This window comes from Bactrocera oleae, chromosome 6 (assembly GCF_042242935.1).
Source record: "Bactrocera oleae isolate idBacOlea1 chromosome 6, idBacOlea1, whole genome shotgun sequence".
NCBI classification, from domain to species: Eukaryota; Metazoa; Arthropoda; class Insecta; order Diptera; family Tephritidae; genus Bactrocera; species Bactrocera oleae.
Genome location: NC_091540.1, coordinates 288631 through 392409, shown reverse-complemented (window position 1 = coordinate 392409; position 103779 = coordinate 288631). Strand labels below are relative to the sequence as shown.

Genomic DNA, 103779 nt, shown 5'->3' with positions numbered 1-103779 from the left:
AATAATTTTTTTATCAAAATCAGAAATAAACAAAATATGATATGAGCTTCTATGTCTATTGTGATGTTTCTTTTAAGAGAAAATACCAGCAAAATTCCTTGGTAAATAAAAATAATTTCTGACAACTGTCATGTGAGTAAATTGTTTCATAATTGTCATAACATTTTTGTAGAAGCGGAAATCGCTCAAAGAAATGTTTAAATAAATAACAGCTTTTTCTTTCTCTTTATTCCATAAATTAATTGCCTAACATTTTAAAATAAAAGCAGCTGTAAATAATAATGTAACTTTTTAATAGAATTTACGCTGCCTGATTTTAGAAGCAAAGAAGAATGCATGGGCAATTTGACAACCAACATTAGTGAATATTGCTTTGTTAGTTGGCATAAGTTATGGGAAAACTTTAGTATAACGTCCCACGCTTTCGGGGATAAAATGGGTATGGGCGGATAGAGGAGATCCTCCAGATCAAGAATATATACAGATATAGCCGCGGGAAACTTAGAGTTTTCGAGATATTTGGGTTTAAAGTTCAAAATTTCGACTATTTAAAGTACGCATTTTTCCCATTTCGAATGAGTTATACACTTATATTTTCCACTTTTATATCCACTAACACTTCACTAATTCGTTTGTACACATTTATTTAACATTATATAGTGCAAAAATAGTTTAATTCAATAATTAAATTATTGTTAAATTCTATTAATTCTGACACTAACAAAAGGGTTGCAAAATTTCAAATAACCAGTGTTACCTTATCGACATCTTTTGTAATTGAACTGAAAGAAATTAAAACAGATAATACCCCAAATACAGGTATCCAAAACCTAGAGAAATAAACTATTACAAAGCATTGATGTTAAGTATTATGTTATACCCTCTATGACAATATTACTTTTTTCTTGTAGAACTTCTTTTTGCATTGGCGGCCTTCGGCCGCGCTTCAAAAAAATAACCCAGGTCGGTCCACCACCGGGGTGTTTTAAAATATTTTTCGCGCAGAACTTCTTTTTGCGCTGGCGGCCTTCGGCCGCGTTTCAAAAAAATAACCCTGGTCGGTCCAACACCGGGGTGTATCAAGGTTTTTTTGCGCAGAACTCCTTTTTGGGTTGGCGGCCTCCGGCCGCGCTTCAAAAAAATAACCCTGGTCGGTCCAACACCGGGGTGTATCAAGGTTTTTTTGCGCAGAACTCCTTTTTGCGTTGGCGGCCTTCGGCCGCTCTTCAAAAAAATAACCCTGGTCGATCCAACACCGGGGTGTACCAAAGTTTTTACGCGCAGAAATTCTTTTTGCGTTGTTTCGTGTATCTAGGATACAATCTCTCTGTTTATTTTATTTTTCTTCGTTTGCAAAATATATTAGTATGGCAATACTGATGTTTTGACATTCACAACCATTTTGTTATTGTCAAAATTAATAAAATTAAAGAATGATTTAAATATTGAAATAAAGCTATTTTTGCAGCATCTAATATAAAAAAAATTTCTAAAAACGAATTAGTCAAGTGTTAGTGGATATAAAAGTGAAAAATATAAGTGTATAATTCATTTTAAATCGCAAAAATACGTACTTTAAATAGTTGAAGTTTTCAACTTTAAACGTAAATATCTCGAAAACTATAAGTTTCCCGCGGCTATATCTATATATATTCTTGATCACCGCCCATACCCATTTTATCCCCGAAAGCTTGGGACGTTATTCTAAAGCCGACCCTAAATTATTGTTACTTATTTCACACGTTTACGTAAAAATTATCTTTACTCTTTTCAATCTCTCTATTTATTAACCAAAATTAAATTGAAATTGATTAAAATTCTGTCCAAAAGGTAGTTGAAAAAAATTTGTACTGACCACCATCGTAATCATGCCTTTTAATGGTTTATGGTATATCCATTACAAAAAACGATACGTGGTATAACTTTAAGAATTCTATTTAAATTCGTACATGCATATGTATGTACATATGTATATGAAATATATTATCATTCAAAGGTCTTATTAATTTCAATAGTGAATAAAAACCAAAAAGTATCACATAACTACTGTAAACTATTATTTTCTCATGGAAAATGAAAAAGTATACATATACTTTATTCAAAACACGTGCTACGTCTGCTGTTATTAAAAAATTAGTAAGTGTACTATATAAGATCTAGTAACTCAGGATCTATAAAAAGTGTTTTTCGAAAATATTGAAACTGACAGCCTACTTCATATTTAAAATATGTAGAGGTAATAAATTACCCTAATACCGGAAAAATATAGCAAATAAATGAAATATTAAAATTTACATGAATATAAATATTACTGTGTAAAGAAAAATATCTTTCATGTGCTGCTAAGTTTAAATTGACTACCAAAACTGGAGTTCAGAATAATGCCTTTATATTTGTGAGTATTGATAAAAACTATTTAAATACAATGTATGCCTATTTATTTATTTTTTTTTGCAATCTTGTTATTGGATAGTAGTCAATTTTATTATATCTATATTTAAACCACATTTACTATGTCGTTGGTTATATAAGATAATTATTAATAAAGTGTGCTTAGTTAAAAAACAAAATTTAATGATAGACTAGTAGTATTTATTCGAAGTGAGTACTATTTTATACAATCTTAGACTAAATATATCTAGTGTGGAAAACTTATAAAATCAAAACAAAATATATAATATATACATACATAAATATATTTCTTTACTAATGCAGTCTATAACTTCAATAATTTTCAGATGTAACCGCTTTACCAAACATCTAATCAGAAGGGTATCAACGAAATCATCTACAGTTTTTAAAATATTGTGAACAAAACGATAAGAATACTACATTCTTTGTGATCTAAGGAAGGATTTATACGAACAGTATATACATATTTATATGACAAAATTGTCTAATGGATATATTGTGGATAAAGCCAATGGGGATAAATTTAAGTTTTCGACGTAATTTAAGGGAAAGTGAAAATAGAAATATAATTTTATTGAAACTAGAAGGCTGAAATTTTAGGATTCTTTGTATACAAAGGCAGATCACGATAATATGAAGTGAAATCTTTACGAACGTGGTATATAGGACACAGTCAACACAACCAAATAAAGCTGAATACATGAGACTGACTATAACATTAAGTTTTGAAAATAGTCTAAGTAGTGTCTAAGACGGTTAAAGCTAAAATATATAAAAAAAAACGAATAGTGTTTAAAGAAAAACAATAGAGGCCAAGCCAATATTTTACCATATTCTCTGCCTGGGATTTTATTTGCATAATCTCTTTATATGCATTGAAATATCCTGCGTTTTCGTAATAAAATTACAACATACACAATGCTTAAGAGATTTAAATATATTGACGCAACTGCTGGACTAGTTAACGCGAATAATCAAGCATCAACAGAAACTGGGTCCTCTTCTGATAAAAGCATTTCAGCTAAGAGTAATTTTTCATATATAAAATTGATAAAAGCAGAGCCTCTTGATTTAGAAATGGCATATGTGGAATCAAACGATTCAAAAGAATGTCGTTTCGAAAATATATCCCAAACTAATTTAATGAAAAAATCAAAAGTAAATGAAACTGTACTGAAGCCCTCAATAGCACCTTCAGTGAATTACCAACATGTGCAGATACAAACTGTCCAACCAAGGCAACCGGGAGTAAATTTACTTAATAATACTAATGCTATGCAAAAAGTTACATTGGCCCCACGTTTGGAGGTGGTTAATAGATCTACGTCTAACGATGGGGGAAGTGATATTGGAAATATCATAAGGCAAGCTTATTCCCAACAGCATATTTCCAGAGACCAATCTCAGCCTTCACATTCTTTTCTTACAAGTGCGCGGATAGAACAACGAGTCTTACAACGCCAACAATCGGATTCCATAGCTAGTCCGCAAATTATAATTTCTCGACAACCATTAAATGTTATGTCTAATACTCCTATACAGCGTCGTCATTCTGCAAGCCCTTCCCATTGTGAAGGAAGTTCCTCTTTTGCCAGTTTAAGTAATAATTCGGATTGTATATCTTCTTCTCCACCTCCATCTCTACGGACTTTACAACAATATTCATCAAATCGTTCGCCGCAACCATCACCACCACCGTTGTCCTTACAACATCATGTACGGGTTATACGAGATGGTCGGTTATATGAAGAAGTTGCCTCAAGACCAGTTCACTCTTCTCGACAATCCGATTCTCCCCCTCCGTTGTTACACCATCACCAGTCTCGTTCTGCTCCCGTTTCTCCAGTTGTACCTCGTCGATATTCTATTTCACCACAAGATACACCGACATCATCTGTATTTCAACAACAAACTATTGAAAAGCATCAAGGACATACACAAGTCGTCGTTAATAATAACAAACACGAAATGCATATATCGGATCCTTTAGGACACTATCAAAGAAAGAAAATTATCTCTCCACCTCTTCCATCTTCCACATCTCTTCATACATCGGTTATTGCAACGGATCCATCATCAACCCAAGTTTTGATCGAAAGTCCTCCTACAACACTAAGTAATTCGCAATCGCACCGGTATGCACTTTCATCATCAACACGAAAATATATCGTTACCACTCATACACCGCAATCGAGCTCAATACCAACAAGCATTCTACGACAACAACATGTTAAATTTGTTCAACACAAGCACCAAATTCCCCAATATCAAGAAGATGGAAATACTTCGTTACAATTGACAGCTGCCACATCTTCTTCAACATCAACGGCGACTCAAAATTTTCGTTTACCTGTTGTTACTAGTAGCAGTAGATGCACAGTTGGAAACAACGACCAACAATTCCATAGCCACACTAACACTGCCATGCGTCCGCCTCCACCACCACCTCCAAAGATCAAAAACACATGCTCTTCTATCACTTTACCCACTAGCAACAATGGGGGAACTTCCACTAGCGAGGAGCCATCCAGCTCAATTCCAGATTTAGGTAAGTTTAAGGACACACATATGAATATTCTTATTTTAACTTTATATTTGAAGAACTTACAAATTTTATAGAGCGATAAGTCATTTACCGAGTTATTACTATTTGTTTTTATAAATTCACCCAAATTTTGTTATTGTGATATAATTATTATTTTTAGGAAACTTGTAGAGATAGTAAAAAAGTATTGGCTTGTGTTTGAAAAACAACAAGATTATCTTTAGCTAGAACATATGTTAAATACTAAACTTGTTGACCCTGGTGTGATAAAATAATGTTGTAAGATCTAATAGTATGTATGTCAGCTATATGCGATAGTGGTCCGAATTGTTCGGACATTATTACAATGCCTTGGCCAATAATCCACGCCAAATTTCTAAACAAATTAAAAAAGTTGTACATACAAGAACTTGCTTTTGATCGTTCAATCTGTATGGCAACTATATTCTATGGTGGTCCGATCCGAACAATTCGTTCGAAGATTGTTACGTTGCATTGGCAAAAAATCCATGCCAAATTTAGGGAAGATATAAAATATATCGATATGCCAATTAAAAAAGCTTTCAATACAAGAACGTGATTTTGATGGTAAGATTTGAAAAATTTGTTGGATAATTGTAGCGCTGCCTTGGCCAATAATCTATACACAATTTCGTGAAGATATATTATCAAGTGAAAAAGTTTTCCATACATGCATTTGATTTTGATCGTAGGTTAATATATATTTATATTAAAATCAATCTAACTAACAAAAATCTCTATATTCATTATATTAGTGCTGTATGAAAGTGCATATCGATGTCCCTAATTTGTATTTTTGAATGACATATTACTAATTAATATATTTTCGCTTAATTTAATTGAGACATCTTCTATTGAAATATGATACATATAAACTCAACCAAAGGAACGAAATATAAAATATTGGGTATATGATGGAAAAAGAGGAGACGCGGATACCGATATACTTGCATTAGGGTTAGGGCTTAGTCCAAATTAGATTTTTAGAAACAATTTCAAACCACAAATTTCTTTCCATACTTCGATGCATAGTACCACATTACAGTTTAGCACTTTATAGGTTTTCGCTTAATGATAATTTACGGGCGTGGCAATCGTCCGATTCGACATCTGTACATATTTGCACTGGTATAGAAAGATGAAAGGCTTTTATATTTGCGAGATATCTTTAGTGCGGTTATCGCCGGATTTAGATATCCTTTATTTGTATTCTCTATTTACCGATCGGATTATTTATACTCGACGTGGAGCTTTGCTTATAATGTGACTATTTAATAAATTCGTCAGCCATTTTTTCTGAAGTATGGTTTGTCTGGAATTGGGCTTCATTATTTTGTTAAAATTATATGTATTATAATAAATGGGCAGAGGAGTTTGATAAATTTTATGCTCAAAAAAATTAAGTAAAAAATATCAGTTACATGTGTATGTTCATTATAAATAAAACAAGCTTGTATCATGCGTATGTATTATGTACAAATGTACAATGGCCATCTACGATATTTTAAAAATTCAATGTCAATGTCATACTACCACAAGCAAATATTTAGTCAAAAAACACACGTGCGCCCACACAAAGAAAGCGAAGAGCAAAGTAGTCACGATTCTCTTTAATTTTCTCTCATTCTGCAAACGTTTGCCACATGAAAGTAACAAAGTATTCATTTGCATATACAAAAGCATGTATATTCAAAAAAGCCTTGTATATAATATATATATATATATATATATAAATGTAAATAAAAACAATACAGAGAGAATATGATACGTATGTATTTACTTTATTAAATTGAGCAAACAATTAAAAATCAGAACGAAAAGAGCAAGCAGTAAAAGTGCGCATGTCTGATAAAATATTTCCCTTCTAGAAGCACGGAAGTTCATGAAGGTGAATGTAGACTTTAGATATTTCAGAGTTGAGAACGGGTTTTCCTCTCAATTTTGTCTTGAAGTTCTCGTTCTCGTTCATGTTTATATACATATATATGATATATATTTTTGCACACAATTCGAATAAACAGGTTTATTAAGAGCACTGTGAGAAATTTATTTTTCTAAGAATTTTGGCGAGAAATATAGTAACAAGTTTTGATTGCAACTTACATGTGTCTTTTCCTCAAAACACTTGAAACATTTTTTTATTTGTCAACAATTTCAAAACCCATTGATGGCGTTTGCTTAATTAATCAGGGATTTCAAATTTAAATTTGCTGAGTATATCAATTTCTATATGACTATACCAATTTCTTTGCAAATTATCTATTGATATCGGATTATTAAATGTATTATAAGTACGTGTTTTATATGTACTTTTTTAAGATTGTAAAATGTGAACAACGTAGGAAATTTATATTATGTTAATTCAATTAAACTTTATTTGAAAAATTTACTAATGTCTTTACTATCGTGAATATTATTATGTACCTTTTCGAAAACAATCATAGACATGCATACAGTCTGTAATAATCTGTAATACTACTGCAAGTTTATAGCTACTTTAACAGTATTGCAGTTACAGTCCACAAATATACATTACACAACCATATAAGTGGAAAACTGCATCATGACCATGCTATTAAAAGCACACAAATTTATAAATATATACTGAGTGCACTAGAAAAGCTCTTATCTTCGAGGGCTTTCAAAATTAAAATCTGCTGCTAGAATAATAGCATAATGGCATATTAATTAATAATCATAATACATTTATCAATATGTATTTTAACTTCTAGAATTTTAGAATATGTGTAGAAAATATTCATGTAGCACCATGTTTATAATTTCTTTTACAACATTATTACAAAATTAGTTTAACTAACTATTTAGTTTAGTAGCACATTGCACCTTATGGTGGCTTAAGCGTGGCCGCCTGTGTACTGGTGCTACTGTGCTTCCCTTTTCAACCAACTAACCCACTATTTTGTAGTGTTATTTCTTAAAGGCTATAGTATTAAGAAACAACACAAAATCTTCAAAATGCACTCTGGATTAATATACCATTTTAACAAAGAATAAGATGTAATGGCATCTGTTAAAAAATCTTAATTTTGTAAAAAAGTAAATGGACCTTTCTATTCTCGAAATTTTCAACATATTCCTCATTTATTAGTTTCTTGTCATTACTCAGAAAACTAGTTTCTTCTATTTGAAAATAATTAGAGTAGGAAATAGCAAAGCTTGGTAGTAAAAGCTTTGTGTTAGTATTTGACAGGTGAACGACCGCCGATAACGTGTGGCCTTCGAAAATTATCTGGGCCAAGTGGAATTTTATATAAACGATACATAGAATACTTTTCTTTTGCTCTCTATTAATCGTGTTAATATTCTTCCTCATACATTTGTTATTGTACTACACATACGTCCTTAATATACTCCCTCGACATGTTGTGAAAAGTAAGATAGATATTATATATGTCTTTCAAAATAATGTTTTAAAATACATAAGGTGCCCCAACTGTGTAACTAAATTCATTATAAGACTTCGCGGAGAATAGGTGATTGAATTATATGACAAGCTTACATGTAGATCGATTTAAAATAATATATTTGGCTAATGTTATATAAATGCAATAATCTTCTTTCTGTAAAAATTATCTAAGTTTTGTATTAATGGATGTATTTTGTACATACAGATTTTATTCGCATTTTTTAATACGAAGAATATATAGTATTAATAAATATATACCGATTAGAATTAATTTCTCAAATATAAAGTCATTCTACTACTACCACGTGTTTAAGTAATTTTTAAAAATATTTTATTTCTATATGATTGTATTTTACATCCAAATTTACTGTCAATATGTTTTAAATACATTAAAACGTGTTGTTATGAAGTAAGACATGTAAAAGAAATTAATAAAAATTGGAAATGGGTTGTTGATCAAGTCAAGTGAAGTGATCTGTATAATAAAAAAAAGAAATGATTTCATAGCTAAAAAAAAATTGAGAATAATATATTCCTGAACCGAAAGTTAAGTGAAAAATCATAATAAAAGAAGACTTACCCGAAGTATAATATAATTTTTTTGAGTTAGTTAAATTTTATTGTCAATTAAAAAAAAATATATCCAACGTTCACTAAATATATTATATATCTACATTTGTGCTTTTCGTTGATTTCGTTAACACAAATCAAGCTTAATGGTAAAAGCTTTTAAGCTTTTCGTATAACAACATAACGAATAAGACAACAACTTGCAAGTACTCATTTGTCAATGCTATTTCTAACATGAACTGCAGATTTTTATTCTATCAGTTTCACAGGACAGCACAACGTTGTATATTTTATCGGGCAAAATATTTTTGGAGAATAAATTTTCATAAATTTTGTGCAAGATGGTTTTATGAACTTCCCTTCTTGAGGTGTGACTATTCAAAGTGAATTAAAATAATGTATATGTACGAAGAGTAATAACATAGAAGTGCAAATGTATTGTTAATAATTTACCCACTCTTTGAACAAAGATTTGTCACAAAGTAAGACTAACTTATAAATTTTTTAAAAGTAAAACGAATGTTACGAATGCTTGCATGTACCTAAATACAAGTGAATAAATATTAATTTTTGCGTACTTAATGCCAAATAAAAAATTTTAACTCTTCCGTAAAAGTTAAGCATATTTTGCGCGAGCTATCGCTATCTAATTATCGTTTATGAACAAATACTCTTAAAGTTTCGTGCGAATAAAAACATAAAATTTTCAACCATAAAAACTTTACAAAAAAATTTAATAATAATGACTGTAACCAAAGCTACAAATGATGGAGAAGGACTGATTAAACATGCTCTAGCCGGTAAGCGAAACAAATTTTAGTATTTAGTCTTGAAACCCAGTTGAAGTTGAGAGAGAACTTTTTGAATTGATTAGTTTTCTTACGGCATTTCGAGAGCAAATACACATAATTACATTGTAACTTCCTTCGACAAGGTGTATGTATGTGTGTGTTTGTTTATACCTTCTTGGCGGATAATTTTTCTTTACAAATATATATGTATATTCTTTATTATCGTTTTACGGAACTGTGGACTATATACTTACATATGTATATTAAACCGTTCTATTATGGAACTGATAACAGTGTCAAAAATTCCACATATATATAGAATACCCACACCAGAGAATGTTGATGAGTAGAGAAGGAGCAAATGTTAAATGAAAACTTTTTGAGTACTAATTTGTAATTCCACATGAAGGAACATCGAAAAATATAACTTCGAAAAAGAAAAATACACCACACAATGTGCGAAATGCTATAAATAGACACAACGAATATTCCTATATGAAAAATCGTTGCGCATACCTATTTAGATTTATGTTTTCAATTTCTATGATATGACAAATTTATAATTATGAAAAGCCTTCTGAATTAAAAATCTGTATTACCGGTAAAAACCCCAGAATTCATAATAAAATAAACATTTAGTAGGCTATTTTTCCAACTTATGTATGTGCGTTATGTGAGCAATTGCTTATTAAACAAAGGATAACAATAAAACGGTGGCTAAGCGGCCACATTTCCACTTTTGTGGTGGCTGAGGTCGTAAGCGGGAAGGGGTTAAGCACAATCCGAATACGAACCTATACGTTCGAATCCTAAAACTCATGAAACTGAAATTTTATTTAATTTTTATTTTATTAATTGGAATCTAAGCATATCATAATTCAATTACTTTAATAGCATATTTAACTTCCTGAGATAATTAAAATATTTCAGGAAAATATGTTCATATGTTTGGGTTTATTGCATATTCCTTTATTTATGCGTATTTACACAAATGTGATAATCACACATACATTCATGAGTACACGTACGCTGATGCTTGCTTCTTCTTGCCCCGCACAAGCAATGACTTTTGTCCACACTTTTTGCTTTTTGCGAGTAGAACGATCGCAGGCAAGGAGGGATTGGGGCGCACTGCCACATAATTATTTCAGATATATATTTTATTTATCGAATTTAGTTTAAAAACGATTATAGGTATGAATATATGTGTATTTATATATATATATATTATATATATTATATTACGAAAATAATTCATAAATGCATCAGTATTTTTCAATACAAATTAAGCAACATAATAATATACTAAGAGTCCTCAGTTAGAACGCCTCTGTGTATAGTGGCAAGCCAACGAAATAACGGCGAGTTCGCGCAGACATTGTGTTGTTGAAAGTAACCAAATGACGATTTTGTCGACAAACATACATATATACATATGAGCTCGCATACATATTGACGCCGAATTTTGCGCATCGTGGCGGAGTTGACAAAATTTTTTTTCAATCGACAATTTTACGACAATGTCGATTGGCTATGTTGTCTCGTTTGTCCTTTTTGCAGGGCTTTGCTGTTGAAAATTGACTTATGCTCTTTTGAAATATTGCGATTACCGATTGGGCTGCATTTTCATAGCGTCGTATTTGGATAAATGGGCTAAATCGACAAACTATGAAATAATGATAATAAATAAACATATAAAAGTACTATATGGACTGTGCTTAGAATATATAGAAGTAGTTAATGATTTCATATGAATGGCAATTTAATATAAATTTTGTAATTTAATGCCATAAATAGTGCATAATATGCAAAAATATAAATATTATTTAAATTCGCTAAGAGGTCATGTTGCCAATTCTCCTTTTTGAAGTGAACATCAGACAAATTCTTCAATTTCTGATTTTTAGCAAATGTTGTGAGGAAGCAGCTTGTGGGCAACATACAAACGCGAGGGGGATGGTAGGATTTTCAGTGATACAAATTGTAAAATTTAAATTTTGCTGATTCTTCAATTTTACTGAAGACATTCAAATTCAATTTCATTCATTTTTATTTTCGCGCATTTGCGGTAGGAATTCTATATGAAAACCAAATGTGGTTTACCAGGCGCACAGAAAAAATAGCGCGGCGCAGAGTTATGAACGAACGCACTTTGCTTTGAAGCAGCGCACGTTCCTTATGAATGAATTTGTTGTCGTTGTAATATGAAATACTAAGAAAATATGCCGCGAGTTCGCTTGAATATTATTGGCCGATGATGGTGCGTCTACGTTTTTTTGTCACTTGCGCGAATGTTTGATTTTTTGCGAAAGACATATTGAGGTACATACATATGTACATATGTGTACATATATGCAAATATATATGGACATGCGAATGAAGGAAGGCAATTTCAAGAATATTCACATATAGACATATAAACATTGAAGCAAGTAAACAACAATAGCTGTTTGAGTTCACAGATTAGACAAATATGTTCTAATGTGATCTGTGGTGTTGCTTGTATAGCACACTTCCTTATTGCAATGAAATGTTTTGCCTAAGTTCAAATCCTATCATATTTTTATATATTATACTATTTTTTATTTTTATAACCCTTTTTTATGAAATGATATTTGAATTCTATTTTAATATTATTTCCCTGATTATTAATATTTTCCTGTCAGAAGTCAATTTCTTTCGTTTTTATTATTTTAAGTTTTGTTTATGCGCATATCAAAGAACATCTGTGCATATGTATGTGTATACATTTTGCTTATAGAGTGGTGTAGTTCGTTTCGTACCCTGATAGTTGTGGTGAAATTTTATTTTCCAACTGGCGCGTTTTCGATGTTCCTCCATCGTAATTAACATTTTAGTACTGCTAACATTTGCTCCTTCTCTATTCATTTACGTTCTCTGCCCACACTCTACCATTATTAATTCTTATTGGGTCAAATTCGCACAAATTCATGATACATACATGTGCCTAAAAATATTCAGGCATATCAACGAAAGCTACATTCATACATACTTATGTACTAATAGCAGAGAATGTTGATGAGTAGAGAAGGAGCAAATGTTAAATGAAAACTTTTTGAGTACTAATTTGTAATTCCACATGAAGGAACATCGAAAAATATAACTTCGAAAAAGAAAAATACACCACACAATGTGCGAAATGCTATAAATAGACACAACGAATATTCCTATATGAAAAATCGTTGCGCATACCTATTTAGATTTATGTTTTCAATTTCTATGATATGACAAATTTATAATTATGAAAAGCCTTCTGAATTAAAAATCTGTATTACCGGTAAAAACCCCAGAATTCATAATAAAATAAACATTTAGTAGGCTATTTTTCCAACTTATGTATGTGCGTTATGTGAGCAATTGCTTATTAAACAAAGGATAACAATAAAACGGTGGCTAAGCGGCCACATTTCCACTTTTGTGGTGGCTGAGGTCGTAAGCGGGAAGGGGTTAAGCACAATCCGAATACGAACCTATACGTTCGAATCCTAAAACTCATGAAACTGAAATTTTATTTAATTTTTATTTTATTAATTGGAATCTAAGCATATCATAATTCAATTACTTTAATAGCATATTTAACTTCCTGAGATAATTAAAATATTTCAGGAAAATATGTTCATATGTTTGGGTTTATTGCATATTCCTTTATTTATGCGTATTTACACAAATGTGATAATCACACATACATTCATGAGTACACGTACGCTGATGCTTGCTTCTTCTTGCCCCGCACAAGCAATGACTTTTGTCCACACTTTTTGCTTTTTGCGAGTAGAACGATCGCAGGCAAGGAGGGATTGGGGCGCACTGCCACATAATTATTTCAGATATATATTTTATTTATCGAATTTAGTTTAAAAACGATTATAGGTATGAATATATGTGTATTTATATATATATATATTATATATATTATATTACGAAAATAATTCATAAATGCATCAGTATTTTTCAATACAAATTAAGCAACATAATAATATACTAAGAGTCCTCAGTTAGAACGCCTCTGTGTATAGTGGCAAGCCAACGAAATAACGGCGAGTTCGCGCAGACATTGTGTTGTTGAAAGTAACCAAATGACGATTTTGTCGACAAACATACATATATACATATGAGCTCGCATACATATTGACGCCGAATTTTGCGCATCGTGGCGGAGTTGACAAAATTTTTTTTCAATCGACAATTTTACGACAATGTCGATTGGCTATGTTGTCTCGTTTGTCCTTTTTGCAGGGCTTTGCTGTTGAAAATTGACTTATGCTCTTTTGAAATATTGCGATTACCGATTGGGCTGCATTTTCATAGCGTCGTATTTGGATAAATGGGCTAAATCGACAAACTATGAAATAATGATAATAAATAAACATATAAAAGTACTATATGGACTGTGCTTAGAATATATAGAAGTAGTTAATGATTTCATATGAATGGCAATTTAATATAAATTTTGTAATTTAATGCCATAAATAGTGCATAATATGCAAAAATATAAATATTATTTAAATTCGCTAAGAGGTCATGTTGCCAATTCTCCTTTTTGAAGTGAACATCAGACAAATTCTTCAATTTCTGATTTTTAGCAAATGTTGTGAGGAAGCAGCTTGTGGGCAACATACAAACGCGAGGGGGATGGTAGGATTTTCAGTGATACAAATTGTAAAATTTAAATTTTGCTGATTCTTCAATTTTACTGAAGACATTCAAATTCAATTTCATTCATTTTTATTTTCGCGCATTTGCGGTAGGAATTCTATATGAAAACCAAATGTGGTTTACCAGGCGCACAGAAAAAATAGCGCGGCGCAGAGTTATGAACGAACGCACTTTGCTTTGAAGCAGCGCACGTTCCTTATGAATGAATTTGTTGTCGTTGTAATATGAAATACTAAGAAAATATGCCGCGAGTTCGCTTGAATATTATTGGCCGATGATGGTGCGTCTACGTTTTTTTGTCACTTGCGCGAATGTTTGATTTTTTGCGAAAGACATATTGAGGTACATACATATGTACATATGTGTACATATATGCAAATATATATGGACATGCGAATGAAGGAAGGCAATTTCAAGAATATTCACATATAGACATATAAACATTGAAGCAAGTAAACAACAATAGCTGTTTGAGTTCACAGATTAGACAAATATGTTCTAATGTGATCTGTGGTGTTGCTTGTATAGCACACTTCCTTATTGCAATGAAATGTTTTGCCTAAGTTCAAATCCTATCATATTTTTATATATTATACTATTTTTTATTTTTATAACCCTTTTTTATGAAATGATATTTGAATTCTATTTTAATATTATTTCCCTGATTATTAATATTTTCCTGTCAGAAGTCAATTTCTTTCGTTTTTATTATTTTAAGTTTTGTTTATGCGCATATCAAAGAACATCTGTGCATATGTATGTGTATACATTTTGCTTATAGAGTGGTGTAGTTCGTTTCGTACCCTGATAGTTGTGGTGAAATTTTATTTTCCAACTGGCGCGTTTTCGATGTTCCTCCATCGTAATTAACATTTTAGTACTGCTAACATTTGCTCCTTCTCTATTCATTTACGTTCTCTGCTAATAGTTAGGTCAATGAACGTTGAAAACGTTGAAAGCGTTTCCAAGGCCAAAGCCATTGAAGTCATTTGCCGTTTGAAGGTATAGTGGTGGTGGAGGGAGAAGGTGGAGAGTGGTGGTGTGAGACAGTTTGGCACATACACATTTCAGTGTTTACACAAGCTTAAGCACTCTAGATATTGTTTATAGTCACATCCACTGATAATCGCTTGTTTGTGTACATTATATGTACATATGTATATCAATGGGAGTATTATCAGAGAATGTTAATGAATAGAGAAGGAGCAAATGTTAAAAGAAATCTTTTTGAGTACTAATTTGTAGTTCCAGATGAGGGAACATCGAAAAATATAACTTCGAAAAAGAAAAATACACCACACAATATGCGAAATTCTATAAATAGACCTATTTAGATTTATGTTTTCAATTTCTATGATATGACAAATTTATAATTATGAAAAGCCTTTTGAATTAAAAAGGAGGATTTCTGGCAAAAACCCCAGAATTCATAATAAAATAACCTTTGATATGCAATTTTTCCAACTTTTGTATGTGCGTTGCGTAAGCAATATACTTATTAAACAAATGATAACAATAAAATAGTGGCTAAGCGCTCGCGTTTTCATTTATATAGTGGCTTAGGCCGTAGGCGTGAAGGAGTTAAGCTCAATCCGAATACGAGCATATAAGTTCGAATCGTAATATACGTAAAATTGAAGATTTATTTAATTTTTTTATTTTATTAATTGGAATTAATTATATCAATTCAATAACTTATTTAGCATATTTTACTTTCAGAGATAATTAAAATATTTCAGGAAAATATGTTCATATGTTTAGGTTTATTGAATATTTCCTTATTATGCGTATTTACAAAAATGTGATAATCACACATACATTCTTAAATACACGTACGCTGATGCTTGCTTCTTCTTGCCCCGCACAAGCAATGACTTTTGTCCACACTTTTTGCTTTTTGCGAGTTGAACGATCGCAGGCAAGGAGGGATTGGGGCGCACTGCCACATAATTATTTCAGATAAAGATTTTATTTATCGAATTTAGTTTAAAAACGATTATAGGTATGAATATATGTGTATTTATATATATATATATAATATATATTATATTACGAAAATAATTCATAAATGCATCAGTATTTTTCAATACAAATTAAGCAACATAATAATATACTAAGAGTCTTCAGTTAGAACGCCTCTGTGTATAGTGGCAAGCCAACGAAATAACGGCGAGTTCGCGCAGACATTGTGTTGTTGAAAGTAACCAAATGACGATTTTGTCGACAAACATACATATGAGCTCGCATACATATTGACGCCGAATTTTGCGCATCGTGGCGGAGTTGACAAAATTTGTTTCAATCAACAATTTTACGACAATGTCGATCGGCTATGTTGTCTCGTTTGTCCTTTTTGCAGGGCTTTGCTGTTGAAAATTGACTTATGCTCTTTTGAAATGCTACGATTAATGATTGGTCTGCATTTTCATAACGTCTTTTGTAGATAAAATGGGCTAAATCGACAAACTATGAAATAATGATAATAAGTAAACATATAAAAGTACTATATGGACTGTGCTTAGAATATATAGAAGTAGTTAAAGATTTCTTATGAATGGCAATTTTATATAAATTTTATAATTTAATGCCATAAATAGTGCATAATATGAAAAAAATTAAAATAATATTTCAAATCGCTAAGAGGTCATGTTGCCAATTCTCCTTTTTGAAGGGAACACCAGACAAATTCTTCAATTTCTGATTTTTAGCAAACGTTGTGAGGAAGCAGCTTGTTGGCAACATACAAATGCGAGGGGAATGGTAGGATTTTCAGTTATACAAATTGTAAAATTGAAATTTAGCTGAATCTTCAATTTTACTGAAGACAATCAAATTCAATTTCCTTCATTTTTATTTTCGCGCATTTGCGGTAGGAATTCTATATGCAAACCAAATGTGGTTTACCAGGCGCACAGAAAAAATAGCGCGGCGCAGAGTTATGAACGAACGCACTTTGCCTTGAAGCAGACGCACGTTCCTTTTGAATGAATTTGTTGTCGTTGTAATATGAAATACTTAGAAAATAAGCCGCGAGTTCGCTTGAATATATTGGTCGATGATGGTGCGTCTACGTTTTTTTGTCACTTGCGCGAATGTTTGATTTTTTGCGAAAGACATATTGAGGGACATACATATGTACATATGTGTACATATATGCAAATATATTTGGACATGCGAATGAAGGAAGGCAATTTCAAGAATATTCACATATAGACGTATGTACATTGAAGCAAGTAAACAACAATAGCTGTTTGAGTTCACAGATTAGACATAAGAGTTTGTATATTGTCTGTGGTGATGCTTGTATAGCAGACTTGTTTATTGCAACGTGAAATATTTTGCCTAAGTTCAAATCCAATCATATATTATATAGTCCTTTTTTATTTTTATAACCCTTTTTTATTAAATGATATTTGAATTCTATTTTCATATTATTTCCCTCATTATTTATATTTTCTTTTCATAAGTCAATTATTCTCCATTTTATTACTTTAATTTTTGTTTATGCGCATATCAAAGAACATCTCTGCATATGTATGTATATACATTTTGCTTATAGAGTGGTGTAGTTCGTTGCGTAAATTGATAATTGTGGTGACATTTTATTTTCGAACTTGCGCGTTTTCGATGTTCCTCCATCGTAATTAACATTTTAGTACTGCTAACATTTGCTCCTCTATTCATTTACGTTCTCTGACTAAACTCACGAAAAAGTGTCACGTTTTTATCAAAGTTCAAAACCAAGACAGTTTGTTTTTATCAAAGTTCAAAACCAAGACAGTTTGAAAAAACAATATAGCGAGCAGTTTTAGATGCACTGGAACAAATTTTATCATTATACTGGCTAAAGTGAACTAAAAGTATTTCAGGAATTTAACTTTTTGAAGAATTATTAAAAGGAAATCCGACGCACAATGAAATTATCTGTTCGCCGTATACTTTGTATTACTTTGCATACACACTCACACACATGTGCACATACGTCAGCGGCTAATAGATGGGGAAAAGTCAAAAACATAAGAAGAACGCTGTCCTGATGGAATCCGTTTATTTAATGACACCCACTAAGTTGACGCGTATAATTTAAAAATGTTGAGTTCATCTGATGAAATGGCCAATTCAATTGCTGATGACGAAATAATTGGATGTGATGGAAATCACGAAAAAGAAAGAGCTGCTAGAAACAAGCTTCATAAGTTTGCTACAATCGACACAGGAGGATTGCCCTACGAAATTACTTTCGTTGTAGATAAGCCATATATGATAACAGCCAACATCGACGTCGCTGATGGCTTGGCCAATGGAGCGGTCGGTAAACTTTCGTATGTTGAGTTGGATCCTCAAAATAAAGTACTGCGAGTTTGGCTTCTATTTCCAAAAGGTGTTGGTGTTAAAGCTCGCGGGAAAGTGGCTGGTTATACAAACTCAAAAGGACTCAGTAGAGAATTCGTTCCTATTAACCGTAGATCTGCAACGGTGCCTCTCAATCGAAATAAATCGATTCATGCCAAAAGAAATCATTTCTCACTCAAACCGGCTCGCGCGTTGACCATTCACAAGTCACAAGGAGGAACATTTGATGAAATTGTATACAAATACCAGAAGACACATTCGAAATCTTTGGTCTACGTAGCCTTATCCAGGGTCACGTCACAAGAAGGCCTTCACATTGTTCCTGCTAATAACATTCAACGTTTCTATCATGGTAGACGATGTAACGCAGCAATGGCCCCTTTACGCCAAGAATTTATGCGGCTTTCCACTGTTCAACTCACAACAGTTGATCAGGTTATACTTAATAAAATAAATGAAGGAAACATGATTCTCTTCTTGCTCAATTGCCAAAGTCTCCGAGCACATGCACGTGATCTCCGTGGTAACATTATACAAAAAGCAGATATTTTAATATTATCGGAAACATGGCTTCGCAACGAGGAATCCGTTGAAATTAAAAATTTCAGATGTATATCCCAATATCGACGTCCTGACATTAATCGAGGAGGCGGGGTCAGTATTTATCACAATCTTAATGATTTACACCATGTGCTTACTGGCAATAATGATACTTTCGTAAGGAATGTCCAGCACAACAGTCAAACACAGTCTCCATTGGGAGATATATCTGCTGCGAGATGTACTTTGCCTAACGGTAATCACATTGTTATAGTTTCGATTTACATTTCTGTTAATCAAAAGATTAATGATGTAATAAATTTCATTCATGAGGCATTATTGTCTTATACAGAAGGTGGATCGAAACTACTTAGGAAAGAATACCATTTACTGCCGCTCGTACTAAGTGGCGATTTTAATGTCGATCTTAGCAAAGATGACGGATTGACATTAATACAATTTTTAAAATCTAAATTGAATTTAGATATTGTTTCTGATAGAACAATGGGGACAACGAGGTATGGTACAACCATTGATGCGGTATTTTCTTATTTTAGTTACCATAAACCACTTGTCACTGTTATTAATAATGAAGGCAATGTTGATTAAATTAATATTTAAAAAAAAAAATCACAATAGTCAGAGTAATAATTACCTAATTTAACAACATTCCTAATTAAATATTTGTGCACATCTGAAATTTATTATTGTAAAAAGTTTAATGTAAAATATTTCGCCGATTAATTATAATTAATGTATATAAAATGAATAAATTTATATTTATACATGAATATTATTTTCTTCATTAATTTGTAAATTTACCCTTTCATATGATATTAATCTTTTTTCAGTTGAATAAACTTTTTTTGCGTATGGTTAGATACTCGTACTTGAGGAGTAAACTCCAGTCGTGCGTCGGAGCTGACACACACACAGTTTTTTTCAAAGCTTTGGAGATGAAAAATTTATTGCAAAAAAAAAAAATTGCAAAATAACATATGCATATGAGAAAAGTAAAATGATTTAGGCATGGTTTAAATTGAAAATGAGGAGCTTATTTACATTGGACCCTTTTTAATGTCTAAAACTGAAACTTCAGTCGGTGCTCGCAAAAGAAAAATCAAGTTGCGAAATAACGGACACTCTAATGTACATGCTTTTATCTCAATAATCAAAAGCTTTGATTAAATAACCAATAAATAGATATGCATGTATATACAAATATTATGAGGAAGTGAACTTGAATGTTGGATAATTTGCGCATATGTGATATATTAAATTGTATTTTTTTTTATTATTCGAATAAAAGCATATACACACTTATGCATAAGTATAAAAATTCATATGTATGCTGAGAACGCGTCGCCATATGAAAGTTGGGTTAATGTTTTAAAGTTGCATAATCGTACCGGTAAATAGCACTACAGTTTTATGCATTGAATAAGAATATTGAAAGAACACACTATATAGTAGAATGTTGAAATGCGAACAGAAAATTTTGCTTATATTGCAATGTTTGTCAATACAATCTGTATATTCCATATATATGTATGTATGAACATACAGGGTTGTAGAGAGAAAACCGGGGTCCGGGAAAGATTTTAGCGAATTGTTGGAGAAATAATATCCAAGACATTGTTGCAGAGCACCGGGTCCGGGAAGAATTGCCCTCGATCTCGACCCTTGCTCCTTCACAGTGTAGATACGAAAATAATTATTTTGGAATTCCTTTTATTTCCAAAAAAACACATCTCACACGTTTTCATGACATACATATACATATATGCATACTATATGTGTTTTATTATAGAGTGTGTACATATGTACATGCAAAAATATATACATACACATAAATATGGATATACATATATTGGTAATTGTATTTGTATATAGGGTAAAATACTGTCAATTACGTCGTAGTTCATTTGAATGAACAAGAAAATAAAATAATATATTAGTTGTTCTCTTTATACAAACGCTCATTTTTTCTCGTTGCTGGAGTTTTTCTCTTTCCATAGTTGTTTTACGCCTTTCTGGGTTCTTTCAAGGTTGTTCGGACGTTGACATTGCCTATTATTTTTGGGAACTTTTCAGAGTTAACGAAACTTGGATATGTGTGCGCGTAAATGCGTTTACGCATGTGTTTATTGGGGTTCGTTTATTCACTTACTTCTCGCATCAACAAGCCAAGTTTTAGCTTCACAATGGTAATTTTTTTTTGCTGCTGGCATTGGTAAGAAATATGTACAAGTAGCTGGAATAATAAAACTTGGAGAATTGTAAAAAATTAAAAATAGATCGCTTATAAAATAAGCATTATATTCAAAAACCTTTGGGTAATGTCCAGGGTTTACTAAATTTATACTTTACTATCATACATATGTATGGATATGTAAGTATATTATTTCACATTTGAATGAAAAAAGAAATTTATGTATATGTGAAAACTTATAAAACACTCCAACAGCAATTCGGCATGATAATAATAACGACATTTTTTTGAAAGGGACCATCATAAGGACGCTTTCTACTGGACAACTTTTCGTCCAAAAGTTTCACGTAAGAAAAAAGTGTTATACATACACATATGCGAAAACTGATAATTCACTCATAACATTGTTTAACAACATTTATACAAGAGAGTAGTGATATGTTAAGGAGAGAGCATCGTAAAGATCAATTTTGATAAACACAGTATAAATACATAGATGAATACTTATGTATGTATATGCATAGCCATGCAAGGGTATGTATGCGTACAGTGTAGTAGACTCTACACAGATTCAATGGCCGTAATTAAAGTTTCAACAAGTCAATGGCAACAAGAGAGGGAAATGAACTTCTATGCCTCCACACCAAGAAATTTACGCCAAAGTTGCAAGACAACAAACAAGCAGCTTTCCAATTGTTGTTAGCACTAACATTAGAGGACAATTGTAGTTGCTTTTTGTTCGGTTAGTTACCTTACACTTGATGGCAATGAACTAGAGAACCACTGACCAGTTAAGCGTTCATAAGGAATTTTGATACCCAGAAACATTTCGCTTTGACTGTCGCAATACAAAATCATTTGTTTACATTTCAAGCCCATTTGGAATGCAAAATAGACCTGAACAGGAAATCTTTTAATTCATAGAAAGTAAATTTCCTTAAAATAGCGCATATAAAAATTTCTGCAACCAAAAATTCATCCTTAATGCAAGACTAATATTGTATTAATTGTAAATATAAAATTTTATACTCATATTATATGAGTCATATAATAGGTAAAACCGAGTTAAGGCAGACTCAGAAATTAGCGTTCATACAAAAAGCAGAATTAACCGAAAATATTTAAATTGTTTTCCAAGCTATAAGTTTTAAGAATTGAGATATAGTACATACATACATGGTACATTATATCGTTAGAAAATATTTGGATTTTGATTGAAGTTTAAATCTTTAAAATTTCAAACGATTGCTGTAGTAGTTTTGAAGTTATGAGAGCATCGACTTTGAAAACGCAAGTTGTGTAAAAATACTCATAACTTCGTCAGTTTTGCTTCAAACGACTTGAAATTTAGACACACAATTTTTTGAGATATGATGCATTCATTTAAAGCAAAAATTGTATGGTAAACGTTGTAATAAAAGACAAAATCTACTCATAGTGCAACTAAACTGGCATCACTGCAGTACAGTACGAAGAGAGGAGAGAGTACAGCCCACGAACCTGCATCAACAATTTACACAATTGGCTTGTTGTAAAAGATCTATGTATAAAACACTCTTTTCAAAATAACTCAACGAGAGTACGTTGTACTGTTGTTTGCGATTGAATTTATAAGCATACATGAATATGTAAATGCACATACACACTTATCGTTTGCATAGTTTGGTGGCTTTGAACTTCAGAGATAGGTAATTGATATTTATGTATATCCATTCATTTTATTTTTGTATGTATGTACATATGTATATAGATCCGAATGTAAATTAGCAAATATGAACTGATATTCTTTCTATGTTTTGTAAAGAGAAATAACCTAAAATAAATAATAATTATTATACTTTTAAAGATGCCAATCAATTTTGAAAAGTTGGGGGGGGATATACAATTGCAAATGCTCATCTTTCCCAAAGGATTTCCAGACTGTGGTATTTGTAAGCCCAAAAGAACCCGCGTAGTTCCGGACACAATCAAATGATTTTTAGATTAAAAATCAGAACACTGTTTTGTTTTAGTACTTGATACTTTAAAGTTCCTATCTAACATACTTGTATGTTAATTAATTCGTACAGATAATCATCAACAATTAAACTTTATGTTTAAAATGCATTTAGAAGTTGTATGTCTACAGTCTCGTATGTAGTAATATACTTATTTATTTTGTTCTTTGTCGGTCACCGAGGCTGAAATTGTTGGGAGTCGTTGAAAGCTACGATAGATTATTCATCAAAAAGTGAAAACCACTCAGTGATTTTAAATATAGTATGTACAAAGTATATGATTGAACTTAAACTATCCAACAATTAACTTATTTCAAACATGGAAAGAAACTTCTCTTAAAATGGAAACTTACACAACCATGCACATATGTATGTATGTACATATGTACGTACTTCGGTGGACAAGCTTAGATAAACATATAAATTTGTATGAAAATCTAGAAAAATGTTCAGCAAAAGACGAAAAAACGGAAATTTCTTAAATATTACAAAATTACAAGACCACTCAACCACGTAAAATATGTATGTGTAAGAATAATTACACAAAACAAAATTTATCCTTTATGCCGGCCTAGGATGATAGTTATTTATGTACACACATGTGTAAGTATATGTCTTATACCTATACGAACATATGTATATATGTATGAATATAAATTTGAAACACGTATACATTAAAGTGAATAACTATGTATGCGTCCCCTCTCTCACTATAGCTCTCTCTATACTCCTCAGAAGTGCGAAGATCACTCGTTGAATGGCTAAATTGGAATATACATATAAATATTTGTATATGCATTGTGTTTAAGTTAATAACCTCAGTCTTTCCCCGTACAAGTCATAGGCTTCCGATATTATTATCTTTGTGCATATAACCGCTTAAGCAAAATAAATTATACGAGTCGGATATTTCAAGAGCATATAAGAGCATATCAGGGTCGGTTTTTACGCTCACAAATATATGCACACTCACATGAATAGGCGTATAATCATCAGGGTCGCCACTTTTAACTCTGCTCAGACATTGCTCTACGGTAATGCCAACTAAAAGCATTTCGAACCCAACCGTGGCGAACAAGATCCAACATCAGCACTGCTTTTCCTTTCATTGACATACAGCGCTTCATGATGAACGGGTCGTGGATTCAGTGCGGTCGTATTGTGGTTTTATTTTGAACGTGTTATATTTATTAAAACCGTGTTGTAGGTAGTGTTCGACTGATTAATTTGATTTATTTGGTCACATAATAAAATACAAGTATATGATCTTGACAAAAATGGTCATTTTTGTATAAATAAATACTTTTATAAAAATATTTGTATGATTTGCTTAGTCCTTAAAAATGTTAGCTACTTCAGACGCCCAGCAAACGCTATGCAAACATTAGACAAAAAATAAAGTGTTACTTTCCGGGAAAATTACGTAGTTTCAACTTTAGACCTGAGTGAAATAGTGTAGTTTTTAAATCCTGAAAAATTTAAAGCTGTTAAAAAAAGTAAAATCAATAAAAGCGGAATTGTGTTTAACGTAATACATAATGAAAATGGTTATGTCAGCTGACAGTTCTGACTGTCATATTAGTAGTGAAAGTGCAAGTGCGCGGTTATTGCTGTCGCCATCGGAACATTTGACGTCATCTTTTCGAGATAAAAGTGAATGTCAACTGATTCTCAATACTGAAAGTGAATATGAACGTACATCAGTTATTGCATCGTCTCTTATTGGAAATTCACACCAAAACTCTAAAAATCAATCAAACTACCATTCGTTTAGAGTAAATGAAATTCAACCAAGTGTACCACAAACCTCTCCAGCATCTAGTTCTACATTGACATCTCAAGTTATAGCTGGATCGTCACATTTAGAAAATGCTTTAAATCTACCGCTGAACACAAGTGCATCAACCTATTATCAGCAAAGAAAAATATTTCCGAGTTCTTCTGATGATGTTTCTTTGGGAAGTTCTCATGAAAGCCATAGAAACTTCATTCAGCATTCTAATAACCCCTTGATTAAAAACTTGGATGGAACACAGCCGTTTTCTACAAAAATTCCATGTATCAAAGCATCTTTATCACGCATTCCTACCGGCAACAATGCCTCAAATAATATTATAACTACCTCAGATTTGGAAAATGGTCGTTCCTCTCCACATTTTTGCATCTCATCTCATTCGTCATCTTCTCCCGAAAGTGATTGTCAGAATTCTCCCAATATTTTATATATAAATAAAACAACTTGCAACATCAATAAAAACACATTGGTGGTCCAACGTTCACATAATAATACACAAAGCAATACTAATGAATCTTATATACCACAAAATAATATAAACTTTAATAATTATGTTGCAAGTACTACTGATCTGACATGTTCTACTGTACATGTTGACAATTACACACAAAACTCTTCATATTTAAATCGTAATGATATATCATATCAGTTATCTGGTACTAACAATGCCGGTGTTGCAGCAACAGATTCTCGACCGCAGACCCCAGAATATATAAAATCTTACCCTGTAATGGACACAACAGTAGCGAGTTCGATTAAAGGAGAACCGGACTTAAATATTGGTAAATATGCAATTTATTTGAACCTAAAAGGTTTGTTTATGGGCCGTTTAATTTAAGCGTTCATAGGCAAATTATATATTTAAAATTGATTATTAGGAAACAACAGATTTGCTCAGTTAATTGGTTTAAAATTGCATATGAATAAGTCAAGTTTTCATTTAATATTTTTTGATTTAACATACATGCTTGATGACAGATAAAATATAAACATATGTACATGTATAAAAACGACTGAAAAGAGAATAGCTGTTTTATCAGTTTTTTGACTTCTTACTAAAGCGGAAGTTTTGTTAATAATTGTCATTTCAACCGGTTTTATAACATTTATTTTGTTATTAAAAGAGTCACAAATGTGATGACTAAGACTGGTTTATCGAGGAATATACCCTTAGAAAATATAAGTATATATATGCATTTTCACCTCGATATTTGTACATTTAAGACATACTATAATATTATCCAGAATCTAAATGTATGTATGTATGTGATCGTTATTACCGTCTTTTATTAATTATAAACACTTATTTATTTTAAAGTTAAAGTTCAAGTCACTTACATTTACACATCCATAGGTACACATTTATTTATTTGTATTATCGCACTTATTCGAATAGTTGTACAATAACATAACCACTGACGCTTGCCAATGGCAGCAGTGGTAACTGCAATTCCATCAGTGTGCTCGTTCATTGAACTGTTTAACCAGCCACTGAGTTGCTCATCGGGTTCATTGCTTTCCATTTATATACATGTACAGATATACATATGTGTATAAGTACTGCGCGGTCATGGTAAACGCAGCAGCAACAACCGAGCAGTGCGTTGCACTTGAATACTTGGAGTGAAGCAGGCTTTTGTTGTTTTGGCTGGCATCGCCACAGTGCCATATATATTTTAAGAGTTTGTATATATTTTTATAGTTTGTAGTATTTTCGTTTATCTTATCTTCTTCTTCCAACCTTCAAAAACCTCATCCAGATTGAAAGTGAAACTTTAAAAGTTAACCACTCTTTTTCAGTTTCTCATGTCAACAACCGTGGGGTAATTTGTATGGTCATACCACTCATCGTAATATAAAACCGCGAAGTAATTTGACATTTGGTTACTCTTGTCTCCCAATTTATTCATCGCAGATGCAAACTTGTAAATTTTCTTTCCAAGTGCATATATACTTATATACATACATGCATTTGTTTTTATGTGTGCAAGCAACACACAATCGAAACTGGTTCAGTTGCATTAGGAGTGTACACATGATTAATGTATTCCGTTTTAACTGTGTACTACACTATACGAATATTTTTCGAGTATATCCCCATAAATATGTGGGTATACTATTTGTACAATAATATGATATCTATAGGCATGCTTTGCTTAAACAATGTGTATAAATGTATGTACTTAGTTGTGAACAATTCCATCTATATATGTACATACATACATATATTCGTTTGTCATTTTTCTATTGTCATCAATATGAGGTGAATGCACAGTATAATTAGAGAAAGTGTTCATCGTCTTGGCCGCAACTAAATGGAAATTGTTGCTATTTTTCAATTTTTTTTTATTGACCATTTTTCTTTTTGTAGGAGTACATATAAGTATAAATGAAGTTTTTCCAGGGTATTAGTAGGTATGTTTCTGTGTGCTACATTTTTGTAAGAGTAAATAGAAAGTTTGTTAGATAATCACTTCCACAGTCACTAAACATATAAAATTGTGTAAATATAATCAAAATAAATACATATGTTTGTACATTTTTCAAGTTCGAATAATCTTCGAGTGAAAAGTATATCAACAAATTCGCATCAAAAAAAAAAGTTATTAAACGAGATTTTTCTATCTACTTTTTTTATATTTTCAACAAACTTATAATGTTCCAAAAAATGTGTTTAGTGCTCACATAACTTACACAACCTCTAGAATATATTATGAATGAAGAACATAAAAAAATATTCATTATTACTTTGTTATCCACCATTTAAATCACATGCGGTCAACGACTTAAAGAGTAACCTCGAAAATACGTTAAACTTTAGTTGACCTCAAGAAGGTTTGCGAACTTGCAAAAACCTTAAATATAGGAAGTAAACTTAAATGTATAAACATACACATATGTACAAACATATATAAAACGCGTTTTAAATAATAAAGCAAGCAAGTCTTCCTTAATTTTCTTATATTTATATGTTAATCAGATTGATATTGTATATAATTTTTTGTGAAATCATTGGCACATACTATGTACCATATATACATAAGTATGTACAGATGCTGTCAACGTGTCTACATCTGTACGAGTGTGGTAGTAAATTAAATTCGCAACTTCAAAATAGTGAAAACCAAGGTTAGTGTTTTTGAGTATTACTATGCTATTGCCCCTATATATTATATATTTACGCTTTATTGACACACAAGAACAAAAGCTATGTATTGTAGTTATAAACGTGAAAAAACGTAAATGTTCCGATGTTGACAATATCATGCGGTATTCATTTTTATTTACAGCGACGCAGATATCCATTACCTAGTAAGCTACAAAGTAAAAATGGTCCTACTTGTTACATACATACATACATTGCTTTTTATTGTATTATGTACAAGTATATCGATTATATAAAGAATAAATAATTAAATGAAATATCAACTTGGTCGTCCATAATGTTTGTTTATGTATTTCAAGTTCAAGGCAATTTTTCTATTATGAATGAATCAAGTTACATGTGTTGGACTTTTGCGAACAACAAACTCGACTGACAACTTTCTTCTTTCTCATTCCAATAACATACCCATACATGTAAATATGAACTCATGTACGTACTTAAATATGAACATGTGGATAGTGGATATATACACTTACATGTGCACACTTATATGTTTGTTGAGGCAAATTTTAAGAGCCAAAGACGATCATTAAGATTATAACTATTGAAGCTTTCTTGTATGTGTAGATATGTATACGTACTCCATTTGTAAATAGATATATGTAAGTTTATTTAACACACTTCAAAGCTCCTCTAAACTTAATTACTATTTTATGAAGAAATGATACAAATGTTCTGTAAAATCTTTGTAGAAAAGATAATTTTAAATAATTTTTATGAAGGATAAATAATAATCCCATATTTTAATCTGAAGTTTTACAAACAAAAAATATTTAATTGTTTGTGTTAATTTCTTATCTTACAGAATTCGATGGTACAACGGTACTATGTCGTGTCTGTGGTGATAAAGCGTCTGGTTTTCATTACGGTGTCCATTCCTGCGAAGGTTGTAAGGTAAGTAAATACTTAGGAATATTATAAAGAAAATTATATATAGTAATTTATTCGCTATACTTTTGTTCCTGGACAGAACATAGCGAAAGGAACATTATTTGCGGATATGACTTTCAAAGGTTAGACAATGTAAATCACTTCTAAATATAATTGATATTAATAGGTTTATTTTACAAATTTACTTGTCCTTAAAGGACGTCTTCTTTTCAATCTTGCGTGTTTTTATTTATCGATTATTTATATTAAAGGCACATCGATCATAACCGAGTTTTTGTCCTTCCGTGTGAATGAAAGTAGATTCATATTTATAAAAGTATGTGCGGATATATAGCTTAAAAATTCATACAAATACACATCCGTTATTATAGAACAAGTTTCAAGGTTATTATGACATTTTGGTTTGCGTATTTAATACTAATTAGGAAGTTTGAAACAGGTTTAACTTATCGAATATTTTAAAGTAGTATCAGATTCGCACTCTGTTTAGTGAAGTTGTGTATGGGTGTGTATTTATACGAATTTGCGTACACGTGTGTGAATAATAAGATAATCAAGTGAATGACTAAATAAAAGACCTTCACGGTTTTATTGGCATTTGCTTTTGAATTGCCAGATATTATTTCAGCTTTTATAAAATATTATTTTCTTATGTATGCAGCACCGTGTTCCTATGCTTCATTATATAGTGTATTACGCATTCATATCTGGTCATACATAATACACTCCAAAAATATAGTAAATTATAATTCAACTTTATAGAGCAGAGAGTATTTCTGGATGTACATACATACATAAGGATGTACATACATATGTATGCCTGTATATTCAAGACATACTACTATTTACTTTATTTATTTTACTACAAGTATACGAATTTGAAGTTAGTAAATAAATATGTGTATTGATACTACTACCATATGATCACTTATATATGTACATATGTACCGATTTATGTTGAAATATTATATATGTATATATATATATATGTAATTTTTGATTGTCCTCCTGTAATAAACAAATGTATGTACCATATGTATACGAGTATATCCTATACCAAACGTTTTTGTTCTCTATAGTTTGATCCACAGGGAGTATAATTTCGGTATTACTATAGAGATTTTTTAAGTTTTTGCGATGTGTTCACCTGCAATTCGAAATTCGCTTTTTTCTTTAGACTCTACAACATTAGTAATCACACATACCCGTTTATGCATTTACACTCGAAAAGAATACTTCTTATATGTGTACATATATACATAACTCAACATATTTCCCCCAGATACGTGTATGTAGTTGCCTACTGATTTTGTCAGTTTTGCCCCAGCAAGCGTGGCGGTAATTGACCAGGCATGATGTTAATGAACTCATTCAATGTCAATTTTTTATATATAAATATGTAGAAGAAGTATATAAGGAGAATCGTGAGAGTAGGAGCAAAATGTATTAGTGGTAGTAAAAGAGTATGAGAAGAGTTCGTGTTGGAGAGAATAGCAAACATGAATGTGTGCACTAAATAGTGTGCTCTCAAACAGGGTGCTTTTTTGGGGATTGACATTTGTACTGATACTCTAAAACTTCTATGAATTAAGTTTTTAAAAAACATTATAATAAAAACAAAGACCCTTTTTTACTAATGCATTTAGTCCTTCTAATATATACAGGCCTGTAAGTGAAATAAAAACAATTCAAATAATCGTTTCATTCTAAGATTCATATAGAAAGAATGATTGTCTCAAATTATATTAATAATTAACTGCCTGACCTTTTTTATATAATAATTTCAATTATTATTACAATTGATTTCACAAAAAATTCACAGTTTTCGCAAATAATTGCTTGACTATGTGCACATTTGTGTAACGTACTTATATATACATATGTATATTCATACATATGTACATGTTTTAATAATACCATTCAATACGCATCACTACCACTTTATAAATGTTCGAGTGACACTGTGGATTACAATAATATAACTATATACATATGTACGGTTACATAAATGTATCTTCCTTCAAGCACTATATACATATGTACATTCTTAGAATGTGTGTACATACATATGTACATATATAAGCTAAAATGTATATAATTTTAAAAGTGATTTCAAAGCTTGTGAACTTCGCAGCCCTGTATCACAATAAACAGTTCAATGCACTTGGCCATTTGTGTCATCAACCTCTTGCATTTATTTAGGTTAGGCACAGTATGGCATAAAATGTGTTCGACTCAATAGATTTGCATCGTACTCTCTTGAGCTTGAAACGGTGCTCATTCATGTTCATGAAAAAGTAGTCAAATATAGGAGAAATGAGAGAAATTTTAAGAGTTGGAATGAAGGAGCAGATAATGTTGAACAATTTTATTTGTAAGGCGTATGTGATATGTACGCGAGTTTGTATTCATACTCACATATGCATACTTAATGCTAAGAGTCGGATATGTCATCATTGAGAAAGACTACATTTGTATACAGAGTATGTATGCTTGCTCGTGTTTAGCTTGGAGATGAAAAGTAATTTAACAACTACCGATCTATGTATTATATTTTTGCATATATTTAGGGGCAGACATGCGTATAAGTGAATCCAACAAATGCTTTGATGCCTCAAAACTCCTTGCGATATGCTATGAGAAACATTTTCTTTACTATTGAATTCACACACTTAAATATACTGTAATACGACTGCCTACAATTAGAAACATTTATTATATAATTGAATCAAATATATATAAAATAATAACTAGGATGTTTGTATAATATAATAATAACACCTATTAATGTTACAGTTCAGTAACCAAAATGGGGAAAAAATAGTGCCTTTATTCATATCATTGGAATATGTTAGAATAAATTATACCACATAAGAACAATAGTATGCGCGTGCCTTTACAAATTGGCAAACTCATACGATTATTAAGTATTTTGGAATAACATAAATTTCCTACAAAGTATATAATCAATGTCAATTCATTCCTGCACATACAAATCTGGTTGTTAACGAAGTATTCCCTCAAAAGTAACAGAGATACATCACTTGTAGTTTTTGAAGCATTTGGTCTATTAAATAACTGTGGTTAGGGAGTGTGTATATATTGTACGCATAGAATTGTAAGCGTAAAAATGTATTTAATCAAGAACGTCTATTCGTTTTGAGGCATTAATTTCCAATTGTCGTTGTCCGATAACTGTCAAATACTACTACGTACTTTGCACGTATACACCTGCGTGTAACATTGCACATTTTACAGTGTGTGAAAGTCATTGCACTGTGCGGTACTTTCGGCGCAACAGAAAGACAGTTTGATACTGCGTTCGCTACCGTAGCCACACGTCGTTATAGTTGCAGCAAGAGTCAATACACGTATGTACATATACGTACGTAAACTTTTCTCATAAAAAACATAGTCGGTTTGAGAGGTTGATGGCTTCTCATTGGTGGTGACATGCGTTTAACGCGTACAAAAATATTCCTATTGACTCTAATTTGATAAAGGGAGGATCCTACAAGTTCTAAGTCACCTTCGAACGAACGAAAGAATTGATATATGTATGTATATACATACTTGGGTATATGAACATAACACAGTATGCAAATAAAATACATAAATACAACTTTTTAATGACACATCTGCACCTCCATAAATAATACCGATATATACACAACATTCTAGACCTTTCTGGTGTACCTTAAGATTAAATTAGTAACTTTTAAAGAATATATAAAACATATCCCAAGCTTCTTTAAAACATTGTAAATGTTTTAGACCTTACTGTAGGTTAGTGCTATGAAGCAGACAAATATTCGTTTAATTACTTTGATTACTTCTTTTACTCTTTCTTTCTATATTTCACCTTATTAAATATACAAGTAACTCATGTTTTTATATTATATGATATACAATCAATATAAATATATTCATGGAATTTTCTGGCTTATGCCTTCTCGCATACAAAAAACGTCTTTCTATTAAATTCGATTCAATGATTTTTAAACTGTATTTCAAATCATTGTTTGCAAATGCTGACTCTCTAAGTATTTGCACAAGATTTGCCGATAATTTTCCTTTAGGGTCGTATTGATTTTAAGAAGAGCTGCTTTGCATGCGCATGGATTTTCTCCTTGCAGCCGTCATACGCTCTTCATTGAGTGGTTGCAGTTGCGTATATTTTGCATATGTATAAAAAAGTATGTGTATATGTATGTATATTTACTTATAAAGCTATGTTCTTTCTCTGCATGACATAGTCAATGTATATTTGTGTACAAAATCTTAGAAGTGTTGGTGAGGTGAGTGAACGCAGCCGACCCGACTAAGCTGCGCATTTTTATCTTCTTTACATAAAAATACATACTTACCTAAATGCATACATATTTACTGGGGTTAGATATTTTTAATCAGTATTTTAAGAACCTTTATAACTAACCATATTATTAAATATAACCGTACCCTTTTAAACTTGTTTTCTACTAGTGATATTTATATAAATACCAAACATATAGATCAGATTTGTATATATAAGACTTACATGTATATCTATATAGGCAAATATTTATTTTTTATGGCTGTATCAGTACTCCAAAATGTTAATATTATGGTAGACGAAATCAGATTTTATCTGAATTTCGTACATGTGCTAAGCAAAGTTCAGTTTTCATGAGCTAATGATTTGCTTCTAATTGAGACCAACCTTAATGCTAACTCGATCTTTGGGTGCAATGCCTGGTAACTAGGTCAAGTAAATAGCAACCCCCGGCAGAAAAGGAAAATTAGCACAATGAACTTTTTTGATTTCACCTTGAGCGTTGTCGCCAAGCAAAGCAAATAGTTTATAAACACATAAATTGCTTATGTAATACATTAAAGGTGACAATATAGAAGTTCGTACGATATACATAAATAAAAAAGTACCAGAAATTATGCGAGTATTTATCAATTTGATTTGCACATATTTGTGTACATATGGATGTATATGAACACTTTTAATGCCTATCTACAATCTTTTTGTAAAATGTATTTTCTATACAAATTTTTAAATTGCGTTCAGTTTCATCATATTTCTATGGCCGAAGTGAAAAAAGCTCAAGTTTGCTACTCAATTCCATAAAAATACTCAAATTTATTTATATATGTTAGTATACTCGTATATGCGATTCTGGTGAGCGCAGCTAAGTATACTTGTATTCTTGTATTATATATACATGTTTTTCCGCTCTCAAACTCAACATGTAGCTACAATCTCTGCAACTATTGTCCGCTAGTTATCTCGCCTAACGAGGCCGAAATGGAACTGTGTCCATCGTCGAGGTAAATGAACTTTGTCTGTTGCAAATTAAACTAATGTTTGAGCATTTACATGGAGGACATTTATTGTATACACATACATATATGTACAATACATAAACTTTAATACATACAAATACTCGTTTGCTTATACATATGTATGTATGTTTTTGCACATCTATTGCTCCAATGACAATCTACTGGGGGCTGCCATATGACGTCAATGGTAAAATTCTTAAAGTAGTGCAGTTTTACACTGTTATACGTCTGTACAATTTATGTGCAGTATGTATTTCTGGCCAGTGGTTAGGTGAGTAAAATTCAAATTATAGCACAAGTAAGTCATTGAACGCTATTTCTACAAATTTATATCAACTTTATATGGGGTAATCATTTGCAGTATTCTGTAATTGCGTGGCTTTTATCAGAACATCTAATCAATAAGTGTGTAAATTAATATTTGTAGTAGAAGAAAGGTTTACCACACATCTATGGTGAATAAAGTTTATATTAACTTTTATGACTACGTGGAATAATCCTCTTACTTTCCTCGAAAACTTGTTTATAGTTTATATCCACAATCATACATCCATATGTACATCATAATCTTTCGCATAGAAGTTTGCGAATCTGCCATCATTTCTTTATTTTCTGTATCATAAATTGTATGGCGGTATGTATGTATTAATAGGTACATTCTTTTATTAAAGAATGATGGTTTACAAAAACGGAGTATGCGGAATTTTGAGAAAAAAGCACATCATTACACCAATATGCATATATGTATTTGTACATATACATGATGTATACATGTATGTATATAACAAATTGAGATTTATTCCTTTCGGTTTTCAATAATTTTCCTTAATCGCCCTATTTTCATAGTTTGGCGCTTTTCATCACATTGTAAAATTAATGATTTTATTTTGGTATTTATAATTTTACTCGATTTCCCTCGATACTCATGTAAAACACTATATTTGCTACTCAGTTAGGCAAAGTGTTTTATAGGCTTAGAATCCAGCTATCTCATTTACAAATATATAGTAAAAATATATTACTCCTATAAATCTAATATTTATAGAAAAATTTATTTTTCAATTAGCGTAATAAATGTTGGCATTCTTAAACATCCATGCTTATTTTATAGGGGTCTGGCTTTGTGATTTCGTGTGTACTATTTGGATATTAAAACAATACCCTAGCAACTTACATCAAACTATACTTATATTATTCCTTTGAAATCTATGGAAAAATCATTTAGTAGACGTATGTATGTGTGTATATATAAAATTAAATATTTTGTTCATAATTGAATTGTTGCTCATAACTGCTAAATAATTCTAGTTCTTTCTGTTATCTTTATAAATATTTATACCACGAGATTGTGCAGTGTGCACTTTACTATTCGTTTCTATGTCATTGACCGTTCGGTAGCTAAAGTGAACCCTGGTTGCATATTTGCTCTCTTCAGATATCTCTAACAATAACATTTTTTCTTCGCGCTCTCCCTTCAGTGCATACTGGTAGGCTCTCACTTGATTATTTTTCGCGTAAACTCTAGAACATCGTTCTTCTGCATACGTACAAATGTACATGCACATGTAGTTGTTTGAATGCATACATGGATTATTACATTCTTTGCTCAAGCTGGTTCAGACTAGAGACATATGTGTATACATATATATGTGTGTGTTTGTATGTCAGTGCACCAGCAAAAAGTGTGTTGCAATAATTGCAATGATATTGTAGGTGTGAGTAATTAAACTCATACTATGAAAATGAAAATATTTCTCATTTAATACATTGGGAGCCAGAATATTATGAACGTCAATGTAGTTGTTCTGAGCAAAAGCAAATACGACGAATATGCAAAGCTAACTGCTCGTTGATATTCGTAAACATACACGAATACACGCAAGTATATTATTATGTAGACTAGTAAATGAGCTAAATTGAATGGGTATAGGCACTGAGCGAACGAACGAGCTCCATATTTCGAGGTTGCTGACCGAGAATTAGGTCACGACAATGATGGAGTTCGTTGAACTAATATAAGCAACAATGACAACGCCGTCATCACACTCTTGATTTGCTAGTCGCATTGCATCCCTATGAATTTCATACTAGGTGTGTACATTATCATGAACAATATTTTTAAAAGCAAAGTTTTAACAAATCAAATCACTCGTCGGATATTTTTATTTTTAACTATTTTTTGTAGAATTTATGTATTTCATCTCGTTTAAAATATGAAAGAATATTGATCATTTAACCTGGAAAATAATGTCAATAAATATTTTATTTTATAATATTTAGACACAAGTACATACATATTTATATACATACACATATGAACATATTAGGTATGGTGTCCTTAATAAAATCACTATTTATGTACGTTCCCTCTAAAATAACCTCTTGCAATCAGCAAATGCTCGATACTTGAATGCTTGAAATTGGTTATTACGTCAAAGAAACACACTCAACATATTCAACTCAATTTAAAAAACCACTCAACATTAGATAGTTGATTTGAGTTTTTTGAGTTCATTTGGGGGTCATTGCTCGCAGCTAGCTAGCGTGGAACGAAGACGCTAACAATAGCAAGAGCAACTACAACAGTGATTCGTGTTGTTCGGAGCACGACAACGAATAAACAATTCGAGGTTGAGTTGAGCAAATCATTCGCAATTCGTCTGTCAAACGTTACGGTTCAGTATATGTGCGAATACTTTGAAAACATTTTCTGTTCAGAGAGATTTTAGTGAATATTTATAAAAATAAAAAAAAACATCTTCCAATAAATTTTGTTGACAACCAATCTGCTACAATGCGCTCCAAACATATTCAGTGAATGAAATTGCAACCCAACGCGTAATGCCCATCGTACAAAAATAGAATAATTAGGAAGGCAATATTTTAAAACTGAAAAGTTTTTATGTAATTAAAGCCGTTAATAACTTATAAAAAAAGCAGATTAAATTCTCAAAGCCGTGTTCAAGTGAAACGTGAAAACCAACGATAAACTTATCGCTAATTTGTAGTTGGCGGGAAATTTCCTTTAACAAACCAAAAATACTCTAAATAGAAATTATACTGAATTAGAAATATGTTCCTTATAATAATATTTTTCTTATAAAATCAAGTTTGGTTTAAAAATATAAATTGTGTTGAAATGGTTTGTGCTACACAAGAAGTAAATGGCAATGAGCGCCAGCAGCAACATCAGCGGCAACCTATTCAATTACAACATATGCCAGAAGTATCACAGCCTCGGCAATTAAAATCACTTGCAATACAACCTACCGAGACCCAATTCACGAAAATAGTATTGTTGTCAACATCTGCAACAAATATAAATCAAAACAACGTTACCCAAACCACTAGTAGTCGGCAGTTAAAGCAACAGCATTCCGCTTTGGTAAAACTTTTAGAGTCGGAGCCCATAACAAAAAAAATAATAACCAAAATTACAGATACAAATATTGGTGGTGCTGATCTTCTTATCAAGCCTGAAATAAATGTAAAACAAAATTATCAAGAATGTTTGAATCTTAAAAAGAAAAATGAACAGAAGCAACAACAATTAGTTCACAACGCTTCTGCAACTCAATGTAAAAGACTGAAATCAAATGGGATTAATCTTCCTTTACTAGTCGAACATACAACTACAAGAAATCACAGTGTAAAAACAGGAACTACATGTAGTTTTACTATAAATGCCATTTGTGAAACAAAAAATCAAGATTGTATGGATGATAACGAGAATAATAGTTTGAACAAATTAAAATGTAGAGATTTAGGGGTTAATGAAAGAATAGCAAATACTCCCCTCCACAGCAAATTATCGATCCCACAAACCGATACGGCGACTTTTAATTCAAGTAATGATATCTTTGAGCAGTGTCAATGTCCATGGAAAAAAATACGTTTTGCTAGAGAATGGAAGCAACGTGAACAGCTACAAAAGAGAAAGCAACCAGAGTTACAGTCCGTTGAAGGCTCGAAACAAATTTTGGCTGACGAAAAATTAGAAAATAATGATGGAACTAAAGAAAGCGATATTACTAACTTCAATTCGAAAGGTATAGTGGCAACACCTGAGTTTGCCTTGTCCAAACAAACCGAAATTGAAATAACTACACTTTTGAAACAACAACAGCAATTTCGACGTGATAGTTCTGATAGCAATTCTTCCTTACTAAGCAATTCCAGTACGCAATCTACTACAAGTGTTAACTTTTGTACATGTACGCCACATCAACTGAAGTATCAACAAGATAGTGTTATTGGAAACGATACAAGTTCTTCATTTTGTCAATTTAGCGATAATGATACAAGTAATACCGATATTGGGTGTGATGATGAACTTTGTATGGTTCATAGTACATCACACCAGCAATCACAACTTGAACAAACGGCAATGAACGATCTTTGTCAACAATTTGATGATAATTTAGAAACATTTACTAATTTTACACCTGAAGTGGATTCAAAACATGTACTAAATATTGATTTACTGAATTCAGGTGTGAAAAATATTTCGCATCATCCCAGCTCTCATAAGATTGATGCAGAAACAGGAGTACCTGATGTACGTTATATTTGGTTATTTAATACATGTTGCTAAAAAATTTTTTTGTAAAACGCAAACTTTTTATGAACTGCTTACTAAATATGAATATTTTACAATTCCAGGGATTTTTCAGGCGCTCTATTCAGCAAAAAATTCAGTACCGTCCGTGTACTAAAAATCAACAATGTAGCATTTTACGAATTAACCGTAATCGCTGCCAATATTGTCGGTTAAAAAAATGCATTGCAGTAGGAATGAGTCGTGATGGTAAGTAATATTTAGATGTAAATTGATTTTCAAAATTTTGATACAATAATATATATACAGATACATGTATATCTGTATGTAAGTAAGCAAATAAATGTCTGTATAGCCATAGGTATATTACTACACGATTGCACATACTCGCATAGGCAATATCTGGTTTATTAAAAACGATTGTAATAAAAATAAGAGATTGACTCTCACTTTAAATCACTTGGTATACTTGACAATACTTTTTAAGTCGTTCATTCTCTATAAACGCGAACGAAATGTATTAACGGTATGCATGCATACGTGCCACATACCGAAAGAGATCACGAGCTATAATACAAATAATACTGTTTCTCCTAACAGATATCTACTCATTCACTCTTCGTAGAGTTTAGTGCGAGGAATACAAAAATACAGATTTTATGAACTGGTACATGTGTACATACGAATACATATAAGTATGCGATCGTACGTAATCATGAGCTTTACCTACATGTGTATGCACCGGCCATGAGTTCGTTGACCAACCATGAACGAATTTTTTAAAGCAATGACAATAAAAGCAAAATCATTACGAATTTCAATGAAGCACACACATGCATATAGGCGTAATGGTAGTTGGGTTGCTAATATGTATCTCAATAACGTAAGAGGGGAATAATCAAATGCCTACGTGAGTAATGTATATATTTGTAGAAATTCTTAGACAAATCCTCTATTAAAAGAAGTTATTTAGCGTATAACTGATCAGATATCAGATAGGTACGTAAGTATGTAGTAAGCTCGTGTTTTGAGGTATACGTATGATAATTTTAAATAGGATTTAATATAAAAGGACTAAATTAATTTGCATGTTTCTATATGTACACATACTGTGAACATACACATGAATCTTAATTGCACGATATGGGTTGACATACATACATATAATATGCATTCATATGTAACTATATACATATAAAAGTAGGTGTTTACTTTGGATATAAATGCCCAAGGTTCATGTGATATATAAAATAGTTAGCATGTTGCCAACACAGAGCACAAAACACTTTCACTTTTCCCATTTGCTTTTGAAAATATATACATACTTAGGTATGTATTGTACGCATCATACTTGTAGTACGTATACATACATAGCCGTATATGCGGATGGTCAGCACTGAAGTGTCGGGTGTAAACGGACAAACGAAAGTGTAGGCAACATTTTACAATTTTTAAATTAAGCAATAATTAAAAAAATACAAATATGTTTTGCTAGAGTATGCGGTAACCATGATACAACTAATAATCGACAATTGTAGCCATTATTCTTAGAATTATTGTTAAGTTGAGCAACCAAAGTTAGAGATATTGAATCTTATAGTTTGCAGATGAATTTCTATTTACATTTTTATAATGTCAATTCGTGCTATATTCGACTATGATAACCTTTCGTAATATATTTATTTTATATATTATACTTAATCTTTTATAAAGAATCCAAAGTTTTTTGCTACCAAGATGCCATTTTTCCTTATGACTATTGTTTATCGTGTACTCGAAATGAAATCGAAATTTTTATCTACACACTAATACATCTTTATTGTTATAAAATGACAATGAAGTGGTAGTAGCGAAAGTTTTAATGATTTTTAACATCATATGAAAGACCTGGATGAACGGTTGTTGTTGGACTTTCGACACTTACAATTCCAACTGTTGTTACAGCAATTTATATCTTACACAGTCTAGCTCGAGCTACTCGCCTACACAACAATATTATTCAATTTCACTCCACCTCTCTTTTTATGTTTTTTGAATTTGAGTGATTGTTGTGTTGTGCGATGGGTCGACGTCATTGCTTGCACGAGTTCATTGTCCGCATCTGATGTTCGTAACTCTAAAACTAGGTCAGCCATTTTTGTTTGCCAGCGCAATACATACAGCAATTTGGGCTTCGTTTACAATTATTGGGTGAATTATAACCATATAATTGCGGGAGACATTGTAAAGTACACATATGTTTATATGTACATATGCACTGGTAAATGTATTTTGATACATTCGTACGTAAATACCAATGCATATGCAAATATGTATTTATAGATATGTATATACATATATAATATCTGCTTACTCAATAATCAATTACGATTGAGTTAAGCTCGAGGTTAAGTTCAGAACTAGCACAGCTATTTAATATCCATCTTTATTACTGCAGTATATGAATATTTAGTATCTCAAAATTATGGATCTATGTACATATATGCATGTATAAGTATATTAATATATACTTATAAATATAAAAACCGTGTGCAATTTTTTCCTTTATTATTTTAAACAAAAACTTGATAAAAATTTAAATTTCCCGTAAATTGTAAAACTCTTAGAGGATACATATGTATTGTATATAAAAGTTAGATGTACATTTTTGCCCACACATGTTGAGGCAATAAACTTGTTTCAGGTAATCATATATTTTACTTACATACGTATGTACACACAAAACATACGTATGGACATGCATAAGCAGTTTTATTCCCGCGCGCTTTCTCTTTGTCCTAGCATTCGTAATATGACTTGGGTTTCAGATTGGATGTACAAACACATGGAACGTGTAGGTAAATATGTATGGTTGTGTGTAAAATAGGTCGAACCTTCAAAAAGTTCATTTACCTCAGATACGCAACTTTATCAAATGAAACATGGTACAACCTAAATGAGCAACCTCAAGTCGCAAAACGAGAGAGTTACCATACGAATGAGAGAAGGCCAACCGAATGAACGACCGAACGAATGGCAGACGAGTTTTTGAGTGATTTTTAAACTAATGCAAATACTCCAAAACAATTTGACTCAAATTATACTTTCGATTTTCTTGGTGAATTGAAAAACAAATATGAATTGTGCTAACTTCTCAATTCTAAAAGTATCTCAATTCTAAAAGTATCTAAGAAACCTGTTCATTAGTTCAGCATGCCCAGATTAGTTAGTTTAAAATGTGTACATATGGAAATTTGGATACTGTTGCAGCGGATTGTGTTGAAAAGAGACTATAATATCGCTAATTTTCAAATATGCTGTTTCTTATGATTTCGAAAATTCTATTTTACATAATCAAATACATTTTTTGTATTACAAATTTGCTGGCAAAGTAGTATGTAGACTTCCAGATTAAAAAACGAACACTGTTATGTACAAAAATAAAATATTTTGAAATTTGAGAGTAAACTTGTGCTCATGTCATTGATTATGCATTTGAGCTAAACGCCGTCCAATGCTCCCAACGCAAAGCGCAGTAGTTACTTATGTATGGATATGTGCAGGCATAGCTCAAGCCGATGTTGATTCTGAAGTATAGAACGAAAAAAACCTCTCTTTTTCATATGTTGAGCGAATGAGTACGGCAGTAGGACATATTTGTATATACATATGTATGTAGATATAATTTTGAACAGTTCATATAATTGCTTTTTATTTTAAAGTATTCTGAACTCGTACATATGATTTTGTCAAATGTATTTATATATATATAGGTACATATGTATATATTATCGTGTATTCGCGACAAAAATACTAACAGCTATATTTAAATGCATTCTCAACTGTTTGCGTCGCCTTCAATAGCCATTGCTTTGTCTTGGAGTGCAGCGACATTTATCTGGGTCATGCACGGTCATTCACTTTTGTTGATTGCAATCAAACGTGCAGTCAGCCATACTTAGTCACTTATCGTGAAGTGTGTTCTACATTTATATGGAAGTGAGTGTAATATGTATATGTATGTGTATGTATATGTAATTTGGTCTATACAATGCATGCGTGCCAATATTTAGGTATGGTAAATGTTTGATCCAGCAAAATATTTTATTTGATAGATTCCCCTATAATTAGGAAAATATAATAATTAAATATTTTTCAGTAGAAAGAAATTAGGTGATGCACCAAAAATGTACAAAATAAAACAATTATAAGTTTAATGTCGTAAAGGACATTATTAATTTACCCATAATTAAAATTTATTATTAATTTTTATGCAATATCAACATTTAGATTTTACCTCGGAAATGAAGCATTCATTAAAATTTTGTTTCCTCAGAACTTACTCTCCTATTTTATCTCAACTGAAAACTTTATGCAACGGTTGATGTAAATTCCTATGTGATGTAGAGTAATTCAAAATATATGCATTAAATAAATACATATACAGTGGTGGTCACGAATATAGCACACACCTTAATGCTTTTAGTAGGTATGGATTTTCTTCCACTGATCTAAAACATTCTACAAAAAAATTCAGTTGTTAGTTTGCACTTCCACAAATGTCGAATTCCGTTACTTTTTATACGTTTTTTTTTGTCATCAGTTATAAAATAAACGCGAGTTGTGTCAATAGTGCTGGTTTAAGGCTGGACACGAATTTAGCACATTTTCTAGTTTGGTGATATTTGCGGTTTTAGTTTTGGTGTGGACAACAAAATTCGAGGTAATTATAAACAGAAGTTTGAGAAATTATAAAACTAGATTATAAATATTGTCGATTGTAATTAGATATGGCAAAAGGTCGCTAGTGTTCAGGAACAAAGAGGAAGCTAATCCAAAAGCTTAAGAGTCGAGGATAATCAATGGGAGAGAGAACTCGCTTACTGAAATGCTCACGGAAAATAGTGTACAACTCTATACAACAAGTAAAAAAATTTGGCAGAACAAAAAACAGACTCCACGACCGTTAAAAACGTCTCCAAAGGAAGGCAAAATATAACGAAGAAATTGAAGGCGAATTACGATATTGCTGTATCCTCTAGAACTGTAAGACATCGGCTTAATGTACAAAATTTGCGAGGATGCATAGCACAACGAAAACCTCATGTTTCAAAAAAAAATTAAAATATATGGTTTACGTTCGCAAGAGACCATATTGAAGAACCACTTAGTTTCTGGAAAAATGTGCTTTGGAGCGATGAATCGAAATTTTCTAGATTCAAGGTACACAATTTAAACCGTAAAACAGGGTAGGGGACATGAAATGGTTTGGGGAGCGTTTCATTGGTATGGTGTAGGCATAAATTTACAGCACAATGGATCAATATTTGTAAAAGAACATACTTGAGAACCTTATAATATTCTTTGTTGAGAAAAATTTGGCTTTAAAGTGGTTTTTTATGTGTGATAACGATGCAAAGGACATATCGCGACTTGTGAAGAGTTCCTTAGAATTCCAAAAAATCGATGTTTTATAACGATGTCTCCAATTGAGAAAAAAACCGAAGAACTTTGCCGAATTGTGGACTTAAATTCAAAATGCTTGGATTTTTTATTTGAAAGTTTCAGTAGAAGATGTACAGAAGTTATCAAAAATAGAGAATTTCCAACCAAATACTAACATTAGAATTGAATTCTGTCAATGTAAGTTTCAAAAGTCGAATTAAAATGACGATGAAAAAAATTGGTTAATGTGCTAACTTCGTGTCCAGGTAAGAAAGTTTTATTTAATGTTTTTCTTTACATATGGATAATTATTATAAATAATACCACACAGAAAATGTGCAATCACATTATCATTTCCAAACCATGTTTAATTTTGAAACTTTTCACTTATTTATCGAAATTAAACGAGAGTGCTGAACTCGTGACCACCACTGTACCTTTATAATATATAAGCGTGCATTTAAAATAAGTTTTAAACAAAACTTAAAGATTATAATTATCATTATTCACTTCTTTAACAGAATTTATCGTATTTACTACGTATTGAACGTATGTATGTACATATGTATTATAAAGTGTCAAAAATATAGATTTACAATAGTTTATTAACATAGAAAATAAACTTTCCAAAAAACAACTATAGCTAGTTAAGCGTACATGTTCATATGCACATATATTGGGTATATGCTTTGTAAACAGCGGACAGACAGCGTACTTTCACTTTTACTTTCTTTCTTTAAAATATAAAGAGTGAAGTACTAAAAAGCTCATCTAGAGATACAACGAAGAGTTCAAAAAACTTGATGCATTTGATTCCTATACACATGCATATACATATGTACATAAAATACTTATGTATTAATATCATAACATATATAACAACTACACATGAAAAAGTATTATATATTGACCGTATTTGCAAGCGAGTATATACTAATAAGTACACTTTCGGTAGTACCTCGTCATGGACATACGTCAAACTATGAAAATTAGTTGTAGATATGGGATGAAGTGTTAAGCCTGCATTAATAGTATAGTATAAATAAATGTACCTAAAAATTACACTAATATTTTATACTATGGTGAAAAGCTTTTTAATGATTTACGGAGCTTTAATTTTCTGTACTCACAATTTTAAAAGTCTGTAGAAAACTCTCTTAATCGTGGTGGAATATGTTCCTGTATGGTTAGGTATTTGATGAAAATTATAGTTAATTTAACTTTATTAATTAAAAACCTTTATATGTTCAAGTTAGTTTATTTCAATAGGAAAAGGTAGATAGCCACATACAAATTTGTAATGTTTGTGATATTTTTTATACTTGATACGAGTACAAATATATTTTTTAATCTCTTCATACTGAAAATAAGGGAACTTGTAAAAGAAGAGTAAAATTGCTGCTCTCATTTTTGAATGCAACCAATCTTAGCGTTATCGGTCAGTTGTTTTATTTATGTATACATAAGCGGCATTATAAGCTTTCAAAGTTCAGTTACCACGTTATTTAAGTGATTTAACTTGTGTGGTAAAATGAGGAGATGGATTCTCCTCTTTCGGGGTCTTTATATTTTTAATTCATGCATACACTAATAAGAGTACTAGGAGAAAAGTTGCTTTGAGCGTTGCCCTTGCTTCTGCATCAGCTTTAATGTATTATGTATCTCATATTTTGTTTTAGTCCATACTGTCTTTTGGGTATATTCATAACATGTTTCTGATTTTTACAGTTAGTCGCGTTCGAAACCTTGTCGAGTTTTGTCACGTTTTATTCAATGGTTGCTCGTAGACTAATAAAATATTAAAGCACAAACCAAAAGAAAAAAAACGAAAAATAAATCGTTTAACGTTAGCTTAAAAATTATAAAGTTCTTGTCTTGTATATCTATTAATTTTTTAGGTTTATTAGTACGAATAAAAACAAAGTATTTGTAAAATTCAAAAAAATGTTCATAAGTGAAATAAACAAATGCCGATATTATGTATAGTTCTCAATCACAAATATTTTTTATGAATATACAACAGTAATATTACGTGTTTATGAACAAAATCAAATTCAAACACATGGCAAAATCAAAAATTTAAAACCCGTATATCCTTTATTTGTTTAATATGTGTATAAATAATTATTCGTGTTTCTAAAAAAGTTGTAAAAAAAAGTGTACCTGAATTAAATACCAAAAGTGTACGTATCCAAAAGTCAACAACGTAGTTTTAAATATGCCTATGCATACATACATATTAGTAAAACTAATTTATATATAAAAAATATATACATATATGTATATTCATGGAAAAATCATTTTGCCAAGTTAATAAAAACCAGAAAAATGACCGAAGAATTACCAATTCTCAAAAGCATACTTAAAGGCAATTTTAAATATCATAATGCACGTAAGTTTCACCTTTTTAATATTAAACCGACATAATATACCTATTTGAATGTGCTTATTTACTTTTAGATATAAGTTTAAATATAGTTAAATTGGCCCACTTTCTTAAAAGAGAATTTCTGTTAATCTACTTGTATTGTGAGTGATTTCAATGTATTTCCATCGATCTTACTATTGGTGCTTTAAATCATGCGTTAAATTGTCTGTGTTCTCATTTTTTACTTTCTTTTTTCAGTTCACCAATATTAACAACTACACTTCGCATTCAAGTTTTTTTATTACAACTTTTTTCTCTTCTATGAAAAATATGTTCATCGGAGAAAAGTTTTCATTTTCGATTTCATTTGACCCCAATTTCGCCGGCCTGCATAAATATATGCCAGTGAGATTTCTTCATTACTATAATCGTTGTTATTGTGCGCTTCGTTTTTTATCTGGGGCGTGCAACGACAAACGCGCAGACGCAAAATGGTTAACTTGTTGACTTCTTCGTAACTATTTACCTCTCACTTTATTTTCTGCTGATATGAAAACGAGTGTACATATGTATGTAAAACACTATAAACTATTTCTACCTGTTTAAATTTTGTTACCAATTTTGTTCGCTAGTTTATTTACTGTGTTTTGTCCACACAATATAGTTAAGCGACCGCAATAGCGAATAGAGAACTTTTTGTAGTCATAGTCTTTAAATTTCAAAATTTAATTTCTTTGATATATAAACAATTTTTTACTGTGTTGGTACTCAATAATTTCAAATATGCATGTACCTATATGAAAGGTCAGTAAATTATTTGTATTTAGTGTTGCGATCTTATACACTGGTATTATAAATTTAATTTTATTATACCTTCTTTCTTTTAACATCAAATTTGTTCTCGTTTATCAATTTACTTTCATTATTTTCTGTCAAGGAACTAAAAGTGCCATTGGTAAAAGTTTACAATATAGTTCTTGTTTCACAATGACTAATGCAACTCCTTTCAATTAAAATATTATTGTAATAAACAAGAATAAAACGTTAGTAATATGTGGATAAATAGAGTCAACGGAAAATAGATCAATATGACTTTGTATGTATTGTTATTATGTCCTTTTATCATCCGGTCACAAAAATAGATTTGAACAATACGTTGGTAATATGAACAACGTATAATAAAATTCAATCTTTGGAAAGTGGTTTATAACTGAATATAATTAATATCATTCATATCAGACTTTTAGCTAAACTTATTCCAATATAAACTAGCTATATTAAGTGCCTATTTATTTTATAATTATTAAATGTTATTTACAAACCACATAATAAATATTTATACTGATATAACTTTGTTTTTTCTATTTGCAGCGGTTCGTTTTGGCCGAGTCCCAAAACGTGAGAAAGCGAGAATATTAGCTGCTATGCAGCAAAGCACACAAAATCGTGGCCAACAACGTGCGCTAGCTGGAGAACTAGATGATCAACCAAGACTTATAGCTGCTGTACTTCGGGCTCATTTAGAAACTTGTGAGTTTACAAAGGAAAAAGTTTCTGCAATGCGTCAAAGAGCAAGAGATTGCCCATCATATTCTATGCCAACTCTATTGGTAAGTAAATATAATATACTTTCCTATATATTGAAGATAATATATTAAAAACTATCTCTGTAATTATTACTGCTGTATTTAAGTGAAAATTTCTTAACGGTTAAATGCCTTAGATAAATATCATCAATCTTTAAATACATGTGCAGGTATTAAAAATAAAAGAAAATAACTTGCGTAGTTATTATAATATTTTTTGTGTTTTGTACGTTAAAGTTTGTTAATATTTTATTATTCAAATTTATGCAAACGTCAGCAAGAATACTGCATATAACACAGCAAATCGTAACAAAGCAGAATATTATACTATATTTGTCTACAACAAATAAGAGCACAATAATAGCCTTGTACCGAAGTTTTTTAACCTTGAATTTGACTCTCGTTGATAATAAAATAACGAAAAGACCAATAAAAAACACCTCAAATTGTTCCAAAGCAATTTTTTTTTAAATCGCTCAAACCAAAATTAAGTCTTGCTCTCCCAAAGCATACACACTGGAAAGCAAAATTAGAGTTTTTGCTCCTCTGACAAATTATTAGCTATATACTCGAATGTGTCCCTCTTTATGTCTAATAGCAATTCCTAATACCTTCTTTTTCACTGGAAGTTTTTCTTGTGGAATTTGAGAAGCGTAAATGGGCTGTCATTTAAATTGAATTGTTACTAAATAATGACTATTAAATTTCGGCCTTTACTATATCAACGGTGCTTTAATTTTACACAGACACATGCGCACTTGCCCAGCCAACGGACGTCACAGTGACATCAACACAAACAAATAAATAGTAATGTACGTATGAATATTCAGAACAGCAACTTAAACATATAAGCACACGCGCTCAAATACTCAAATATATAGCCATATAAAAAATCTAAATAGAATACAAGCATGGTACACATGACCTTGTAAAATACGAGGAAATTATTTCGCAGCTCCGTGTGCTTGCAATTCTCATCACCCCCTTTGTCTTGGCTATTGCTTTCTTGTTTTGGTTCGTCTATCGCTCAAGTGTTTTTTGTGTGGCTACTCGTATAATACTAGTGTGATATACAAGTACACACGTAAGTTTAACAATCTTTATAATAACAAATACATATACACCTTTGTATATACGTATGTATGTGCATATAAATATTCATATTTTTCGGTTCTTCTTGATTTGCAAAATTTAATAAAATTAAAGGCTAAATAAATATATACATACATACAAATAGATATGTACGAAATGTACAAATGCAAATTATTGTCTGGAATAAGTAGACCTGAAATATTGATGCAATTCTTTTCACGCATTTATAATAATAAAATTTTACCCACTTTGAAAACGAATATATACCAATTTTCGAAATATGTCGATGAAGTTTGATATAATTTTATATAAAATGAAGATTCAACGTAAAGTTCGTTGTTATTTTTAAAATTAATAATGTTTTCGCTATTTTTATCTGTTGATAAGAATTATTTTAATTTTTGGTCTAGTATATAAGGTTGTCATATATCTCCCTTCCGCCTTTTTGTCTTTTGAATTTCGCGGCTATGTACAAACCGCTACAGAGCTCGTATCTGGCAACACTATACATAATTTGAAAGGTCTTGACATAACCTACAAAACAACGCTATGCATGATTAGTTTGGATATTGCGTTCAACAGTTATAGACGTGTAAACATGGAGTTCACTAACGCCGAAATTCGCGCTATTTTAAAGTTTTCCTTCGTTAAAGGCAAATCCGCTAGAGAAACGTTCCGTGAGATTAATGGTGTTTTGGGGGATGGTACTCTATCACTTCGAACCGCGGAGGAATGGTTTCGACGATTTAGAGCCGGTGAAAACGACACCATGGATAAGCCAGCCGGCGAAAGACCTGTGACGACAAATACCGATCAAATCATGGAATACATCGAGTTAGACCGGCATATGGCATCTCGTGACATCGCCCAGGAGATGGGAGTTAGTCACCAAACCATTTTGAACCATCTGCAGAAGGCTGGATACAAAAAAAAGTTTGATGTTTGGGTGCCGCATAATTTGACGCAAAAAAACCTTCTGGACCGAATCAACGCCTGCGATATGCTGCTGAAACGGAACGAACTCGTCCCATTCTTGAAGCGGATGGTGACTGGCGACGAAAAATGGATCACATACGACAATATCAAGCGAAAACGGTCGTGGTCGAAGGCCGGTGAATCGTCCCAAACAGTGGCCAAGCCGGGATTGTAAGCTTTTCCAGTATATTTAAGTTGAAATTAAACAAAAAAGCTTTAGTTAACGCCCTTGGAAAAAGTCTTGACAACACAGCAAAAGTTCAAGTTTAAAGTTAATACATCATATCTGAATCACAATGTGATAATTTTGGAATGTCTTGCAAATCTCTATTCACTGTTTTAAGTATCCCCAAAATTTTTTGTACACCCTTGGTAGGGGTATGTATGTATTTAAACAACCATACTGCACGAAGATGAAACCTTGAACTATAGTTCGTCGACCTTGAATAGAATATAAAAACGAATCGTAACGAATATACAAAACTTAATTTATGCACACATTTAAGAAGCAAGCTGTTTTGTTTCCATTCTAAAATGTTAAAGAAAAATAAGTTCACTCTGCACTCTTTAGCTTAAAATAGTGCTTTAGAGAATGATTTTATTTTGAAGAATTTTTCTACACATTTGAGCTTTTGCCAATATAATTTCTCTTTTTAAGTGCTTTTAACAAGAAGTAAATGCTCTTACTCTGAATTATACTCTCGTTGGAATACAAGTCACAAAGAACTTAATACATACATAACCGGCGCATGTGCTCAAAAAAGCGATTTTATATTCATAGATATCGATTTAAATGTTTTGTGGAAAATGTGACCTTCACTTAGACCTTAACATTGCCGTCAAAGTATATACATATGTGTATAGATATGTACATATATACATATATATGAATATATATACGCCATCAGGCGTTTGAAGGATGCAAAAAACTTACCAGTAAATGAGAAGCGGTTTTTATTATAACAACGAAATATACACTACAAAATAGAAATTTTTATTATATAATATATTTTAATATGATGTTTTTTTAAATTTCATTAGCACAATTTACTTATTACAAAAAATTCTCTTTTATATTTTTAGGCATGTCCTTTGAATCCTGCCCCTGAGTTACAATCAGAGCAAGAGTTTTCTCAACGATTTGCCCATGTCATACGTGGCGTTATTGATTTTGCTGGTATGATACCTGGTTTTCAACTGCTTACACAAGACGACAAATTTACTTTGCTAAAAGCAGGCCTCTTCGATGCGCTGTTCGTGCGTTTGATTTGCATGTTTGATTCCTCTATTAATAGTATTATATGCTTAAATGGGCAAGTTATGCGCCGCGATGCAATACAAAATGGAGCAAATGCACGTTTTTTAGTGGATTCCACATTTAACTTTGCTGAGCGAATGAATTCCATGAATTTATCAGATGCAGAAATCGGACTGTTTTGTGCGATCGTTCTTATCACACCAGATAGGCCAGGCTTACGAAACATCGAATTAATCGAAAAGATGTACAGCCGATTAAAAGGTTGTTTGCAAAAAGTTATAAATCAGAACCGTGCTGATCAACCGGATTTTATGTCTAAATTGTTAGACACAATGCCTGATTTGCGAACACTTAGCACACTTCATACAGAGAAATTGGTAGTTTTTCGTACAGAACACAAAGAGCTATTACGTCAACAAATGTGGACAATGGACGATGAGCAATCAACGAATGTTAAGAGTCCTGTTATCAATTGGGATGATGCTCGTATGGACGTTGAAGCGAAAAGTCCTCTTGGTTCAGTATCAAGTACTGAGTCAGTAGATTTAGAATACACCACCTCCTCTACCACATCGGCGCCACAGCATCGCGTTAATAATCTAGAACCTCAACCGTCAGCATTAGCTTCGTCAACTCCTTTATTAGCGGCAACATTATCAGGTCCATGTCCTCTACGTAACAGAGCCAATTCTGGCTCATCCGGCGATTCTACCACTGAAATGGATATTATGGGCTCCCACGCACACCTTACCCAGAATGGGTTAACAATCACTCCAATTGTTCGATCGCATTCCCACCAACAGTTGCATCATCATTTGACTACTGGCGCGCCAAACAGATATCGAAAATTAGACTCACCAACGGATTCAGGTATCGAATCTGGTAATGAAAAGAATGATTGTGTTATTAAAGCTGTAAGTTCTGGAGGCAGTTCGTCTTGTTCTAGCCCACGTTCTAGTGTAGATGATGCATTAGATTGCACAGATACACCTACAGCAAGCAACAGCCAAGTTACATTATCTGTTTCTCCTGTTCGTTCACCTAAACCCATCGCTCCAACATCCACCTCATCTTTAACTGGAATAGTTAGTACGCCAAATTCCCTCAAACGTCAAATTGTCGAAGATATGCCAGTATTGAAGCGAGTATTAGAAGCACCGCCACTTTATGATACCAATTCACTAATGGATGAAGCTTACAAGCCCCATAAAAAATTTCGAGCTTTACGCCATCGTGAAATCGAAACTGCAGAGGCAGATCCAAGTTCCACATCTAATAATTCTTTAAATACAGAGAAAATAACCACACCAAAAGCTGATACAAATAACACGGTACAAAGTTCGCAAATGGTAAAAGCAGCAAATAGTCCACCGCCGTTTATTCAATCAACGAGTACAGCTTCTACTCCATTTGTTACTTCCCATTGTACAGTAACAACAGCGTCATCTCCACATTCCCACGCTATAACAGGAAGTTCTTTAAACAGCCATCAGCAGAGTCAGCTACATATGCATTTGACACGTCACACGAGTTCGAATCATAGTACTAGTAGCAATGGTAACCAAAATCATACTAGTAATGTGCCGCCACAACAGCAATCTTCTTTATCTAGTACACATTCAGTGCTTGCTAAATCTCTAATGGCTGAACCACGTATGACTCCTGAACAAATAAAGAGATCTGATATCATTCAAAACTACATTATGCGCGATCAAGCATCGTGTTCTTCAGGATCAATGATTCCTGGAACTCCAACCCATACCAGAACACGTAGCCCAGCACCAGTGCAGCATTTATCCCCAATGAACCAGACTTCCCATCATTATACACCTATTGCATCCCCATCTTCAAGTAATTCTCCAACTTGCTCAAGCACTATCTGCAGTTCATCTTCGACTACAACAATAACATTAACTTCACCACCAAACTCTATTAACCCAACTCCTACACGATGGCACGGTCATTCAGTTATAACGACAACAAGCATCAACCACCGCCAGCAATCTGTTTCACCAAGTAGTAATGGGTCTTCTTCATCATCATCTTCATTAAATGCCTGTCAATATTTTCAATCTCCACACTCCACATCAGCTACAGTTTCTCCCCCTCGTCCGTCACCATCAGCTATTCATTCACCCCCACGTTTATTAGAATTGCAAGTGGACATTTCCGATTCTCAGCAACCGTTGAATTTGTCGAAAAAGTCACCAACACCACCCCCAAATAAGTTGCAGGCATTGGTAGCGGCAGCAACTGCGGTACAAAAATATCCTACCGTTTCCGCCGATGTAACTGTTACGCCGGCTAAAACTGAAAGTCCGCAAACTGTAACCAGTGTGCCAGCAAATAGTACGCAGCAACTACAGGTTATGCTAGAAGCGTAAGGTAGATACAATATGTATGTATGTATGTGCTAGTGAATAAGTTCACTATACAATTTTATGTAAAGAATGCATAGATAAACATTGCGCATGCACCAGTATAAAATATATTTTGAGATTATTCGAAAGCAAATATAAAATGTGCATGGTATGATATTAAGAGGAAAATTTGGATTTGTACCAAAACCTAAAAGTTAATAAGATTAGGTAACAAAAAAGAGAGAGACTGAATATTCAAGTATATATAAAAAATATGAAATATTTTAAAGTATTGATGCAAGATGGATATGCTACTTGACGTGAATGAATTAATCAATTTTTGGCATGATCTTAAATTAAAAAACAAAAGAAACACAAAAATTAACTTACATTTGTGTAAATGCATAAATATAAATACATATATCTTTTCCTTAAAACTTTTGAAGTTGATAGTAGTGAAAATTGATAAATAATTATGAACTATAACTTATGTATTAGATATAAAGAAGAACTGTATATGAATCGAGCGTGGATGTATTTTAGAAGATGTGGTAAAAATTGTGACAAAGAGTTATAAACGAAAGCATAAGGGAGAATTGCCATTTGCATTCAGTTTTTCAATTCAAAAGAAGTTAAAGATTTTTTATTGTATATTTTAAATTTTGTTATTATGAGTTTCTGGAAAATTTAAACAAAAATTAAACGTTTTTTTCACATATGTCTACTAAATATTTTGAACCAAAATTATTATTATTTTTTTTGTCATCCAAATATGTATTATATTGTATTATAGTAAACGATTGGTGTTTATAAAAATATTAATGGCAAATCCTTAAAACCTAATGACTGTATCTTCGAAGCACACAAAATAAACTGTACAAAATGCATGCAATATAGATTTAAAAATCCATAACACCGTGACAAAAATAATTAATTATGCTACACTTCCTTTTAAATCTAATACGTATATGTATTTGCAGTGAAGAGAATAATTTTAATAGTAAGGCAATGAGATGTTTTTAAGATAAATGGCACAACGATATGATATTATATGTATGTTAACTTATATATATGCCGTATAACATTAAAATTGAGAATATATAGATACATTTGTGTATTTTATTGAATTATCTATAAATTAAATTCCGGCGCATAGGAATTCCCATAAAAAGCTCAAACGCCGTTATCGAATTAATTTTTTGGTCGGAAAAATTTGAGATCAATCAAATGAAACAAATGTTTGAAATCTAGATTTGCAAAATTTGGCAAATTAAATAAAAATGTCTACTGAATTAATTTAAGTTATTTATAATTTCTGGAAAGAAATGTTGTTCCAGTGGTCCAATATGATTTAATATTGAAAACTCTGCGAGTTTTTCAATAAGCAAAAAAGTTGATTAATGTTTAATTCTTCCTACTATAAATGCATAGTAAAATTTTGCTTTCATAAGCAGTTTTACTTTAGAGATCTTATTTTATAATAAAATTGTTTTATTGTTCGTTGGTTTGTTTTATCTTTATTATTAAAATCATCTATTTATCTGTTGGAGTGATAAATTTTTACGTGTTACTTTTCTAAAAAATATTTAATATTATTGTTTTCTAAATTTATAAAATGTAAAAAGTTCTAAATAATTTTAAAATGTATATATTGTATATAATTTTTCTTATTTAATAAGCATATTAAGATAAATATTCCCTAAGTTAATTTTTGTGTGTATATGTGTTTCTAATTATTGAATGTATTGGCCGTTGATGTATTGTTTAATTTAAAACAAGTTCTTAAACTTTCATTTATTCACATGTTAAGATGATAAGAGAAAGTGAATTTATTCTTATTAGTAATAGTAGTAGTATAGTGGTAGTATGCTATATTTGTAGTAGGTACAAAAAATAAAATTTTTTCAAATACACACACATATTAAAAATAAATTAAAAAATTTGCGTTTAATTTTTATGAGTTGAAAATTGATATATTTTTTTTATAATTTACTGCACCGGTATCTTAATATATACTTAAAGGATTTTTCTCCAACAATATTCTCTTAATTGATAACTTTTTACGCTAAATATGAATAAAAATTGTATTTATATATTTATGTATATAAATAATTTAGCTGGTTAGTTATTTCCTTAATACATATTTAATATCTTATATGTATTTTTAATAATATCACAATATCCTCAACTTGAAAAAACGTATAAGCTGTTTAATCAACCGTGTAACAGGAATGGAATTACATTATAATATAAAGAAATGTTGAACAAAAACTATACCGATAGGTGAGCAGAATCAAATATTTTGGAATGGTTATTATTTATAATATCAGTGTCACTTCGGTAAAGGGTTTATTAAAACATTCAAACATAAATATATGTATGAATATACATATTTTTTTAATAACTTTAATAATTATGTTTCTCTTTTTAAAGCCTAAAATTCAATATTTATTTGCATTTTTTAAGGCGCAGTTATTGGTAAATTTGTTGTTGTTGCTTAGCTGCTTAAAAGTTCTCTTCTGTATACGATTTTACTGACAAAGTAAATTTTTGTATTTTTTCTAAAAATTTATCATATTGGGTATGCTAAAAAGTTTACTGTTACCTTTAGCCACTTTAGTACTCAGAAATAACGCCATGAACCATATGCATCTTAAAAAATAATAACAAACTAAAATTGGCTGTATTCCCTATTTTTTGATTCATTGCAAATTCAAGACGTCTATTCGACATACATACATTATGTACATATAAGTTATTTGCCTTGCACAAAGAAAATACAGAAATGTATACCGAATAATATTATAATGACAATAGCGGAATATATAATTAAAATATTTTCAAAATTATTATATTTTATTCACAATTTTAATTCTAAAAAGAGTATCTTTCAAAATGTTGTAAATAGCTTATCTTGTAATCACAATATTAATAAATCAAAATGAATACATATTATTGGAAAGATTTCTAGTATCACAATCGTCATAAATTTGTATGCATATTTACGTGTACACAATGGAATACTTAAACTTATGTATGTACACAAAAGGGATGGGTCCAGTTGTGGTAATACAGATTATCAAATATAGATCTGATTGTGTGGTCAATATCCCTCCTGACACAATTTTAAAATCAAATACTCAATTGTAAAATCTTTTTACATTAAGAATATGCGATTTTAAAAGAGTATTAAGAAAAAAGTTTATAAAATACAAATAAGAACAAAGCAAAGTTAAAAAGCACTGTATATACTTTTAAAATGAAATAATAGTCACATTAAGCAATGCACGTTACTGTAAATCAAAGAATGTATATGAACACATTGCATACAAAACGAATACGTATAAAACGAATATATCAATCATAATAAAAATATTCGTATATGTAGGTATAATGAAAGGCCTGCCAAAATTGAAATTAGGGGGGTGGGGTCGTTATATAAAAAACCTTACTCATTGATTTGATATTAAATATTCAAATTATGAATGTAATGACATTTTAAAAACATCATGTTCATATATTTTCATAACTATGGATTGGAATCGAAGTATTTAAAAAAACATTGATTGAAGTTTATAAGATAATTAAAATCATATATATTGGTTGAAGTACCAAAACTTTTACAAGAGCCTGTCCACGACTTGCATATATGTATGTATGTATCTAATACATTCAGGCATATGTTTGAATATTTGAATATATGTATATGGAAGGATTTTGGTGTCAATCTGCGGGCACTGGAGCAATCTTATTTCTTAACAGCATATTATTTGTGAACATTATTTAAAAATTGTGAACTCTAAGATAAGGACAACATTTTTGTTGTATGAATATAATAAAATATAAACTTGAGTAAAAAATTCAACAAGTTGTTATTCAAAACAGTATATTGAAGAAAAGAGGCCAGGATAAAAATGTATCGTTTATGGTTTCCAGAGCGTGGTAAGTCTTAGGAAAAGTTTATTTTCATGCGTAAAAGTCTATAATATTACAAAATCTTAACAAATATATTTATATATTATATATACATATGTATCTAACTAACTGCCATATTTTGTCTTGTCTAAATCACCTGCAAATAATAGCCAAGAAGCCAAACACTTTTAGGTAAATCGCACAAAAATCGCCTTCAAGTGAGTATCATTTCAGAAATACTGTATGAGCTGTGTCAATGGGTGAACAGGGTCGGCCGTCATCAGAAAACATGTTTTACCTCAGCAGGAATATAAACCTTTTTGTTGATAATTACGCACTCATCATATGTATATACAGCCATTTTTGCAACATTTTGATCTTGCCAAATTAACATCTTTGAAAAGAGTTTTTAGGCAATTAATGAAGAGGGAGAGTTGGATTAGTAAAATTGGGTGATGGCAATATCTTATGTAAAAACCGTTAATAACACTATTTTCAAATTAAGCATCACAATTCACTAAAATACTTCTAGCGTTTGCAATTTATTATTTGTTTTTATTTTAAAAATTTGTTTAAATTAAGAAATTTATATGTCTACTACATACCTACATGTACGCTACTTTGTTAGCAAAAATGTTAACTTTGTTTGTATGAAAATGTGCACATATAGGCACATACATATACATATATAAAGATGAATAAAAGAAAAACAACTTATTTTACTTTCACTGGACGAGCAACGGATGAGTTCAATGGCAGCTAACAATATAATTTTTACCTTATTGCAACGTGTTAGTGCCAAATATGGCTCTTCACTTTCGTTTCGACCGAAGAAAATGAAAATGCAAGAGAAATGCCATTAAACAAATCGAAAGCAGGGTATTGTGCCACATATCCCAAAGTGCGTGACTTTTTAATACATATGTATGTAAATACCTCCATATGTATATCAACATCAATCGTCACGTCACAATTCAACACAGTCAAATAACAATAAAAACTCAAACCCTCTTACGAGTATCTATGAATAAGATAAGTATGTACATATATACATACTTGTATATATTTTTTTAAGCATCATCAGCCATTATCATATTGATTATTTGAAGATCTAAACTTTGTAAATATTTTTTTTATATTCTGATTTTGTGTCCTTAACATAACATAAGTATAATTGGAGCACATTTATGCTTATAGTACTGTAAAGTAAATATACCTATAAGTAAATACAAGTATATACATATATACAATACAATGCAATACATGCAATATTTTAATTAAAATCGAATTCGAAAACGAAAGCTGCATATAGTTTCATTAGCAGCATATTTGTATGTACATACATATGCATAGACGTAAACTCGTACACTGACCTGGTTTTCACTTTTAAAATAGTTGCTAGTAATAAGTTCAGTTTATTGGACAGTCAATCGTTTTGTATATTGTGCTTTCTCATAACTTGTGATTTCGATTCAATTTGGATGATTACCATCTGAACATCAACGAAATAACGGGAAATCGTCATCCACTGTATTTTTAATTAGCATATGTGTATGTATATATGTATATATATCGTATTGTTCACAAGCACACACATAAGTAGAACATATGTGAATATAAGTTCTTTTAAAATATGCAGGCAAAAATATGTATGTACATAATATATGCTATATACTTATATGAAAATAGAAAGTAAATCGTATTTACTAGCAGTATATAAAAAAAAATCGAAGAAAGTGACGTTAAACGCTGTAAGCGCCAACCTGAATAATAAAGCACATGAAATAGCTTGACAAGAAAGTTATAAAGGCAAGTATTATATATATTATACACACATACATATACATATGTAACGGTGTTATAAAAACCTGCAACCAACCGGCCACACGTAGTTAATGAGTGAATAAATGAAGGTGGATAACGAAATATGCATCAGCCAAAAGCGATACGAAAATGAAAATACAGCTTACTACTTACTATATTTTAGTTTTGGAATCAACGTAATGTGATTGCCCGGAATTTAGAGCACGCAAAGTTTATTGAACTTATAAGAAGAGAAAAGTGAAATGGTAGGGAAGGCGTGTGATTAATTGCTAGCCAACTTATTTTTCTCCGAAACAAATATGCAATAATAGAAAACAAATTTATATTAACAATATCTTGTATTTAAAAGTTAAACGCTATTGCGTTATGTACTCGCAGAATGTGCGAAGTACAGCACGGGATTGGGCCTCACATATCATATTACAATCGATTCTTTACGATCGATATTTACTTTACATACAATTGAAAAACATTTATTTAAAAATCACCACCTTCTGCTACTCTAAATGGAATAAAAATTCAAACCATAGTTCATCTTATTGCAAAAAAAGCAACTGCTTCATATGAAAATAAGGATGTTATTAGCCAAAACCAAAGAGCTTTTTATCAAAATAGCGTTTGCCGCTCAGCAGCCAATTTCAAACTCCTAACTTCTTATTTCCTTCGTTCACTTTCAATGTTATCAATAATACCATTGTTTATCCAGATTAAAAGGTGATAAGCCTTCGTGGGCTTTCGCTACAATCTATTTTATATGTAGAAGTTGGAGAGTATTTTGTCTTGCCTCATAGCTAAAAACGTTTAATGTGTAATGAAAGAGAAATCTAAATTAATAATATTTTTATTTGCTCACAATATGTTGATCAGATTATCATAGTTCTTTATTTCTAAATAAATTTTTGTACATATCATCATACAAATTCATGCCACTCGGTATATACGGACATTTTTATATATATCTGATTTTTCCAAATATTTCCAACTTTTTTACTACAACACTAAAGCATTTAGAAACAAAAATTGCGTGTCCATGACCCCATGAGAGACAGAGTGAAGCCTTGTACTTGACCATTAGGACATTTAATCAACTGCAATGAACTCTGTTTCCAGTTTATCGAAAGCTTTTCCATTGCTCTTAATAAGGAGGAAAAGAGAGGATAAGTTGTAGCTTTTTTGAAGCGCATGCCCAACCTATCCTTGGGAAGACGTGGGCACGAAGGGCGGAATTTTTTCAAGGTTTCGATGACATTCACATCACCGGTAATTCAGAAAAATATATGAACGTTTATACGATTGTTTGCTAAAACGTTCGTATACATGACCTTAACTTTGTTGGGGTAGTAATGAGGCGTATAGAAAAAAAAAAAATTATTGACATTGACATTGACGTAGTTCTACATATGTAAATGTAATCCTTATTAATTACCACAATGTAAAGTACACATATTTTATCTTAAATACAAAAAATTCATAACTATGTATTTCTCTGTTATGATATATATACATACATTAATTAAAATAATTATTATTGTAGTTTTTTAATATATAACATTTTAGATAAAAAGTGGTTTGCAAATAGATTAGTAATTTTTTGTTAGTATAGTATTTTTCATTTCAAATGCCAATGGTAGGAATATACAAGTAAATTATACGCCAAAATGTAATGTTTCTAAATAGCACATACGAGGTGTGTTCAAAGAAAAAGGTGAATTTTGATTCGTGGGCTGTATACATTCGATTATTGATAATTTGTTTTTCTTATAATCGGATACATATGTTTATCATGTGCTTGCATTAGGAGCCAATTTCGAGTAGTAGTTTGTTTTTGACAACAGAAAAGGTTAATCACGTTTTTGTGTGCTCTTCGATTTTTGACTTTTGAAAGAAATGGATCAAAGAGTAAGTGTTAAATTTTGCGTTAAAAATATAATAAAATGCTTCAAGGCACTTGAAATATTCACTGTAGCATTCGATGAGTCCACTTTGCCTCAAAAAAGTATTTATAAGTGGTACAAGTGCTTTACAGAAGACCGAAAAGATGTTGATGACGATGAGCATCCTGGAAAATTGTTCTTGAAAATCGTCGATTCACTATTCAAGAAGTTGCAGAGGTTGTTGAAGTATCAATCGGCTCATACTATTCAATTTTCTCGAATATTTTGGGCATGAAACGTGTGGCAGCGAAGTTGGTTTCGAAATTGCTAGATTTGGAACTCACACATTAATGCATATTCGTGATTTTTTGGCCGGTATTCATGTCTCACCCACCGTATTCGACAGATTTGGCTCCCTGCGACCTTTTCCTATTATCAAAACTGAAGAAACCAATGAAAGGAAAGTGTTTTGCCACAATTGATGAGATCAAGTCAGAATCGAAGAAAGAGCTGATGGTCATACCGAAAAGTGCATTTTAGAAGTGCTTCGAAGATTGAAAAAAGTGTTGGCACAAGTGTTTTATATCCGAAAGGGGATTACTTTGAAGGGGACAAAATACATATTGATGAATAAATAAGTACTTTTCAAAAAAATCAAGTCACCTTTTCCTTTGAACATACCTCGTATGCTTTTGGATTATCTTCTATCTAGTTCTCTCAGAAATATCATCAAATCTTTTTATATATTATTGTATACCCGATTGTGGGATTATATTATATGTGTTCACATGACAAATATATACCGCAAAAGAACGCAGCAAGAAAAATTACATATGTATTGTAGCAAAAGAAAAATGGAAGGTAGCGAATCGAACAAACTATACCAGATGTTTAAACAAATAGTACTTGCTCAAAGCGCAGCGATAAAATGTCCTCTGATGCATGCTCTAATTTAATACACTTCTTTCTTTAGTGGAGAAATGCTCGCAATAAAATATTTGGTAAATGTATAGTTTAGGTCCCCCAACTAAGGAGGCCTCAAAATTGAAATTTTTTTTTTTAAATATTCTTTTTTTTACGCGTAGATTACAAATCCGTGAGCGGAAAGTGAATTTTTTCAATATTTATATTTTTTTTCCTAAACTATACATTTACCAAATATTTTACTAACCCCTTAGTTTTACATAGTAAATAAAAATTTATTTCAGGTTAAAATCAATAAAAAATATTTGTATATCAATTTTTGACTGTAATTTGCTATTTCAGTCATTCCAAAAGTAAAATTTGTCTAAAATCGGTACAACAAAACTTGGTAGCATTGAAGGCAAGCAGCTTACAGCTTACCCGTGAACATTTTTGGCAAATGTATCGAGAAAAAAAAAGCCAATCGAAGAGAGTTGTATTAACAAGATAAACAAATATTTTAAAAGCAAACAAAAACACCAGCTTTAAATTGGAAATCATGGTATAAGGGAGTAGCGAAAGTCTCATTCACAATAAAACCAACATGGTGGCCATGGTAAGTTAGGGTGGCGAGGGGCTAAAATGGGTTGCGCACAGCAGAAAACGCCTAAATAATTATTTGTAAATATTTTAAATTTTGGTTATTAATTGATGTTTAATGCTAACAATATATAATATCATACCATGTTGTTATAGGTAAATATGCGGCAAATTTTTAAGCATTTTAAATAACTTATTAATGGGCAAACTGAAAATTCAATTTAACTATGAGTGGACGGGAAGAAATAACTATTGTAACAAAATTTGATACTATAAGTAATAATAATTTACATAATCAAAAAAGCAAAACTTATCATTGCCATACAAGTGATAATAATTCATTTAAACAATAAAGCAAAATTTATCATTGTACTTATATCAAGAAATTTTACTAGTGCTCTAATTTAGGTATAGATTTATTCAATCACAAATTTTATTTACGTTTTATATATCAGCAATTAATGGTGGATATATGTACAATAGTTTATTACAACTTTTGACATACAAAATTACCATATTATTATATAGTTCTTAGTTTAGTTTTTAAATATATAGACTTCTAAAATAAATTATTTTTTGAAGTTGCAATATCTTTATAGTATAAAATACGGTAGGCACATCAGGTAGTTGTCTCTGTATTTCAGCATGTAGCCATTATAATATATATTTTACATATAACTCTTTACATAAATCTATTATCATATTGTTATATAGTTCTAAATTTAGTTTTTAAATATATAGACTTCTAAAATAAATTATTTGTTGAAGGTGCAATATCTTTATAGTATAAAACATTTTATAAGGGTATAAAATACGGTAGATATATTTCTTTTTTAAAAAGTATTATAAAATTGGCTTGCGCAACACTGTTACGCAATGCTCAATAGCAATACTGGCATTTGAATTTATTAACAACTTTTAGTCAAACGCATTAATACACACCTGCTTATTGATAAAAATTCTTGTGTGAGCATTTTTATCAGGAGCAATATGAAATATTCATTATTTTACGAAGATTGTATTACAAATTTATAAACATTGCCCTCAGTTTCGTTGAATAAGCATATTCCGCATCCCGTTATTTGACATGGTTGCTTAATTGCACCTTACATTTTTCTGTGGTGAATATTTATTAAGTTACCACAGTTAAAATAAGGCATAAATATATATCGTAATTATTCTGAAATTTGCCAATAATAGCCGCTTTTTTAAGAACATATATTAAAATAAACTTATTGTATTTTGAAAACATATTAAAGTTTTACATATAATCAATATTTTTTGGACAACTTTTTCATAAATTAAGAGAAAATAGCAAGATGCAACCATTTTCCGGTTAAAAGTCGGCCATCTTGGCTATCAATAGAAACTCAACCCCTAGGCGGACTTGACGTTTCTCCATGGACCCCTCTCAGCTGTAGCATTGTTTACATCCAATTGCTGTTTATTTTTCTACTCCCCTTTACGATGTTGAAAATAATGTTAAGTTAGACTTAATTCTCAAGATTTTTCTACGGATCATTCACAATAGTTTATTATATTGTGGCGAACACAAGTACCAGAACAAAACAGAATTAACGATAAACTGCCAGAAGCAACTAGACAGCGAATTCGTAGTTGCCAGAATGTTCTAGTAGCGAACTTTTGTTAAAAATTTACTATATAAGGGCTGCCGGATCGTGCAGCAGAGACAATTCTAATTAGAGTGTTACCGTGTAAAGAACAATTAAGCTATAAGCAATAAGTTGTAAGTTCGAATAGCGAGCAATAAGTGTTAAGTTGTTAGAATTGGGAATAAAGATAAGTGTATAGCATTAAATTGGGACTTTAATTTAACAATCCAGTGATCGAGCTCAAGAGTGAGTTATAGTTAGACGATTTATCGAGAAATCCGTTACAATATTTTACTTTACAACACTTTTATTCTTGTCGGATCTGTTTTTGTTCGCGCTCACTCAAATAGTAATTGTCCCAATGAAAATAACCGAGGTAAATACATGCATAGAAACGATTCTGGCTATTCATTCTATTTTGTGTTAACAAAATAATTTTTGTACTTTTTTGCAAGATAATAAACTATTTAAAATTTGTAATGCTTCTTAAATTACAAAACGATTTTCTTTCGATTTGTTTGATTATAACAGACTGAAAGCAAGAGAGCGAAAGATAAGGGATTAAAGCTGATTTACCCCTTTTTAATTTATTAATAAATAAATTATATTAGCGTAAATAGAAGAAACCATTGCACTAAAAATGTACTTATCATACGTGTTCAATTACCTTCGCGACTTAAAACTCTTGTGTATGTACATACTTGTATGGAAAAACCCGAATGATTAAAAAAAATTATTTGAATTACCTAAGGGTAGTAATAGGTAATGGTAGGTTTATATTATTTTAAGAAAGGAAGGACTTATAACTTAAAGAAAAACAATAACAATGTACATACTCAAATGGAGGGAGTAATATTTGAATTATGAATTTTGATTATGCATTTTTCACATTTAGGTGATTTTTTGCGACATCTGTTGGTCGAAGTTATGATTGGTGCTGTTAAGGTCAATTACTACACCTAACCAAGTAGGGGTACCTGACGATACAGTTATAACTTCCTTTGCTGCAACACAAAAAATGTAAATGCTATAAAAATAAGACTATAAATTAAGTCTAACTAAACGCAATTAGTTAAAAGGTATGTTTAAGGCTTGCTTTATTACATTCTTTGGGTTGGCTAATCTATATACATATTATAATACACAGTATTTTCTAAACTGTACGATTTCTTAACAAACGCTTAGTAGTCGTGGAATGGAATGGTTCACCTTATTGCAAAAAAAAGCAACTGCTTCGTATGAAAATAAGGATGTTATTAGCCAAAACCAAAGAGCTTTTTATCAAAATAGCGTTTGCCGCTCAGCAGCCAATTTCAAACTCCTAACTTCTTATTTCCTTCGTTCACTTTCAATGTTATCAATAATACCATTGTTTATCCAGATTAAAAGGTGATAAGCCTTCGTGGGCTTTCGCTACAATCTATTTTATATGTAGAAGTTGGAGAGTATTTTGTCTTGCCTCATGGCTAAAAACGTTTAATGTGTAATGAAAGAGAATTCTGAATTAATAATATTTTTATTTGCTCACAATATGTTGATCAGATTATAATAGTTCTTTATTTCTAAATATATAATATTATATTAAAAATATTTTAAATTATGGCTTCCGAATATTTGGTAAATTTTTGTACATATCATCATACAAATTCATGCCACTCGGTATATACGGACATTTTTATATATATCTGATTTTTCCAAATATTTCCAACTTTTTTACTACAACACTAAAGCATTTAGAAACAAAAATTGCGTGTCCATGACCCCATGAGAGACAGAGTGAAGCCTTGTACTTGACCATTAGGACATTTAATCAACTGCAATGAACTCTGTTTCCAGTTTATCGAAAGCTTTTCCATTGCTCTTAATAAGGAGGAAAAGAGAGGATAAGTTGTAGCTTTTTTGAAGCGCATGCCCAACCTATCCTTGGGAAGACGTGGGCACGAAGGGCGGAATTTTTTCAAGGTTTCGATGACATTCACATCACCGGTAATTCAGAAAAATATATGAACGTTTATACGATTGTTTGCTAAAACGTTCATATACATGACCTTAACTTTGTTGGGGTAGTAATGAGGCCTATAGAAAAAAAAAAATTATTGACATTGACATTGACGTAGTTCTACATATGTAAATGTAATCCTTATTAACTACCACAATGTAAAGTACACATATTTTATCTTAAATACAAAAAATTCATAACTATGTATTTCTCTGTTATGATATATATACATACATTAATTAAAATAATTATTATTGTAGTTTTTTAATATATAACATTTTAGATAAAAAGTGGTTTGCAAATAGATTAGTAATTTTTTGTTAGTATAGTATTTTTCATTTCAAATGCCAATGGTAGGAATATACAAGTAAATTATACGCCAAAATGTAATGTTTCTAAATAGCACATACGAGGTGTGTTCAAAGAAAAAGGTGAATTTTGATTCGTGGGCTGTATACATTCGATTATTGATAATTTGTTTTTCTTATAATCGGATACATATGTTTATCATGTGCTTGCATTAGGAGCCAATTTCGAGTAGTAGTTTGTTTTTGACAACAGAAAAGGTTAATCACGTTTTTGTGTGCTCTTCGATTTTTGACTTTTGAAAGAAATGGATCAAAGAGTAAGTGTTAAATTTTGCGTTAAAAATATAATAAAATGCTTCAAGGCACTTGAAATATTCACTGTAGCATTCGATGAGTCCACTTTGCCTCAAAAAAGTATTTATAAGTGGTACAAGTGCTTTACAGAAGACCGAAAAGATGTTGATGACGATGAGCATCCTGGAAAATTGTTCTTGAAAATCGTCGATTCACTATTCAAGAAGTTGCAGAGGTTGTTGAAGTATCAATCGGCTCATACTATTCAATTTTCTCGAATATTTTGGGCATGAAACGTGTGGCAGCGAAGTTGGTTTCGAAATTGCTAGATTTGGAACTCACACATTATTGCATATTCGTGATTTTTTGGCCGGTATTCATGTCTCACCCACCGTATTCGACAGATTTGGCTCCCTGCGACCTTTTCCTATTATCAAAACTGAAGAAACCAATGAAAGGAAAGTGTTTTGCCACAATTGATGAGATCAAGTCAGAATCGAAGAAAGAGCTGATGGTCATACCGAAAAGTGCATTTTAGAAGTGCTTCGAAGATTGAAAAAAGTGTTGGCACAAGTGTTTTATATCCGAAAGGGGATTACTTTGAAGGGGACAAAATAGATATTGATGAATAAATAAGTACTTTTCAAAAAAATCAAGTCACCTTTTCCTTTGAACATACCTCGTATGCTTATGGATTATCTTCTATATATGTGTTCACATGACAAATATATACCGCAAAAGAACGCAGCAAGAAAAATTACATATGTATTGTAGCAAAAGAAAAATGGAAGGTAGCGAATCGAACAAACTATACCAGATGTTTAAACAAATAGTACTTGCTCAAAGCGCAGCGATAAAATGTCCTCTGATGCATGCTCTAATTTAATACACTTCTTTCTTTAGTGGAGAAATGCTCGCAATAAAATATTTTACTAACCCCTTAGTTTTACATAGTCAATAAAAATTTATTTCAGGTTAAAATCAATAAAAAAATATTTGTATATCAATTTTTGACTGTAATTTGCTATTTCAGTCATTCCAAAAGTAAAATTTGTCTAAAATCGGTACAACAAAACTTGGTAGCATTGAAGACAAGCAGCTTACAACTTACTTGTGAAAATTTTTGGCAAATGTATCGAGAAAAAAAAAAGCCAATCGAAGAGAGTTGTATTAACAAGTATGTACATTGATTGTACATAGATCCTTGATAAATTAGATAAGGTTTGCACCGCACCATAAACAAATATTTTAAAAGCATTATGTAAAACACCAGCTTTAAATTGGAAATAATGTAAAGTTAGACGTAGTTCTCAAGATTTTTCTACGAATCATTCATTATATTTTACTTTACAACACTTTTATTCTTGTCGGATCTGTTTTTGTTCGCGCTCACTCAAATAGTAATTGTCCCAATGAAAATAACCGAGGTAAATACATGCATAGAAACGATTCTGGCTATTCATTCTATTTTGTGTTAACAAAATAATTTTTGTACTTTTTTGCAAGATAATAAACTATTTAAAATTTGTAATGCTTCTTAAATTACAAAACGATTTTCTTTCGATTTGTTTGATTATAACAGACTGAAAGCAAGAGAGCGAAAGATAAGGGATTAAAGCTGATTTACCCCTTTTTAATTTATTAATAAATAAATTATAGTAGCGTAAATAGAAGAAACCATTGCACTAAAAATGTACTTAACATACGTGTTCAATTACCTTCGCGACTTAAAACTCATTGTGTATGTACATACTTGTATGGAAAAACCCGAATGATTAAAAAAAATTATTTGAATTACCTAAGGGTAGTAATAGGTAATGGTAGGTTTATATTATTTTAAGAAAGGAAGGACTTATAACTTAAAGAAAAACAATAACAATGTACATACTCAAATGGAGGGAGTAATATTTGAATTATGAATTTTGATTATGCATTTTTCACATTTAGGTGATTTTTTGCGACATCTGTTGGTCGAAGTTATGATTGGTGCTGTTAAGGTCAATTACTACACCTAACCTAGTAGGGGTACCTGACGATACAGTTATAACTTCCTTTGCTGCAACACAAAAAATGTAAATGCTATAAAAATAAGAATATAAATTAAGTCTAACTAAACGCAATTAGATAAAAGGTATGTTTAAAGCTTGCTTTATTACATTCTTTGGGTTGGCTAATATTACACATTATTTTCTAAACTGTACGATTTCTTAACAAACGTTTAGTAGTCGTATTCATAATTTGTATATAATGCTCATTTCCGAAGTGTTATGTTTAATGTTTGACTATTTTTTTTCAAATACCAATTGATTGACGACATACGAATGAATTGACTAATTTGTCAGATTACAAATGCATATGCATTTATTTATCAAATTTGATTCTTACACCTTTTGTATATGCTTGGCCCAGCCTCACTTGTCATTTGTATTGTCATTTGTTTGAAGTTTATTACCAGTGTCTGAGCATTATAATTAGATTTTATGCGAAAATATTTCATTTAATAACCTAAAAAAATATAACACCAAATAAAGAAAGTAATTATGTATTATAAATATAACTAAGCTATTATGCTACAAATGAATATGTCAATAATATTATTTTACTTGTATTTTGTGTTAGCACTCGTTTCATTACCGTATTTGTATCCACCATTAACTGAGGTGAGTTGCATATTACATTCAAAGCTACCTCCGAAACCACTTTAACTGTACGAGTACAATGAGTAAATACTCTCCCACTGCTTTATCTTTTTCCCCGGTATCGCCAGTAGGTAGTAGAGACGGACGGTTGGCACTAAGTGGTGAAGTTCTACAATTAGATTTAAAAGTCAGTACATGCAATTGGTAATAAGTTACAAGAAATCAGTATGAAATTGTAAAAAATTTGAACGATCATTTTGTATTTGTTAAAAGATCTGTAGTGCGACATGAACTCAAGAGTTTGAACTGGTTCCGACAGCCATTACGCTCGCACATTCAACTTGGCAAATACATAGTTAGAAATAATACTAATAAGCTTATGTTTGTGTTAATGTTGAATTTGTGTTTGTACGAGACGCAACGAAGAGTGATCGTGTTAAATTAATGTCTAATAAAAATGAAAATAGAATTAAAGATGGCCGCCAAAATATCAGTGAAGTTGCTAGGATCTTAAGAGAACCAAAAATAACTACGTTACACCTGTTAATAAAAAATCAAACAAAATAACACAACCACCGTATCTACACACGAAGTTGGCCTTTCTACCAACATGATAAAGGCAACAAAAGAAGCACAAACTCTAACACAATCGATCGACAAAAGCAACTAGCAAGTAATCAGCTGCTTTAGTACACGTGGTTACATATGTATTAGTGATTTATAGAGCACTATCACAAACCATCGTTTAACAAGACATTCAAGTTGATTTTATTGGAATAAATTGCCGATTGCCAACGACCGAGTTTCAAGCTCTTCTTAATTAAGCAACCAAACAAATAAGACAACGGAGAGTAAAATGAAAAGATATTGCACAACATTAAACATATTTTGATGAAAATTCACCAATTCACCACAAGCTGCTAGCAATCAATTTGCGCTAATTGATCAAGGAATGAAGCTTGAACTTTTCCATTTACCTCAAGTTCAACCTTCCTAAAATATATTCAACTGGGATTATGGCTGAGTCTGGCATAAATATGGATTTCGATCTTGAATATTTTCCGATCGAAGATTTGGATTTACTTTCTACTGAAGTCCAAGTTGCTGGAAGATCGGATAATGTTGAATTCTATGAATTGAAGGCAGCCACCCGTTCTGTACGATTCGATGACATGTAAGAGCCCTTGTATATTTTTAATGTTTAAACATATATAATTATTTATTTTGAAAGTTAAGCACAATTTAATATAAAAATTTAAAATCTCATTTGCATACATATATAGAATATATTAAAAAAAATATTGTCATTAGAGGTATCTAAATAATTTTTGGTGTATAGTAACTTACCAAAAATCCACAACTTTTCCAAATTATTCTCAAATTGAAAGAAAATGTGCACTTAATTAGATAATTTGGGTACCAAAGTGAGAATGCATCCCTTGAATAAATACGTAATTGGTATTTTAGTTTAACTGCAAATATCAAACGAGTATAATCTCAAACAATTGATTGATATTTTCCCAATTATAAGACAAGCAATAATATGTTTTGTTACAAATCTATAATCAACATTTTTCTGCCCTCAATAATCAATGTCTTGCTATATATTATGTGTGTAAAAAATATATGAAATTAAACAAAATTTAAACGAATAAAAAGTATCATGTTTAATCGTACCCAAAACTCACATTTTGTAAAATAAGTAGGTTGTAATTAGTAATTAAACTATAATCTGCTAGTAATTTCACACCAAGTTCTACTTTGATCACCAACGTATTCTTCTAACATTATTTACCTCGTTTATGCTATTTTAATATAAAATCTACTCTAAGAATACCAGTAGCCTGACAATGGGGGTAAATTTGTTCAAAAATATCATTAATGCGGATACTTATATGGTTTATTTCATTACAATTTAAAATTGTCCTACCCTAATTATGGTTTATTTCATTACAAATAAATGGTCACACCCTAATTAAGTAAAAGATAAGATGATTTTTCCTTCAATTAGAAGAATAAACATGGGATAACTTTGCTGAGATTTACGTTATTTCAAAAGTTTTTACATTATTTGTCCACATAAATACCTAAACACAAGTTCGTGTGCTTACTCTATCGCATATCTAGATGTATTACTAATAAAAGCTTTTGAAATTTTTTTGAACATGCGCGTATCTCTCAAAAATTTTCTTATCGAATATAGGGTCAATATTTTTGAATATAACTTTTTAAAATTTACTGTGTTAATAACAAATAATTGTTATTATTATTATTATCAAAACATTTTTACATTTTATAAATTAAATTGTACCGCAAAAAACATTTGACAATTCTTTTAAAACTTATAGGAAATATTTAAAACTTCAAAACTAAAACATAATTTAAACAATTATAAGTTTAATATAAATACCCTGTTTTTCAGACACAAAGCTGTTTTTAAATAGAATAATTGTACGAAAGCAGTTCGAATGATCGAACCGCTCATCGATAGGTGCCGAATTCAAGAGATTTTGTATGATACAAGATCAAGGTCCGTTTTTCTTTTGCTTTTCTCCTCAGTATACGCCAAAGAAAAACCTTCAACTTTTATTAGTTGACGATATACGCAAAATGAGAAAATATATAATTTGGTTAGGTTAATTAATAATAATTGTAGAACTTTATTGCCACCGAAAAATATAAATATGAAGTGAAATGTTATTAAGAAACAAATTATAAATGAATCATAGGTGTTTGAACAAAAAATTATGTACAGAGAAGATATAAAGAAAAGTAAATAAAAAGTATTGTGAATAAACGCAAAGATCTGAATTTACGGTGTATATTGCTTTGAGAATATATCGACTTATATATTTTCATGATAACACATACATATGTATTCATATATTTAACAAAGTTTTATAGATTTATCGTGAAGTATTTAATGATACAAAACGAAGAAAAGTATTTGTTGCCAATCATTTAATAAATGCGTATTAGCACGTGCGTTATGAACATTCAATAGACATACGTAACATTTATGAAATGAAACGAAAATTAAATCAAATATATGAAAATATCGGTATCATAAATAATTGTTCTTTCAAAAATAATGTGGATCGATAACTTTGTAACTACAAAATCACTCAAAAACCAATTTATAGAGTCACAACCGTTTCGGTCAGCATTCGTATCAATTACTGAAGCAGACAAATGAGCACTGCCCGAACACTAGCAAACATTATCCAACCCCAAATCACAGTTATCTTTTGTCAGCTCAAATAGTCTAATCTGAACCCTATCAGTTATCCTAACGGAAGCACAATGTCACCTCAAAGTATTTTTAATCCATCTTCAGATAATTTAACAGAGTTTCAGGAATTTCTACAACGAATACAAACTCTCCGAATGACTACCACAAAAGATAATTTAAATCAATCAAACGAAAGCAAAAAAAATCAGAAAATGAGTGATCCTAATGTAGTCGACCCAATGCTTGGAATTGAGGTTGGCGTTGAACCTACTGCCTTGATGGATTTTGACGAAACTAATAACGATATTGTACAACCAGAGATAGGTTACACACAAATAGAGCAAACCTTAAAAAATGAGGAACAAAACGTCCTCTCTCATTTCCATTCAGCATTGTCTATTAGCTCTAATGATGATAACAAACAATCTGAAGGTAATGTACGAGTAACTGTTGGAATAGACAAAGACTTGGAAATGATATTAGAAATGGATCCAAGCATAGTGGACTTAGGGGATATTGCAGTCACGGAGCCGGTTGAACCAAAAGTTATTGGCTTACCGCCGTCAACAGGGGGGTGGGTAAAACAAGCATCACAATCAAAAAAATTATTATTTAATGACAGAATTTAATTCAAATATTATTTTATTAGTTCAAGTTTGACAATAAGTAAGACTAAGTGTTAGAAATTTATTTTTATTTTTAGCCCTACATTCAAAACTACTGTTCCAAAATCTCGTACTCAACTTAAGCAACAATTGCAACGTGAGCAGCAGCAGCAAGAGTTGGAGCGTCGTGAGGCAGAAAAAAGAGCTACGGCTGCAGCTGAAGTTGCTGCATTACAACAGCAAGTGGAATCTTATATAACACAGCAGATACCAAATTTAAACAATAGCCATCAATTGCATACCCAACATATGATGGGTAATAGTAACACTTGTGGAGGTTATAGACAAGCGCCCAACAGTTTTGGAACAAATTTCAATGATGTTCAAGGGAACCAACAAAATTACTTTACTAATCCTCCGTCAGCAACTTCTTCTGGAGCAAGTTCTAGTCCGGTTATGTTAAAGGGGCCTCTTCAAAGTATCGGTGTTGATGTTCCAAAACAAGTTTTACAGGTTAGTGTCAAGATATCACTATTTCACAAATCATTTTTTTAAGTTTTGGTTGCTCCACTGGTGTAGTTGCAGACTTTTAAATATGTATATATTAAATGTATTTGCAGGTACGGACAGTTTTAGAAAATCCCACCCGTTACCATGTCATTCAAAAGCAGAAAAATCAAGTTCGACAATATTTAAGCGAGTCCTTTAAAAATGAATGGGAGGTAAATTTTTGCACAAAATACATTGTTTGAAATTTGTGTTTTTGATTTATAATATTTTTTTTTCAGAACAAAAGTATACCCAACCCCACAGCAATGCCAAATATAAATCGTGAATCCAATCAATCTCCTAATTTTATTAATATTTCAAATTTTGGTGGATCCAATGGAGGAACAGACATAAGCACTAGACATTCTCCACAATTACAACTCACTTCGAATGCAGTAACACCCATTCTCGATGATCATATGCAATTATCACCCTCTTCTTATGGTGTAGACGGTACCGGTAATAATATGACAACTGCTGGCAGTTGTCTATTTTTTCTTCCAAATGACCAAAGTTCGGTGAAAAGTGTTGGAGGTGATAGCGCGTACAAAAATTCAATTGGCGGTAATTCCTCAAGTTTAAACGGTGGCAAGAATAGCGTAATGGGTGTAACAAATGGTTTATCTCTTGGGGGACGTTCATCTGGACCAGTAAATTCACTAAGAAATGCAAATTGTTCTAATGTATCCACGGCTAGCCCAGTCCAATCAGCACCAATGTCACCTTTAAGTTCCGTAGCAACAAGTGCATCTGAAGTAAGTCTCCATAGCATAGTCTACTGTGATTCTTTATTACATGTAATGAGTCTTTTGCAATTTTTCCACCGCATATGTACTATATATGTATGTATAATTATAGAACTTGTCGAAATTCATTTCATCTTCCTATGATTACGGTGCTTCCTGGTAACATTCATTCCAAATAATGTCATTTTAAACTACGTTTACTCGTATTAATATTATATTTGTGGCTGCTTCCATATATGTATATCGATGATTACTCCGGTTTTATTTTCAGCAGATATCAAAATTGTATAGAATATGCCGCAAAAAAATTCATCCATATTGCTCTTTGAAAGCATATCGACTCATTTTCTCTAAATTAACGTATGCTATAGTTTTCGTTTATTCTTCAGCAAACAAAACATACCTGACTGCGTATGTCATTAGTCTATTGAAAGATATAGCACTGAAAAATAAAAAAAATTAATAATTTCCAGCAAAATGATCGACACTCTCGCTTAATGAAATAAGTGAGATATTTGATTTGTATACTTACTGTCTTAATCGATTTTTTATAAATATTCAATACCCTGGTAAAGTGGTTAATTAAATACGTAGTAACAATAATTTCTATAGCTTGTGTGCTTTATAAAGCCCCTGCACTCCATGAATCAATGCGTGAGTTAATTTTTATAAAAAAAGTTCAAGACATTCATGTGTCAACACCAATGAATATAAGTATTTTAAATCAGCAATAATCTGTTCAATTAATCACTTTCAATGAAGAGTGATAAAGGAAACCATAATTGTGTATGTGCTAGAAAGGGATTACGTTTTGACTGATATCTATTGCAATTATACCCGTTTTTTTAAATATTAATATACATACATATATATATTAACAAATACACATACATACTTATGTGTGTATTTAATATGTATACTTACATATACATATACATATCTAGGTCATGTAAGGAATATCATTGACTTTTTTAAATAAGTGTTTAGTATTGTTAACTGCTGGCAGTTGTCAAGGATTCTAAAAATACTATTATTACAATTAAATTTAGACATATGCAATCGCTGATAGTTACTTAAATTGTAAAATTTACTTAAATGTTCTTTGCCTAATATTTAACAAAATCCCGTAATTAAACATTTCGGGATCGGAGTTACTATAAACAGTTGTATAATAATACACCACATAAACGAAACGAAATGGAAACTGCGTTGAACGTTTCAAATTTATAATCACCTCGATCGTTTAATAGTAGTGGTAAAACGCATTTCGCTCAACAAAAACGAACTCGATGACTTAGTAGAGATTCGAACTTCTACTTAACTGCTTTGCTCCAACTGGAGTGTAGATTATTATAGCATATATTTTAATTTTTGAACCGCTCGGTGGGCCAGTAACTTGCTTTGTTTATTTAATTTATAATTTTCGTATTGCATATGAATTGAATGTTATATAAATGTAGAAAACTACTATCATAGAACTGTAGAGAGGAAATGTGAGAATTCAACATTTTTAATTAACAAACAAATAAGTGTGAAACTACGTTGAGTACCATATAATTCAAGAACCAGTTGAAACGCCGGATTTGGAGAAATAATAATACAATTCCTTTAAATTAAGGGGATAATAATTTTTAGTACTTATTGTATATCGATATTTATAAAAAAAATATTACGAACATTTGTGGAGCTGTCAACTGACAAACTTTATATATATAGCTTTTGCATAATAGAAATATAAAGATGAATGCTTTCCGACCTTCGAGAGTTCTAAGATCTATACATAAATTTTGAACTTAACGAAGTGCAAAACGTAATTATGACTAATTCATTATATTCACAAAATTTAAATAAATACAAAATAATAATAAGTTCGCATAAAACCTGTACTTAATTGTTTTACACAATCACACGCTTCGATCGGATCTCATTATACGGCAGTATTTAGCAATTTGAATGAAGTATTATTAGAATACAGTGGAGAAGTACGCTTGTTTGAAAATTGAAACAAGTGTGAACAAATTTCGTTATAAATTCATTTCTGTGCTTACAACTCTCCACATATATAATGTAATTATTGACACCACATTAGACGATTCAATTTCATGCCAGTAACTAACGACAAGTGAATAAATAACTAAACGAATAGTGTTTAAAAATAAACACAAAGCAATTTTCAAAGTAAGAAAGTGTAAAAAATCTTCATAAGTACCTGATCATCTACATATATTATATTTAAACTTATTTACGAGGGAAAATAAAAGTCCGCCAAACTGTCGAAAAAACGCCACAGATCTACCCCAACCCAAAAAAAAACCCAAAGACGTACCAAAATGCCGGTATTTAATGTAATAACACGGCGCAAAACGAAGGTGAGTGTACCAAAAGAAAAATTCGCGTAAATATCTTATTACAAATATTTGAGCATACATATATTTATTCAAAGGTGTATATAATAAGTGTATACATATGCACATTCATTATTTTGATGGTGAAGTCTATACGAACGCTCGAATGTACAAACATGCCTTGGTTGTTGCTTATCATACTGATTGATTGCTCGCAACTGATTTCTAATGTAACTACCGAAGGGTCTATAGCGATTTGCGCTTGCGACACTTATTCACAAAACTGGTTTCAACATGCTAGTACTACATTATAGATTTTTCGTTAAAATATTTATGTGGTTTTTTTTTTCTTAAAAACGATAATCATATTCAATTATATATACTTAAATTATATTTACACTACTACTTATTACGAGATTAACTGTGTTAAAATTCAAAATACCCCACGTTTGTATGTATTGTGTTATTGGATATCTACATACGTAAATATGTATTTATACACAAGTTCATATGTACAAATGTGTTGAAGCGCGAAAGTTTTGAAATACTGGATCAATTGAATGTACATTCTGGTTCTTAGACGATTTTGTAATTTCTTTTAATTGGGCTCTCCCCACCCTTGCAAAAGTTATTCAACATACATATGCGTGTACGTATACATATAAATGAATTACTCAAATAAATAATATTAAATTGAAATGCTCCACACACGCATATACACTTTTTTGTATTCAAAGACGTTATTGCTGTCATTCAATGTATCAAATATAAAATAGAGGAAAAATAATAATTTTTATAACTTTATGATCTTTTTTTTTTTTAATTTATCTAAAGACAAAATATTTATAATATTTTAAATAGATACATATTCTCCATATATATGAATATATGATTTTGTGTATATGTACAAATGTACTGTTATAAATGTGTATTGATACTATATACGAACAAGTATATGCAAGTGAACGGATAAGAGAACGCTTCTCAAATGTTGGTAAATTACTTTCCGAGAATGTTTTAATTAAAAAGGGAAAATAATATTACATCTGACGAATATGGAACATATGTATGCATTGAGAACTTTAACTAATTGATTTTACCTATTTCAATATAACCATCCGATAATTTGTGGAATATATTCATATATTCTGATGTAGTGACTGCAGTTGAATACATAATAACCCTTTCATTCTACAATATATTGTAGCATAATTTATTCAAATATTTGACATTTTAAGTTGATATTATAAAGCGAAACCATTTTATTTTTATCGGTCTGCTACTTCTGGGATAACACTAATCTTATTAAATTTTTACATTGTGTGAGTGTTGCTTACAAATACAAAAATTGGTTATACATATAGTATTTATATTAGATCGAGTCGATTTGTTTTTCTAAAAATCGCGTTTGCGGAAAATGTTATACGAATCATTCTGAACATCTTTGCCTAAGAGAACATGGGTCTAACACCGTTTTCGAGCCAGTGATTTTTTAATTGAAGTTTGTTTTCTGAATTGTAAAAATTTCTTCGTCAGTATTTGTTATTTTCCATTGAAATTCAAAACTTAGTTGCATTTTGAGTTCTATTGAACATTTGTCGGAATTGGCCAGATCGGACAACTACATACATATCTTCCATACAGTCGATTTTCTTTATTTTCACTGTCGTTGTTAAGTATATGCTAGAGAACAATTCTGCAAATTTAGAAGCTCTTAGCTTTTTAATTAAAGGCAGGCAGACGGGAAGTAAAATAACTGAAGAATCGGTTGTATGGGAGATACGTGATATAGTTGCCCGATCTGGCCGATTCCGACAAACGATCAGTAGAACCCAAAATCCACCTATGTAGTAATATTCATTCGGATATCTCAAAAACTGGCAAAGAAATTTTTATAATCCCGAAAAAAAACTTCACTTAATCGCTGTCTCGAAACCGGTCTTAGACCCATATTCTCTTAGGCAAAGGTGTTCAGAATGATCCGTAGAACATTTCCCACATACGCGATTTTTCCTCTTTTTTTTTGGCTCCCTGTGAATCAACCCGCTCTAATGTAAACACATATATATTATTACAGCTTTATTACTTCTAATCTGCTGATTAAGCATATCTGAGAAAATACATATAGATGTATGTATTTACACTTTTTAATATTATATATAAATTCTTGATACATATTGGTGGAAACTGGCAAAATTTCGTACTTAGAATAGAATTCCTCATTAATTTAATTTTTTGGCTCGTTAGATGCAAAATACATATACAAAATTAAATTCTCGTCACATTTATTTTTTCCCAACCACTCTCATTATAATTAACATACATACATACAAGTATATTTACAATAATAAATTAAGTTCTCACAAAAAGCCAACTATTTTCTGAAGTCAAAACAAGAAGAATGCTTTTTGAAAATTTAAGAAAAAATTATCTTTAATACCTTTCTTGGAGAGTAAATGCAACTTCAGCGGGTTGATGTTATTTAATGTAATCACTACTTGGCATATTTATCTGTCGCTTTTGATAAGATTATAAAGCCAATGTTGAAAATGACAAAAGATAAAACTGAGCACATGGGAGGCTACCATATAATGTTTTACATAAAAAGTATATATCTATATATATGTATATGTAAAGTAAATTAAAATTAAAGTAATATACTCGTATTATCTAAGCCAAAAAACTGTGAACATAATGTGTCGAATTACGTTCATATAGAAACGTAGGTGTATAAATTCCATATGTATATGCTTTCCACGTGAACAGTTAAAGAGCTTCTTATAAGTTGATATATTTAATAAAAAATTGACTGATAAATCAAAAAAAACCTTTCGATAATTGATTAACAATAAATTGTAACAAAAACTTCTTAAAAGGAAGTTTTTTCTGATCGATGAGCATTTTAAGTCTTTTTACACATGGGTGTTTATCAACTAAACAACAGAAGACCCAGCACCGATAACTAAATAAAATTCAATTATGATAAGCCTAAACATTGAGTGGTATATTTTTGTGCGTCCGTGCAAACATTTATATGTGTCGCTAAGATTTTAGGGGAGGTAACTAGCTACATATATAGAGGAGAACTATCTATGTACTCTAACTAAGTACTTAATACTTCTATTGTTTACTATACATTTTTTTGAAATAGCTAATGAGAATGCCCTGTCATATTTTGTAAGTAAGATTTCTAAAATTAATAAATATACCACAGTAACTTACTTTTTTAACTTTTAAATAATTTACTAAATTCTTAATTAGTAAGTGCCGTAAGCCCCAGTTTGGGCCATGTTTGTGCTTAATTTTTAAATATTGAACTGATATGTGTATTATCATTATACAATATATTAAATGTTCAGTACTCAAAATAATGTATATATTTAAAACAAGTCGTCAAAGTCGAGTTAAAAAGTTGTATTTCATAAGTATTGTTAAAAAAGCTGTGTAAATAATAAAAACGTTGTGTTCTGCTCTCTCGCTATTTATTCTTTACATAAACTCTCTACAAATAACTTGAACATATAATTATATACATATATTCCAGAAAAACTATTGCAGAAACTTGTTCAGAATTTTGTCGAGTGGAAAATACGTATCATTTGATTTACGTGCAAATAATTAAAGTAAATTAGTTTCTCATATAAAGGCCGATTTCACTAATTTCATTGAAGAGCTCACACGCTTGCAATATATGTACATGTGATAAGTTTTGTTTTATGTTAGCAACGATTATCCGATCAATCTTATCTCTAACTTTGTTAAGTGAGTACAGGTTGCGAATTTCTTATCAATACTGGTAAGACTATTGGTATTAGTATACATGTATAAATGAAAATCTCATATTCACCTTAGGGGAATAGTAAGTACTTTGCTTACGCATAAATGGGCGCATGCTCCAATAAGTGAAGTTGCTATAAGATCTATTTGTAGAGAGACTTACTTATGTTTTTACTTAGGAAAGCAATCGAAGGTTCTTACACTACTAGGCGAGAGACAAGTTTTTTACTAAAAAATTCAAATTGGAATTTAAGGATTACATTACATAAATTATGCTGCATTAGGCATCTGACCCAATCTTATGTCATTACTTAAAGAGTGAAAGAGTATGTTTTTTAATTTCTGTCCTTCTTTTATACCTATATATTATCAAATAAGATAAGACTATATATACATACGTCCGAACAAACACAGTCAAAACGAATGTAGATCGACCAGAGAAATGTATTGTTTATTTTTATTGGCATACATACGTTCATACTTTTCATATATTGGTGTATGTGTATGTGTATACATATGTACATATTAAAAGGATGATAAACGATATCATTATACATATCCATAATTTTCTCATTGAAATTTAGTTTTATGAACTAAGAAACCTAAAAAACCCAGTTTGTATGAACTTAATAATAAAAAAAAATCAATAAACAAAAGTCAAATAATCGTTAAAAAGGTGTTGAGAAAATTTTAACCTTATATATAAAATAATACTCGGAAATTAATATTCAGAATGTGTAGTCAAGGCGAAAACCAGTAAAGTTCATTGTATCCTTCGATTCCAAAAACTGAACGGGGTTTAATTGATCAAGTTGTAAAAAGTTGTTTTATAATTATATATATGTATATTAACCTGTTGTGATACTCAAAACAACTTTGGCTAATAAATGTACTAAAATAATATGTACTACTCACTCTGTATACAGATATATATGTATCTATACTGGTGAAATCCAAATAAAGCATACATATTATTTCAATCAAATAATACTAACCTGCAGCTCAACTTAAGCATTTGTATGTTTGTATATATAGAGATTTATACGCAGTGGATGGTCCTCAGGCTCTTAAAGCTGAGTTATTAAAATTGCTCATACATAGATTATCCACGTTTTCCATTATACAGTAAAATGAAATAAATTGATTTATAAACGGTTTTTACAATTGGACTAGAATAATCCTTTTCTGATCTTAATAGGTTAAAAAATGTTCTTTATTACATTGAAATTTGAAATTTCTATTATATATATAAAACTCCAATAGAAACAAAAAAAAATCTTTTTTGCCCAACTTTAATTATAACGATATCAACATTTTAACGTTTTTGAATTATTATTCTGAACAAATTTCATATTTCAAATAAAAATAAAACTGGCTTAGGTGTAAAATTGAGAATTTGTTTTTAAATTATTAATATTCATGTACATATTATTTGTATAGTGAACGCTAAAATTAGAGCCGACGCATGAATTTTTTTAGGCCACTGTCAATACGTCTTCAATGTAAGTTAGGACTGAAAAGCACATCAATTCAGCTCTAAGCTCCGGATTGGTTTTCAGCGTTCACTAAACTACCATACTAACGGTTCCTAAACAATTATTTTTGAACTTATATTTTATATTCTTGCTATCATAGCATTTCGAATAATGGTACATATGTAAACCCTAGATAATAACAAATCTAATAAAAATTTGATTTAATTATATATGAACCTATAATTTTCTATAATGCTTTATTAATAATTTATATGTTTCCAGCTCCTCTTGTTTGACAGTGATGTAAGTGCTAAAATTAAAACTTATAAATTTATTATTTGTGTACATACCTATTTATCATTTTTGTGCTATTCTTATCACTCAACTATTTTTATTTACATCAGTTGGATATAATTAAGCGCTTTTATTATTAAAGTTATTATTACAATTAATACTACTTGAAACATACATACATATATTGCATTTATTAGGTATATTTTTATGCGTTCTCTATTTTGCACGGTTACCTAATCCTTAAATTATCCATGTATCATTTGTACTAAGAAAACCGTGAAACAGAATGTAGTTAATTAGAATAATGGTAAATCAACACTTACACATGAAATCGAAAGTATAACAACGATAATTTTATCGAGATTCTTAATCCCAAACTTTGGAATTAATTCTTGGATTAAGAAACTATTGTATTTAAAACACAATTAAAAATAAATAGAATAACTATACGTACTCATATAATGTTAGTGGTATCGCTGTTTCCGCTTTTAGTTCATACAAGTATAGCATAAACACTTAAAGGCGGAGTCTTTTTTTAGTTTCTTAAGTGGGTGCCGATTTAAAAAGATAAATACGTTTTTATAAACGAACACCCAACAGCAAAGAAGTTGTGTATTAATAGATTAGTGCCACACTCATTTATTTCTTCGTTATACTTTTTCATTCAGCAAATATGTACGACTCTCTCCATTTATATCCACTATAATATTGAACAGGATCCGTGCTGATGTTAAGTTATTTACCTGTGCACACGTTTAGGACATTATTTATAATGTATTCGATTTGATTTCGAGTCTTTTGATCTCTAGTTATAACTAGCTCCGATTGTTTTCGAAATCCATTAGTCTTAGTCGGTTAAAGAAGGTGTGAACGCTAAATCCGCCAAGAATGAATAAAAATACCTAACTCCCAACGTTACACCATTGTGACATTTTTTAATGTCGGTATAAAAACACTAAATAACTTTGACATCTACTAACTGATTTAGTTGGTTACTCATGTTTTCAAAATTTCAAACTACTAGAATCTATCCCTCCCTGACTAGCTTTATACTAAAACAACACCCTGAAATAGTTGTCGTAATTATGGTAAACAAAAATTAAGTAGTAACTCTGATATCAAAAATAGATGGCATAGTCATCCAGGTATCTAAATTTGACTACCGCTAATCTTTTTAGTGGTGTTAATTGAAAAGCAAAGTGTAGGCCAGCAATCCTCAGCTTATTGGCGAAGTCGTGCCGAAATCATTGCTATACTGCCCGAAATATATAATACTCAAAAAGGAAAGGAATTCTACAGCAGAATAATTTTTTCCTCAGCATTTGCAAAGATCAAAGGCAGGGAACTACTTTCAGATTCCCAGCCATATTGACCGATTTAGGATAGGAAGAATGTCTGGACAGATTTTGTTTACTTTTGGTATTAAACTTGAGAAAATATTTAAGTCCATCTTTTTGTAAGGATTATAGTTGGCATGGGTAACTTTATAGTAGAATAACGACAATCATTACATGGAGTTTAAGGATATTGGGTAATAATCGTGCAGCACGATGCTTAGTAGTTTTGAACGCCAACTTTCAAAAACCCACTAATGTCTCTCACTGTTGTCAACTTCTGTACCAATGTAAGTTCTAAAACATAGTTATACCATTTTATATGATGTCAATTTACGACATTTCTTGACTAATAATTACCTCCTCACTGATCATCTATATATTAAGAATAACAATTTATCAGGCTTTGTGTCACAAACTTTCATAATAATGTTCTTTGTCCGAAATTCTCTAACGTACTTATTGTTTAATTTATGTATATTTTCATATGTCTATTTTTTTCATTAATACTTTAATAAAAAGTTATAAATTTTGATATTATTTGAAAAAAAGTTAATATTGTAGTAATGCTTTAGTAGTTAAATATATAATGAAATTTTTTTTATGACAACAATTTAATATATGCATAACTGCATATTTATGCATATATTTCATGGCTTGAGATTAACAATTCGACAAAATTCAATCAACATTTTTTTATAAAGAAGAACAACTAAACATTTACTTATTTCAATAATAAATTCGTTTATTATACACATATGTAAAGAGTTAAATCTCATACTTATTTCTAAAATTTTTACGAACAAAATATTTTGAATGTGAGCATATAAACGTGATACTCGTATATGTACATATGTGCGTATAAATATTTATGTATATACACATACACATTAATTTACTACAAATACATTCAAGTAATACAATATAGCCGCCCTGCATAGAAAATGGTAACACTGTAAATAATTTAGGAACGCTGACTTTACGGCAAATTTTATTGATATTGTACTGATGAACGCTCACAAGTCGTTGCTTATATGTCGCGCTGTAGTCGTAAATACTGTTGCGTCCGATACGTTCCGACTGACAATTTGGTTTTTTTCTCAATGAAAACAAACAATCATCGAATGTTGGTGGGTTGTGGTGGGTAGCAAGTAAGCAAAGTGGTGAAAAGTTGAGGGAAGACAGAGGGGTCACGAAAAAAGGCAGCTGACATTGGCAATGTGCGCAAACACGTATGATACACGTTCTGCCCGCTATTTGTTGTCCGTTTGCAAAGCGAACTCGTATTTTATGTCAAGGTTTACTTTAGTGTGCTGATTGATTTTTAATTTTTTACTGTAAATTAAAATTTAACTTTTTCACAAAATCATTCAATTCTCATAATCCGTTAGGTGAACCAGAAGATATTCCTTTACGGAAAAATTTTCAACAGCTTATTGACATTTTTAATTAACATATTTCCTAATCAAATCCATATCAAATGGTGAATTGCTTTAGTAAATAAATGTTATTTTGCATATACGATATGGCTAGCGAGTACTAGTTGTAATTGCTATTAAACGTGCCAAAACTGTATTATGTCGGTATATAGACCAAAAGAAGCAATTATCTCGCAAAACAGAAAATTTCACACTCCCAAATTTGTAAATGTAAATTTTCTTAAATAAAAATCGTATCTATATTTTGTATACCTAAATCCAGGAATTTGAAGGAATAGTCCAAATACGCGAAATACTCAAGCCACAATTTAAAGCTATATGCTATGGTTCGTATTTTATATTTTAGAAATGTGATAATACTTGTATATGCCTTAATATTTGAAATTCTACACCCCCAAGAACAGTTATTGCTTTCTATACTTAGGATTATAAACAAATATATTAGATAAACAATTTAATATCGATCACCGGTTTTTTAACCTTGTATAATGATAATAACGGCGTCAAAATTTTTCATGCTGTATAACAACTAGTATACAACCAATGAATAAAAAGGTAATCCTGCAATTTTAAAACTAGAATTGCAGAATTAAATACCATATTATTTCCATCTATAGTAAATTTATTTAAGTGCTTAGTCATAGCAATGAGTTTTAAGACTTAACATCAACTCGAATTATTATCTCAATGTTTTTGGGTATTTTAAATCTGAGTAATCGTTAAGAAACATACACTTTACACAATTGTTCTTTTTTCCAATCAGTTATTGAGAATATAAATGTTTTAATTTTAAACTTAAATACGGGTGTATTATTTCTTAACAAAAAATTATGTAAATTGGGTTTCTCTACAAAATTCAAACATGAGGGAGAAGAATCTTAGCCCAGCCTTGGCAGTGATTATGTAATGAACTTCATTATTGTCTGTGAAAAAATATTGCATCCTTCACTCATAAATATTCGATAAATAGGAGTATGAATATTAACTCTTGCTTGTATATACTGAAAATATATATATGTACACATCTAATACTAATGTGATAGTTAGGCAGCATATAATATTGTGTACACAATGTATTAGTAGTTGTTCAATGCTGCGTGTGCTGTATGATATAATGAAACGCACGACTGAATAAGGCTATAAATTGCTTTGAGCTCTCTGATGGTGTTAATAAAAAGTTGATATTAGAAATAAGAGTCAAGGTATATCTGTAGTTTTTTCACATACATTTTTTCCCATCACGCCGGAAATTTCAGAGAGAATATTTTAACAAAAAGCTCAAAAACGCCCGAACAATTTTTAATCAAAATCAGAGCAAATAAGCTTTTGAGTTATACATATCCATAATGTTTGAATTTCTATTATTCATATATTTTAATATACATTCTTTAATGAAAATTTTTAGTATTTTGTAAAACTATGTAAAGTTAAAAATATAAAAATTGATCGCAAAGGACAGATTGAAAACAAAAAAAGACCAACTTGTCTTTTTCAATACAAAAACAAAAAATATATACGTACATATGTAATACCTTACACAAATCTTTATTTGTATACTTACGTAATAAATTATTTGCTTGTGATTTTCAACTCTCTTTTCCTATCCGTGATTCGTTTGCTAAGGTAGTAGTTATATTACATTCCAACAATAATATTTAGTGATTAACACGTAGACTAATTGGGATGAAATATTTTATTTACCAGACTGACTTTCTAATAATGTGCTGGTAATTTTCATTAAAATCAATATAATATTATGATTTAAATAATACTAATATACACAAACCTGTACCCATAAATATAAATTTTATTGATATAAATTATATGTCTATATTGCATGCTTCATAAAAACTAGGATGCGTACATATAAGGGGCTCTTGTATATATATTATACATACATATCTAGCTCATATGCGTTTATACATTTGTATGGTATTTCTTTTATGTTAATTGATTTTAAATCTGGTTTTTACTAGGCGGACGATTGCCTATTTGATGCAGATCTAAAATTTGATAACTTTTCATCCGATTTGGCTATAAAACAAGAACCACAATCCCTCACTGATGCGGAAATGCATGCGTTAGTTAAGGACCGACAGAAAAAGGATAACCATAATATGAGTAAGTAAAAATAGTCAAGTGATTGGTACTTTCGCCGAAGTAAATTAATAATAAATGCATATGTGTATACATAAGTACAATTATACCTATTTGAATTTAAGGCGTTAAAATAGTTTACAAAACTATTGTATAATTTAGTGTAAATTAAAAATATTTTATGCTTTGCTCTCATATTTTTAATTTGAAAACATTTTATAAAACATCAAGTTCATCATTTACTGCAGAAAATATCAAAACGGTCTCAAGATATGATTTCAAAAGCAAAACAAAAACATACACAGTTCCCATGATCACTTGTTAAGAACTTACATTTACTAAAATATTTACTTTTACGTTGAGTATTCAACTTAATATTCAGAATTTATTACAAATGAAATCGCAAAAAACCCAAAAACTTTCTCAATATTAAATATTGAATTCAATTTAATGATACTGCTTTAAGCACAGTTAAAAGTAAACCCTGTATTTATTTCATTTAATTTCATGAGCGATATAGCAGGTTGAGATAACAAACCATTTATATTAAATTGTAGCTAAATATTTAACTTAATTTATAGTTGAGCGCAGAAGACGTTTTAACATAAACGACCGCATTAAAGAACTGGGCACGTTACTACCAAAAACAAACGATCCATACTACGAAGTCGTACGTGACATTCGTCCAAACAAGGGCACAATACTTAAATCGTCTGTCGATTACATCAAATGTCTTAAACATGAAGTATCGCGGCTAAAACAAAATGAGCTACGCCAACGTCAAATGGAAATGCAAAATCGAAAGCTTTTAAATAGAATAAAGGTATATTAATAAAATAATTTATATATTCCATCTCAATATCAGTTTTAATTTCATTTAAAAGGAATTGGAAATGCAAGCTAAGTCGCACGGAATACCATTAAGTGACTTTAATTTAACATCAGTGTCAGCACCAGCACCAGCATCTTTCCTCAAAGGAACCAGTCCTGCTTCACCATTGTCACATAATAATCATTCAACATCATTAATTCCAGATATGGTAGAAAAAGTAAGTAGTGCCTAAAATGTTTTTGTTTTTTTGCTAGTTTGATAGGAATATGTTATACTCATAATAATCTTTATTTTAGTTATCTGTTATAACAAGTGAAGCCAACCTCAGTATTACTCCAATAGATGACCTTATGGAAGACAGCAAGCATCCTGTGCAATGCGGTGATCCGTTGTTGTCCTCAAACATTAATCACTTCTTCTCAGAAGCACATTCGCCAACAGCAGCGCATCTGCAATGTTGCAATAGCTTCGATGGTCATGATTGTATTGTTGACAATGGCCACGAGTGTCATAATCCCAACTGCCAGAATAATGCGAACTCACTAGAGGACCTCTATCAAAACACCGTTACTTCGTCAGCGTCAACAGGGACACATATAAATAATAACTGTTGCAGCAGCAATAGGAAAAATATGGGTAATTCAGTATGCTGCCTAACGACAAATTGTCATCAAACCAATCATAACCATAACCGTCAACAACAACCCCACCAACAACAACAGCACTCGCAGCAAGAAATTAAACATTGCTGCGATAACAATCCCTACTTATCTCACTCGCAACATCAAATGTCGGCCATGGGCAATAACAACGATATCGGTTGCCTCTCCAAGTCACCATCGACTTTGCAACACGGCCGAGATCCCTTGTTATCTTCCTCGCACCACCAACACGTGGACCAAAATCTTAACGGTTTGGAGTCATCATCTCTTCAGCATCATAATCATCTGCATGACGACGAACATCATGTTGGTGCATCACACGCTTCTGATGATTTATCTAGTGCAATGATGAGTGATTCTCTTTCACTAGTCTCATCAGCTACAAATGATCCTATGCTATTATCGCCTGATTCCTTGGACATAGACTTGGCATGATAAAATGGCAAACACACAAACTTTATTTATATTACCTACGAATGTATTCTATAATAGAACAAAAATGAAAGTACTACAGCTTGTGTATCAGAAAATTATAAAATACGCCTCATACACAATGTATGTATGTACATATATAATATGTAAGTAACACATATGTTTACAAATCTATATACGTACGGACACACAAGTGATTGCAAGTATGTGTACCTGTATATGGTACATTTATTTTGTTTTTCTTTTCTTATCATAGGAACATATATTGTATTGTTGATTGTTACAAAAATACATATTAAGACATACAAAGTTTTAGGTTGAAAATTTGCTTAAAAAGATACATTAATAGAAAATACATAAATGCTTTTATGTATTAAATTAATTATGTATAATATTGTATTATTATTAAATAGTGTATTTGCTTATAGGCAAACAGAGTTTTAGACTTTAAAGCGTGCATTGAATTCAGATGTTATAATATGGGTCAATGTTACCACTGAAACTGTTTGAAAAGATCGGCATGTTTATTTTAGTCATAATTTAATCAAATTTAAACACATTAAAGGAAAAGGCCAGTTAATTAATTTTAGCACTTTCATTTGAAAATGAAAAATGTTGTCATTATTGTTGTTTTTTTAGAATTAATTAATAAACATACCTAGACATAAATAAGCAGAAATATTGAGAGTTATCTCGAAGTAATTTCACTTTTAATCCATATTTAATAACTTATAAGAATTATGGTATATTAAATAGAAGTTTCAAAAGATGATTTGTAGATTTAATTGAAGTATTAAAAGTAATTTAATTGTTTTAACAAATTGACAATGCACAAGAATATACTGAATTGATGAACATTGTTGCATGCACTAGATAAATGCCAATATATACACATCTGTGTTAACAAAACCCCCAATGGTATATGGCGATACTTTGAATACCAATATTAAGCAGGTATATATATATGATATATACATATATATGTATGTAAACGTAAGTATCTTTATTTGCATGTGTATGTACATACATATTTAATAATAGGAATAGCCAATACAAAATTTGTAACAAATTTAAATTATGTGAAAATTTTTAAAACTGAATGCCATAATAGTACATGTCATAAGTTTCATTGACAAATATTTGAAAAGGGAAATGGAAATATTTTGAGACGGAGAGAACAGCTGGACTCAGTTAAAACTTCAACATAGTTCAATGCTAAAGCTTTTACTTTGTTTATTATATTTGAGAACGGTGACGACTAATTCAATAAAGAATGAGCTGGAAAATTATGGGAAAGTTCATAATTGAAATAAAAAAACACATACATTATGTATGTCAATTTTGGCATATCGGCAAAATTTCAATAAAATTTCTCTGAGTCCAATTTTAAAGTATGTACTTTCAAATGAACATTTTAGGTCTATGTACATACATATATGCGCATCGTTTTATATATAAATATACATATGTATGTATGTATGAAGAAGTAAAATACTTCAATGTGGGCAAATGTAAATATGTATGTACTTGTTAACTGCATATGTATGTATGTATAAATGTATATATTCATGTATATGCGTACATAAGTATATTGGTTATTTAAAAAATGTAATTTCACTTTATTAACTTTATTGCATTGCCATTTTATTTTATTATTTATTAATATTCACCGTAGGCAATCCACATGTGAGCATTTTAGTAACTTTTATTAAATCACTCACTAAATGAGAAGAGCTGTGAATTTTTAAGATAAATAATTTATTTAAATATGTACATATGTATGTAATATTCATATATTGATACAAACATAAATGGACATTAGGTTGCTCAAATCAAATTCTCGATATATAATATTATATATGCAATTAACAGTGCTTATTTTGACTCTTAAAATGGATAGTATCAACTGGGTAAGACTTTTACATGTCAATAAATGAAATATCTTGTGCCGTAAAGGAAATATGTAGCTATGGTTGTTGTCATTATTGTTATAACAAGCTTGCATTGTTATTCATGTTAGTGCTTTCATGAGTATAGATCGCAATAACCATCATTGGCAGGACAAAGACTTAGTCTCTTTGTGAAAGTTGGTATTATTGATATCCTCAGAGGTAATACAAATGGTAATAAAAGACAATCATCCAGATTTTGGTTTAAGGTTCCGACGTAATGCTCGAGATATCTAACCCGTAAGTCATTCTGCAAATGGTAATACCGTTTTGTTAGCATAACTATTGTAAAATAGCCAAAAAAATCTATTGTACTTCATTACTTCTGTTAGAAGCTAATGTTAGAGACAAACGGGCGTTGCACCGCACATTTCTGTTGCTCGTAACAATAAATGATGTTTACAAAAAAGTTTTGTAAATCATAAAAAAAAATGTAGTTCTGCTTATTTTTTTATAAGACTATGAAAATTATAGTTCAAAAAAATAGTAAAAAAAACAAAATTTCCATAAACCTCATTTACAAAAACTTTTGATATAAAATTGAATTTTTGATTATTATTATTATAATACATAAGAAGTTAGTAATAAAAATATACGAAAAACTATGATAAATAAAATATAAACTTTTTTGATGTACAATAGAAGTGTATAGCTGTATTATCTTGATTCCCGACCTTATTTGCTTTTCAATACAATTAATTTGAAGCGAATGTATTTTTATTATAGAATGTTTACAATCTAATACATTTGGTTTTAATATTTATAAAATTATTAAGAATGCATCCCAAACAAGTTGTTTTCGCTTTATACCCTTATATCAGTTGAAATCACGTAATATTTAATAAATAAAAACATTTTAGGGCACTTGTTTATCATTTTTTAGCTAGTTCCGCAGATAACCAGTCAAGACCTTCATAGAGCCCATTGCCCTGAGTAGCACACGCTGCTTGAATATACCACTGCAAAAAAAACAAATATTTGTTCATTATATTAAAGCATTGTGAGTGAAATGGAGCTTACATGACGATTTCGAAGTTGATTAAGTCTCAATTTGTCGGTCAATTCAGCAGCACTCATAGCATTTGGTAAATCCTGCTTATTAGCGAATACAAGCAGTACAGCATCACGAAGTTCATCTTCTTGCAACTGTAAGAATAAATGTAAAAAATCTTAAGGTATATATGTATATTTATGTTTGTATATAAAGAAACACGAACCATGTTCTGTAGCTCTTTTTCAGCTTCATTTATTCGGTCACGATCATTTGAGTCCACCACAAATATTAGACCTTGTGTGTTTTGGAAGTAATGGCGCCATAGTGGCCTGATTTTGTCTTGACCGCCGACGTCCCACACCGTGAAACATATATTTTTATATTCGACGGTCTCTACGTTGAAACCAATAGTTGGAATGGTCGTGACAATCTCCCCGAGTTTTAATTTATATAGAATGGTGGTTTTACCAGCAGCATCTAAACCAACTGTATATACACAGAAAATATATGTATATACAATTTATAAATATATACGCGTGATTAAAACTATTAAGTTTAGAATAGAATGGTGTTACATGGATGAATCTCTCGAAGATTTCATGAAAGGTTTTCATATTTTTGTATGTATATATAAATACAACAAAATATTCATAGCTTACCCATCAAAATACGCATTTGCTTCTTTCCGAAAAGACGTGTCAGCAAACTAGAAATTGTTAAACCCATTGTAGCAGGCTGTTTGTGTAGATTGATATATTTTTATAAGAAAACTTTCAACACGCTAATTGTATTATTCTAATACTTTTAGGTTTTCAGTCAATTAATTTTATTAGAACTTAAATGATATACTCTCACTTCTTAATTTATCGACGTGTAGTAATAGTAATATTCTCCCATAAGAATTCCAATATGGCAGCTAAAGAATGACAAGTGCTTTAGTGACATTGCCAACATCAATTTTACACGAAAGTAGTTTCTGTATTCACTTTTTGTAACTTCGCGTTTTGACAATTACGTCTTTATTTGTCTTTTTGATAAGAACTGTCAAATTTGAATGCAAAAGGAGTCAATATTTGCCATATTGTATGTACAATCTCGATACTCAATTCGTTTAAATTTATGCTTTAATTATATAAGAGGAAATGTAAAAATGCCTGTCATCTAGATTAAACTTTTTTTGTAGAAATGTAAATCGGATTGTCAAGCTGCCAAACGATTTTACCAGATATTAGTTAAATTATGTAGATAAATATGGTTAATGATAGCTATTTACAGTCTCCATTGGCAATATTGACCGCAATAAGGTTTTTGAGAGAATATCAATTGTATATCGAGATGCCCAATTATTTGAAATATTTTAAGTCATAATTATCCTACATTGAAATAATTACCTGAAACTAACACATATACACGTAGAAGCTCGTTAGCCCTTTGCGAGAGAAAGGGATGAAGCGATGAAGGTAATTTCTGATAGTTTGTGACTTTAAGAAACTTTAACAAACACTCTGATATCGCTCTCCGGCAATTAATGAATGATTTAACCGATACTTGACTTGCAGTACTTACTCACCTGCTTGATTGGCAATTTTACCGAATATAACAATCAATAGGAATAAATAAATAAAAATAAAAATCAAATAGCAAAGCTATTCCCCACTTTTAGCATATAAGATAATCCCTCTATAAAAACCACTTTTGTAATTTATTCATCTTTTATTTTTTGTAAACTATATTTATATTTTTCAACTTCCTGCTGCTTATACATTTTAATATAAAAACTATGTATGCATAAAATATGTGTAAAAAATATGCACTGTTTTTAAAGAATTGTATTTCATCATCTACTTATATATGTATATATACATAGATATGTATATAAATCAAATATTGCAAACTAAAATATATAATTTGTATTTTAATGTTCAAACGGTAACAAATAACATGACATTAACATATAGTGCAGTTAAGTATAATAAAATGTATACAAAAATAAATATAGCCCTTCTTTCTACTCTTTCGTGATTAAAGATTTTATTTTACTTTTTCGTACCTAAGTATAGATATACACATGATTTGCGATTATTTTATAGTTATACTAGTTACCATACCAAAAGGAGATGGAAACATGTGCAGTTATTTTACTTAAAAATTTCTTAACGTATCAATTTTTACAAAGTATAAATGGACGGAATATTTTTCAATATATTCTGCTTTTGTAAGGAAATTATGCAGTAAAGCATTTTACTTAGTTTTCCTTAGTATTAAGATATTCTTAATGTTTTATCACTTTTACAGCACAATAAAATGTGTGAAAAATTTCAAAAATTGGATTCCGTTAGTCTACGAATACCTTAGTACGGCTGGTGAATGTAATAAAACACAGCCTCATTTAATTTATTTTATAATTTGTGCAAATGTGTAAGTTCGCAGATTGCGGTGGTGCGTAAAGCATAATTTTTTTTTTGTGATTTACAATTATTGTGATTTGTTTTATCTGATAATATGCATATGTATGTGAAATTTGTTAACATTTAATGAAAATATTTGCATTTAGATATATGTGTCATATAGTTTTGTAAATGTTTAAATCTTCAATGCATTGAAAGAATTGTTTTCAAAATGTAATGTAAATGCGCATTTGAACATGCACCCTAACGAAAATGCGATGGGAATTGAATTCAATATTATATTATATATTAATATTAATATTTTGTAAATAAATTTGATTTCTAAAAAACTTTTTTTGAAATAAAATGTTAGGTAACTAAAAACAGTTATATTTCAAGTTAATTGACAAAAAAACTGAGATTTTAAATCATTAGTGGCTTGCAAAACCTGGAGGTTTTAGCTAAACTAAATTGCTGTTTTATGATAAATTGTAAAAAAACTAAGAAAAGTTGCTCAAATATTTCGAGGTATTAAACTTATTCGAAACTTACTTAAGATTATTGTGTTTAAACAAAACATAAAAATTTAATAATAAAATTGCCTTTAACTTTTCTTTAGTTCCTTCGAAATATCCACCGCAATTGGTATTTCACATCATTTAGCTTAAAAGTTACCGTTATTGAAAAAAAAGAATATTTAAAAATAACAACTTTATAATATTCGTACCTACTTTGTTTAAACTAATTGTTTTTGACTTTAAATTTCAATATTCTTCTTAATCAAAAATTTTGAAGTTTTCAAAATTTCCGGGAGCTTTTTTGAATCGACTATAGTTAAGTGGGGGACCAAGCTACGCTCTCAAAGTCTATTCAAGCCCAAAGTCCTGGATTTGCCAACAGCTAGACTGTAGTTTTTATCTTGCCACTTTATCGTCTTTGGTTTCACTTTAATTTTTTTCACGCAATGAACAAATGTATAAATGATGTTTGGTGCGAATATTGAATACGTACATGCTATTAAATTGGCCATAATAACTAACCAGCGTCTAACGATTGATATGTTTACATTATTCAAAATTGAAGTATTATTTATACAACTACTATTTCCCATGATTCCGATTTTGCGAATTTAGAAAATTGGACAGGAAATAATTAAGTTAAAATTTAACTCCATATGGAAGACTATTAGACGGATGTGTCCATTTTGCACAAAGCGTTAAAAAAATTTTTCGTTTTGAACTACTTTTTTAACGAGATCTAAAATATTAAGAGAATTAATTTAAAGTTCCAACTCTTAAAACAGCTGTCAAATTAAATATATAATAATATGAGAAATTTCTTCACCGATTTGATTATGTTAATACTACTATGAATTTACCAATGCATTCCGTATTTCAACATTTACTTTTGTACGAGGTGGCTTTATGTCAAGGGATAAACAACTACGAAAATAAATTAAAAAACAATGTTTCCCTTTACAAATGAAAAGCATGAAAATGTTATTTTGAGTATAATGACACCACCGATTGATTGCAATCGTCTTGCCTCTCGTTCATTCTAGACATTTTAGTGTTAAGTTTATTATTGGAATGATAAATTTGGAGAAAAATTATTTAGTGTAATTGAATTAAATACTTAAACTTGTATGTTTCGTAAATTTATCGATTTACATGAGTACCCTCATTATTAAGTTGAAATATCAGCTATATATTATTTCTATATTAATGCTTATGAGTTTGGCTACAATGGATATGCCTTATTGACATATATGTACTGTATGTGTCTGACCCCGTACAACATTTTTTCTGTACACAATACACATCCTAATAAAGTGTCATAATACCATTCTGCTTGGTATCCAGTTTTCCGAAATTTTGTCATTTTTTAGCCTACAATATTCATTTCTGAACAAACCTCACACTTCTGTGCTATGTGTTTGAATGCGAACTTTTTTCACACTACTACTACGGTGCATAGGCGGCGAGCTCCCCGATCCTGAAAAGCCAGGGTTTGGAATACCTAACGCAGGGTCACGAGGTGGGCGAGGTTTCTTTAAACTGGAGCGAAGCGGAGAACGTGTTAATGATTCCACTGTTGAACCATTTGATACGCTGGTCATTGTAGTAGACATAGATGCCACACTTCCTCCATTACGTATACCGCTATAAGGCCTGCCAGATGCATCAGTTACCGAAACACCTACAGTGTATACAAACAAGTTTTTTTGATCTTGCGAAAATAATTTGAATAGTAACTTTTACCGTTCCTTGAACGTGACTCTTTGTAACCAGGATTGTTATATGTCGTGGCGTTGGCCGGTGAAGAAGTGTCAACAACCATTGTGGGATCTCCGCCCATTCGACGTGAAAAAAGTACATCGTACAGAGCGACAAGAAAAAGTCCAATAGTTAAAGCGATAACTACAACCTATAAAGAATCATTATTCAATTCATTGCATGAATATAATAGCAATGTCTGTATGAGTTCTGTTATTTGTAATACATTATAATAGTGAACATAGAAATGAGATTATGAAAAACAAACGTAATGAAATTTAAATAACTTCACTTCGTTTAACATTGCAGCATTTAGTAAGATATTTAATAAAACTTGAAAAATTTAATGGTTCTAATAAGAAATCAAAAAAATTTTATCGGTCAAAAAATTATGTAATTATTACTCATAGAATTCCATTACATTACAATAGATTTCCTACTAATTCCATCCGTCCTATACCACCGCAACTATTCTTTGTAGATCTTAACAAGGTTTGGAGGTTTGGTATCAAGCAAACTTAAAATATGCATTGCTATACACAATCAATATTTCCTTTTGGTTTACATTTCCTTTCGGTTGACTTATTTCAAACAATAAGGCTATCTACTATATACTATTTTCAAAGAAAGATTACCTCATTTCGGAAAAAGTGAACATGTGGCATAATAATTTCTTATATAACCATATTATGAATACTTTTTTTATTTGAAAACCCCTTTTAAATATAAGAATTAAATGTCACTTCACACGAGCAGGATACAAGGCTAATGCCTTCCTTATATTTGTTTCAGTTTCTAATCTACCTTTTAATTTATCTCCGCTGACAATTTCTGACTTAAAACATGGTTATGATTATGGTTGTGGAATATGACTGCTGTTGAAATCAGAATTCAATATTCTGGTAATATTGGAATTAAACCACGAGACCAAGAACCAAGAAGCTGCCATATTGAAAATTGTTTGCAATAACTAAGAGTCTGGTAATCTGTCTTCGTTTTAACAACAACCATGTGTATCTTCTTTCAGTAGATATTATTTTAATTTATAGATAATTTTCATTATCTTAAAACAAGAAATACTACTAAATTGTCTTCACATAATTAATCAGTGAAAAATTATTTTCCATTATTATTATTTTCGATATATTGTAAGTAAATATACTTGGTTACTTCTATAATAAAAAAAAAACAAAATATACATATGCTATATTTTTGAAAATATTAAGAGCATTGCTTACCTGTAAATAAAACGATATGCCTCGAGAAATTTTAAAGCCATATTTTTCTGAATCATCGATTTGTAGAGCAAATATTACTGTTGCGATAGTAGCCAACAAACCTAAATAAAAAGTTGCAAATAGATAAATAAGAAACAAAGAATAAAAGATTTATATTCACATGCAATTAACGCCAATATCATCTTTAATAAAACCAATGTATTGTAAGGCATTACAACTTTTTCACGAGAGGATATCATCGCTATTTGTATTATCGAAAGAACACAGAAAATACCTAGAGCTGCCGAACTTGCAATAGTTAATAGACCACTTATGTTAACGACCGCTAAAAGAAAATATTTAATGATGAATTTTTCTATTTACCTCTAAATACTTACTGGATAGTCGGAATTTCGAAACATCATTACCACATTTTTCCCGGTTATATGTTAGCTGTTTGCAAACTTTGAAGAGGCCGAAATATCCTCGATCGAAATCGTAGCCACCTGAAATTGTATTTATAGGTAAATGTGTATATATGGATTATCGAAAATTTATAAATAGTCACCAGTTGGACTATCATAGTAACCCCAAATAGGTATTCCTATAGCAGCTGAGGCTAATGCAAAGCAAAGAAACCCTAAACAAGTTACTCCAGCAGCGTAGAGAGCATTCCGTGATTTTGCCATTCTTTGGATATCTGCATAGTATATATGATTTTTATTTTAATCAGATTTATAATTCGTTGCTGAGAGATTCCTACAGGCTGACTGGCGGTTGTCAAATATATCTACCTAAAAAATTGAGAAATGGTATGTATAGTAATTATTAAATAGCTAAGTTGATTCATTTTGGGATACATCACCTATGATGATTATTTCCTACTTTTAATTAAATGTGCAATTCATAAAACAAAGTAATTATGTACAGCAAACTTTATTGAACTTTTTTTGGCTGCAATTAATCAAAGTTACTCATAATATATTAAATTCGCCAAAAAGTTCATTAAAGAAGATATTTTTAAAATAATAGTTGTATATTACGAAGCTCTGAACGTTTTTTTTTTTTGTAATATTAGGGAAAGGCAGAACATATCAACATAGTTTGGTCATACCCCGCTGGAAGGTAACCGCTATTAGAATTTTATTTATTGTTTTATTAACGACTACAAAGATGTTTATAGGACTGCTTATATAACTACTATACAGTGATTTTACACTTATGAAAACAATCAAAATCTGCGATTATTTTATTGTTGTTCATTGTTGTGCCTCACGCAATATGTCGTTCTAAGATTTACCATGGCAACATAATATAATGAAACCATGATGTGCTATATGTAGTGGTATTAAATACGTATACGTACCTTATAGGTATGCACATGTGTCTATGTGTTTAATATAATGTAACCCCGTGAATCAATGAATTCGTTTTTAATATAACTATTCTTACAGAAAACACAAAAACAAAAAACATAACATTCTTTAACCACCAAATGCCGAAATATGTTTATTTTAAATTTGTATGTAATTTAAAGGAAGTTGACAGTAATATTTCTTCGCTATTTTGTTGTATTGAATACTAGTAAAAAGATCGCGGTAGTGTGACTATCCATTTTTAAACTTTCATAATGGAACATGATTAATCATGCAATGTAAATTTGGTTTAACTTTGATATAGTGTTAATATATCATATTAAAAATATAAATGGCTGGCGAATCTTATCATTAGCTTTCAGTATTATGCAAAGATTGGTATTATTCTATACGTACGGTAAAAGTAGACTTCAGAAAAGGTAATGTGTTTATAGTATTACATTAGAGTTTTCACATTAAGAATCAAAAAAGGTGTGAAATCTCTTAAACGTATACTTGTATGTGCACACTGTGCTCTCCCAAGTTTAAATTATCACACGCACATAGAACTTAAAAGAACCATAACGGGCACATTTGAAACGAAGATCTAACAAAACCTGAAAAAACCAGAGAACATCTCTGAAAACCCGTTCTCTGGTATAGCCTGTCCAAAGAATTTAAGATTGATATCAGAGAACGTACATTGTAGGTTGTATCTTCTCTGGCGATATTATTGATAAAACTACAACTATGCACATATGCATAAATATGTATGTACGTTTGCGTAAATCAAGTTATAGACAAAAGCATGTGCGTATGTAAAATACCTATGTACATATATATGAATATGTGCATATACTAGATATTTATATGGAACAATATAAGTAGCTTTTCAATTATTTTTATAATGCCTTTCCCACCACCAAAGAACGTAAAATAACATAAATATCTCTGTCACAACATGTTTAAATTCAAGTTTGTTCCTCCCTAAATTCTCTTTAATGCCAAAAGCTCGGCTCTAAAATTATACGTTTAGAGAACAGAAAATTTCGAAAAAGAATGTTAAATATCTTACTCTCTCAGATTTTCAATAGGTATCTACATATATGTATATATAAATATACGCAGATATCTAAGTACATGAGTATATAAATAAATATTCGACATGTTCGGTTAAAATAATATATATTGATGTATGAAATGATAAGATGGTTTTCAAACATGATTATTATTTATATATTCTTATATATATAACTATGATTTAAGCTTTATAATAATCCAATAGTTTGTCTTAGATAAAGTGACTGTGTAGGTATGCATTCCAAGTTTTGTTCCAGCGTAAAGTGGAATGGGCGACAAATGCGATCTACGAACTCACTCAACTGTAGAAAACTTACCCGATCACTAAATCATTCCAGTATACAGCGATGGGCAGCTTTAATATATGGAGTTTTATCATACTTTCTTCTCCAACAATTTTCGTTAATGAGCTCCTTTATATGTATATTATATATTTTTTCAGTAATTTACTTAGGTACTGTATTCTTCAACATTCATGTAACACAATCATCTCACATTTTGAAAATATTATCAAAATTATTCATTTTAATAAATAGGCGAATAATGATTAAATTTGTAGATAGGTACAAATGCTTCTTTCTACACTAAGTTAATATGTTATATTAAACCTACACATATACGTATCAAATATTCAACATGCGTTGGTAGTTTTCTGCCAAGCCACGTATGTATTAGTCTCACTTCGTGCAATAAAAGTGCTTAAAATTGAATTGTTACGCGACACTAAAAACGTTTTCAGATGAATTTAACATATTTACGTGTGTATGCACATGTAAACGATTCCAATTATTGCTCTTATGTATTCCAATACGCTTTGAAATCATCATATTCACAATCTGCCTCACAGCGTCTTATTTCATTTATTCATGCATATATACCGTCTTTAAACAAGCAGCACACCTCACTATATATCTTATTGCCAAACAAAATACAACTAAATGGTGGCTATAATTTTCAAAAGTTTCTTCATTGCTATTTACATACCACCTTCATATCTAAACCCGAGAACGTAACTTCTCTGGATAAGTTATATCAGAAACGAAATGAGAACAGAACACAGCAACAACAATAAAAAAATTTATTCCTAAAGTTTACAATTGCGATATACAATATTTTCACCATATGGTGAAATGGAATATAACAAAAAGCTCATTTAATGCATTTTCTTTACGAATTTATATTTTTTATGAGGAACTGATTTCAGAGTTGGATGTTAAAGAGGTAATGGGTAACCGAAGCCGTTGGAGAACGAGTGCAGTGAGCTTTTCCGCGGATAAGTCCAAGTGTAGAATGAGAGTAGGTGGTGGAGTCTTTTATCGGGAGCTCTCCATCAACTTAGTTTCAGACCACCAGACCACTGTAGCGTCTTTCAAGCGGAGGTGGTTGCCATCAAGGTAGCAGTAAATATACTGCTTCGAAGTGCAGTTCCCTTTGGAGAGGTATGCAACTATAATTATTTGGTATTAATTTTTTACTCGCCATTTACGTATATATAACTACTTAATATTTATGTATTTACTCAAGGTTTTCTAATTTATGCGGTACCAAATAGTATATTACGTTTTTGTTGTACTAATTTTCTTTTTTTTAGTGTATGAAACTTAGTGAAGTTAAAATAACGGTTATGTAACTGTAATTATAATGTATATAAATACATATGTATATGTACTGATGTATATAAATGTATTTATTAAACAAATAAACACATGAATTTACCAACTTTATCTATTATATACGCACGGTTTGATGAAACGATTCATAGACGTTATTGGATCAACGCCATGTCATCAGCTTATTTAACTTTACAATAGAAGTTATATTAATTTTTGTACCAGAAAACGTGTAATAATATACTTGTAATATAATAATAATAAAATATATTTAATCTTATTATACGTACTCTTTTAGTACATACCACGTTCATACAGTAAATGTAGAATTAAATTAACAGTCCTATTTCCATGCCCTCACAATAGTCTCCACTCTTAATATTAACATTCTCTGGTTTGGTTTATCTAATGCTGGCGTAAATTTAAAGCTCATATTCTCACAATTTCCTCACAAATCTGTGACGTCTGAAAGCAACCCTCAAAGTACAAAAATTGTTGTGTATGCTTTGTTTATTTCAATAATTTTAAACAAATTTGTAAATATTTGATTGAAATAGAATGGAGGAAATTTTTTTGTGTTTTACATTTACTTCTGTCTAAGTATGAATAAAAGGGCAAAATATCATTTGTTTATTGTTATAAAACAGCTGTTTGACACCAAATGCTTTTCACCTCACGTGGTGACTTTTTTAAGCTTTTTTCTTATGAGAAAATGTATGTAGTGTACGAAAAAAATAATATATATTTTTACACAAACAAAAGAAATATACTACG

General features: G+C 30.7%; 4 protein-coding genes and 2 long non-coding RNA genes across 19 annotated transcripts; 2 read left to right on the top strand and 4 right to left on the bottom strand.

Moving 5' to 3' along the window:
* Window positions 1-2037: 2037 nt before the first annotated feature.
* Window positions 2038-58209, top strand: Eip75B (Ecdysone-induced protein 75B). Of its 5 annotated transcripts, XM_036358382.2 has the most exons (6): window positions 2038-2395; window positions 2739-4960; window positions 29312-29400; window positions 39391-39535; window positions 48450-48688; window positions 51815-58209. In XM_036358382.2, exons 2-6 carry the CDS (start codon window positions 3331-3333, stop codon window positions 54371-54373), a joined length of 4662 nt encoding a protein of 1553 aa, XP_036214275.2. In that variant the 5' UTR covers window positions 2038-2395; window positions 2739-3330; the 3' UTR covers window positions 54374-58209. The 5 variants fall into 5 exon arrangements, with proteins under 5 accessions (XP_036214275.2, XP_069968086.1, XP_036214277.2 ...); XM_070111985.1 differs by lacking the exons at window positions 2038-2395; window positions 2739-4960 and adding an exon at window positions 9703-9775; XM_036358384.2 differs by lacking the exons at window positions 2038-2395; window positions 2739-4960 and adding an exon at window positions 24661-26122.
* An 11595-nt stretch (window positions 58210-69804) lies between these two features.
* LOC118680120 (uncharacterized) lies at window positions 69805-70451 on the bottom strand. The gene is made up of 2 exons (XR_004975628.2): window positions 70314-70451; window positions 69805-70184 (listed from the first exon to the last, which is right to left on the bottom strand). It is a non-coding gene; the product is annotated as an uncharacterized lncRNA (long non-coding RNA).
* An 854-nt stretch (window positions 70452-71305) lies between these two features.
* On the top strand, window positions 71306-92103 carry Mitf (transcription factor Mitf). Of its 5 annotated transcripts, XM_036358395.2 has the most exons (10): window positions 71306-71492; window positions 73656-74124; window positions 74254-74668; window positions 74776-74877; window positions 74944-75459; window positions 83330-83350; window positions 88091-88235; window positions 88793-89034; window positions 89096-89260; window positions 89340-92103. In XM_036358395.2, the coding sequence occupies exons 1-10, from the start codon at window positions 71486-71488 to the stop codon at window positions 90138-90140; spliced, it is 2883 nt and encodes a 960-aa protein (XP_036214288.1). In that variant the 5' UTR covers window positions 71306-71485; the 3' UTR covers window positions 90141-92103. The 5 variants fall into 5 exon arrangements, with proteins under 5 accessions (XP_036214288.1, XP_036214289.1, XP_036214290.1 ...); XM_036358396.2 differs by lacking the exon at window positions 83330-83350; XM_036358397.2 differs by lacking the exon at window positions 73656-74124 and having other exon boundaries at window positions 71335-71492.
* On the bottom strand, window positions 74992-76284 carry LOC138857795 (uncharacterized). The gene is made up of 2 exons (XR_011396984.1): window positions 75983-76284; window positions 74992-75892 (listed from the first exon to the last, which is right to left on the bottom strand). It is a non-coding gene; the product is annotated as an uncharacterized lncRNA (long non-coding RNA).
* Window positions 92104-92785: 682 nt separating the features above from the next.
* Window positions 92786-94007, bottom strand: Arf4 (ADP-ribosylation factor 2). Its single transcript, XM_036358535.2, has 4 exons — window positions 93740-94007; window positions 93304-93566; window positions 93107-93232; window positions 92786-93045 (listed from the first exon to the last, which is right to left on the bottom strand). Exons 1-4 carry the CDS (start codon window positions 93804-93806, stop codon window positions 92959-92961), a joined length of 543 nt encoding a protein of 180 aa, XP_036214428.1. The 5' UTR covers window positions 93807-94007; the 3' UTR covers window positions 92786-92958.
* A 2959-nt stretch (window positions 94008-96966) lies between these two features.
* On the bottom strand, window positions 96967-103528 carry LOC106619705 (uncharacterized). 6 transcript variants are annotated; one of them, XM_036358523.2, is made up of 8 exons: window positions 101713-101894; window positions 99724-99754; window positions 99529-99660; window positions 99359-99466; window positions 99142-99306; window positions 98982-99082; window positions 97729-97894; window positions 96967-97666 (listed from the first exon to the last, which is right to left on the bottom strand). In XM_036358523.2, exons 3-8 carry the CDS (start codon window positions 99647-99649, stop codon window positions 97383-97385), a joined length of 945 nt encoding a protein of 314 aa, XP_036214416.1. In that variant the 5' UTR covers window positions 99650-99660; window positions 99724-99754; window positions 101713-101894; the 3' UTR covers window positions 96967-97382. The 6 variants fall into 6 exon arrangements, with proteins under 6 accessions (XP_036214416.1, XP_069967709.1, XP_014093409.1 ...); XM_070111608.1 differs by lacking the exon at window positions 101713-101894 and adding an exon at window positions 103311-103528 and having other exon boundaries at window positions 99529-99754; XM_014237934.3 differs by lacking the exon at window positions 101713-101894 and adding an exon at window positions 102008-102288 and having other exon boundaries at window positions 99529-99754.
* Window positions 103529-103779: the final 251 nt, after the last annotated feature.

Excerpts from the sequence above, each read along its gene's own strand:
- Arf4 (XM_036358535.2), bottom strand. The coding sequence starts at position 93,806 with ATGGGTTTAACAATTTCTAGTTTGCTGACACGTCTTTTCGGAAAGAAG. Across the intron at positions 93,567-93,739 it reads GCAAATGCGTATTTTGATGG|TTGGTTTAGATGCTGCTGGT; the intron begins GTAAGCTATGAA and ends GTGTATATACAG. Across the intron at positions 93,046-93,106 it reads ATCAACTTCGAAATCGTCAT|TGGTATATTCAAGCAGCGTG; the intron begins GTAAGCTCCATT and ends TTTTTTTTGCAG.
- Mitf (XM_070111606.1), top strand. The coding sequence starts at position 73,622 with ATGTCACCTCAAAGTATTTTTAATCCATCTTCAGATAATTTAACAGAG. Across the intron at positions 74,669-74,775 it reads TTCCAAAACAAGTTTTACAG|GTACGGACAGTTTTAGAAAA; the intron begins GTTAGTGTCAAG and ends ATGTATTTGCAG. Across the intron at positions 89,261-89,339 it reads TTCCAGATATGGTAGAAAAA|TTATCTGTTATAACAAGTGA; the intron begins GTAAGTAGTGCC and ends TCTTTATTTTAG.
- Eip75B (XM_036358382.2), top strand. The coding sequence starts at position 3,331 with ATGCTTAAGAGATTTAAATATATTGACGCAACTGCTGGACTAGTTAAC. Across the intron at positions 4,961-29,311 it reads CAGCTCAATTCCAGATTTAG|AATTCGATGGTACAACGGTA; the intron begins GTAAGTTTAAGG and ends CTTATCTTACAG. Across the intron at positions 48,689-51,814 it reads ATTCTATGCCAACTCTATTG|GCATGTCCTTTGAATCCTGC; the intron begins GTAAGTAAATAT and ends TTATATTTTTAG.
- LOC106619705 (XM_070111608.1), bottom strand. The coding sequence starts at position 99,649 with ATGGCAAAATCACGGAATGCTCTCTACGCTGCTGGAGTAACTTGTTTA. Across the intron at positions 99,467-99,528 it reads TTACTATGATAGTCCAACTG|GTGGCTACGATTTCGATCGA; the intron begins GTGACTATTTAT and ends ATACAATTTCAG. Across the intron at positions 97,895-98,981 it reads GCATATCGTTTTATTTACAG|GTTGTAGTTATCGCTTTAAC; the intron begins GTAAGCAATGCT and ends GATTCTTTATAG.